This window comes from Mesocricetus auratus, unplaced genomic scaffold (assembly GCF_017639785.1).
Source record: "Mesocricetus auratus isolate SY011 unplaced genomic scaffold, BCM_Maur_2.0 Super-Scaffold_100006, whole genome shotgun sequence".
NCBI classification, from domain to species: Eukaryota; Metazoa; Chordata; class Mammalia; order Rodentia; family Cricetidae; genus Mesocricetus; species Mesocricetus auratus.
In genome coordinates, this window is record NW_024429190.1 from 75,088,972 (window position 1) to 75,233,150 (window position 144,179).

A 144,179-nucleotide genomic window follows, 5' to 3' on the forward strand; every position below is an offset into this window, starting at 1 on the left:
AGAATGAATACCGGGGTCTTTAAGAGCAAATTCAATTCATATTTCTTAGAGTCTGCCACAGACGTTGAATTCTGCCTGGAGTACCCTTCAGAATCGCCACACTAACCTGACATTTGCTGTTGGGGTGAGTGGTGAGTTCCCATGGGTTCTTGGCTTGAATTCTGGTTCTATCGCTTCCCAGCTGTGTGACTGAAGGACTCTAGGGCATCTTATTTCCCAGATCCTCAACTGGACAGCACGATGACATCACAGGAAGAGTCTGAGGGAAGAGGAGGTGAAAGAAGCCCATGAAACACTGGGTGGTTTTGACCTACAAAAGCACTAAGGAAATACGAGCTAGTTTTGTCCATGATCAGCTGTTTGCAGGGGCCTTGATAACTCCATGACCCTGGGAAAAACTGTTAGTATCACTGCACTGCTGCATCCAACTTAGAAAGTCAAAATAGTGTATTTACTATGACATGAAATAATATGCACCATATTAAGCATATCAAGTATATTAGTATATTTAGCATCTTAGTATAAAATTGTTCATTATGCAACCCTGTTATTAACTCAATTTCCAAGTTTCCTTGAAAATTCTATCAAAATATCCTAGCAAAGGGAATAGACACTCAAGCGATAATTCAATTATTTCTGTCTTAAGTTGTCCCAGCTTTCTTCTGTGAAGGTTTTACGGGGTCAGGATCCCAATATTAGCTACTGGCTTCTAATACATTACACATTTTGACTAGGTTGTAGAAAAGGCTTTGTGAGTGAATATGATATGGAACAACTATTTTGTATAATAGACTTGTCCACTAGCTTCTTAGATTCATTATCATACGATCCATCTCTGCACACATTTCAAAGGGAGTCTCCTTCCTTTATTTATTGTTGTTTGCAGACAGGGCTTCTCTGTGTAGCCCTGATTGTAGACCAGGCTGACTTCGAACTCAGAGATCTGCCTGCCTCTGCCTTCCGAGTGCTGGGATTAAAGGTGTGTGCCCCCACTGTCTCGACACTTATTTACAGTGATATTTTAAGGCACATGGGGTATAGATTATCATTCCCATTTTAGAGACAAGAAAACCGGGGTCTTCTAAAATACTGTCAGGAAATTAATGGGAAAATTGCCTCCCTAACCGCACAATCTGTGACACGATGTATATCATTTCTGGATGTTGATTTGGGGGTTTTGACTCAATAGCTATCTAAAGGTGATATGTTATTTAACTAAATTCTTATTATCATTTTGTGTGACATTTTACAGATGAGTAACTGTAAACTTGGACACTGTAGTGAAGTTCTATGTGGCCACCGAGAATTGATACAAACCTCACAGGTTAAAGGTGCAGTGCCAACTGGGTGGTGGTAGCACACACCTTCAATCCCGATACGTAAGAGGCAGGTGGATCTTTCTGAGTTCAAGGCCAGCTTGGTCTACATAGGGAGTTCCATAGTCTACACAGAAAAAGCCTGTCTTAAAAACAGAAATAAAGAAAAGAAAAAAAGAAAAGAGAAGGTACAGTGTCTACCAAGAAGACTATCACTTCAAGTGTTAGCTGCAGATTTGAAGGTCCTAAGCCTACCCGTACTTCTGACCAGTGTACTACAAATTCAGGAGTTCCACAGCTTGTCCAGGGCAACCGAATTATAGTGACAATAACTTTATAAAAGACACATATTGGTGGGGTCTAGATAGTTTGGATTACACAGCCTTTCACAGACTTTACAGGTGAGGTCAGGTTAGACCACCCTACCCTCTCCTCAATGATTTCACAGACTAGGAGACTCACCCAAGCCTCAGTACCCTGCATTTTTTTTTTACAGAACTCATTCTCCTCCTCCTGCTGCTGGAGCTTAAACGCCCAGCCTCACATCTGCTAAGAAATAATCTCCTAAGAATATGCTTGTCATAGCCCTCACTAGTCTTCTGTGGATTCCGCTATTGGCTGTAGTCTCTCTTTCCTCACTGGACATGGCATGGGTTCCCAGGTGTCAGCTCTCTGCTTGCACTGTTGGTCTTTCTGTCTTATAATCAAGCCCCATCCTAGCACAAAGTCAGACGTGATGTAGACATGCACCGGAAACCGCACAGATGCTCCCAACGATAGGACAGTCGCTAACATGTGGGAATGTCCTCCCGTGAATCTGAGGAGAGAACGTTTTCTTCATTGTAGAACAATGCTTTAAATAGGACGAGAATAAATCAACATCTAAGTGAAAATATGATGAAGGACTGTGGAAATATGACGAAGTTGATGGAATTTCTGTAGAGTTCGACCCAGGCCTCCTCATATCCTTTCTTGAGTAATGAATGTGGGGATCTCTGATCATGTGACGTATTCTGAATCTGTTGATTCAAATCCACACACAGGGGCCACATGTCTTGTGGGGACTGTTCGGGTGTTATGGATGTTTCTCCAGTATAGAATACCTTGCAATAAATCACACTCATGGCAGGGGTGGGGCATTCACTTATGTAATTAAGTACTTACTGAATGTCTATCATAGACTAGAAACCGCCACAGGTGTGGAGGGTGCAAATGGGAATAAATCAAACAAAAGCCCTGCCTGGCCTTTTTGTAGCTTTCCTTCAGGTTGGGAGAGACGGACAATGAGCAAATAATCACGCGTGGGTATGCAAGTCAGGTGGTGGAATGCGCTTTGGAGAAAAGCAAATTGAACGCCCAGAAGCTGTCGCTGCTTCTCTGCAGTCCAGGCAGGCGAGGCTTGGGCAAGCAACGGGCTCTGGGGCAAAGTTTGTAATTTGTTGTTGCTGCCGCACACCCTCTGGCTTAGGAAAAAAAAATCTGTCCCTGAATGTTTAGCGAGTCTGCTTGGCCTTTTGATTCTGCAGTGATTAAATGCCAGCCTATTGGGAATTAGTTTTATTTTAATTCAAGGTTAAACGTAGAAAAGACCTCCTACTTCTTCCATCTATCAAAATTCAACTATGGATCTTCCGAGGGTGTCAGCTCCCTTTCAAAGCCCCCTCTGACCTCCCCCACACTAATTGCATTTCGTTCTTCCCCTCGCTGCTTCCTCAGCACTTAACTTACAGGTGTTGTATCACATTCCATTGTATTGCAGGTGGAATTACATGTGTATGGGCTCTGTTCTGCCAATAAAATGTGTGATTTCCTCGGAGCCACGGCTCTTTTTCATGTTATTCTCAGCGTACCCATCTCCTCCATCCCAAGGAACTGTAGAATGCTTGGGAGCAGCACCTGGTCAATTAACTATTGATTGGGAGCGAGACACCTGCTTGCATGCCGAGCAGCAATGATATTTGATTTGCATTATGTAAGGTTCTTATCTAATTTCCACTGACTTCCCAGATGAATGAACTCTTCACCAAGCTCTTTAGGTCATTAGTTGTGACTGTTTCTTAGGAGAACATTCCAAAGTCAAGACTTCTTGATGAGATAACAAGTGGAAATATACTTATTGCTGCTTTTCTTATCACAAAGGAATTGTCGCTCATTGTAGGGAACTGCAAATATAAATGATGATAATAAAAATAAAACTCAATTTCACTCATTCCAAAGGTATACATTGAGCTGCTGTCCTCCTCCCTGGGTAGATAGGTAGGAAGCACCAAGGACAACAACACACAGTACAGGCCAAGTCTTACATAGTGATATCAAATGAGTACTTATGGTTTATATAATAAATGAGTCATTATTTCCATAATTATTGATAGAAGTGCTAACATTTTGATATATAGATACCATCTATTTTTTATTATTATTTAAAGTTTAAATTTAGATTAGAAACAAGGTTGCTTCACAAGTCAGTTCCAGGTCCCTCTCCCTTTCCCTCCCCTCCTCCCGTGCCCTTCCCCAACCCCCCCATTATCCCCTCATTTCCCCAGGGAGGGTGAGGCCCTCCATGGGGGTATCCATAGTCTGTCATTTCATACAGGGCAGGGCCTAGACCCTCCCTCAAGATTTCAGGGTGAGAGTGCACCTCACATTGTTGGATGGGAGTCCAAAGTCCGTGTGTATACTTGGGATAAGTACTGATCTACTGCCCAAGGCTCAATAAATTACCTAGGCCTCCTCACTGACACCCCCATTCAGGGGGTCTTGATCAGTCCCATGCTGGATTCCCAGGCTGATGCCTGCCTTTGTCAGGTCAGCTGTTTCTGGGGGTTAAACCAGCCCAGTCTTAATCCCTTTGGTCATCAGTCCTCCCTCTCTGTTACTGGCTTTCTTGAGTTCAGCTCAGTGCTTAGCCATGGGAGTCTGCCTCTTCTTTGATCAGCCACTAAATGAAGTTTCTGTTTCCCAGACTCTGGATTGTAGGCTGGCACTCCCCAGATCTATGTCTAAAATCCATATATGAGAGAGTACATGCCATGTTTCTCTTTTTGTGACTGGGTTACCTCACTCAGGATGGTTTCTTCTAGTGTCATCCATTTGCCTGCAAATCTCAGGATTCCATTGTTTTTTTTTTTCTGCTGAATAGTACTCCACTGTGTAAATATACCACATTTTCTCTATCCACTCTTCGGTTGAGGGGCATCTAGGTTGCTTCCAAGTTCTGCCTATTACAAGTAATGCTGCTATGAACATAGTGGAACAGACATCCTTGTTGTATGAATGGGCATCTTTTGGATATATGCCTAAGAGTGGAGTTGCTGGATACCATCTATTTTTTAAAAAGTTTTGTTTTTGTAATTTAATTTTGTGTGTGTCTGTGTGTGAGTGTGTGCGTGTGAGAACAATGTCCTTAGATGCCAGCCGTGTTAGAACTACTAGAGCTGGAACGACAGGTGGTTGTGAGCTGTCTGGGGGTACTGCGAGCTGAGCTCCAGTCCTATGCAAGAGTAGTTCTCCCTCTCAACCACCGGCCATCTCTCTAGTCCTTACACTTTAGTCTGAAAGGCAGTATGATCGCACGAATCTCCAAGCTTGGCTTGGAAAAAGCAGTATACTATGAATATTTCTTTGGGTCTGGTAGTATTCTATAATATCATTTTTATTAGCCTACAATGCCTTTTTCTAATAATGGCTCAAAATTTCCAGCTGGGATACATTGATTATTAACTGAGAGAAAACTACTGGCAGTGGGATTTTGCTACTGAAGGGTTTGCAAAAGCCACCATCTCACGGGTATGGCTAAGCTGCCATCACATGCCACCCAAAGACGACCGGAGGGTCACACTGATCAGTGTGGGAGAAGTGTAGCATCAGCAGATTTATTTGGTTTTCATTCGGAAAAGAATTAACCTGGGCCATGTGTTTTTGCTGGCGAGTGTGTGGTCATTTCATATGCATTGATCTCTAATGAGACCTGCTGCACAGTAGATAATGAATGAAATTTGTAATCAGTGTTAGGCCGGAGAAAGCATTTTGCCAAGGTAGATGTCAGGACGGTTGGATGGTTTCAGCGCTTAAAGCATAAAGTGAGGGGATGACTAATAGGTCCTATTCTTTATATTTATGTTAATTGATTCTTCAGTTTGGCTGGTATCTTGTCCTGCGTCTCATGGAGAAAGGGCATTCAAGAAAAATCCTGGCCTGAGAATGTCAGAAACACAAGGAGAGAGCTAGGGCAAATGGTCCCAGTGTCACTAATGAGATTGTAGAGGGGAAGTGGTCTCTGGGCCCAGGGGACACAGTGTAAAGAGCAGCAGTCAGTCAAAGGCAACATTGCATGGGCAGGAGAGCAAACAGCTGGGGCGCATGCTCACTGCAGCCCGCCCAGCTTTTGCAAGCAGGCATGAAGGGCTGTGAGGGGTCCTGTGCCTTCTCCGATAGTGCCAGTGTGACATGAGACTTATAAAGTGCCACATCGTAGCGACTGCTTGTTAGTATTACGACCCAGGTTCTAAGGAATTTCTGCTTTTCTTCCTAATGAGATGCGGTGGCTCAGATAGTTGACGGGCCTGGGAAGTGGCTGTGGTGTGGAGGGGACTGCGTGAAGATCTGGCGGGGAAATAGTGCTAGACTGCTACCTGGAGTCTATCCTGGACCCCACTGCCCCCGAACCTATGCTGACTCGAGGGGTTCGAAGGCAAGGACGGGCTTGGATGGCTCTTTGACTTTAGGGAAACTCCGATGCTCTTGCCACCTTAACCAAAGCTTGCACAGGCTCACCGAAGGCGAAGGCACGCCGTGTTCTTTCCACACAGATGTGGGGAATAACAAGGACTTTAGCAGATTTCGTCTTCCATCTCTCCTATGAGCGAGCGCCTTTCCTGACTTTCACCAGGAAGAGTGAGTCTGAGAGTTGTACCGTAACAGTACCACTTGCAGGTGACAGATTCTTCAGTCACTTTATCTTTATAGTGTCCCTGCCCACCCACCCCAGAGTCTCATTCAGCCCAGGCTGGCTTTCAATTTGTTGTGTATCTGGGGCTGACCTTGAACTCCTGAGCCTCTTGTCTCTGCCTCCTGAGCGCTGGAATTTTAGCAACCCCACTCCCTGTTTATGCATGGTAGGGGTGGAACCCAGGGCTTCTTGCATGCTAGGCAAGCACTGCTGAGCCTTTATTTTTGCAGTGACCATCAAGATGTGGCTTCAAATTCATAAAACCTGTGAGAGGAATCCTTTCCAGTCCGGTTCCTTTCCTCTCTATTCTATTAATTTTCTTAACTTTCTGCACTACCTCATACAGTCATGAACACTTTGAAATTTACTGAAGGAGTTGTTCTATAAAAGGTCACACGCTCTGATGGCTTGCAGTGGTGTTGTATCTTCGCCAGCCCTAGGAAAAGGTGTGTGTGTGTGTGTGTGTGTGTACATCGACAGTGGGTAGAGGAAGAGAAATGATGATGAGGGGGTCTAGCTTCAAAGAGAACATTTGCAGATTTTTATCTGAAACACATTTTATTAAAATTGCAACAAACTTTATAAAATCAGATGTACGGTTCATTAAGGGAACATTACCTTACAATTATGATTAATTAGATTAAACTTATGAAAGTGTGTTATTTGTTCAAATCAAAAGGGGGGGAAGATGATGGATGATGAAAGAGTGTGATAGATGAAGAAAGCAGCGGAACTAAATTGAATGTGTATTCATCCGTTCTCACTTCATAACTAATGATAAATTGAGCATGTCACATTTAACAATACTCGTCTGGGTTTCAGCACACGCCTTTGGCTCCTGTTCTCCAGGCCTTGTGATGGTTGAGACGGCAGAGCTGAGATTTTCGCTTCCCGTACTTGGCCTGCCTCTTACCTTGGAAAACACAATGTCTATTTACTCAATTAAGAGAAGGTATAGAGCTGTTAATTCATTGTAAAATTGCCCTTCCTCAGATCATGCTCCGGGTATTTGAAAATAGATTTGCCTTAACCTAAAACGAATGTCCCCGTTTGTAGGCCTAATTATATGGCAGGGGCGGAAAGCCCCCGGAAGTGGAGAAACAGCCTTCTTTCTGATGCCATGTTTTCTTTGGCATTAGATGGGAAGAAACACTCCCCAAACTCATTAGAGAGTCTGGGAAACGTGAAGGTGAGAGGTGACCGCCAAGCAGGTTGCGTCAGCGTCCTGAAACCCCAGGCTTTCGAGGATTTAACTACATCATGGTTTTGCAAGGACGTGAGGCTGGTGTTGGGGTCAGGGAGGAAAGGGGTGGGAAATAGTTCATCCAGACTGGAATTAGACAAAGTTGCCACACAGACTCGGGAACGGCTTTGGGAAAGAGTCATTTTTTTTTTCTATAAATGCTCAGGAGCTATGATATGGGATGTGACCATAGGCAGTGCTCATTGTGTTGGAGTCCCCCTACCTTGGGTTGAGATCTGGTGAAGCGAGTGACAGTTTCTGAAAAGGCTGTACACTTTATTTCTCTCCTCTCTGAGTTCCCCAGAAGGGTTTCTGTAGATCCACTTTGTATTGTGGTGAAGGATTTCTAGTCGGTTTTGATTTTTTATCTGAACCTCATCTTCAAGCTCTCCCTCAAGCTCGATGTGACTATTTCTAGCTTGATCTTCTCAGCAGTGGTGGAATGTTTAGGGGACTGAGTCAGTTACTTTTCAGAATACCACATGCATGGGCTGCACAGGAGAACAGACTCGTGGGTCCCTCAAGGGAGCCAGCATCCTGAAAGGTAGGAGTCAGGTGGGATGGTGGTCATTTAGGAGCTTCGAATGATGGTGCTGATGCAAGTAGTTATGCAGCGGTCATTGTGCAGCTAGAAACCAGTTGTTCCTTAGCTGTGGTCTTCTACTTTTGGTTGTGAGCCTAGCCTTTAAGGGCTGAGCCATCTCTCCAGCCTAGCTGTGGCTCTTACTGGGGACAGGGAGGGCTGTGCCCACTAGGAGACATTTGCCACTGGCCAGAGGCCGTTTGTCTATCATAGTTTTGGACAAGTATTGTTTCTAGCAGTATGGGTGAGGCCAGGATATTGCCAGACTCACCACAGTGTATAGATGGGTTGTCACAAAAAGAAATTATCTGAAGCCCCCCATTTCAGTAAGGCATGCATTTAAAGAATGGAAACTGGTGAACTCACTCGGTGAGCAAGTGGCAATGAAATTTAAGGTAATTTACAAAGCTGACATATGTCAATATCTGAATCACATTCTTTTAAGAGATTTATTTATTATTTATTTAATGTGTATGCCTGGGTGCGTGTATTACAGGTGGTTGTGAGCTACCCCTGGGTGTTGGGAACCAAACTCTGGTCTCTCATTAGGTTCTTAAAGTAGTACAAGAAACATGTTGGTCGATACTATGCCAAGCGAACTCTAAAATCAACAACTTGACTCTTACTAGAACCTTAAGAAGAATGCTGTGTGCATTGGATCAGTCTTGGATACCAACCAAAGTGATTTAATTCCTGAAGTACGTAAATACATCTTTTTCATAGTGTATCCCCTTAGGAATTCATCTGTTAAATTACAGTGAGGTTCTTGGGGGAGTGTTGCAATCTTTACGCGGAGAGATGTTGGGAGGGGAAACCTTGATCTTGTGATTCAATGAGAAGCAGAAGCAGAGTTCAGCTTTCTTCAGACCATTGTTTGCTTATCCAATCAGGCCACCTTTCTCTTCCTGGGACAAGCATTGCTCCCACTTGTGGGGATGGTGTCTCTATCAGTAACAAATTGTCTTTGGAAGGGCGCATCCCCAGGGTGAGGGAATTGGAGGAAAGTCATGCTATGCTAGACTATTCAAGAGCAGCTTAGAGCAGGAAGCTGCCTCACTTGTCTGAGTTTTGACGTGCAAAAACATTTCAGAGCTGAGACACTTCTCTCGGGGTCCACGAGGGAAGAATATTTACTCAGCTGTGGGAAGAGGGGTCTGGTGACCATCCAGGCTAATGAACGAACGTTTAACTATTAAGTGGGCTCTTCATGTCAGAGGGGAAGGTGATAAAGAATGTGGAGATTTCCTGAGGGGTACAGAACACCCAGAAACCCCTCTTGCCACCCCAGAGACACAGATCCTCTTATTGTTCAGAGTTAATTAATTTAAAAAGAGTAAATGAGGTCAATCACATTAGCCATTTAAAGTGTACAATTTAGTGGCAGTAAGTACATTTTTGATGTTACATAACCACCACGCAATCTCTTTCCGACTTTATTGTTATCACCTGAAACAGGAACTAGACATGTAGATATAATTCCCAACCCTTATTCCTGGCTGCAGGTAGCCAGGATTACACAGTGTCACTGTGGGTCTGCCACTCTGGGTGTCTCCTGCAAGGGGGATCAGACCACGGTTGCTGCTCGGATTACAATTAGTTCACTTTACATTTTGAGTGCCCAGTGGATGTCAGGCATGGAGCGTGTTTGCTAATCATGAAAGAAATGGAAGTCATAGCAGGGGAAGAGAAGTAGCGTGTTATCCTCAGGACTTAACAGGTTAAATTTTCTTGAGGACCAGTGAGATGGCCCCGAGATGATGACATGGGGTAGATGCTTAGAACACTCATGGTGAAAAAAGCAGATCAACTCTTACATGAGGTCCCCAGACCTCTGTGTGTATACTATGGCATCCTTACATATACTATGGTATGTACATACCCCTCACAAAGTACAAAAATAAGTGAGAAATGTCTTCTGCCAGGCATGTTAATGGATGCTTATAATTCTGGGGCAATCAGGTCAGGGCCAGCCTAGGCCATGTGGGAGTTAGGGTAATACTATGCTATGTGAAACCCTGTGTCAAACATCAAAGCCACACCACAACAAAACACTTCTTCCATTAACTTAGTAATAAAAACATAAAGCCTGGTATTTGAATACTGTTTCATATTTCTTCATTCAAAAACCATGACATTACACCCTGCTTGATGTTTATTATTTTGGAAAAATATGTTAGTCTTTTAGGGTTAGGTTGAAGTAAACCATGCATTTGACTACATGCCAATATTTTAATTTTTCTAGTTTAATTGTACTTAGAAACATTTTAAACTTACTATTTGGGGGACACTTGGGGTATTGACCCCATGTGATGAACTGACTGGAGGAATGACATGCCCTCTCCCTAATCATTTATTGATAAGGACTCTGTTTCCAAGAAGGAATCAGAGACACACATCTTTTCAAGGTCCCATGGGAACTGAACAGCAGAGTCAGAATTAGAATCCACACCCTGTGAGTGTCTAAGGCTCCACTGAGCTGAGCTACCTCGCAGTTACCAAGCTTTCTTTCCCATGTGCCTATTCTCAGTGACCTCTACTGGTGCCCGCCAAGCGTGAAGAAAAAGTAACCTTCCATGAATTTCCCCATGGGTGCAAACAGTGCAAATTGTTTTCTTTTGGGGTCAGAGCTTTGCCACCTGCTATTTCAGACACAGTGGAAGGCTGAAATACATCATTTGAGGGGTTATGCACCATGTCACCCGTTACTGACTGGTCCCGACTTTTTCGTCGGAAAGCAGTTCTCTCTCCTGTCTGGCATTGTCCCTAGGATCCTGTCTACCTGCTAAGCTCCAGGTGGCTTGAGGAGGTTGGATGGGACATTCTGTTCCCATTCAGATGTAGCAGGAGGACAAGGTTAGGCATCAATTACACTAATGCCTTCGTCGTTGCCAACTTTATTTGTCCCTACCTCTAAACCTCCTCCCCTTTTCTGTGCTTGTGGTTTAACATATCTTCCTTGCGCTTCCCCTCTGATATTGTCTCATAAAACTCTCTGGCACTAATATAATTGTCTAACTGGCTTCCCAGGTTATGTGTCACCCCCTCCCTCCCCAAAGCACACCGGCAGGAAAGCAGTTAAACCGGACTCTGTGACTTCCCTAGGCTCAGTTCCGTCCTTTTATCACAGAAAGGCTTTCAAGTGTGCTCTGTGGTGCATTTACCTTTTTCTTAATACAGCTTCTATCCCTTCTTCCTTGTCTGCTTGCCAAAGGAGGAACACAGATGGATCTGCCTGGAATAATCAAATGAGACAGAGTGGGGGGGGGCATAGCGTAGGAAGAGTCAGTGGCTAATTTACTGGGACAACACATTTCAGCTTAGAATCTTAAAACCACCCATGCTTGGGAAAATAACTTTTAATGGCATAGTGACATTTCAGTGACAGTATTCGAGTTTTTTGAGGAACATTGATTTCTGATGGTAGAGGAGGAGGGGAGGATGGAAGAGTGGCTGAGCAGGGTTAGGGGATGCCGATATCTTTGTTTGAATCTGTACATGTGCATTTCAGTTTTACGATGACTTCAACACACCATGTTGGTGCCTTGCCTCTCCTGTCTTTTTCTGAATCCCAAGAGGAATGCTGGACCCTGTCTTTTCTAGGGCACACATGACTATTCTGCACCTACCATAGTCCAAGTCCTGATGATTCTAAGACGGGATCTCTTTTCATCTTAGTGGTTCCCAACACACACACACACACACACACACACACACACACACACACACTCATGCATACTGATCTCTATCTCTCTCTCACACACTGCATGCATACTCATTTCTCTCTCTCTGTCTCTGTCTCTGTCTCTCTGTCTCTGTCTGTCTGTCTGTCTGTCTGTCTGTCTCTCTCTCTCTCACACACACACACACACAGCACGCATATCAAGAAACACAGATCCTCTGCATTCACCCTTGTTGATCTTGACTCATTTGGTTTTGATTTACTATAAAATTTAATTGTGAGACAGTCTCTCAGTATGGAGCCTAGACTCCTCACAAACTCAGAACCCTCCTGCTCAGCCTCTATAGTGTTGAGGTCACAGGAGTGGGTTCTGCCCTGCTTGGTGAGGAGTCATGCCTTAACGACACTTCTCATGGTTGGTCAAGTGATCTGTTATATCAGGGAATGCCTTTCTTACAGCGTTATAAGTATTTGCTAATTGTGCTCCCTGATAGCTTGGCTTCTCATTATCATTCTCAGGGGTTTTCATCCTGTATCAAAAGCCTTACCCTCAAAAGAATGCAATCATAGTATGTGCCACATGAGGATTGGCATCCCCTTCCACTGGTATAATTGTCTAAAGATTCCTATAGGTCACATATGTCATTAATCAATTCCTTCTTGTAGTTGAGTACTATGTTCTTTATCATTCACCTCTGGGAGGACGTGTGGTGGCTTCTACTTTCCAACTATTCCAGATAAAACCATGTGGATATGTTTGTACAAGATTTTCTTATCTATGGGGACAAATGCAGAGTTGCTGGGCCATATGGTAATTGTATGCATAGGTTTTAAAAAATCACTTATTTATTCTTTGAGAAATTAATAGATGTATTTTGATACTATCCACCTCCTACTCCTTCCCCCCAGCTCCAGCCAGACTCCTCTCTGCAGACTCTCCTCCCAGCCTCATAACATGCCCATTCCCCTCCTTCCCCCAAGTCTGGTCAGTGTTGCCCACATGGCCACACTCAAAAGAAAATTTCCTCCCCATGTAGGTCTTCAACTGAAATTGACACTTGATTTTTAAATTTTTATTACTTATTTTATTCCTAATTTTGTAATTGTTGAAAGACAGTTGCTGGGATTAAAGAGGAGAGGAGGGGCAGGATGTCTCATCTGTTGACATCTGCAGCCTCCTTCTGCCTTCCATTGCAGACTTAGCTGCAAAGTCACAAGGCATGGTGATTTTGCAGAGGCTCAGATCAAGGGGACATTCATAGCACTGAGAATATGCTGAACAACTTCAGATTCCATGGTTCTAAGGCTTCATGCCTGCCATGCACCCCAGGACTTTTCCTATGTTATCATTGCCGTGCTTTATAGAGAGAAAGGAAAGACTAGAGTATCTGGTGGGCCGTGTGCTGCCTCTACTGGGTAGCTGTTGAATATCCTTCAGTCATCTGTAGCAATCTCATTCTTATTAGTGCAGCTGGATTGTGGTTCCTGTCAGAGCTCCTCCTGATTCTGGCTGCTTCCAAGGACTTAACACTCTTGAGGCCTGGGCCTTACAAGATTGAGAACTTTACTTCCAGTTCTAAATTTAGGATGAGAAATAGTTTAAAAATTTGAAACAATGGGCTAAAGAGATGGCTCAGCTGTTAAGAGCACTGAGTTCAATTCCTAGCACCCATGTCATGAGGCTAACAACTGCCTGTAACTCCAGCTCCTTTTCGGGCCTCTGCAAGCATTATGCTCATGTGCACAAACTCACACATATACATAGTTAAAAATAAAAAGAATAATACCAGCTGTGGTGGAACATGACTTTAATTCCAGCATTTTGGAGGCAGAAGCAGGCAGAGCTCTGTGAGTTTCAGGCCAGACAGGACTATGTAGTGAGACCCCAAACAAACAAAGCAAAACCAAAGGCAAAACCCCACAAATAAGCAAATATCCCCCAATGAAATAAAATAAATAAATAAACAAATAAAGGAACAATTGAAACAAGCAAAGGGATGTCACGGTGGCATGTCCTTTTGATGTGTGTTTATGAGCATTCTTGGTGATTAAAAAAAGTTATCTACGTTGTATTTGGCAAGCATTTCCTTGAAGGGACACATAGAAAATACTATAGCTTGGAGGTACCTAAATAAATGCTAATAAACTTTATTTATAAGACAAAGCAACAAGTCTACAAATCATAGCTTACAACCCTTCTGGCCCCCAAATGGGATGGATCCTTTTGGATAGATTATTCACTATTATTAAAACTTCAGATTGTGACATCTGTGTTAACTTTTGACTTTTTTTCCTGGTAGGAATGTGAGTGATATTTATCTTTAGGAAGTGTTTTTATTACCACCATGGGTACTATTTTTGTTTTTAATCTAGCAATATTGTTCTAACACTTCATGACACGGCTGTAGATACTTAGGTCTTAGGGTCTTTTCTATCCTGCTAGCTCTCAATCTTAGGTCAAATAAGTCATGTGTTAATGAGAAGTTGAGAGAATTTGTTGACAACAATACTCTGATATCCCAACATACAGTTCACTTCATTTCTGTGATGCCTTCTCAGACCTCAAGGAATAGGAACCAGCTCTCTTTCCGCATTTAGGCGTAACTATAGATGTGTTTGGCACACGGCATGTGACAAGATTGGAGTCCCTGGCAGCACTCCGTTCTTTCCATCTTCCTATCTCTCTCTCATTCCCTCCTTCCCAAGGCACTGCCCTGTCTCCATATTCCCAGATGCAAATTCTCTCGCGAGCTCTAATGTCATGTTTCCTCTTTATAAAACTGTGAAGTTATACATTCCCTCCCTCCTCCTATTCCAGGAAATGGCTTTTTGAAATGAGCCCTTGGTTATTTATTTATATTTTATTTCTCTTTAACAATGAATGAGTTTCACCACCCAAGCATCTGGGGTAGAACAAGCTTTATCTGATTAATTAGCACAGCAGAGCTAGAAGTGGCTTTGTTCTCAGTTATTTTTTTTTCCTCTTGTAAAATATATTATGTGGTTCCGGTGTCACTTATGCAGTGACTCACTCAACCTCTATTCCTTTTCAGCCGTCCCATCTGTATGCTTTACATTAATTATGCTAACTTAGTGAGATGGAGGGACCTTCCCAATTTCTGAAATTCTTTCCTATGCATGTGTGAGTAATAAAAAGCATTCAATTCTTAAGTGAGTACATCTTTCCATGTACAATATTAGAGTCTCCCTACTTCATGTCCTCAATGACAATTATTTAAAAAATATTATGCTAGGAGCAAGTAATTTCTAAAATGGTATTTTTATGTTTTAGCAAGTTTGGAAGGCTTTAGTTGTGTCTGCTTGCATGCATACCAGCTGTCTACCAAGAACAGTGATGGTACACATTATGGAAAAGATTAATAATAGTCCATGGATTTACTACGGCAACTGTTTTCTCGGATCCTACTATGTGTTAAGTGTAACATTAGGAATGGAAATGAAAAGTTGAACCAGAGATAGTGTTGGTATGATTTTTTATCAAATGTTCTGAACACAGAATTTCTTAATTTGAGAAGCCAACATGAGAATACCCACAGGAAAATAGCGTTGTCATGTTCAGTTAAGCTCATGTTTCTTAGATACTCTTTCCACAGCCTTGGTTGTAGGAGGGACAAAGAGAAGGAGGCAGAAGAGAAGGTGGAGGAGGGGAAGGGGGAGGTGAGAGAGAAGAAGGCGGTCTTGTGAACCTGTCATTAACTGAAGGCCCTCATGTATGAGATTTATATAAAACATGGATCTCCTTGCACTCCATGAGAAACTGAGAACTTGCTTTGCTTTCAGCAGATTTCTGTTGATATTTTCACACTCGCTTTTCATTCTTTTTTTATTCTGTCCAAACTTTCAGTACCATAAGCATTTCATCTACAGCATTTTGAAAATTTTAGTCAATTACAGATATGAAACTTGAACAACTACCACAGGCTCATCTATTTGAATGCTTAGTCGTGGGGTGGGCTGGGGGGGGGGGAGTGGAACTGTTTGAGAAGGATTAGAAGGAGTAGGAGGTGTGGGCTTGTTGGAGGTGTGTCATCTGGGGCTTGATCACAAATATGAGCTCACGCATTTCCTCTCAGGACACTTCCACCTTTCTCCGAATAGGGCCAAAGGCATGGTAGACTGGTTGTTTCTCAGAAACTCATTTAAATTGATATGCTAGTTCTGCTTCAGGCTAACATGGAAAAATACCATTTGTGTAAATGTAAATTAGCATATAACTTGAATGTGCTCGTTTTGATACATTTATCCAAAATATGCAGACTATAAACAAAATTGGAAAAGTGGAAAGACTAGGCTATTTTTTTTTTTGGTGCATGGAAAACAAAACCTTTCTATCGACTTTTGCTTGGCTCACCCAGTATAGACCTAAATTTAAGTGCTACCACTGTATCGAGACTTTCACTGATCACTCAACATACAGCAATTATACATTCATTCTTTATGATATCAATTATTTTAAGTGAGGGGTTCAGCACATATGGAATGAAGGCATCTTAGTAGTTATGTGACCTTGAGGGAAAGGTAAGCTTTCTGGATATCAATATCTTTATTCTGTGCTTAATGCTCCCCTATGTCTTCTGCACCCGTGGCTACACTTGTACATGTGAGAACCAAGTAACATAATACCTTTTCAGATAATAGTTGGGGAGATTTTTATTGTTGGCTGATTTATTTTTTCCTTTCCATTTTGGGGGTAGAATAATTTTTCCTCCTATTTTGTCTTCAAGTTCCCTGTCTCCACCTACATTGTAAGATTGTTTTCTTTCTTTTTAACTCATCCTCTCACAAGAGCCACATTTACTGCCCTGCACATATCTTAGAGGATTTAGTTTGAATTAAGGTTATTATTTAATGTGTGAAAAGTACTGGGATGGGAACAAGTTTAGGAGTTAAAAAAATTTAAACCATAAATTGGTTTTGCACCTTGACTAATGCAGCATTCCCTTGAACATGGAAGAGCACATATGTTTTCTGGAAACTTGTATATAAAGGAACACACACCCAGGAATCAAATCACACTCTTAATAATGCCCCATTGGTGTTCTGGTCATGTTTGAACCATTCTGAGTCTAATCAGTAAAAGCCTCTTGTGTCGATAATTGCCTTCCTTTGGAATCATTGTAGATATCTGTTATGCCATACATTACCCACATACAAAGGAGCATATGGTTATTGAACACATAAAAACAGGCCACTGGAGAATGTTTCCTTTAGGTACCTTAAAATATTTTTGTACAGAATATTATGTGGGCTGCTTCCTTAGCCTTCCATTCTCAGTATAGAGGAAGGAAGCTGCTCTCCCTTTATGTCAAAGTCATGATTGATCACACTGTAAGTCCATGCTGGAGAGGCATGGATGATCTCACTGTAAGATGCTGGAGAGAGAGCTTTGAACTGACTGGCTAAGAAGGAAGAGCAATTATCTCCCATGATGAAAATGGAGCCGTAGATTGGGGTTTCTTAAAAGTTGAGAAAACATTGTTTTTCTCCCAGAAAAAGGAAAATTAAGGTTTCTAAGAGAGGAGACACATAATGGATTAAAAACCTGTATTGAGCCGGGCAGTGGTGGCACACACCTTTAATCCCAGCATTTGGGAGGCAGAGGCAGGCGGATCTCTGTGAGTTCGAGACCAAGCCTGGCCTACCGAGCGAGTTCCAGGACAGGCTCCAAAACAATACAGAGAAACCCTGTCTTGAAAAACCAAAAACCAAAAACCAAAACAAAACAAAAAAAACCAAAAACCAAAAGCAAACAAACCAACCAACCAAACAAACAAACAAAAAAACCTGTATTGACTCAACCTGGTTGGTTTCTTCTTTGAATTGACTAGAATTTTCCCAGTTTGTGCTAGATTAAAAAGACAAATGACCAAAGGCATATTTAAGCTGTTACCTTACCTGAATGAAGTCACTTAAGTAGTTATACTTTAGAATATTTTAAATTTAATTAGTTTATTTTGCTTTATGTTTATGAATGTTTGTGTGCCTGTTGCATCCTACGGAACTGGAGTTACAGATGGTTGTGAGCCATCATGTGGGTGCTGGGATTTGTACCTGGGTCTTCTATAAGAGTTGCAAGTGCTCTTAACCACACTAGGTCCCCTCTCCAGTCACATCACAGATAGTTACATTTTAGCAGTTATAATGAAAGATAATTTTCAGATTAGCTGGAATGATTATTTGTTAAACATTCTGTAAAATTGGGCTATGAATTTTAAGAAATGATCACATTTATATGGATAATATAGGACACACATGTCCATGTAAATGCACAAGACTGTTAGAGTGGTGGTTTCAGCCAAGAGTCAAGTTGGTAGATGTCAGAAATAGACTGATTAACTTATAAGACATAAAAATGACTGAGAATTATCTGGATGATTCTTAAACACCTTCATCTTGAAGATATAAGAAAATTCCAGGGTCGAGACAGCAGGTAGACTTATGAATGGTATCTGGGGAGAATGGTTGATTTATGAATGGTATCTGGGAAGAATGGTTGATATGCTTTCTACTCCCTTTCTTCCCCTAGACAGATGAAGGTGGAGTGTACTTGCCTCTCATCTTGTGCTTATTGAGTGGTGTTTTCAATGGTGACACTTGAAAAACATGGATGTGTGGGGGATATGGTGGGCTGATGTCTGACGTCCATTTGGGAAATGGCCAGGGGAAAGTGACTGCCAGAAGAACCCATGGAAAAGCTTTAACTGACCTCAGTTCTAAGATAGATGGCCCAAGAAGATTCATGTGTATTTTCTATGGCCCAAACGAGGTCACCCTGACACACACACACACACACACACACACACACACACACACACACACACCCCTATGTATGTACATAGGGGAGGGAAGATTTAATAGGGATATAAAATGATCTAAGAGAGACTAGATTGGTGCCCATCTGAGTTTTATACAGGGTTGGAGGATATAAGGACATCATGATTGTTGTGCAGATATGTGGAAGCCTAGAAGAATTTCGGGCAAGATGAATCTCCAACTGTTCACAGGCACTTGATCTTAGATACAGAAAGATGGATACTCATGCATTTTACTGTGGATGATTCCACTAAAATGGCAGTGTTTTCACTAACTTCATCTTTTATTTGCTATATAGCCCAGGGTGGCCTTGAACCAGTCATCTTCTGTGTTATAAGATCCCCATGCCTGTTTAACTTTCTAAGCTGACAGACTGAACTGAACTGTCTGTCCAGTTCAAAAGGTGCCAAGTTCTTACTCATGTAGTTATTTAAAATGAGCAAAGAAGCCAGGTATGGCAGTGCACACCTTTAATCCTAGCACTCAGAAGGTAGAGGTAAGCAGATCTCTGTGAGTTCAAGGCTAACCTTGTCTACACAGTGAGTTCCAACCCAACCAGAGTTACATGGTAAGAGCTGGTCAAAGCAAAGTAAATTAATTCTCACAAGACCAAGAACAACAACCATGAGAAAACCATTGATGTGCATAGAAGATGAATGTGTGTGATTTTAGATGAGGCTGTCTTCCTGGTATGCAGTGCTGGAATTTCCCTTTGCCACTGACCTCCGAGTAGGTGGCACCATCCACTCTCTCTACTAGAATCTTTGGTGTGTGCTGGAAGGAAGGAGATACTGTGTCTGGTTTCACTGAAATCCATGGCATCTCCCCTCCCCCATTTGAAATAATAGAAAACCCCTTTATTATTCAACCTGTGCGTTCATCTGTGCAACCGAATCTCCTTAGGGAAATGCTTGAAAATGGGATTTGTGTGGCTTTCTCTCCCATTTGGCTCTTTCTCCCCCCACCCTCCTTTCTCCATCCTTGTCCAGGTATCTATTAGTTGTCTCTTGTAATAACGGCTCTGGCTGCAGCTGAGTGTGCTTTTAATGTAGGAGCTCTACTTCAGGCATATTGCTAGGTCACTTTCCGAGTTACATTTTATGGGACTGATTAAACTTTAGCACTATAACTGTTGACTTTACAGGCCAGGGAAGAGACTTAAGAGTGTTACATTCTGGGTAATTCGTACTTCACAATCTTGAAAAATATCAAATAGAGGTAAGAGTTTAATGGGCTTGACAGGAGAACTTGTCATTCATTTTTGAGGCCTCTATATTTGTAAGACCTCAATATTTAAAATGAAATCATATCTTTCACACTAAATGAAGTTCAGTTACATCAAATAGTTATATGTATAGAAGGTGGGTTTTTAGTTATGGGGGAGACAATGAAGATTTAAATGGTCTCTAGTGTGCTAAGCTTTCACCCTTTTTGCTTCTGGAGAATGAAGGATTTGCTCTTGGAATTTTCAAGGTTTGAGAAATGCATAGCTATTATTATTATTATTTTTTACTAGAGAAGCATCCTTGTGCTGAAATACAGCAGCAGTATGAACTCAACCTATTTTTTCCCCATTTAATTTGGGAGTTGGAAATATAGATCATCAACTTTATCTATATTGCCAAACTAGGAAGGCATCTTCCCAGCTTATCTATCTTGGTTTCTTGATGTGGCTTATAACTAGCAGGAACAGAAAGAAAACAAAAGTGAGATAGAAAAAATGTCACCATGGATTCTTAGGCTCGCACTCTGTTGGTTGGCTAGGTGGGCATTCTGTCCCTTTCCCTCTGTGGTTCTGGGTTGGGCTTAGGGTGGAATGGTGAAGGGAGAGTCAGTGGGCAGGCTGGGTAGCAGTGGGCTGCACTTGGAAGGGCATGTGTGCTGTGGCTGCCCTTACCAGAGGTCTTGCACAGGTGGCTCACTCTCTTAGCAAGGGGCAGCAGCTGAGTCTACAGTTGACCTAGCATTGGGTGGGTCAACAGCTTGTGCTTTTCCAAATCTCACTCATATACAAACATTCATGTGGGAATTTAGATTGTACAGTCAATCTTTATGTAATCTTAGCAGATTGTTTTCAAATGCATACTAATGGTAGGGAAATACAGATTGCTATGAAGGCATAAGGTGAAAGAAAATGGGAAATAGGAGCAAGCTACTATCCATTTCTATTTGTTTGATAATTACCTGTGAATGTGTGTATACACAAATGTATACAAATTTAGAGGTATATACACATGTATGTGAACATATGTAAATGGATGCATGGATGTAATAATAAATGCATGAATAGGGCTGTACATACAGAAAGACACATGTGTATAAATATAGAGAACAAAAATTCCTGGAAAGAGCCACACTTTACACCAAGTCTTCTACAAGGCTGACTAGGAGTTCAATGATTGTGGAGAAATTGGAATGTTGCAGGTCCAGAGCCTAATAACAATTTATCTTGGACTGTTTTTAGCCTGTGAGTGGCCATTCCTTTCCCCTCTATTTTGTGTCTGACCTGACATTATTGTAACTAGCAAGTCAGAATTTTTGTAAAGTGTTAAATTAACAGACCACCAACAGAAGCCTAAGCATGTTGGTCAGATACTTCTAAGAAGAGATCCCTGCTTTGTGTTAACTAACCTGATGTATCTAAGAAGTGCCTTGATCGATGACTTCCTTTGCTCCGTTGCTATAAAACTTTGGAACTTGGAATACGGGATTACCTTGACATGTTATCCAGGATGAACAATCTCTTACCTCCTTTGAGGTAAGAGGTGTGTTTGTGTGCCAATGGAATATACAACATATAAGAGTACACATGTGGTATATGCCTGTGCATTTCCCCTCTGTATCCATGCAGGGTAATTGCACATAACAAAACTTGTAGATAATCAAACTCCTATGGTGGTCCTTCAGATCCAGATGTTTCTCTCTCTCTCTCTCTCTCTCTCTCTCTCTCTCTCTCTCTCTCTCTCTCTCTCTCTCTCTCTCTCTCTCTCTTTCATACACACACACACACACACATCTGTAATTACTATGAATCAGAACATCTTATGCTTATACCTGGCCCCATGACCTTTGTATGTCCTCTTACTTCCTGCAGGGCATGGCACAGGCCTAGCATTGATAAGCCATCTCTTTACTGGCCTTGTCTCTGGCCCTCTGCCTTCCCTTCCTTCTTCCCTAACATTCCAGTCTTCCTTCCCTTGCCCCACTGTTCCTATGCTGTTATGGCCTAAGGCAAATGAAAAATTAGTTGCTTGTTTCCCAGTGGCTGGAGACCCAAGAAATGAATTCATACAGATGTAAATATATATGCAGGTTGTTCTGAACCAAGCTCCTTTCACTCCGATGTACTTGCAAATTTCCTAAATACTGTTATGATAATACCAGGTGATTTATTTTAGGGACGGGTACATCTGAAGGGTGCAGCACATTGTGATTTGCAAACCATTTAACTTGCTAGGATCAGATTGCTCTGCTTCATCTGCAGAGTTCGCCCACAGGAATTTAATATAAAGGCTTTTATTCACGCTGTTTGAGTGTTGTACTTTCCCGAGATCTGATGGATGAGTTTGAAATGTGTGTGGGGGAGGGGAGAAGGAAATTAGCCCCATGGTGTCTTCTCATGAAAAGCAACCCCTCACCTTCCATTTCCCACAAATCTGCAGTGAAGAGTCAAGGAGTCCTACAGAATGACAGCACATAGGAGACTTTATTACTTAGAGGCAAGTTGAATGGGCACGGGCCCAGGGAACAATGGAGGAGGATATTGTCCCTCTGGCTCTTATGTCTCACCTTGAAACCTAAATGGAGAAGTGACTAAGTGCCCAGCACCCTTGCTGTATGAGGAACCCCAGTTCATTCCCATCCTCCTTCCTGCAGCATCCCTGCATGGCGGGACAAGGGTGGCCTCCCAGCCTTTTACTACTCTGTATGGTGTGAAGTGAGTTGTTTTCACTCGTTGTGTGTAAAATGAGTTGGGCAAAGAGCCTGATCTCTGAGGTCCTTGCTATGCTTGTCTTTGATATATATGCTTCCTGTATCCTGAATTAGGATTTCTCTTTCCTTATGACTTTTAATGATGACTTTTTAATTTAATATTCAAAATTGCATTTATTTATTGTGTGTGTGTACACACATGCAGAAGACAGCTTTTGGGAGTTGATTCTCTCCTTCCACAATGTAGGTTTCTGGAATCAAACACAGGTTATCTGGCTTGGCAATAAGTGTCCTTACTGTTGTCATTTCCGGGTTCCCATGGCCACATGTGGCTGTCAACATTCAGGCAAAATGCTCGGTCATCCCAGGTGTTAGCATTTCTGGGGTTGACTGTGCAAGAGCCATCAGCATTCTGGCAAAATGCCTGGTTAGTCCCAGGGCCTTATGTGCATGTACATGCAGAACGTGGCCACATAAGCCATGCATATGCGTGGCGTGGCTGAGTAAACCCCACACACATGTGCTAAGTGCCCTTTAAAAGCAGACTCACCAGACCTACCTTCTTCCTGCCACGTTTCTTCTAGAGAGTTCTGCAGAAACCCCCTCTCCCTACTCTTTTACTAATAAAATTCTTAAAGTGGGTTTTGTTTTACGGGCTGTTCTTGCACACAGAAAATAATACCCCACTGGCCTGTGTTTTGTTTGTTAAAAATAGGATCTTATATGTAGCCCAGGCTGGTGTTTATCTTCTTTAGACAGGGTTTCACTGTGCAGCCCTGGCTGCCGAGAACTAGCTCCATAGACCAGACTGTCCTGGAACTCATAGTGCCTTCTGTCTGTCCTATCTGCCTCCGCCTCTAGAGTGCTGGGATCAAAAGTATGTGCCACTGTGCCTAGCCAAGGTTGTCCTTGGACTCACAAGTTTATTCCAGTGACTGGTCTTTTCTTATGTTTGTTTATTTATTTATTTTCCTTTTTAAAATTTAAATTAGAAACAAGCTTGCTTCACATGCCAATCCCAGCTCCCTCTCCCTCCCCTCCTCCCCCTAACCCCCTACCAGCTCCCTAGCTCCCCATCCAATCCCCTATTTATTTTTATTTGTTTATTATATTATTTTTAAAATTTAAAATTTCATTGTTTATTCATTATTTAATTTAACTGAATATTTATTGAGATTCTATAATGTGTTAAGCACTGGTATATATAAATGCTGAATAGTACGCTTAAAAAACTTCTTTCAAAAAAAAGGAGGAGTCAGAGGCTCTTTCAGCAGTAGAGCATATATTTAGCCTACACAAGGCCTGATTCCCAGTAAGATGGAAACCTCCGTGGAGATGGAGTCCACAGAGGAACATATGTAAAGTTTCCAGGCTGCATAGCCAACATCAGCAAGGACAGCCCAGGGGCTGGAACAGCATTTTGAACTGGAATCCTAAAGGACTCCTGCCCCCACATGTGATCTGCATCTGTGATGATCAGTTCCTGTGATCAGCACCTGTGAAGTCACTGTTACTTTCTGAAATGATTGGAATTAAGAAGTAATTGCTTACTATTTGAACATTACTGTATTTTCACAGTGTGTCTACACTCCGATAGTGATTGATTTTGGAGACAGTATTGCATTCTTAGCAGAGTATTGAGAACTGAGTCTGGTACCTTAAACAGTAGGATAGCAGAGAAAAATAACAATAAAGATGCTCATTCATCTTTAATATAGAAAACACATCCATTGAAAAATTAAGAGTAGCTAAAAAATCCAACTAATGATTTAACTCCAGAAGCACAAATTCTAACACAAAACACCCAAAACATGAAAAATTAAGGCAGCACAACTCCTTACCCCTAAATTACTAGTTCCACAGTAATGGTTTCCAATAAGAATGGATTATATGATCTTAGTCATTCTGACTGGTGTAAGATGGAATCTCAGAGTCATTTTGATTTTCATTTCCCTGATGGTTAAGAATGTTGAACATCTCCTTAAGTGTTTCTTGGCCATTTAAAATTCTGTTGAGAATTCTCTTTTTAGATCTGCACCCCATTTTTAATTGGACCATTTGGTTTGCTGATATCTAGTTTCTTGAGTTCTTTATATAGTTTGGAAATCAGTCCTCTATTGGATGTGAAGTTGGTGAAGATCTTTTCCATCCTGTAGGCTGCTGTTTTGTCCTATTGATGGTGTCCTTTGTCCTACAGAAACTTTTCAATTTCATGTGGTCCCATTTATTAATTGCCAATCTTAGTACCTGTGCTATTGGTGCTCTGTTCATGAAGTTGTTTCCTGTGTTAATGTATTTGAGATTATTTATCTCTTCCTCTTCTATCAGGTTTAGTGTATCTGGGTTTATGTTGAGGTCTTTGAATTTTTGCTGAGTGTAGGAGGCAGAGGGGTCAAGGACACCATGAGAAGTCTCACACAATCAACTAGCCTGGGTGCATGGGGTCTCGCAGAGACTGAACTTACAACCAGGGAGCCTGCATGGAACTGACTTAGGCTCTCTGCATATATGTGACAGTTGTGTAGCTTGGTCCTCTTGGGACTTCCAGCAGCGGGAATAGGGGCTGTCTCTGACTCTATTGACTTTTGGGACCCCACTTCTCCTACTGGGTCACCTTGCCCTGCCTTAATACATGCTTATTCCTACTGAAAATTGACATGACAGTTTTATTGATACTCATAGGAGACTTGCCCTTTCCTGGATGGAGATGGAAGAGGAGGGGATTGGAGGGTTGGATGGGGGAACAGGGGAGAAGGAATGGGAGGGGAGGATGGGGGGGCTGTGGCTGAGATATAAAATAAATAGATGAATAATAAAAAGAATGGATTATATGAAATCTAAGGCAAAGAATTCTGAAGAGCAATTTTAAGCATGTGAATTAACCAAAGTGGCACAAATGCATTGCTGCATGACCACAAGGGAATATAAAGAAACAGCCAAACAAAATAGGGAAGTCAATACAGGATATGAAAGTGAAAATCAATAAAGAGATAAAAGTCATGGAAAAAACAAATTTAAATACTGGAATTGGAACTAAAATAAGTCAAACAAAAAGATCCGTGCAAAGTATCTCTGATAAAACAGACCAAGGACAAGATAGAATGTGGGGCTTGAAGATAAAGTAGGTAGGCTAAAGGGACAAGTGAAAGAAACCTGCTCTGACCCTGAACCCAAAGCCAATGAAAAGAACACACCCTGGACCTGAGCCCAAATCTAGTGACAGAAACAGACCCTGGTTCTGAAACTAGAGCCAAACGCCTAAAAAAGGTCATTGGAAGAAACACACTTTGGTTCTGAAATCAGAGCCAAATCTTTACTAACCACCCTTGAAACCAACTAATCCCTGAGCAGAAAACCATCGAATCCCTGAGCACAAAATCTAGCCAATTTGAGCTTGTCCAAGCTCAAGGAGATGGAAATCTAACCAATCCCCCTCAAAGAAAATCTTCTCCCTGGAAAAACCCTTAAGAAACCCTGTATAAGTCCCCTGCCTGTTCAGTTGGCAACTGTCCTTGTCTACCCTGGCAGAGTCAGCCAATCTTCTGGATTCCTTCTTTCCCAAATAAATCTCTTAAAGAGTTTTTGGTGAAGACCTTCATCACTGGTGGAGCAGAATCTCCCTGGGAAACTCCCTGGTGTGTGTGTGCAGAACTAACAACTTTTCCTGGGAGCAGGAACAGATTGCTGCATTTCTGCAGGGCATTCCCCTTTAGCAAGAGTGAAGCAGAAGTTAAAACTTGGGCCAGAGCTGAGAAGAAAAGGATACTTTTTCTGGGAACTCCCTTAGGGGAGTAGAACAGAGCTCAGCTGCAACAGCTCTCTCTTGGAGAGTAGCAGAATTGCCACATCCTTTGGGTAGGCCACCCTCCACCAGGTCCCAGCTTCAGGTATAGCCTGACATCCTGACAAGTCAGGATACCTTTTTCTTCACCACTTTTAGGTATCCAGGATACCTTCCCTTCACAGCTGTAGGTATAGCCTGACTTCCCCTCAAGTCAGAACACCTTTCCCTTCAGAGCTTGCAAGTATAGTATGTCTTCCTGACAAGTCAGGATATTTTCTCTCCAGAGATGTAACACTTTCAAAGTGAATACAACAAAGATAAATTACTAAGAAAGTATGAACATGACATTTAAGATCTATGGGACACTATGAAAACACCAAATCCACAGTCATGGTTATAGACAAGGTGTAGAATTTCATTCTAAAGGCATAGAAAATACTTTCAACACAATTAGAATGGAAAACTTCTCAAATGTAGAGAACGAGATGCCCATCCAGGTATAGGAGGTATTTATAACACTAAATAGATAGTACCAGAGAAGAGCCTGGCCATACCACTCTATAATCCAAAGATAAATTCATTGAAAGCTGTGAGAAAGAACTTACAAGTCCCATCTAAAGGCAGCCCCTTCAAAAAAACAGATTGCTTAACAAAAACTTTGAAAGCCAGGATGAGTTGGAGTGATGTTACTTCAAGATCTGACAACAATTGATGGCTCAGACAGTAATTCTCAGGAAAAACTATCTGTCAGAATTGAAGGAGAAGAAAAAACTTCCATGATAAAAAGTCTAAAGGGATTTATGACCAGTAAACTGGCTTCCAAGGAGAGACTTAAAGGAATCCTTTGTATGGAGGAGAATGATGACACATCTACAGGTTACAGGAGAATACCACCTAGAATAGAAATAGACAAACAAGGAACAAGAAAACAAACACCACAAAATGAACAGAGTTGCAGGAACTAGCACACACTTTTCAAGAATAATTGTGCATATTAATGGGTTCTGTTCCCTAGTCAAAAGATGCAGACTATTAGACTGGAGTCCACAAAGTCTGTCTATTTGTCACCCATCAATAACAGACACAACTTTAGGGTGAAAGGAATGAAAAAGGGTGTTCCAAGAAAATGACACCAGGAAACAAACAGGTCTCACTGTTCTACTATTTGACAAAATAGATTACAAACCACATTTAGTTAGAAGATTTGAAGGAATTCACTTTATCATGATTAAAGGAATAGTTCATCAAGAGGACATCGCCACTTTAAGCATATATACACCAAACCGATTTCATAAAACACACACTATAAGGACACCTATCAGGTTTCAACACAACAATGCTAAGTGACTTCAGTATTTCACTTCCACCAGTAGGCAGGATCCTGATATAAAGCAAGATGAGATATATCTCAGTTAAATTGCATCAAAGATCAAATGGACCTAACAGACATCTAGAGAACATCCTACCCAAACAAGGAAGAATACACATTCATTGCCACAGCTTTTTGGAAATTTTCTTTAAAATAGATCATATGAGAGGACACAAAGCAAGCCTGACTAAATATAGGAAAACAGAAATGGGTGTAATACCAGAAACAAACAAGAACAGTATACATAATGGAGATTGAGCAGGTACACTATTGTATGATGATGGGTCACTGGAGAAATAATAAAAAGTAAAATTAAGAATTCCCTGAGTCAAATGAAAATGAAAATATAATGTACCTAAATCTATGAGAAACAATGAAAGAGACATTCATAGCTACAACTGCCTATAGTGAAATATCAGAGTACTCTCAAACAAACAGCTTAACAGTTCACCTTATGGTCTTGGAAAAAAAAGCAGAAGCCAAACTACAAATCAGTAAATGGGAAGAAATAACTGAGAACAGGACAGAAATTAATGAAATGGAAGCAAAAAAGCAATAAGGAATCAATGAAGTTAATAATTGACTATTTGAATATCTAATGAGATTAATGAACTCTTAGCCAAACTAATGAAAAGATAGCCCTAAATTAATAAAATAGGGATTCTGTTACATATACCAATGAGATTCAGAAAATCACAAGGATACCTTTAAAGATTTACATTCCACTAAATACAGAAATCCAAAACAAATGAATTTCCAGAAGCATGTGACCTACCAAAATCAAGCCAGTATATAAAAACAATTTAAACAGATCTATACCAAGAAATGAGACTGAAGCAGTGATTTGGAAAACACAAAACAAAACAAAACAAAAACCTCAAAATTAAAAAAAGTCTAGGCCCAGGTGGATTCACTTGTGAATTTTGCTGGATCTTCAGAACTAACATCAATGTTTTTCAAAGTAGCCCATAAAGAAGTGTAAGGAATGCTACCAAATTGTTTGATTAAGCCAGTATTACCCTGATACCAAAACGAGATAAAGGCGCCCCCAAAAAGTGATCCACCCACCTTGCTGCTTAACATAGACGCAAATATTCTTAAAACTTGGAAACTGAATCCAAGAACACATTAAAAAGCGATCAAACACCTTGATCAAGTTGGTTTCATCCTAAACATGTAGGATTGACTTATATATGAATCAGTAAATGTAATATGTCACATAAACAGACTCAAGGACAGAAATCACATATTCATCTTAAGAGATGTGGTAAAGCCTTTTGACAAAATTCAACATTCCTTCACGATAAAAGCCTGGATATGGGTGGAGTGGACGCATCCCAACACATATACACACACACAAAGCTATGAGCAACACTCCTTCATGATGAAAGTCTAGAAAAACCAGGGAAAGCATGTCTCAAGACAATGAAAGCTATTATGCACAGCAAACCTATATCCAACACCATATTAAAAGGGAGAAACCTTAAAGCGTTTCTGCTAAAGTCAGGGACAAGTGTCTGTTCTCCTCCTATTATTTAATGTAGTACTTAAAGTCATAGCTATAGCAATAAGATGAGAAAAGGAAACAAAAGGAAGAAGCCAAACCATCTTTATTTGCAGATGACACAATTCTATGTGTAAAAGAACCCCAAAGACTCCTTTAAAGAAACCCTCTTGGATGTGACAAATAATTTCAACAAATGAAAGCATATAAAATTAACATGCAAACATCAGTGGCCCCTCTAGATAATAATAATGAACATTCAGGGAAAGAAATAAGGGAAACAATTTCATTTATAATTGCCAATGAACCAAACAAAATATTCTTGAATATCCAACCAAAGAAGTGAGAGACCTCTAAGATGACAACTTTAAAGTACTAAATAATGGCATTGAAGAAGATACTAGAGAATGGAAAGACATCTCATGCTCATGGTTTAGAAGAATAAATATAGTGAAAGTGGTTGTTGGATCAAGGACAATTCAATATACTCATCAAAATTCCTATGCTCCTTTTCACAGAAATAGAAAAAAAATCTTAAAATTTATATGGGCACACAGACGATCCTTAATTCTAGTTGGTCGACTGTCAATGGAGGCTCTTTGTTGCAGAAGTAGACATTTAGAAGCTCACTTGTGGCTGTTGCTTCTTGTGACCCCTTTACTCCAGTACAGTGCATCCAAGTATATATGTGAGATGGTTTCTTCCATTTTGGTTACTGGGAGGAGACCACAGGGTACCCTGACTGACAATAGAGAAGCACACTTTTTAGTGTTTTTTTCTTTTTAATCACATCTCTGTGGTCGGAAGCCTTGAAGACAGCCATGGGCTCAGATTCTCATGGTGAAAAAGTTTCAGAAAAGTCTGCACAGGGTCACTGGCTTCCAGGTCCCTGTCATAAGTCCCAGTTTCACAACGGAGTTTTCTTTCAGTTTTCTAGAATGAGACCTCAAGGGATAGCATGGAAGATAGCTTAGGATGGGCAGTGAAGCGGGTGAGCCTGGGATACAGAGCCTTTCTTTCTTCATTACCTTCCCTACAGTAGGCAGGGCGTGTATGAGGGTTATTTCCAAAGCAATGCTGTCTTGGATTACTAGTTTTGTTAGTGGTTATTTTTGCAGGGAGAGACCTATCACCCTTAGTGCTGCCACGCCCATTTGGGTGTCTTCACAGGTACATAGAGTGTTCGGGGGATAAAAGAGCTACGAGAAGATTCTCTTTGGGTTCCAGTTTCGGTCTGGAGAGCAGCATGCAGACCTTTGGTTCTCGGCTTTCTTGGCTTCTCAAGTAAGTGATTTCTTCCTCAATAAAATATCATAAGACATCCCTATTTTGTGTAGCTTAATATTTCCGCATTATCTGGTGTCCAGTAAGTAAGTTTACACAGCCTCCCGGTCTTCAACCTCCCTCCCCCGCCAGGTGCTGGTCTCTAGTCATGCACATAGGATTAAAGTTGCAGCTGTTTTCACTGCTGTCTTTCCAAGGTAGCAGGCATAAGTTTACTGCAAGCACTGGTTGTGCAAGTCTCTACTTGTCTCTTTGATAGAGACCACCAGAGAAAATTCTGCCACCAAGAAGTTGTGCTTGCCTCTGTTCTTTTGTTTCTAAAAATCCGTTTTAAGCTTTTGTCATTCTACGTGGAAATTCATGCGATCAATGTTGGGCGCCATTATGTAATGAGCATTCTTCTCTCCAGCCTGGTTTCAGTACTGTGTCAACCCCAAATAACACGCAGAGATTCTATTAGTTACAACGCTGTTGGCCAATGTGCAGGGCTTCTCATTAGCTAGTTCTGTCTTAAGTATTAACCGATGACTACTAATATATATTTCTATAAGAACTTATCTTTCTGAGGACGCCCTCCTGATGAGTCCTCTCTTCCCTGGGATCACATGGTGACTCCCCTACCCTTGACTACATTTCCCAGAATCCTCCTCCTTTCCTAGTCCCACCTATCTTGCTTCCCTATTAGCCAACAGTGTTTTATTCATTAACCAATAAGAGAGACATATACACAGAAGGACTTCCCCCATCATATTTTTCTTTTTCTTTTTGAGACAGGGTCTCACTATGCAGTTTTGGCCAGCCTGGAACTCATATGTAGACCATGCTGGTCCCACAGAGATATGCCTACCTCTGCCTAGCAAGTGCTGGGATAAAAAGGTATGTGCTACTCTGCCTGGCCTGTTTTTTGGACAAGGTATTGGTTAGCTCAGGCTGACCTTGAACTCTCTTTGTAGGCAAGCATGACTTGAACTTCCAACTCATCTGCTTCTACAGTGCTGAAATGGCAGGCACATGTCACCATGCTGGTTCATGTGACACTGAGGATTGAACCCAGGACTTTGTGCATACTAAGGCAAGCACTCTACTAACAGACATACCAGGCATTTTATTTTTAAATTCAGTTTTTAAAAAATAGTTTTGAGGGTTGGTTCTACAGCTCAATGGTAGAGTACTTCTCTGGTATTTGTGAGAACCTATGGACCATATATACACACAAAATAAAAGTTTTGAAATTTGCCTTTCTTGGTACCCAACCATTTTGCCATTTTATCAATTGTTTGCCTTTACTTTCAATTTTTAAAAAAACAGATAATGGATCATTAAATTGCTAGAATGGTGCCTAGAATCTTGTTTATTGAATGCTAAGTGACAGTTGGGTTACCCCTGGCTTTAACAGTTCTTTTATTAGGTTACATTTAAGCTTGAGGTTTTCTTGTGTGATGCAGTTTATTGAATGTGGGGGCTAGACGTTGCATTTATTATGGTCCTGCATTGACCATCAGCCTAAAGTCAGCTCTCAATTCACATAAAGATTATGAGGCTGGCAGCCATGGGCATTAACACAACTTCTCAGTATAGACCAACAACAGCAGGAGAGAAAGACTCCTTTCCCAGATAAGTTTTGAGAAACAGATTCTCGTCCAGGCATTTGAGCACACAGGCATCCCGGGAGGCCCTTCTGTTACTAATTAATACTGTGCAGCCAACTGTGGATCCTGCACATTGTAGCTGCTTCAGCCCACATGTCTTCAACTTGACTACAAAGACTGAGGCATTTTAGGAAATGTTCTGGAGAAGCGGGAATGGAGCAGACCTTTGGCTCCTATCACTGCTCAGTGGCATACATGTGAACAGACCTCTGGCCCCTCCCACTGCTCAGTGGCATACTCTTGAGCAGGGGGCAGGTCTACCTCATTGGACAAGAGCCTTATTTTCATTGTTCCAATGTTGAGGAATGTCCACATATATTCTAGGATTCAACATAAAATACTTCTTGGGACCTTTTTCATTTCATTTAAAATATTGAAGCTTGCTCTCACATGGTATTTGGGAATTGTCCTTTTCTTTGATATCTTAGAATTTCATTAGTGATTGTGGGACTACTGCAATGACCTTTTCAGATTTTGGCGTCACCATCTTGGGTCCTGAAATGTGAATTTGTACATAACTTTTGTCTGTTTTCATTCTTAGGTTTTTATTCCTTTTAAGTCCATGTCCTACTCTCCTGAAAAGACCTGTTTGTTAAGAGAAGCTTTTTCTTTTGCTAGAAGCTTTTTCTTTTGCTAGCCGCTTTGGTTTATCTCCCACCATCCGCCAGGGCTCTGCCGCTTTCTAGTCCCCAAATAAACACACAGGAGGCCATATTAATTATGAAGCTGTTGGCCTTGCTTGTCCCTTACTGGCTAGCTCTGCCTTAAGTAATTACCCCATAATTGTTAATCTAAGTATGTTTCTTACCGGAGAATAGTTCCCGGCGTCCTACCCCCATGGCGTCACATGTTGACTCTCTTGTGTTTCCCCTTCCCAGAATCCTCCTCGACTCCTAGTCCCTCCTATCTAGGTTTTCTATTGGCCAGACAGTACTTTATTGACAAATGCACAGGCAAATAACAGGACTTCCCCAACATCTCCTCTTTTCTGTTTAAACAAAAGAAAGGTCTTAATTTTAACATAGTCAAATTGTATATGACAGAACAGTTATCAAGTAAGAACATAGTTACAATATTTTAGCAAGATTTAAAGAAAATATCATCCATCCCATCCTTGTGAGTCAAAAGTTCTATATGTATCTTTTATCATAACTAAGGAAAACTATAATTATAACTATCTATCTTCAACTCCATCAAAGACCACAGAAGGATAATATATAAACACTAGGATTGACAGAGACATCTTACTGCCTGGACAGTCACCCGAAGTTCCTCTGTAACATTGGGGCATCCATCTTCAGCCCATAGGCCACAATGTGTCCAGAAGATTTCTCAGCAAAGCAGGAAATTTCAAACTGTCCATCTGCATTGGCAGTCTGTCAGTCATTTGTCTTTGTCCTGCAGAACGTCTCCTAGACTCTTCCATGAAGCAGGAACCCTGTAAGACTAAGTTCAGCAGTCACTTTTCTGTGGGTCCTGCATGTCCAGATTATACAACAACAGTCAAACAGTCTAGGCAAGAGCAGTTTCTTGCCCAAATGGCTAATATTGCCATGTTGAAAGCAAACTCCATAACGAGTTTCTTCGATGCCCATTTTCCTCTCAGACATAATTGGTGCTGCCAGGAGCAGACATTTCTCATTGTCAAGAAAAACCCTAAACCATTTTAAATGCCATGTTCTGAAGGTCTTTGAGAGGTTTGAAGACTGTCCATCTCAAATATATTTTTGTATATCTAGAAAACCTAACTTACCTAACTATAAATTCTAACTATTATAAGTAACTATCTATTGTCTGTATTTAATTATGCATTACATTTTAAAAGAACAGTATAAGTACAATACTTAGTCAAGAGGAGAAATATACTTATCACAAAATTGACTTTGAATTTGTATCAATAAATGAAAAACAATACCCATAACATAATTCCCCTTTTCACCATTAAAAAAGATTGGCTGTGATCACTATCCAATTATAAACAATCCCATTTAGATGAAAACAAAGATTTATAAACAAGATGGGAAATGGGACGTCGCTCATTCCAAACTGCTTCATGCTGGAAGGGGGCGCCGTTCATACCATGGGGATCATGACAAAACTCAGAAACCTGTATCAGTCCTTATTTTCGTGGTCTGTAAAGCTCCATCATCTTAGGTGTCTCAATAGTTGGAACACCTGGTCCACTGCTTCTGGGGGTCTTGGTTGGTCAAACCACATAAGCTTGGAAGGAATTCTCAGCTTTTCATTTTCTGTAGAAACATAAGCAAAATATCCTTTTCCAAGTAACATATCCTTATACTTAAATTTTGAAGTCAAGGCATTTTCAAAAGGTATAAGTTGGATTAATTCAGCAGCATTTATAATCAAGTGTACTTTAGTAGCAGTTCCTTCCTGAGTAAGCAAAAAATTGAAAAACATAATAGCGCACGGTATCCAGACTCTCTGTGTATTTTCCATCTTTATGTGGCTTATTTATTTATTTATCTATTATTACTTTATTTATTTTAATTTTACTTATTTTTCTCTGAGACAGGGTTTCTCTTTGGAAATCTGCCTGCCTCTGCCTCTGGAGTAAATCTTACCGGCGTGCGCCACCACAGCCAGCTTTTGTATTTATTTACCACTTTGTCGTTTCATTTTCTCTCTCAATCTCATGTAAATTTTTAAACACACTGTAAATCTTTAGAGGTTTGTTCATCCAAGTCTGACTTTACTGTAAATCTTTACGTTTTTCTGGCCACGTGGTGTCTTATCTGTTAAACCTGCAGCTGTTTTAAACTGCCGTTTCAAGATGGCGGGCGTAAGCGTGATTCCAGCTTACCGCCTCAGTCCATGCTGACCTCCAGCAAAAGCTGCCACTTCCAGCTGTACGTACACACCTTTCAATCGTTAGCAGAGTCTCTTAAAAGAACCTTGCTGTTTTTTTTTTCTTTTTATGCCGAGTCAGGAAGACTCCAGTAAGCGAGCCGTGTGAATCTCGGCTTGTCGATAGCAAAACAGAGCACACCTGAGAAAAAAGCTGCTACCAAAAATCTGTGCTTCTCTCCGTTCTTCTGTTTCTAAAATTCCTTTAAAGCTTTTGTTATTTTGCGTGGAAATTCATGACCCCACTCCTGACAACCATTTTGTTAAGAGAAGCTTTTTCTTTTGCTAGCCGCTTTGGTTTATCTCCCACCATCCGCCAGGGCTCTGCCGCTTTCTAGTCCCCAAATAAACACACAGGAGGCTATATTAATTATGAAGCTGTTGGCCTTGCTTGTCCCTTACTGGCTAGCTCTGCCTTAAGTAATTACCCCATAATTGTTAATCTAAGTATGTTTCTTACCGGAGAATAGTTCCCGGCGTCCTACCCCCATGGCGTCACATGTTGACTCTCTTGTGTTTCCCCTTCCCAGAATCCTCCTCGACTCCTAGTCCCTCCTATCTAGGTTTTCTATTGGCCAGACAGTACTTTATTGACAAATGCACAGGCAAATAACAGGGCTTCCCCAACACCTGTTGCCGATGGAGAACCCTCTAACAAAGTGGCACTGACTAGTACAAAATGACGTTAACTAGTACAAAGAGGGATGACCAGTACAAAGGGATGACTAGTACAAACCAGGGGTTACTAGTACAAAGGGGAAGGGGGATGACTAGTACAAAATGGCACTGACTAGTATAATGTGGCACTAACTAGTACTACCTCCACCCCACCTCTGCTCTCAGCAACATTACCAGGCAACAAGCTTGACCTGATGCTCTGTTCCTGTGGCAGTAAACACAGGGGAAAAAAGCATGTTTGTTCTGTAGAATCTTTCCTACTTCTCAATCCAATCCACTTTGGATTTTATCTTTCAAAACAGTATTCCAACCTGGTGTGGTGGTACATGTCTATAATTTCAGAATTTGGGAGGGTGAGGTAATAGGATTCCAAATGCAAAGTAAGGCCCATTCTCAAAGCAACAAACAATACAAGCAGAACAACATTCCGGTATCCTTTCAGCTTTGTGAGTAGGTTATGTGACCTATGTCTTTTGTTGTAAGTTTAAAAAAGTACTTCAAGAGAGAAAGACACCATGAAACAGAGTTCAAGTGGAGGTTTTTAAGGTATAAGGATTGTAAAAAGGGAAAGGGGAGGGGGGAGGCCAATCTCAAATGGGGCTGTCCTTCTGTGTATGTTTATCTTATTGGTTGATGAATAAAATACTGTTGGCCAATAGGGTAGCAAGATAGGTGGGACTAGGAGATGAGGGGGATTCTGGGAAATATAGTCAGAGTCAGTTACCACGTAGGTATACTGGGTATTACTGGGTAAGCCACAGCCTCATGGCAATACATAGATTGAGAGAAATGGGTTGATAATTAAGACAGAGCTAGCCAATAAGAAGCCTGAGCCAATGGTTAACAGTTTTATAATTAATATAGCATCCATGTGCTTCTTTGGAGCAAGGTAGCTGCAGAACCGGGCGGGAAATTCCATAACAAAGTGGTGCTGGCAACATGGTTGGCACAAATTTCCACTTAAACCTGAAGAAAAGCTTAAAAAGAGATTTAGAAACAAAAGAACAGAGGCAAGCATGGCTTCTTGGTAGCAGCATTTTTCTCAGGTGGGCTCTGTTTTGCTAGAGACAAGCAGAGATTCGCGCAGCTCCTTTAAGAGCAGATTCCTGATTCAGCAAAAACTGCTGCATGGCTTTAAGCCATGCTGTTTATCAGATAAAAGACTCACATGGACAGAAAAGGATAAAGGCTTCCAGTGAAGACAGATTTAGATGAAGTAAAACCTCTATAGGGTTTGCACTGTGTTTATAAATATATGTAGGCTTGGGAGACAAAAGAAAAAGAATAAAGGGTTAAAGAAGAAATAGAGAGTTGGGCAACGGCGGCACACACCTTTAATCCCAGCACTCAGGAGGCAGAGGCAGGCAAATCTCTGTGATTTCAAGTCCAGCCTGGTGTACAGAGGGAATTCCAGGACAGGCAAAAGTAAACAGAGAAAAACAAAAGTAAAAGGGATAGAGTTATAATAACAAATAAATAAATAAGCCGCATAGAGATACATAGTACAAAATACATAGAGAGTCTGGATACTGTATGTTATTGTGTTATCTTTGAATTCTTTGATTGCTGAGGAAGGAGCTACAACTTCTAAAAGATATTTGATGATAAATTCTGCTGGATTAATCCAACTTGTATATTTTGAAAATTCTTTGACTTCTAAATTTAAGTATAAGGGCATGTTACTTTGGAAAAAAGATGTTATTTGTGTTTCCACAGAAAATGAAAAGCTGTGGATTCTTTCCAGACTAATATGGTTTGATGAAGCAAGATCCCCTGGAGCAATGGCCAGGTGATCCAGCACTGAAAACAAAGAGAAGCTTTTTCTTTGCTAGCCGCTTTGGTTTATCCCCTGCCAGCCGCCTGGGCTCTGCTGCATTGTAGTCCCCAAATAAACACACAGGAGGCTATATTAATTATGAAGTTGTTGGCCTTGCTTGTTTCTTACTGGCTAGCTCTGACTTAAGTAATTACCCCATAATTGTTAATCTAAGTATGTTTCTTACCGGAGAATAGTTCCGGGCTTCCTACCCCATGGCGGTTACATGTCGACTCTCCTGTGTTTCTCCTTCCCAGAATCCTCCTGGATTCCTAGCCCCACCTATCTAGATTCCTATTGGCCAGACAGTGCTTTATTGACATATACACAGGACTTCCCTAACAGCCTTGCAGATTACTACAACAAGACTTAGTCAGGTTTCTGTGTTTTCTAAGGATCCCCATGGTATTTCAGTGCCCGCTCCCCACAGCAGTAAACACTTTAGAGAGACCAACATCCAAAACCCAAATATTGTTTATTAATGTTTGTTTTCATCTAATTGGGGTTGGTTGTAAATGGTTAAAGATCACAACCAATCTCTTCCTAAAGGAAAAAAAGATTATGATATAGAAATGAATACTTTGTATTGGAATGAATTTTCATTTATTGATACAAATTTAAGGTCAATTTTGTGATATGTATATTTCTCCTCTTGTTTAGGTATTGTATTTATATAGCTCATTTAAAAATGTAATGTATAATTAAGTATAGATTATAGATAATTACCTGTAATAGTCAAAAGTAGGTTATTTAGGTTTTCTAGATATACAGAGATATATATGAGATGGATGGATATTCTTTAAACCTTTCAAAGACCTACAGAATATGACATTTAAAATGGTTTAGGGTTTTTCATGACAGTGAGACACAACTGCTCCTGGCAACACCAATTACCTCAGAGAGGAAGATGGGCATCGAAGAAACTCATTATGGAGTTTGCTATCAATATTGCAAGGCTAGCCATTTGGGTAGCAAGCTGCTTTTGTCTGGATTGTTTGACTGTATGCTATATGAACTGGACATGCAGGACTCACAGAAAAGTGACTGCTGAAACAAGATGGGACATTGCTACAGGGTTCCTGCTTCATGGAGGAGTCTGCCAGACATTCTGCAGGACACAGAAAAATGACTGACAAACTGCCAAAACAGGTGGGCAGTTTAAATTTTCCTGCTTCACTGAAAAGTCTGTCAGACACACTGTGGCCTATGGGTTGAAGATGGATATTCCAATTTACAGAAGAATTTTGGATGACTGTCCAGGCAGTGAGATGTCTCTGTCAGTTCTAGAGTTCATATATTATCCTGTGGTCTTTGATGGAGTTGAAGACAAATAGGTAAGGTTATAGTTTTCCTTAGTTAGGATAAAAGATAAGTTGCATATAAGACTTCATATTCACAAAGATAGGATGAATCACGGAAAATCTTGCTAAATGTTAATGGACTAAATATTGTAACTATAATTCTTACTTGATAGCTGCTTTGTTATATATAATTTGAGTATGTTAAAGTTAAAACCTTTCCTTTTATTTAGACAGAAAAGAGGAGATCATGGGGTTTTCCTTCTGTATATGTTTATCTTATAGGTTGGTGAATACAACACTATTGACCAATAGGGCAGCATGATAGGTGGGACTAGGAGATGAGAAGGATTCTGGGAAATGTAGGCAGAGTCAGTAACCATATAGGCTGCCAGGGGAGTAACACCATGCTGAGCATTACTGGGTAAGCCACAGACTCATGGCGATATATAGATTGACAGAAATGGGTTAATAATTAAGACAGAGCTAGCCAATAGGAGGCGAGCCAATGGCCAACAGTATTATAACTAATATAGCATCCAAGTGTTTATTTGGGGGCTCTGAGGCAGCTGTGAAACCAGGCAGGAATTCTCTAACAAGTTTGTCTCTCCTGTGCCACAAATTTCCTATCAAGTCCATGAATTGTGCTTCTTAATTATTGTTGTTACACACACACACACACACACACACACACACACACACACACACACACACACACACAGAGCCTGCTGAATCCACTCAGTGTTGCTTGTGTGTGTGTGTGTGTGTTTAGGGCTGATAATTTGGGATTGGGTAAACTATTAGGGAAGATATTCCTGGAGAAGACTGATTCTTACTTTCTCGACAATCATTGATTGCTTGGAGGTCTTCATCTAGGGATGGGGTCCTTTGACTATAAGTCTTTCCATCCTCTCTTCAGTGATGTTCCCTGAGGCTTGGCTGTAGAGGTTCTGTTGTAGATGTGTCAGTTGGGGTTGGGTACCATAAGCAAAGTGCAGTTAATCTCTGCATTTTGACCATTATGGATCTTTGAAATGGTCTCTGTATGATGCAAAAAGAAGGTTCTTTGATGAGGGGTAAGAGCTATACTTATCTTTGTGTATAAGAGTAGGTATTTAACATGCAGCAAAAAATTATACTGGCTTGGTAAAGTATTATAGAAGGTTCTCCTCAAGGGTCCATGACCTCATCAATCATAAGGAGTTGTCTAGGTATGAATTTCGAAACTTCTATTGTGTGGATCCTAGGTCTAATTAGATGGCTGTTGACTACCCCCAAGATATAAATGCTGCTATTGCATCACTGGGGATATCTTGTCATGATGGTCTTCATTGTGTTCCTTGGGCATAACAGCTAGATAAGACTGCTCTTCTCCCTTGGAAACTCATACCACATCTTCAGACACTGTGGTGCTTTGAATAGGAATGATTCCCATAGATTCATGTGTTTCAATGCTTGGCCCATAGGGAGTGGCACTATTAGAGGTGTGGCCTTGATGGAGTAGGCGTGGCCTTGTTGGAAGAAGGATGTCACTGTGGAGGTGGGTTTTGAGATTTCATTATGCTGAAGCTACTCCCAGCTTAGGACACAGTTTCCTTCTGATGCCTGCAAATTAAGATGTAGAACTCTCAGCTCCTTCTCCAGCACTATGTCTGCCTGCATACCACCATGATGATAATGACTAAATCTCTGAGACTGTAAATCACCCAATTAAATGTTTTCCTTTGTAAGAGTTGCCATGGTCATGGTGTCTCTTCACAGCAATAGAACACCAAACTAAGGCAGACACTATGACAGCTAGTCTTTAGAGAAGTTTCCAAGTCTCTTTCTGTTCATTTGCTCCAAGTCCGCAGTGTGTGATATCTTCAGCAATAGGGTCTTACCTTCAAGTTCTGGGGGGCAAGAAAGGGCAACAGTAGTAGCCTACAGTGTTTGAGGAATCTCTTGGACTCTCCTGAGTATGACCAGCTTGTAGCTGAAAGCCTAGTATAGGCCTGGAACCTTCTTTCTTGGAGCTTCTGTTTGCATACCTCAACAAAGGCTGAAGAGACTATGTGCCATGGGAAGATACACTGGGGCTTTAATGTAGATATGCAGATATCTCTGCATCTGAACAGAATGTAAATGCTCAGCTATCTGTCTTTATGGAGTTGCATATATGTAATTTATTATATGTAAGGCATGACTAATATAAAATTTTAAGTTATTTATAAAAATATTTGACAATTTTATTTTAAATTTCCGTCTTTCTACACACACACACACACACACACACACACACACACACACACATACACACATACACACATACACACTGGATATCTGTTGCTATGGTAAAATGCCATTACCAAGTGCAACTTAAGGAAGAGCTTGTTTTAGTTCATAGTTCAGAAGGTTAGAGTCCATATGGGTGGAGACAACATGGCAGCAGGCAGCAGGCATGGTGATGTCACCTAAGCCTCCTCAAACAGGCCACCAACTGGGGACCAAGTGTTCAAACGCCTCAGACTAAGACAATCTTCATTCAAATAACTACACTTATACTTGATTAAGCATACATGTTGCTGGAGTTTCTTTCCAGCCTGGTCCCACAGGTGCCTTGCCCCAAATAAATACACAAAGACTTATATTAATTTATAAACTGTTGGCTGATGGCTAGGGCTTCTTATTAGCTAGCTCTGTCTTAATTATTAACCCATTTATATTAATCTAAGTATTTCCACATGATCTTACCATACTGGAGAAGGGTCTGGTCCTGTTACTCCTTCCTTTGCTACATGGTGTCTCACCCTGGAGGCCTCTTTTTTTTTTCTCTCTAGCCTTCTACTGATATGGTAGCCTTGCCTAGCCTTCCTACCTGGCTACTGGCCAAACAGTGTTTTATTCATCAACCAACAAGAGAAACATATATACAGAAGGACATCCCCACCACATACATTTACTGAAGAGCAGTGTAGGCATTCTTTCATAAAACGTCAGCATGTCTCTAAAATATGGTATAAAAATACATTCTTTAAAATCAGAAAACCGAAGAGAGAAGGGTCATTTAAGGTGTCAGAGAACTTCGCAGTGATGGGGGCTTGTGCTGAGAATCTGTGCTCTTCTGGAGAGGTCTGTCAGGTCAGGACTCACCCCATGATGATCTGTGGCAGATCAGCACATAACATCCTGTGGTTTGAGATTCACTGACACAGCAACTTGAACTTGCCCTTTGACATTTGTGAAATTCAACTTCTGGCTTGCAGTGTAACCCGTGTTTCATTGACTGTGAAATTAGGAGAATCTCCAATGAGTTAAAAATGATTAGCTTTCACTTTTGGATGAAAACACGCCAAGGACAAACACTGATTCTGAGAGATCCCTTATATAGGGTCTCACACCTCATAAAACCTTACTTACAGGCAGCTCATTGGAACATTAGCTGTAGTTCTTAGCCAAAATCTTACCTTCTACCTCATCACTCCTTAGCCTGTCTAGGGAACATTCTAAGTCAATTTATTCATGACCTCAAATCATAATGTTGTTTTGAGAGGTAATGACACCATTGCTAATGCCTCAAATGGCAAGTATTTAAATGCCTATTTTATGGTAAACTGTGTTAAACTGATATCTTTGTTCCGATTTTCCCAGCTGAGCTGTGTTTTTTCTTATGCAACTTTCGCTCCTTGTTCATGATTTTTCTAGATCACTCATCACCATGTTCTGTTATTTGTCTATATAATTTTCTTTTGGACTATAAATTGCCCCAAAGCAGGACCTCTGTCTTTATGCTCATTTGCAGCATGTGCCATGGGACTTGAAACATATTGTGAAAGTAAATGTTGGCTAATTACAAGACGTTTAAAAAAATGTCAGTATTAGAAGAGTGGGCGAGTTAAATGTGCAGGTGTGAGTGTGGCTATGACATTTGAGGTTTATTTGCAAATTGTTAAATTTGGAGACCTCACTGTATAATAAAGGCTTGAGTACATCCACTGATCTCAGGGCTCATTTCTTGTCTTTATTTTTACTCAATTTAAATATCTATGACTCTGATTCTACAACCCATCACTTTATTTGCTATTTATTTATTTATTTATTTATTTATTTATTTATTTATTTATTTATGTTTGTGGTTTTTTTGAGGCAGGGTTTCATGGATCCCAGGTTAACCTTGACTTTCTGACCTATTTTCCTCAAGTAAGGTGAGCTCTGACTGCTAGGGCAGGTGTCAAACTCACCTGGTCCTCTAAGGTGCTATCCAAAGTACAGGTGACTCTTTCACTTTTGAAAGGGAGCCCCAAGTCCCCTGCCATAATGCTGAGTGACTGCTGCCTTGACCCCCGGGGGAGTTTCATCCCCACCAGACAAAAGTTTAAATGATTGTTATAGAGAAGCCAAAACCTACTGCACTAGAAAAGGCGATCGCTGCCTTACGACGTTGGTGCCTTCCCCCTCCCCCTGCCCCGCCCCAAAGCATGGAATAATAATGTTTGTGTGAAATAACTTCTTTCTTTAGTTGTTCAATTTGATTGGAGGATTTTTGATTATTAATAAGTAAGAGCCACAGTCCAGTAATCCTGGCGACCTTGGAAGGTAGTAGCACATTTAATGTTCGCTTCCCCTGTGCTTTGTAACAACCTCTCCCTCCTGTCTTCCGCCATGACCATGCCCCACCCTGGAGGCAATTGTGGTATTGCAAGCTTCAGAAGTTAGCATTAAAATGAATACTTTTTAATTTCTGCGGATGAGATGGGGCTCGGGGCTCTGGGACAATGCTGATGGATGATGTTTTAATGCAGCTGAAATGTTATTTTTACTGAACCAGGGAAAACTATAAATTTTGCTTCATTGCCACTGATGGCTCTATGCATAAAACTATGGTGGCGCCCATCGGCCGTGAATAATCACCTCGGCACGGCAGATGTTACTTTGCTGGTGGGGGCGGGGGAAGCAATTCTTATGCCGAAGAATTGTGGAAAGATTAATTGTCTACAGCTGTTTCATGGCCCACAGCAATCTTGATACATTTATGATAAGTTTAAGAGCCCACAAGAGGCAACCCCTATTCCCTGTCGTGAGAAGCGGGCGGGGGAAGGGGCTGGGGGCTTTATTTTGACACCTGGATTCATAGAAGCTGCCAGCTCCATTAGAGCCTCCATAGAAATCTGGCAGTCGGCAGTTTTGAAATGATTGTGAGTGAGGTAAGATGCAGGAATTATCCATAAGTAGATAAAGAAAAGGAGACGGAGAAGAATTATTCAAATTTGTGCAAATGAATTGCTTCCATTTTTCCTCCCTCTGCCAAGTGGAAATTGAACGTGACCCGCTCTGACCTTTCTCTATTAAGTGCTGCAAATTGCAGTAAATGCACCGTTCTGAGCGCCCTAATGGGACAGAGCCCCAGCAATGCCTCATTAATAAGGGGAGTTTGACCTTGCTGGTCAGCCCTTCATTCGATATTGAAAAGAAATAAGAAGAAGAAGAGATGACCCACTGTAAATTTTGAACAATACGTTTGATTTAGTTTGCATATACTCCCGGCCAGGCGTTTCCTGCGACCTTTCCCTTCCCAGTTTCACTTCAGCCACAGGCTAGGAGTTCTGGGAGTGTACCTTTAGTACCAATCGAAAATGAGATTGTTTTCCCTGTGCAGTGAATGACAGGCTGGGTGGAAAGGACAGTGACCGCTCCCTTCTCCTTCAGACCACGCCCACCAACGCTCCCGGTCTTTACTTCCCTTCCTCTCATTTCCTTCCTCCTGCCTCCTGTTTTCATTTTAAATAAAGGAACTTCTTAGCTTTGAAGTGTGTGTTGTGCATGTGTGTGTAGGAGTATGGGTGTGTGTAGGTTGTTTGTGTATGTGTGTGTGTGTGTGCAGGTGTGTGTGTATGTGTGTAGATGTGTATGTGTGTGTATGTATAGGGGTGTGTGTGTATGTGTAGGTATGTGTGTATGTGTGTGTATGTGTAATTGTATGTGTATAGGTATGTGTGTATGTGTAGGTGTGTGTGTATGTGTGTAGGTATGTGTGTATGTGTAGGTGTGTGTATGTGTGTATGTGTGTGTATGTGTAGGTGTGTGTGTAGGTATGTGTATGTGTAGGTATGTGTATGTGTAGGTGTATGTGTATGTGTGTAGGTGTGTGTGCGTAAGTGTTGGGTAGCTTCTCTGAGTTTTACTGTGCCTTTGTGGGGGTGTAGGTGAGATAGTTTCTCTTTGTCTGATGAAAGAAAATCTAGAACAAGGGATAGAACTTGCTGCTTGTTTGGAAACAAAGGACTTAATTTTGATACACATGGGAAACAGAGAATCAGTGTGGAAGTGGAATCCAGAATACCCAGACCTTTATGTAAAAATTTATCTGTTTATTCATGTGTACAGGCATTTTACCTGAATGTACATTTACCAGAAGAAAGAATTGGATCCCACGGGACTACAGTTATAGACAGTTATGGCCTGCCATGTGAGTGCTGGGGATTGAACTCAGGACCTCTGAAAGAGTAGTGAGAGCTCCTAACCACTGAGCCATCTCTCCAGCATCTGAACTTTTATATAAAAGGTAGATAACCCTTGCATGCTCCAGATTTAGCTCTTTAGGCTTCTCCTTCAATGCAATGCTCAAGGTACCTCTACCTTTGTTCATAAAATGTTGTAGGAAGGCAAGGCTGACACAGGTCCTTTAATTAACTTCAACAATGAGTCCTAAGGCACAGACTTGTTAGGACTTAAAGCAGGAAGTTCCAGAGGAGATGTTGAAGGATGCTGTAGTCAAAAGGATCTTTGAGCTTACCTTTCCCCAATGCCTAGCTGATACAGGAGTCTTTTCTACAGCGCTGATCGTGAAGGTGGTGAGTCACCTTGGAATTGGAGTTCTTTATTGGAAAATCATGTGTACAAGTCTTTCATCTATATTATTAAAAGTAAATACTGGGACTTTTTGTCTCTGGCCATGTTATGAGGTCTAATTGAATGGAACTTTTGAATCTATGAGATGACTGAAAAGGACCTCACTACACTGCTTTGGAGTGAAGGTTTGGCTTGTGTGGTTGTGTGTGCCAAGAATCAGAAGCACAAAAGTCACTGTGAAAATAATTTGAATAATTTCGCATATTGTTGAAAGTAACCCCAAGTCAGTGCTCCCTTCATTATATAGGCCTGTAGCCTTGGCAACAGTATGGGTTGTTTGGGGGTTTCTTGTCCAAAAACTCAATTAGATGTAACCCAATACTAGTACTGGAAGCTTCATTGGTGACAAGAGATATCCAGTTGGGGCTCTGTATACCCCATTATTTTGTGTTTTCATTTAGATCACCTTCATATGTATGTATATGTTTTAGGAAGCCTCTACTGTATTAGGTTTCCATACTATCCCTTAAATGGCCTTTACTTTTAGCTGTCCCTCCCCATATTCCCTCCCTCATCCCTTTCTCTCCCACCCTTCTTGATCCTCTCATTCCAGCCCCCACCCATCCATAATTATTTATTCTTTTTCTCTTTCTCAGTGAGATAAATTTGTTCCCCCAGTCCCTTGTTCTATAGGCCTTACCTCTGTGGTTTTATGGATGGTAGCTTGGTTATCATTGACTTAGCAGCTAATATCCACATATAAGTGAATACATACCATATTTGTCTTTCTGGGTTGGGGATCCCTCACTCGGAATTTTTTTCTAGTTTCATCCATTTACTTGTGAATTTCATGGTTTTATTATATTATTTATTTATCTATTTATTTGTTTTTTTTTGAGACAGGGTTTCTCTGCATTCCTTTGGAGGTTGTCCTGGAACTGGCTCTGTAGACCAGGCTGGCCTTGAATTCATAGAGATCCACCTGCTTCTGCCTCCCAAGTGCTGGGATTAAAGGTGTGAGCCACCAACACCTGAATAGATGATTTTATTTTTTAATGATGGAGTAAAACTCCACTGTGTAAATGTACCATATTTTCTTTATCTGTTCTACTATTGAGGGATATCTGGGTTGTTTATAACTCTTGGCTGTTACAAACAGAGCATCAGTGAACTTGGTTGAACACATTTCCCTGTAGTAGGATGAAGCATCATTTGGGTACATGCCCAAGAGTGGTATAGCTGGATTTTAAGGTAGATTGGTTCTCATCTTCCTGAGGAACTATCACATTGATTTCCATAGTGACTATTTAAGTTTACACTACCAACAGCAGTGGAGGAGTGTTCCCCTTATTCCAAATAATCACCAGCATGAGCTGTCACTTGTCTTATTGATCTTAGCCATTCTGAGGAATGTAAGATGAAATCTCAAAGTAGTTTTAATTTGTATTTCCCAGATAATTAAGGAGGCTGAACATATAAGTGCTTCTCAGCCATTTGAGATCCCACGATTGAAAATTCTGTGTTTAGATAGATCTGTGCCTCATTTTAAAAATGGGTTGGTTTCTTGATATCTAGTTTTTGAGTTCTTTATATATATTGGGTATTAGCCCTCTATTGGATGTGTAGTTGGTAAAATTTTTTTCCTATCTGTAGGCTGCCTCTTTGTTCAAAGGATGGCATCATTTGTTGTACAGAAGTTTCTCAGTTTCATGTAATATCCCTTATTAATTGTTGATCCTAGTGCCTGCATGATTGGTGTTCTATTCAGCAAATTGTCTTCTGTGCCAATGCATTCAAGGACATTTCCCACTTTCTTTTCTCTCAGGTGCAGTGTAATTGGATTTATGTTGAGGTCTTTGGCCCATTTGGACTTGAGTTTTGTGTAGGGTTAATGTAATTGGCTCACAGGGAATATCACTATTAGGAAGTGTGGCATTATTGGAAGAAGTGTGTCACTCTGAGGGTGGGCTTTGAGGTCTCCTATGCTCAAGCTATACTCAGTGTGACAGAGTCCTTTCTGTTGCCTGTGGACCAAGATGTAGAAAGCTTAGTTACTTCTCGAGCACCATGTCTTCCTGCTTGATGTCTTGCTTCCTGCCATGATGATAATGGACTAAACCTCTGAACTGTAAGTGAGTCACAGCAATCAAATGTCTTTCTTTATAAGAGTTGTGGTCATGGTGTCTCTTCACAGCAATAGAAACACTAAGACAGTATGGATCTGTTTGCATTCTTTTACATTCTGATATCCAGTTAGACCAGCATCATTTGTTAAAGATGTTTTCTTTTTTTCATTGTATAAGTTTGGTTTCTGGTGTGTGGATTTATGTCTGGATCTTTGATTTGATCCTATTAACCACCTGTCTGTATTTATGCCATTACTATGTGTTTTTTATTACTACAACTCTGTAGTAGAGCTTGAAATCATGGAAAGTGATACCTCCAGAAGTTATTTTATTGTACAGGATTGTTTTAGCTATTTTTTATATGAAGTTGAGTATTGTTCTTTCTTTTTTAAAGGTAGTAATTATTTTTCTTTTTAAGATTTATTTATTTATTTAATGCGCACTGGTGTTTTGCCTGGAACTGGAGCTACAGACAGTTGTGACCTGCCATGTGGGTGCTGGGAATTGAACCCAAGTCCTTTGGAAGGGCAGTCAGTGCTTTTAACTGCTGAGTCATCTCTCCAGCCCCAGGTATTTTTCTTTCAAAGTCTGTAAAGAATTGGGTTAGGATTTTGATGGGGATTGTGTTGAATCTGTAGATTGCTTTTGGCAAGATGACTGATTTTTACTGTGTTAATCTTTCCTATCCATGAGCATGGGAGCTCTTTTCATCTTCTGTTATCTTCTCCAATTTCATTCTTCAAAGACTAAAGTTCTTGTCATGCAAGTCTTCTACTTGCTTGGTTAGAGTTACACCAAGATATGTTATATTATTTGTGACTATTATGAAGGGTGATGTTTCCCTGATTTATTTCTCTGCCCATTTCTCATTTGTATATAGGAGGGCTACCAATCTTTTGAGTTAATATTGTATCCTGCCACATTACTGAAGGTGTTTATTAGCTATAGGAGTTCCCTGGTAGAAATTTTGGTGTATACTATCATATCATTTGCAAATAGCAATACTTTGACTTCTTCCTTTCCAATTTGTATCCCCTTGATCTCCTTTAGTTGTCTTGTCCTAGCAATAACTTCAAGTACTAAATTGAATAGATATGGAGAGAGTGGACAGCCTTGTCTTGTTCCTGATTTTAGTGTAATTGCTTTGAGTTTCTCTCCATTTAATTTGATGTTGGTTATTGGCTTGCTGTATATTGCTTTTTATTATGTTTAGGAATGTCCCTTGTATCTGTGATCTCTTCAAGAGCTTTACCAGAAAGGGTTGTTAGATGATCATGTGGTTGTTTCCTTTCTGTTTGTAAATATGGTGTATTACATTGACATATTTTCATGTGTTGAGCCATCCCCAAATCTCTGGAATGAAGCCTACTTGATTATGGTGGATAATCTTTTTGATGTGCTCTTGGATTTGATTTTCCAGCATTTTATGGAGTATTTTTGCATCTATGTTCATGAGGGAAACTGGTTTGTAATTCTCTTTGTTGAATCTTTGTGTGGTTGGGTATTAGGGTGACTGGGGCTTCATGAAATGAATTTGGCAATGTTCCTTCTGTTTTTATTTTGTGGAATAATTTGAGGAGTATTGGTATTAGCTCTTCTTTGAAATTCTGGTAGAATTTGTGCTGAAACCATCTGGCCCTGGGCTTTTGATGTTTGGGAGACTTTTAATTGCATGCCTCTATTTCCTTGGGGGCTATAGGTCTATTTAAATTGTTTATATGGTCTTGATTTAACTTTGGTAAGTGGTATGTATCAAGAAATTTGTACATTCTTTAAAAATTTCCAATTTTGTGGAGTACAGGTTTTTGAAGTATGACCTAATAATTCTTTGGATTTCTTTAGTACCTGTTGTTATGTCCCTTTTTTTGTTTCTGATTTTGCTAATTTGTATATTCTCTCTTTGTCTTTTGGTTAGTTTGGAAAAGGGTTTGTCTATTTTGTTGATTTTTTTTGAAGAACCAGCTCTTTGTTTCATTGATTCTTTGTACTGCTCTGTTTGTTTCTAATTTATTGATTTCAGCCCTGAGCTTGATTATTTCCTGCTATCTACTCCTTTTAGGCATGTTTGTTTCATTTTATTCTAGAGTTGTTCAGTTGCTAATATGAGATCTTTCTAATTTCTTTATGAAGGCACTTAGTGCTGTGATTTTTTCTGCTTTCTTTGTGTCCCATAAATTTGGGTATGTTGTACATCCATTTTCATTGAATTTTGGGAAGTCTTTAATTTCTTTTTTATTTCTTCCTTGACCCAGTGGTCTTTCAGTAGTGAGTTGTTCAATTTCTATGAGTTTGTAGGTTTTCTGTTGTTTTTATTGTTGTTGAAATCTAGTTTTAAGCTGTGGTGGTCTAGCAAGATGCAGTGGGTTATTTCAATTCTCTTGTATCTGTTGAGACTTGCTTTGTGACCAAATATGTGGTAATTTTGGAGATGGTTCCATGTTATGAGCACTTTTTCCTGCCAGTCTGATCCCACAGCCAAGTCAGGCCCAAATGATTACTCAGAGACGTATATTAATTATAATACTGTTGACTGATCATTAGGGATTCTTATTTGGCTAACTCTGTCTTAATTATTAATCCATTTCTATTAATCTATGTATTTCCACGTGGTCTTATCTAACTGGGAAAGGTCTGGACCTCTTACTTCTTTGCTGTCTCACATGGCATCTGACTCTGACTACATTCCCCAGAATTCTCATTTCCTAGACCTACCTATCTTGCTGCCCTATTGGCCAACAGTGTTTCTTTCATCAACAAATATGAGGAACATATGTACAGAAGACATCCCCATCAGTTCCATGAAGTTCTGAGAAGAAGGTATAGTCTGTGTTTGGGTGAGAAATGTTCTGTAGACATCTATTAGGTCCATTCGAGTCATGATGTCTGTTAGTTCCCTTATTTCTCTGTCTAGCTTCTGTAGACAGAATTGGATATGTGGTGATATCTTGCTTGTACAGATAAAACTGTCTGAGGGTCATAGAATGGAGCTAGCTGGTCCACAGGAGGGTGAAAAGCAGGGTGCTGTATCAGAATCTACTCATTTCCCCAGGAATTGGAGCAGAGAGTGAGGAGAGGCCACAGCAGGTAGCTTGCTACAGAGAGCTGGGGATGAGATTTGGGGATTGTATGTGGAGGAGAGGAGGGAGAATGAAGATCTGAAGGTAGCTACCTGCTTAGCTGGTATGTGTCATTTGTTTATTTTTATTGTGTGTGTGTGTGTGTGTGTGTGTGTGTGTGTACATACTTGTGTACCCACATGTACCTGTGAGGGCATGTGAATGTCATGGTGTAGGTGGATAACTTGTAGGAATCAGTCCTCTCAGGCTATCATGTGGATTCCAGGTACTGGACTCACATTGCCAGGCTTGGCAACAAGCATTCTTATCTATTAACCCATCTTGCTGGCTCAAGGTTCCAATTTTAATAAGTGCTCTGCTCTACTTCACAGAACCACTTTGTGTCCCAAGCATCTGATAAATTTGTTTATTTCCCAAACAAAATAAATGCCAATTAATAAACCTGATGGCCTAATCATATTGATGAGCCACCTTCTTCTTACTTCTCTTCTTCCTCCTTCTCCTCTTCCTCTTCTTTCTCCTCTACTTCATCCTCCTCTTCTCCTCCTTCTGTACTTACCCATCTCTGGCAAGCTCGTGTTCTTACTCTTTCTTTAAAACATTCAGCAGTGTCTATACAATAGGAACATGAGAAATCTCACCCTTGTTGGTGTCTGGCTTTGTATTTTCCACCATTCAGTGAGGCTGTCTTATATCCTTGGTGCCACATCTACTTCATTGGTTCTATTTGCATTCTATTTAGAGATGATGCCTTTACTGGACAATAATCATTTTGAAACCCAGTTCTTAAAAGTAAGATTGATTTTTAAGGAGAACATTTTAGTAACCTAGTCTTTTGAACTGAGGTTAGACTCTTCTGGTTGTAGTAGCTACCTACGTTGTATGAGATGAGGTCATCCTAATAGAGAAAACAGCTCAAAGCAAAGGAATGCTGGCATGTTTTCCCCTTTGAAAGCAGGAAGCTATTTCTGCGTTAGGCTTGAAATGTCACACTTGTTATTTGCCCACTGTGATGGAAATGCACTCCTGGAGGAAGGAAATTAAAGAAGCTAAGATGCATGAAGGAAGAGTGAGATGAAAAGTAGGTTGGTGGTTGCTTAGGGTTCTGGGGAAACGGGACGATTGTTAGAGGGAAGAGTGTATCTTTTGTGGAAGGGAATGAAATGTTTCAAAGCTGATTGTGGTGATAGTTGCACATCTCCGTGAATCTATAAAAATCAATAGAATTGTACACTTAATAACGTCCTAAAACAATGTCAGTAGTGAAAACAGCAATGGGTAAGGAGCTTATAAGTGAACACTGGGCATAAAGGGCAATGCATGAGACATGCACAGCCTGGTTTTGCCAATAAACATGGGAACCAATGGGCAATGTGTGAGACATGTGCGATGCCGCTTCACCAAAAACTTTCCTGTACATTTGGTATCTTGTTTATTTTATGCAAATTTATGTGTAGCTTCCCCAGATCGTATCTAATGTGTATTTTTGGATGCTAATGAGGAAAATCTAGAACTTAAAACAATGATAAAAAACAACTAAAATCACAATGCCAGTAGCACAGACACTGAGATTGACAATTAATGAATGGGACCTTCTGAAACTGAGAAGCTTCTGTAAGGCAAAAGTCACAGTCAATAAGATAAAAAAAAACAGTTAAAATGGAGTAAGACATATGACATACCTAGGGATAAAAGATGTGCAAAACCTGTACACTGACAATGATATATTATTCTGAGAAAAATTAAAGAAGACATAACTAAATGGAAATATATACTCTGATTATGAGTTGAAGGACTATATTAGCATATTAATTGTGCCCAAATCAATCCATGTATTTAACACAATCCCAACAGGCATACTGTGGAAATTGACAAGTCAATTTGGAAATCCATATGGAAATGAAAAGAAAGTAGATTAGATAAAACACCTTGCAAAAGAACAAGGTTGGAGGGCTTATCCTAAATCATCTGCAGTCTTATTGTAAAGCTATATTAATCAAGAAAATGTGGTACTGGTGTAATGATAGATATATCAATTAATGGAATCAAATGGAGAGTCTAGAAATTGACTCACACATATGTGGCAATTGATACTGTTTCTAAGTTCTGAAGGCAACATAGTGAAGAAGGAATAGTTTTTCTTAACAAATGTTGCTAAAATGGTTAGATACACAGGTGATAAACAATAAACTTGTAGATAAATATCTTACATCATTAGCTAGAATTAGATAAAAATGAAATACAGCCATAAATGTAAAACTCAAAACTCTAAAAATTACAGAAGGAAAATAGAAAGACATTGTGATCATGGGTTAGAAATATAATTTGTTTGTTTTTTTTTGAGACAGGGTTTCTCTGTAGCTTTGGAGGCTATCTTGGAATTCACTCAATGGAATAGGCTGGCCTTGAATTCACAGAGATCTGCCTGTCTCTGCCTCTGGAGTACTGGAATTGAAGGTGTGTGCCACCAATGCTCGGCCTAGAAATTCAATAAAACTTTTTTTGTTTTGTTTCTCGAGACAGGGTTTCTCTGTGGCTTTGGAGGCTGTCCTGGAACTAGCTCTTGTAGACCAGGCTGATCTCTAACTCACAGAGATCCGCCTGCCTCTGTCTCCCGAGTGCTGGGATTAAAGGCATGCACCACCACTGCCTGGCAATATTCAATATTTTAAGCAATATTAAAACCGTGGTATATGAAAGAACAAAACTAATGTTAGATTTTCATAAAATGGTATTAAAAGAGAATAGAAAGACAACAAAGAAGTGCCAGGCGTTGGTGGCGCACGCCTTTAATCCCAGCATTATGGAAGCAGAGGCAGGCAGATCTCTGTGAGTTCGAGGCCAGCCTGGTCTACAGAGCCAGTGCCAGGACAGCCTCCAAAGCCACAGAGAAACCCTGTCTCGAAAAACCAAAAAAAAAAAAAAAAGACAACAGAGACTAGAAGAAAGTATTTTCAAATTGGACATGTGATAGACTTGTATCCAGAATATACAAAGCATGCTTGGAGTTTATTACCATCCCTACTACTGGTTAACCTCATGAAAATTAGGCAAACTCTTTGAACAAACTCTTTCACACAGGAGCCATGCGAGCACCTGAGAGATGCTTAGTGTCTCTCAACATCAGGGAAATGCAAACTTAAATCCAGCAGCACCTCTACATACCTGTTAAAGTTTGGAAATATAACTTGAATTCCAGTAGTGCCTCTACAAAAAGTTGTTAAAGTTGGGAAATGCAAACTCAAATTCCAGCAGCACCTTCACATACATGTTTAAAGTATCTGAACAGAAAATCTGCAGTGCCAATGGTTGGTTGGAATCTGGAGTAACTCATCATTTTCCAGCAGAAGTACAAGATGATATGACTGCTCTTTAAAAGTTAAATGTCAGCCGGGCGTTGGTGGCGCACGCCTTTAATCCCAGCACTCGGGAGGCAGAGGCAGGCGGATCTCTGTGAGTTCGAGGCCAGGCTGGACCGACAGCCTCCAAAACAGAGAAACCCTGTCTCGTAAAACCAAAAAAAAAAAAAAGTTAAATGTCTAATTACAGCATGTCCATGTTCTTAATGAAATCAATCTATAGAGACTCATGCCCAAGTCTGTGTCAGCTTTAATTGTCACAGCCTCAAACAAGAAGCAGCCCAGATGCTCAATGGCATGTGACTGGCATAAGAAACAATGGAATATTGCTTGGCAATAAAAAAGAATGAATTCATAACAATTTGGTTGAAAATATAAAGGTCTGCTATTGAAGGAAAGAATCTAGTAAGAAAACAAAAAACCACTACACATGGTGTGATTAATTTAATATAAACAGCGAAAATATGTGCATGACTTTGATTTTGTGATGGGACCACAAGGGTATATTTATGTCAAAACTTAACAAGATGTTAATTATTATGTTATCAATAAATGTGCAGTTTGAATGCATATAGCTTATTGTACCCTTCAATAAAATCACTAAACAAATCACTTCAATAAAAAACAAATCACTTCAATAAAATCACTAAAATTTCTCTACCATGTATTTAAGCAGTCTCTGTATTTGGCTAGACCTCTATATGAGTGGCTCTATTCGGTGATTTTCCCTGAGGTAACACAGGTCTAGTTCTAGAAGTCCATATGATCTTCTGTAGGCAGCATAGCAGTATCATAGCATATTTCTACTATCTATTTTAGTCTGTCCTATAAGATGTTGTTATATTCTGAAGAAAAATAAGGATGGTCACACTTTATCAGCTTACCATTTCTTACAGAATTAAACACAGATTTCTCAGATTGGTATTGAAAGTAAGTCACAATTTGATGGCTTTCTGGTTTTCTTTGTTCAATAGACACAGAGATGGAGAGCAATGGGTCCAGAGGACATCATATTGATCCAAAGATTATTCCCAAACTTAAACCTTCATGGGTTTGGAATTGCTTGGGTTTGGATTTCTATGGGACCCCTAATTACTTCTCTTCAAATCCTTGTACTGAGCTATGCTACTGAGTTTTCTGGTTCTCCAGCTTCCACACATCCTGGTGAAACTTCTCAGACCCTCAAACCAAGTCAATACCCTAAAGAGTTCTTATTTCTGTCTTCCAGATGCATTGATCTGATAGTGGTGGTTAGAGTGGTTTGAATGTGTTGAAAGAGAATGGCTCACATAGGCTCTGGTATTTGAACACTTGGTTCCCAGTTGGTGGTGTTTGGAGGAGATTTAAGAGGTAACCTCACTCTAGAAAATATGTCACGGGAGGCAGAGTTTTAGATGCAAATCACTTGGCCACTTCCAGATGGGTCTCTCCACTTTGTGTTTCTCATTCAACACGTGAGTTCTTGGCTTCTTGTTCCTTCCGCCATGCCTGCTGCTTGCTGCAAACTTTTACTTTGCCATCATGGATTTTTGTCCTGGAACAATAAGCCAAACAAACTCTATGTTCCTTAAGTTGCCTTTGGTCATGTTGTTTTATCATAGCAACAGAAAAGTAGCTAATATAAATGCCATCTAGTGAACTGCTAATTAAGACTATATATTTGAGTGTACAGCTGCACACTTAATTTTATATCCTGATCTTCTCTGTGACCACCTATGGCCAAACAAATTACTTATGACTATTGTAGGAGCAGTGATCGATGGAGTATCTATAACATGAACTCAAAGAACTTAATAAAATCTGCTGATAGGAGGGTATTGCCTCCTGATGGCTGGATTGTAAATATCCTGTCTCCTGAGGTTTCATAGTGAAAGGTATTCATCTCATTTCAGAGTTTAAAAGAGTTGAGTTCCAGAAAGGCAAACATTGTGTATAGTCTCTTCATTGTTTATTCTAATCTTAAATCTTTAGATTTGTGTGTTTAATTTGTGATACTTCTAGATGTCAGAAAAGTTGGAAAGGGCCAGAGGAGGTGGAGTAGAGGAAAAAAATGTTTAAGTGGGGAGGGGAGTAGAAAACAAAAGAGAATAATTGGGGATTTAAATAGGGGCATAGAAGGTAAAGCAGAGAAGTGGTGGGGGAGGACAAATACTAAAGATGTTTGAAGAAGTCATATGGAAATCTACTGTTTTATAAGCATCCATATATTAGATCTGTCTATCATCATCGTCTATCAGGTTTAATTGTATTTACCCTTATATAGGGAGATAATGTTCCTCCTAGAATCCATAGTTTATTAAACAAAAAACCTAGTGTCAGATGTAATATTTCCCTTTGAGTTGTTCTTTATAAGTTTCCAGATATTCTATAAAGTAATACAGGCTGTTGGCACTGCTTTTGGAAGAACCTATTGCTAAAGACACCACATACTTAGGCCACAGAGAAATCAAGTTAGTACTCATTAGGAACCATCTGCCCTATTGCCTAGCTATCTTAGACTGGAAAATGCTATTCAGGCTCCAGGTAATAGTCACCAACACTCTTTCTTACCAACATGTAAGCTGTGTGAACTATAGTAATGACTGGTATGACAAAATATGCCAATGATTGACATACTGGCACAGATGTTATGGGGGTAACCAGTCACTGTCTAATCAGATTTAAGATGGGCTCCACAAAAGGAAACCCATTCCTAGTATGATAGGCTTCAGGTATACGGACCTACTACTTTTCTTTTCCTGAAGGAACATAGTATCAAAGAACCCTCTAAATTCTCTAAATTGCAATTTGTATTTCTATACATGAAATACAGTTTTCATCCCTTGTCAAGGCTTTTTTTGTTTTAAACTCACAACCAGTCAAAGTACAGAGAGTAAGTGTCTATAGAATGCTCAGCCCTAAATGGCTATCTGTTTTACATACCCTCACCTTAAGGCTCAGGAAACATCTTGGAAGAGGCTTACAAAGATTGGTAAGAGTCTGAGAATGGTATTTGTAGGTGGAGTTTTCTTTCCCAGCTGCCAGACCCAAGTGATCACACAGAGGCTTTTTACTATACAAATGCTTAGCTGTTAGCTCAGGCTTATTACTTACTAGCTCGTACCACTTAAATGAACCCATTTTTATTGGACTGTGCCTTGCCACATAGCTCGTGGCTTCACCTGTCCTCCAGCATGTCTTACTCCCTCTGTGTCTCCTGGTGACTCCACTGACTCCGCCCTTCTTCCTCCTAGCATTCTTAGTTTGGCTGTCCTGCCTATGCCTTCTGCTTGGCTACTGGACAGTCAGTTCTTCATTGACCAATGAGAGTAATATACATATTCACAGTGTACAAAAGGATTATTCCACGGTACAGAGGAGTGTTACAAAGCAGTGTCCTTCTGGACATGGCAGGACAGACACACTCATGTGTTGGGGAAGTCCTGTGTATATGTCAATAAATTACTGCTGGCCAATAGGAATCTAGATAGGTGGGGCTAGGAGTCCAGGAGGATTCTGGGAAGGAGAAAGACAAGAGAGTCAACATGTGACGCCATGGGGGTAGGACGCCGGGAACTATTCTCTGGTAAGAAACATACTTAGATTAACAATTATGGGGTAATTACTTAAGGCAGAGCTAGCCAGTAAGGGACAAGCAAGGCCAACAGCTTCATAATTAATATAGCCTCCTGTGTGTTTATTTGGGACTCATGCGGATCTAGAACCAGGCTGGCGCGGCAGAGCCCAGGCGACTGGCGGGGGATAAACCAAAGTGGCTAGCAAAAGAAAAAGCTTCTCTTAACACTCATGAACTAATAGTAGACATGGTTGTCTGCATAAGCTAATACAGTATCAATTCAATCAATATTTCACCATCGAAAGAGCAGTAAGGAACATTGACATTTGAAGGATCCTGGGGAGGAGTGGTCAGATTTTTTTCCAGGGTCTAGTCTCTGATAGATTGCTCACATTCCTGTGGATGACCCTGTACCTATGCACAAATGGACAGCACTAGACGCAGTGTGTTGTAAAAAAGAGGACATGAATTGTTGGGGAATATGAGGAAGAGGGATCAGGGATTATTTTAAGGGTAGTGAGGGTTGGACATGATCAAGATACACTGTGTACCTATATGAAAAACTTAAAGAATAAATAAATGCATGAAATGTTATGTATATACATGTGAGTATATTTACATGTGTATGCTGCATGTAATAATAATAATTAACGAAGGAATCATGAATTTTGGAGACTAGAGGAGTTGGGTTGGGAGGAGGAGGTGTGGGAGTAATGTAGAGGTATTGCTTATATATTAAATTATAAAAAGTGAAATTTAAGAAAAGAGGTCTCTGATGCTAATGGGGTTATTATTATGCCAGCTCTAGATGAATTTTTTTGTGAGAAAGAAATGCAATTTTGTCTTATACAGGCCATTGTGATTTCTAGTCCTTTTGTTATAACACAGATACAAGCACAGTATATGAAAACAAGCATCTACATACACACATGAGCACACACACACACACACACACACCTCTTCAGTTATTGAATGCACTAAATCATCATAATTGGAACAGAAAACCTCTTTAGATGGGACTGTCTTAGATTAAAAATGTCAGCATTATTTCAACTTGTATATTTTTGTTTCTATAATCAACATTGTCTCTTAGCAACTGCAATAAAGCTTCCCATTAGCTAAATGTAGATTGACGAGCAGGGAGACTGAGATTACCTCGGCATAATTCAATCAGGTTTTCTGATGAGATCATAAACTGTACTAAGAGAATATCTTGCAGCAGTAAATTCTCAAGTGCCTGATAGAAGCTTGAAATTTGTACAGGTTTCTGAGTTAAGTGTAATTTTTAGATTGACTATAAAAAGAGTACTTTAAGTCAGAGGCTAAATGGAAATAATAAAATAAACCCAACAGTTCCACAATTAATCCTCTATACCTGAGAACACGTCCATAAGGTCTTTCATTGTGACTCTACCCCACATTGGTTATCCTATGAGGTTTTCATTGGATTTCACTGAGCTTTTTGTATCAACCTCTGTGATTTCATTGCAGAGATGTGCAAGAATGTGTACCAAGGAGGGGCGTGTTGGGGATGGACTATGGCTAATAAGCAGTGGAGAAAGGAGGAAGAGAAATGATCTAGAATATTAATGCCTCATTTATCAAATGTTTATTAGATGCCTGCTATAGTTCAGGTATTATTCTAGGTGCTGAGGGTGCAGAGCCTAATGGTATTTAATTTCTGCCCTTAAAATGTTTATGATTCTGAGCAGACAAATGAGTCAATTGGTTATAAAACAAAATAAAGCTTAAAATTTTTTATTACTATTTCTAGAGACAGTTCTATGCTCTATCTGTGAAAGTACTCTGCAATCCGGGCACTGACTGCCTCAGGGGTAGGCAATAATTTGGCCACTAGAGACTCTCCTGGTGTTGACATATGGAAGATAGGAAAGGGAAGGTCATTCCTCCCCAGGGTCATTGATTTCTGTACTTTTAACCACAAGATTTCTAGGGTAGCTTGTGTATACATGTTCTGAAGATCTTAGATATTTGACAGTTCAAACAAGAGACTATCTACTTCTCTTGCTGAAGTGACAAAATACCTGGCATCTTATGGAAGGGTGGGTTATTTTGGCCCACAGTTCAAGGGTTCAGTCCATGCTGGAAAGTATGTGGCAGCATCTGGTCACATTGCGGCTGTGGTCAGGAAATGGGTGAATGCTGATTCTCTCTCTCTCTCTCTCTCTCTCTCTCTCTCTCTCTCTCTCTCTCTCCCTCCCTCTCTCTCTCTCCCTCCTTCCCTCCCTCTTTCCCTCCCTCCTCTCCTCTTTCACTCTCCCTTCTTCCCTCCCTCCCTGTCTCCCTCCCTCACTCTCCTTCCTACCTCTCTCTTTCTCTCCTTCTTTCTCTCCCTTCTTCCCTCCCTCCCTCTCTCTCCCTCATTCTCTCTCTTTCCCTCGCTCTCTTCCTCCCTCCTTCTCTCTCTTCCCCACCCTCCTTCTCTCTCTTTCTCTCTTCCCGCCCACCCTGGCCCTTCAGATGGAGCAGTTCACATTCAGGAAGGGTCTTCCCACTCTAAGTGATCTAATCTACACAATCTGTCACTGATATTTTCAGATGCTTATCTCCTAGGCGACTCTAGACCTTGTCAAAGTGATGACTAATTAATCACTCACACATAAACACATATACAGACACACGTGTGCATGTACACACACACAGACACACACATGTAAAGTAATGTGCATTCTTCCCACCAGCCGCCTAGGTCCCCTTGTGCTTTAGCCCCCAAATAACATACAGGCTGCTACATTAATTATGAAACTGTTGGCCGTTTGCTATGGTTTCTAATCAGCTAGCTCTGACCTAATTATTAATCCATAATTACTAATATATATATTTTTATGAGGACTTATCTTTCCGAGAATGCCAGATTTGTGTTCTCTCCTCCAGGGATCACATGGCTACTCTCCTCTTCACTCTACATTTCCCAGAATCCTCCTAGACTCCTAGTCTCACCTATCTTGCTTCCCTATTGGCCAACAGTGCTTTATTTATCAACCAATAAGACAAACATAGACACAGAAGGACTTCCCCCATCACACACACACACACACACACACACACACAGAGACAGAGACAGAGACAGAGACAGAGACAGAGAGTGATACTTTACTTTGGGGCTCATATGAAATCATATTTTAGGCCATATACAAAATCTGCCTTAGCATTTATCTCTTTGCATCCCCATACACTCATCACTACCACATTCAAAGATGACCAAACATTTCCTTGAGATGAAAGTTAACTCTGTTAGGCAGGTGTCTTGAGGATATTTGGGGAATAGAGAAAAGGTCTTATAAGGGAGCTCTACACCACAAAGCCTTCTGCATATCTCTCTGGAAGGACCTCCTTGGCCCTGATATTGGTCCCTTATTTTCGTCACCTACCCCACAGTCCCTGCACTCCCCAGTTCTGGAGTTTCCTTGGATCTGTCTTACTTAAAGTTATTGTCTCTGCCCTGGCACTTTTTTTTTGGTTTTTATTACGAGACAGGGTTTCTCTGTATTGTTTTGGAGGCTGTCGGTCCAGCCCGGCCTCGAACTCAGAGAGATCCGCTTGCCTCTGCCTCCCGAGTGCTGGGATTAAAGGCGTGTGCCACCACCGCCTGGCTCTCTGCCCTGGCACTTTAGCTTGCATTCCTGAATCCATCACTCCACCCAGTAGATAAGGGTGTTTCATATTAGAGTTCACCAGAGAAAGTGGTAATCACTATGTTTTGGAGTCACTTATAAAAGCTGACCCCCAAATAAAATGCAGCTTCATGTAGAAATTATTTTAGTTGTGTGTGTGTGTGTGTGTGTGTGTGTGTGTGTGTGTGTGTGTGTATGTGTTGTCTTGAACAAGGGTGATGGAGGGCAGAGTGCCCAGGAATAAAAAGACATATTCCGTTTTGGGAGCTGACCTTTTCCTGGTTATGTACCACCAAAACTGTGTTTCCATAAAGACTGTGTGAATATGTGTGTGTACTGGAAACATACTTTACTAGTTATATTTGACCTCAGATGTAGGAGGGTAGCACACCAAGAAGATATCCTTGTGTATGTTTAGCCAGTAAACATGGCTAGAATTTTCACGAACAAATGGGCAGTTAGTGCTACCCCGTCGTCTGTGTTTCTCATCCTGTGTGTCATTCTTCCTTTTCCAGAATCGAGGATTGGGAGGAAGTTCCTTATGCAGCACTGGGGATGCCAAATGGCACTGGGTCTTGGTGACTGTTTTTAGAGTCAGATTGTCCTTTTTACTTGAAATGATAATGAATATCTTTCAAAATCTGAAAGAAAAAGAGAGTATGTAAATGTGTGTAAATTAGACTCAGAGCAGTGGTCTGCAGTTCAGTTTTCCTGGAACAAATCATTCTTATTCTTATATCTGAAGGCAGTTTGTACTGTTTTTATTTTGTGTTGCTTGTGTTTTAAGTGTATCTTTGTTATGCCTCCAAAGCTAGCAGGCAGCTAGGCAGCATATAAATAACCTTTATTGTTATTATCATTAGATGTAGCATTCAGTCTGTTTTGACGTCATTAATAAACCATTTCAGCAATGTTGTTGCAATGTATAATATTAGCAGAAGGCTCCCTGGGGATGCATAGAAGAGGGCGTTTAATATTCTGCTTGTTTCTTAGTCTCTCTCTTCATGGGCGGAGATGTTAGGGCTTGTTTGTTGTTCAGCTGGAAAAAAATTGTATCTATGGTATCAAAAAACAGCTTAAACATGTGGCTGTAATTTATAGAAATGCCTTTGCCTTAGCAGTTTTGCTAAATCAGGAGACCGTAAATTAGCTCAGTTAATCTGCTCTTGATTTTTTTATTCAGTTTTAGATAACTTGAAACTGAACATTGAATTATAATATATCATGGATGCCTTAATGAAATTAAGACTGTACTTTAAAACAGGACAACAGTAAGAGTATATCGCAAAGCCTAGATCTATTGACATTGTCAGAAGGTTGGAGGCAATGCCTAGGAAAGGATTCGCAATTGTTTTCTGCTGTGAGATCTGGCCCTATTGAGGTTTAGAAGAAATATTAGAGGGTAGGGCCTAGTGGAAGGAAGTGAGAATACTTACAGGCATCTCCCTGAAGGGATATTGGAACCCTAGTGCCCCTCCCTCCTAGCTACTATGAGACGAACAACTTTGTTCCTGCACATGACCTCTGCCGGAGTGTTCAACCTCATCATAAGTCTAACTGGTAGGGCCAAGAGACCAGGAACTTGTGCAACCACAAACCCAGATTAATCTTTCCAACTTCCATGTAGATTTATATCAGGTGTCTTGTCACAATGAAAGGAGGGTGACTAACATAGAACATTGATACCAAGGAGTCCGGCCATTTCAGGAACTAGATCTTACAATGTTGTTGTAAGACATCTGGAATCCTGTGTGGGATGAATTTGAAAACTTTTGGAGAAACAGGTGAGAGTACTCATAGAGTGCTGTGAGCCGAGCTTACTAGGTGATTCTGATGGGAGATCAGAAAACTAGAATGCTGGTATGGATGTGGGCAACAGAGGCTAAACTCATGCAGGCTTAGGTATGAGTGAGAGCTTTATTGGGAGCCCAGCTCAACCCCATTGTGTTGCATTTTGGAAAAGAACTTGATTATTTTTTTTTTTTGAGGCTTTATTGGAGGATGAGTTTGAATGATGAACCAGTTAATTTGGTGAAAGAAACCTGAAGGCTGCACAATGTTGAGAAAGCAGCACAGGTGTTTCTGGTTGCTTTTGGTCAGACTAACAGGGCAGTGGAGAAAGACTTGGGAAGTGTTGAGTATTTGTCAGTTAAGGACATTTAAAGTTACAACCATGGATGGTATCATTGCTAAAGATACCATTAAAGTTGCTATTGAAAAGATGCCAAGGACTCTGAACCAGGCAACAGGAAGAATGCCGAAGGCACCCAAGAAACTGGCAAGACACCAAGAATCACATACCCAAGGGTGTAAAGCAGGAACTCATTTCAAACTTGTTGCCTTGAGCGGAGAACCCCAGAGTGCCTTGCTCATTCAGGGACTCCTGGGGAATTGTTTCCCCAGTTTTCTTCCCTGTGTTCAGCTTTCCTGATAACCAGAAACTTCTACAGCTATGGTTCTCATGGGTTTGCATATAGTTCTTGTTGGCGGCAGACCTTGGTGTCAAAGGGAAGCGTTGGAATGTAGTCACCGTGAGGCAGGGTTAGAGTCTATACAAAATGTGGCCAATAAGGTGACATGAGAAGTCATGAGAGTGATGCTGTGAGAGAGAGACCGTGAGAGAGATTGTGTGAGAGAGAGAGAGACTGTGAGAGAGATTGTGTGAGAGAGAGACTGTGAGAGAGATTGTGAGAGAGAGTGAGACCATGAGAGAGAGTGATGCTGTGAGAGAGAGACCGTGAGAGAGATTGTGAGAGAGAGAGACTGTGAGAGAGATTGTGTGAGAGAGAGACTGTGAGAGAGATTGTGAGAGTGAGAGAGATTGTGAGAGAGAGTGAGACCATGAGAGAGAGTGAGGCTGTGAGAGAGATGCTGTGAGACTGAGGCTGTGGAATTTGGAGCTGGAGTTGCAGTGGTGATCCTAGAAGTATTAATGCCAGGAATATTAAATGGTCTGAGAAAATGTGCTGATGGGAATCAGACCCAGCTAATGAGAAGCCATTTGAGCTGTAGACACCAAGGTGGCATGAATCAGAACTCTCCAAGCCATTCAGGGACCATGCCTCACTATCAAGTGTCCCTAGATATCAGACATGGATTACACAAGTCAGTATTTTTGGTCTTTGTTGGGTTTGGTTCATTCTTCTTATTTTCTAAATTTCTCCATATTGAGCAGGAATAGAAACTGTGTGTTGTAATCCTAGTATTTTGGTTTGTGTGGTGGTTCACCCTTAAGTGTTCACCTTTTCTGTTAAAAGACTTTGGACTTAAGTTTTTCAGGGTTCTGGAACGGCTTGGAAATCCTTAGAGATGAACTAAATGCACTTTGCATGTAAAGATGGACTTAAGCCTTTTGGAGCCAGGAATAGAATGTTATATCATTTGAATGTGGAGTGCTGCTAAAATCCTCGTGTGCCAGAGGCTGGGCTGGCAGTCTGTGGAGCTGCTGGGAGGCAGTAGCCTCTCAATGTTTTTTGGTGAATGTTGATTAAGAGGGCAGGGTCAGGGGAAGAAAGTTAGATCACTGGACACTTCCTTGAAGATGGTACTGCAATCATGACCCTTTCCCTTTCTTTTGCTTCTTGGCTACCATGAAGTTTGCAAGTCTTTCCCCTGAAATGCAGCCCCACTGTGATGTGCTGCCTTGACACAGGCTTAAAGCAAGGGGCTAAGTAAGCAGAGACCAGAACCTCTGTATCCATAAGAAAAAAAAATCAGTCCTTCTTTACAAGTTAATTTATCTAGGAACTGTGTCATAGCAATGGAAAACTGTTCAACAGACCTTGGCTCAGTCATATGGTGACCCAAAACTCTAAGGACAGAGAGAGAAAGGATAAGCCCATTACACAAGTGATTATAAAATTTCTCTTGGTAGCATTTGTTGACTTCCATTGACTTAGTGAAGCCAAAACAACAGTAGGAGGCCAGAGTTAGAAAGAGGTGCTCAAAGTTATATGGTAGAGAGTAACGAGCATTCTTCCTTCCAGCCTGGTCCCAGAGCCATGTCAACCCCAAATAACACACAGAGACTCTATTAGTTACAACACTGACAGCCAATGTCCAGGGCTTCTCATTGACTAGTTTTGTCACAAATATTAACCCATAACTACTAATATGTATATTTCTATAAGGTCTTATCTTGCTGAGGACACCAGCCTCATGCGTCCTCTCTTCAGGGGATCACATGGTGAATCTCCACTCTTTACTTCATTTCCCAGAATCCTTCTCGACTGCTAGTCCCACCTATCTTTCTTCCCTATTGGCCAACAGTGCTTTATTTATCAACCAATAAGACAAACATATACACAGAAGGACTTCTCCCATCAGTGGAGGATCCAGTGCAAGGAACAGGGATGGATATGAGATAGTTTTACAATCTATTATGATAACAGATGTCTTGGAGTAGCTGGAAGTAGGTGCTGACATAGTTTATTGATAGCTGTAGCAACCTTTCGGAAAATCACATCATCTGTCTAGAAAGGCACCATGGTATCCTTGTTGCTATGCCTTGGCTCTGCCATCATGGACTCTAATGCTAAGAGACTCAATTAAATGCCACCTTTAAATTTAAGTTTCCTTGGTTGTGATGTTTTATCACATCAGTAGAAAGTAACTAAGTCAAGAGCACAGGCGACAGTTCCCTGGAGTAGACCGGATGGCTCTCGTCATGGCAGGTGCACTGGATGCTGGATGATTTTTGTCATGGCAGGTGTATTGGTTTCCCTGCATCACTTCTCATGGGGCCTTTGAGTTCATCCGAGTTTCTGACTGCAGCTTCCAGAACCTCTGTTGGCCTGCTTCTCTGTTGAAACTACACACTCTGTAGGGCGGTCTCTTTGGTAAGTGCAGCCCTCTGCCAGGAAGCCCCTTCCTTCTTACCCTTGGCTACAATTTAATGGAGCCATCATCTTTCCACCTATCTCCTTAAGAGGCCAGATCAAATATTTAGGTCTACAAAATTCCTGGGGCCACTTGTTAAATTTTTGTTGCATCTCTCCTGGGAGGTAGGAAATAGACACGATACATCTCAAGGAGAATATATTATCAACGTCCTCCCTTTCCAGCATCTGTACAGGAATCCTCTCTAATGTCCTTCGTATCTTTGTGAATTCCTTGTCTTTTCTCCTGTAGCTTAAAAGTGGGAACATGGATGTGTAAGCATGGTATTTGTGTTCTCCACACACAAAGCTACAAAGTTTAACTCCTTTTTGAATGTAGGGAACCTGATAGTTCTTGCATTATTATTATTATTATTTTGTTCTTGATTCTTTTTGGAAGAAAAAAAAAGTACACAAGGAGCCATAGTTTCTTCATCTGAGACAGAGCTTAAATGTCATCTTGACTGAACTGAACCCTCTCCAGAATTCATGTGTCAAGGGTCTAACTAGCAATAGGGATGTATTTGGAGGTAAGGCTTTAAGTTAACTGAAATAATAAGTGTTAGACTTTAATCTGAAAGGATTGTAATTAACACACACACATACATATATATATATATATATGTATATATGTATGGTTTGAATGAGAATGGCCTCCAAAGGCTTATATATTTGAATGCTTAGTCACCATGGAGTGCAAATCTTTGATATGATTAGAGGGATTAGGAGGTGTGACCTTGTTGAGATGGGTGTGGCCTTTTAGAGGAAGTGCGTCATTGGGTGGGCCTTGAGGCTTCACAAGCCCATGCTAAGGCCTGTTGCTTTTTCTCTTGGCCTGTGAATTAGGATGTAGCTTTCAGCTACTGCTTCTGTCCCCTTCAGACTGCCATGCTCCCCACCATGATGATAATGGACTAAACCACTGAAACTGTAAGCAAGCCCCAATTAAATGCTGTCTCTTTTGAGTTGCCTTGGTCGTAATGTCTCTTAACAGCAATAGAACAGTGACTAAGGTGTGTGTGCATGCGCGCACTCGTGTGTATTACTATGGAAAAGGATAGAACAATATAAACACTCCAGGTCTCCCTGACCCCCTTACAAAGTGTATATAAGAACACAGGTATTCAATAGGAGGACCACCAGCAGGTCAAGGGTAGAGATTTGATCAGAGTCTGAATCTTGCCAGTCTTTGAAACTGAGACTTTAAGTTTCTATGAAGTCACCTGTCTGTGCTGTTTTGTTCTGGCAGCCCCAGGTAGCCAACATGGATGTCTTCACCTTTTAAAATCTAAGTCAAATTCTGAAGCTGCTCACACAGCTTGTTTAGAAGCTCACCTCACGTCTTCAATGGAATTTCAGATCAAGGAAGCCCTTCATGACTCCTGAGGCTACTAGCATGCCTTCAGGCATCTCCTCCACTAATGAAGCTTGGTTACAGCACTCACAGTGTTAATGCTATCTCAAGAAACTGACAAGCTCCACTCCCTGGCTTCTCATTTTGTCAGGTTTCTAGGGCTTGGCTATCTCATGTACTGATTTCCTCATCCATGATATCAATAGTATAGCAATTTCCTGTAAACTATGGTTTGATCATACTGAGATATATTAACTGTGGTGAGTGTTGAAATTGCCAGTCCTGTTATTGCGTGGGCCGCACTTTAGGAAGAAACGGTGACAAGCCCTGGGAGATTAGGTTTACACTGTGGGACCCATGATCTCCCCTGAACCCAGAGAAATGGCATTTGTTTGGAAGGAGGAGTTGAGGATCAAGAACAGAGTGATTTTAAAGTCAGCTCAGTTCGATCTTACGTCTCATACGATCGCGTGTATATCCTCGTGACAGGGGTTGCAAATGACAAAAACAGGAAACTAAATTTCTTTGGATTTAAAAGATACCTTTTCTCTCTCTCAATTCTTAAAGCAGTGCCTGTTGATATCAACTGTTGGCACTTGAATTTTAAACTCTTCAAAATATAAGGTATCGACCTTTGGCACTTGAATTTTAAATTTCAAATATAAGGAGTGTGCATTTGTCATCTGCATTATCAGAAGGTTTCTCTTAAAAATTACTATTATTGTTTTATATGTGGGTGTTTTAAATAAATGCCTGCCTGCCCATCACATGCGTGCCTGGTGCCTGTTGAGTTTAGAAGAGGGAATCAGATCACCTGAAACTGAAGTTACAGATGGTCACAAGCCACCGTATGAGTTAACTAAGTTAGTCCTACTTCAAAGTAGGTGCTGCAATGTTAACTAAGTTAGTCCTACTTCAAAGTAGGTGCTGCAATGTTAACTAAGTTAGTCCTACTTCAAAGTAGTGCTGTAGTATTAACTAAGTTAGTCCTACTTCAAAGCAGTGCTGTAGTATTAACTAAGTTAGTCCTACTTCAAAGCAGGTGCTGGTTTGCTGACCCAATCAATCAAAGGGTGGATAATTGTTGGTCTCTTAAAAATTATTTCTTTGTATTTTGCTCATGCTGGGGATCACCCCAGGGCCAACGACATGCTTACTAAGGACTTTGTTGCATCTCCATTCCTGAAAAGTTGTTGTTGATGACAGATTCTCTCCTGCAACTCATCTTTATTTTATCCCTTCTATGGAATGCTGTGTGACATGTAAGACCTCATTCTACTTCATACTTAGTGCAGGGGCCAGACAAACCATGGAGGAAGTACAACCCTGCTTGGATACACATTACCAATTAATATGAATTGATTTTAAGTGCATCTGGTACATGTATTTCTGTATACACAGGATTTAATCACATAGATGTATAAGTGGAGGCTGATTTCCTTGAAATTACTCTCATAAGTAGTTCCAAGTAATGCTTGAGTCCTGTGGAAAAAAAACTGCCAAGAGTACTGGCATCCAAGTCCCGATTTACATATTGCTTTACACAGCCAGTCCCAAAGGCTTCAACTCAAAGAATGGAAAATAAAATTAAACGAATCAATTAGTGTATCTTACTGCAGTTGTAGTCAAGCCCAATAGTGAGGACATTATATATAAAGTACATAACAGATTTAGAAAGCAATTCAATCTAATCACATCTTGGATTAGAAGAGACAGGAGTCTGGACCAACAGCAGGAGAAATGGCTGTCAGCTCTTAGCTGGAGGTGTGTGGGAGGGGCGAGGAGGGCGGGTCTACCTGATGGGAACTGAGCTGGGTAAACCCCTCAGTGTGTGTCCAAGGCTGCAGGCACACGGGTGGAACCTCCATCTTTTTCATCAGGGCTTTTTTCTCTTTTTGGTTTGTTGTCCTCCCAGCCACTGGATTTCTGAAAATTAAAATTTTCTTTCAAAATAAGGGTATTTTTACTTTTCCTTATGCATTTGTCTGTGTGAATATATGCATATATGTTTGAAGGTGTGCATGGAGGCCAGGAAGGATGATGGAGGCCCTGAAGCTGGAAAAACCATTTGTGAGTCACCTAATATGGGCACTGGGAGTTGAGCTCAGGTCCTCCAAAAGAGCCATGAGCCCTCTTAACTGTTGAGCCGTCTCTCCAGGCTCCAAATCCTAGAATTTTGAAGCGGATACTAAATGGCTAATAGCTTCATACAACATTCTTGGGCTGGGAACCACCTTGACTTCCCCGTGCATCCCTCCACTGCTTCTCAGTCATTTTAAGCTTCCCTTACCTCATGCCACAAGGCCCTGTCTGAGCATAATCCACATGAGCTTCTAGACGAGGCGTTCTCAACCTGTGGGTCGCAACCCCTTTGGGGTCACATGTCAGATCTCCTTCATATCAGGTATTTACATTACCATTCATGACAGTAGCAAAACTACAGTTATGAAGTAGTAATGAGAATTTTATGGTTGGGGTCACTAGAACACCGGGAACTATATCAAAGGGTCACAGCATGAGGAGGGTCGGGAAACGCCAACACAGAAACTTTTGAATGCATTTCACTCAGCATGGTCTGAAAGTCTCTTTTTCAATGCACATTTTATGAACTCAAAATATTGTTCAAGAATTTCATTTTGACATGTGCTAAGTTTGAATTACATACCAGATTTTCTTAGTGTGGAAATAAGAATGTAAAAATTTCATTGGTAATTTTTATGTAAATTGAACTCAGAAAGGGTGCTATTTTGAATAAATAAATTATGTTACTGAAGTAATAATAATTACTTGTAGCACTACAGATTGAAAGCAGGGCCACACGCATGGCAGCAAGTGCCTATGCCACTGAGCTCTTTCCAGGTCCTGAAACTGTTTTTATCTGTGTATTTTCACTTTCTAAACACAGCTGTTGGAAAATTCAAAATGAGGGACAAGTGAGAGGGATCATTCGGCGAAGTGATTGCCATCAAGTGATCCTAAGTTCAAATCCCCAACACCTATATAAATATGAAAAGCCCTCTGAGCTAGTAGTGTTAAAAAATAGGTTTCCATTTGTAAATACCCTTTGCATGTCGTTCAAGATTTAGTCCTGAAACAAGAATCCTCTAACTGTCTGGGTGACTGCATGGCTTCCACCGTAGGAGAATAATAGAAACATGTACTTTGCAAAACTCCCCAGTATTGTTTGTCTTCCAAGGTCCTAGCTAAAAGTGGTCCATGCTAGGGTTTCACTAGCTCTTTCTGTGGGCTGTGCTGTATTCAGGGCTCGAAAGTAAAGGTAGAGAAGAGAGAAACGTGGTTGGAGGTGCTTGGTGAGATAAAAGGGATGCATGAAAGTAGCTCATCAAAGTCCACTTTTGGCAGCCACCTGTTGGGCACGGAGAGAAGATGAATCACCAGTTTAGGCCCATGACAGTTTCTCTGAAATGAGAAAAAAAAAGGCCCCAGTAAATGCATGCAGCCTGTTCCCATCATCCCTTTAATAACCTGTAATATTGTAGCAGGATATTTTTGTCACACTGAATCTGATTGATGGTCTTGGCTATAAGACATTACAAGTGTAGAGTAAATTGACCGAACACCTAAACATACAAATTATTAAAAGGAGGGGGAGCAGCCCTTGGCCTCCTGGGGAAAGCAGGCAGGCTTTAGTTAAGACGCTCCTGTTTCCAAGTGTAATCTATAGTCTATTGACTTGTGCCAGTGTCTTTTTAGATGTGTGAGGAAATTGTCATACATTGCAAATGAGGGGCTGTTTTGACACGGGAATCTCAGCAAGTGCCAGGGAGGAATGATATCAGCTGTCTGGTCTGCTCAGGTTAAATGAAGTTGCATTGTTGCCTATAGACAGGCATTCATTTCCCCTACTTCCCTGGCTCTTCTGTGCCTACAATTACTCTGATTAGGAGGAGTAGCAGTGTGTTTCTGACACCCATTGTATTGACAGTGTGCGGAATTTTCCACTCAAGTGGCACCAGTCACTTCTTAGCTGTTCACGTATTGTGACAGGAAGATCCACGCCTGCCAGTCAAGTCTACCAATGACAAAGAGGGCTTAGACCCTAGCCACATATCTCGGAATTAAAGTAGTCAAAGTCATCTCAAGGGGAATATGATGAAACTCTTCGATGTGACTCTCCTAGCCTCCCACGACAATTTCTGGACTGGGTTTGTTTATCTTTTTCTCCTCATAACCTTCGTTTGTTTTTAGATTCCTACAGCTACAAGATATTTTATTTCTTCATGCCACCAACACTTATCTCTTCTCCTGCTTTAGTCCAAGAAGACTGAGTAGTATAAATGATGAAGTCCTTCTTGGTTGGAGCTGAGTGATTCTAGATTGGGGCGGGACCCTACGGGGCCTCTCAGAAAGATGGGTATTTAAACAAATGTTTGCATTGCCTATGTGTAGGGTAGGAGACGCACAGATGTGCACTACAAAGATTCAAAGGTAACCCAACACGGTCCCTTGACCTCAAGCTGTTTTCTGCCATGAACTAATGTTAAAGTATCAACAAAAACAATTCTGATTCTAGACAGATGTGCTAAGTAAGCTCCCAGCCCTGAGATGCAAGAGAAACCTGTTAGACTTCCCCCTTCCACCACTAATCCCCGAGGATAACTCTTGCAGGTATTTCTCCTTGGGAACCATTCCTGAAGGGAGCACTATCTCCCTGACTCTTGAGACCACTTGCTTTCTTCATCATCAGTGGCATTCAAGGTAGATGCTGCCCCTAGCCATATCTCTTCCACTGCGGGAACACTCCCAGAATCCTTGGTGTCCTTGGGCATTCTCCTCTGTCTGCCTTTACTCTTGCTTTCTTGCTCATGGCTAAGCAACAAAGGCATTGGATGGATACAGATGACTTGGTCACATGGAGCCTGGCATGGAGTCCAGGAGCCATCCAGGACCAATCAGCAATCAGGAAAGGTCAGATGATGCCATGAGCAGGCCAGGGTTTTTGTATCATGCACTCCCTAGTTGGGAAAAGATACCTTTTCAATGGCAATTGACAGCTTAGACCCTAGTCATATACCTCTTCTCAGTAACAATGGAGGCAAAGGTATGTGATGGGGAAGTCCTGTGTATATGTCAATAAAGCACTGTTGGCCAATAGGGAAGCAAGATAGGTGGGACTAGGAGTTGAGGAGGATTCTGGGAAAGAGAGACACAGGCAGTCATGATGTAGCCGCCATAGGAATAAGAGGTCTGGACCCTTTTCTCCGGTAAGAGAAATACTTAGATTAACAATTATGAGTTAAATACTTAAGTCAGAGCTAACCAGTAAGAAACAAGCAAATGGCCAACAGCTTCATAATTAATATAGCGTCCTGTGTGTTATTTGAGGACTATAATGCGACAGAGCCCATGAGGCTGGCGGGGAAAAACCAAAATGGCTGGCAAGGAAAATACTATATTCTACAGGTATGTGTTCTATGGACACATAAAATTCTCTTTTAACATCTGGAATAGAAGTCAGTAACAAAAGAGGCCTTTTGCCTGGACCCTCATGGTTATTTTTTGACTCTTAGAAAGGATTGGGAGTTCATATTTTTTCTATTCCACTTCTCACCCTTTCATTCCTAATGACTGTGGAGTGAAGAGCTCAGAGCTTCCTTCTATCCCGGTGTGTTTATCCATCTCACATACCTTTCAACAACCATCATCTACTTTGTGTTTCTCTCCACACAGCAGACCTTTCCAGCCCGTGCCTTACAAGAATTCTGAATTTTCTTCCAGTGGTTTATATTTCAAAATACTGGGCACCGAGGAAAGCACAGTGTTTGTGTGTATTGATACATAAGCTTGTGCATTTTTTCCCAGAAAATGGGAGTGCTCTGCTTTAAGAGATGACAAATGCAGATTCCATGGACAAGCTAATTAATTGAAAGAGTGATTCAATTACAAAATCATTTGTTTTTTGCTAAGAGTTAAATCAAAATTGTTTGACTAGCCTTTTAAATTAAATATAATTACATTTATGTTTACAATTACATATCACATAAAATACAGCACAATACAATCATTATATAATTGCATAATACATTCATATGTAATTTTATATATTAATATATATGGTTTTCTTAATTACTTTTGATCAGGCCTATAGTAAAATGAATTATCTCTTTATATACTTTGAAAAATAATAATAACACAGCAATATTCAACATTTTGGCTTTTGAAGCCATCTGTGTACAGCTCATAAGTATTTATTAGGAGATAGTTTCTTTAAAAAAATCTTTAAAATTAGACTTGGAGGTGGTGGCCCTCATTTGTTAAGCTGAGCTTCAGGAAAAATGATGCCCTAGGGAATGGAGCCTAGTTTAGATTCAGTTTCAGAAAACATTTTTTTGGAGATGTGTCAAATTATGGGAGAAGTTTCTGGCTTAATCTTTCAAAAGAGAGTGTGCCTCCTCCCAGCCCCAATCACTTCTTCTCCTACCTTAATTTACTAAAGATGAGTTACTCTCTATCAACCACCTATATGTCTTGTGAGTCATATTGATCTCAGACATGTGATGCAGTCCTTGGCTAAGATAAAATTGGTTTAATGGTCCCCTTTCCCCCTCCCAGTATTTCCAAGGGTACTTAAGCATGCAGGGGATACCACAGACCCCTTTCCCCATCAGGAGAGCGAGTCTAGGAAGCTTACAGTGAAGCACCAGCCTTCTGCAGCATCATCAATACCTTGATGGCTCTGGGATAAGGGAGCCTTGTGACTTTCTGTTCTTGTTGATAAGAGGTTCAGATGTAGACATTTGTGTGGGACATTCTCTGTTGGCACACACTTATTCTTCTGCCTATCCCATGGAGCAGTTTTCAAGAGGATGACTATTTCTGGCTGTAGCTCTTTCACTTAGGTTAAAAAGTTATTAGTTTTGCTTGTTGATCACATGCAATTTTTTTTCTAATTTTATTCTGTTAAAAAAGTAAATATGTCCCCAAACCTAAAAAAAAGTTTGCATTCTTTGTTTTTGAGACTTATCTTGTGTGTGTGTGTGTGTGTGTGTGTGTGTGTGCATTCACACATGTACATGCACACACATCTGTGTCTATGTAAATTTAGGAGTATCATGTGTGTGCAGGTGCTCGTGGAGGTCTTAGCTGATGTGAGCGCTGGGAGCCGAACATAGGTCCTCTGGAGGAGCAGCAAGCTGTCTGAGCTGCTAAGCCATCTCTCCAGCTCCAACATCTGTATTTTCCAGTGGAAATAATACTGACTGACATTTGCTCCAGATCAGTTTCTTTAATAATTTAAGAGTTGGGACTGAAGAAATAGTTCTGTGTCTGAGAGTACATATTACTTTTGCAGAGGTCCCTACTGGCTTTCCCAGCAGCCACACTGGATGGCTCACAATCACCCGTAACTCTAGTTCCAGGGGATGTGGTGCTCTCTTCTGACCTTTGAGGGCACCCACACTCATATGCCCTTTCCTCCCAGGCACATAATTAAAGCTGAAAAACTGAAGTTTGAGTATCTTAGATTTTGTTTTAAAAGGACTACCAATAATGAGTGATAGCGAGTTATATGCACAGTGCGTTATAAAATGCTATCTCACTTAGTTTTCCAAGCACCTCCTGAGGTCAGGTGGGAAGTCTCACTGACCACATCTTCCGGTGCAGATTGAGGGGAATATTACACACTTAGATCAAGACCAGACCTCCAGGAAGCAGTGATGGCCCATCTTAGTTCTACAGATGCTCCTTTTTCTGAATGCACCGACTTTTAGGGGCGTCTAAGTCTGGTGGGTGTGTAAACTATGTTAGTCTGCTGGTGTTGGAATAGCAAGCTAATTGTTTCACTGGTTCTCCCAGATGTTGCTATCCTATTTGTCGTAAGAATCCTAATCAGAAAAAGCAACATTAAGCATTTTCTAGGCTTGTGGTATTGTAAAAAGTGACTGTCACATAAACATGAAACTAGTTGAACTTGATCTTATAATTCCATTTGGGAATATTCTTTTTTATTTTAAGAATGTGTGTGTTTCCCTTTCTGTGTGCCTATGTACCATGAACGTGCCTGGTGCATGCTGAGGGTAGAAGAGGGCGCTGGATTCCGTGGACCTGGACTACAAATTATTGTTTAGACACTGGTGCTGGGAATCAAACACTGGTCCCGTGGAAGAGCAGCCAGTGCTCTTAGCCCTCTTCAGCTCTCAGAATAATCTTGACTCAGATATTGAGGCTACCATTTCTGTTTCCTAAGTAATTGTGTAGAAAGTAAGCTTTTTTTCCTCTCAATGACTGCGGATCATGGAGTTTGGGGCTTATTATTTATTTATTTATTTATTTATTTATTTATTTATTTTTGAGACAGGGTCACATTGTGTAGCTTTGGCCAGCCTGTAACTCACAATATAGACCAGGACAGTCCCAAACTCATAAAAATCCACCTGCCTCTGCGTTCTAAGTGCTGGGATTAAAGTAGCGTATCCCCTTCCCTTCATGGCTGGCGGAGTTTCCTATTTCTGACTCCCCTAGCTTTTTATTTCTTCTGCTTTTACTGTGGCAGGGTCTTCTCCACAGTCCAGGCTGACCTTGGACTCATCACCTTCCCAAGTGCTGGGAGCAGAGGCCTGTGCCCAGAATTCGTGTCTCATTCCTGACAATGATCTTACATCTTTTGGCTTATCTGGCGTTACTTACTCCTCTTACTTTCCAGAGACAGAAGAGGATGATGAGATGCTGTGGAGACAGTATGTGGGACTTGAATGTGGCTTTAACAGGTAGGGAGGGGGCTTGGTTAAGGTCATGTGAAAGACAATTGGAAATGGCAGAATGGTGAAAGACGTTTGCAAATATTACTGGGGCTCTGGTTTTTGGTTTAAATAATAATTTCCTTTAGATTTTTCTCTAGGGTCCTGTTAATCCTTTTGTTTATTAGTAGGTTGGATACCCTAGGATGTTCTGAAGTGCCAAATGTCAGGCATCCCTATCTGTTGGTGTTGGGTAAAATTGACAGACATATTGTTGTACTTTGGTGTGTAGTTACATTTCTACGCATCAAAATTGTGATAAAGGTGCTTCAACGAGCATGGTTGGTAATTATAACCTGTTGACAGAGAGGATTTTGTTTTGGGACAGGGTTTCAGTATGTAGTCTATCTATTAGCTCAGGCTAGCCTCAAATCCAGAGACTCCTCTTGTGTCCACTTCTCAAGTGCTGGGTTCCCAGCATGTACTCTGAAGCTGAATAGAAGAAATCTGATGCTGTTTCTTTCTATCAAAGATTCGTCCCATCTTATCACTTCCCTAAAGGGCAGATGTCTACCATTTGAAAATGGTAGGGTTCTTCCAACAGCTTCTATAAAGTAGATGCATGGGCAGCAGCTAATTGACATAAATTCTTAAGCAGCTAAAAAATGGCTTAGATGCACACAACATGGATAATCTTGGGGGTCTGGGGAGTATGGCTCACAGGGAATGCAGGGAAAATAGCTCCAAAAGAGAACTTACAGGGAAACATTCCTGTGCGTTAGCTGCCTCTGGGGTATGGGGAGCAGCTGTCAGGTCCCATTATCACCACTGGGTGTCACTCCAGGCAGCCTTCTAGTCAAGGTTAAACTACAGTTAAGGGATGCCCGGCTAAGGACACCAAAGGGAAATAATGGAAGGAACAAAAAGTGTCTCTCTCAACATGCGTCGGGAGTTTGAATGAGAGGGAAGAAAGCACCATGAATGGAATGAAGGTAGAGATCTAAAGAATTGCAGCTGGAGCTTATCAACACGGGGGACACCGTGCTAGCTCACTGAAGCAAGACCACAGAAAGAGAGGGAAAGCCCAGCTGGATTGCTGGCTGCACAGTATGGATGTTTTGAAGAATTTTGATATGTGGTCTAACTACATCCTTGGAATGCCATGCCCTGTTACATTAAAGGTCATGCCCTTTTTACTCCGTGTCCTCTCGGTGACTATAGGATGGCCCTAGAGGAAAACCCTGTGTTTATCACAGTCGGCACTGGTTCTCAGCTTTGGCTCCAATGTCACACTGCCTTGGATACTTATTTGACGTCCTTTGCCTTATAAATCATCGTATCTGACTCATTTAAATATCTCTCTATGAGAGATCTCTTTGTCTCATCTCTCCATGATCTAGTTGGAACTCTGGGGCCAGGAGTTTAGTCTGGGGCCAGTGGGATGAGGAAACAGAACAGGGAGATAAGATGTTAGGAGCTGAGACCTGTTTCTCCTCTCACACCTCCAACTGTGGAAAAGGTGGGCTCTGCAGCAGGGCTCTTAGCACAATCCCCTCCCATCGCTCCCAAGATCCCCTCTTTTCTCACCACACCACCAACATTGGTTCCCAGTAATTTAATGCATTATTTTTCCCTGATGTGTAGAGAAAGTCACCATTTTTCTCATGAAAGAACTGCCTTCCTGAAGGACATAAATACAAACCAAGGAAGAGGGTCTATCCCGATTATAAAAACAATGCACACAGATTCTGAAGATCTCAGAAATAATTGGAAAAAAATCCTGGTGTTTTTCTACTTCACTAAGTTACATTAGATTTTTCCCCTTTCCTTCATTTGTGTCTATAGCCATCTTGTCACTGAATTTCATCCAGTTAATTCACTATCACTGTTAGACATAATTTTCCTGTCTCACAAGTGGATTGCTATGAGCAATGGTTACAAAACTCTGTTCTTTTATTTATTTTTCATTAAAGTTATGTGTATAGGTGATTTGCTGGCATGTATGTCTGCGCACTATGTGTGGCGTGCCCTTGGAGGTTGGATCCTCTGAAACTGGAGTTACAGATGGTTGTGAGTCTCCATGTCGGTGCTGGGAATCAAACCAGAGTCCTCTGGAAGAGCAGCTAATGGTCTTAGCCTTTGAACCACCTCTCCAGCCTCCAAACTTAGTGATTTTAAGTAACGTCATAGCATGTGACATTACAGTTTCTGTGGGCTGGGGGCTTGAGTGCAGTTAGCCTGGGCCTGACTCAAGCTTCTGAGGAATCCTCTGGGGTAGGATCATCTCATTACTCTTCCTGGTATGGTGCTCTATCTACAGAGCAGCAGCTTACAACATGGAGGCTGCTTTCCTCCCAGTAAATGAGCCAACCACAGAATGGCAGAATGCACCAGGACGGAAGCCAAGTCTTGGTAACTTCCCATGGAAGGTGTTGTGTTACCCTTGCTGTGCTCTGTTCAGGGAGAAAGCCTATACTCAAAGGGAGGCTGCCACACTAGCCTGCAATGGCTGCAGACCATCTTGGAATTAGTTGTCTATGACCAGAGATGGGGAGCCTGTGAGCTTTTGAATACAATTACCCTTGTGCTCACACTATTGGAATTTAGTCTCCACCTTTTTGTAATATAAGTAATTGATGTGGAGAACATTTCCTTGTTGAACAGATTATCGAGACTGTTACAAAATCCACTGAAGGTTTTATGAGGGTACACAGCACTTTGAGCGGCATCTCGGATGGCTTCCTAGTAGGACAATGTTTACAATCGCCAGGGTTTGGCTTGTATTTACTTACTTAGTTTCCAGGAAAGGGTTGTGGAACTTGATACTAAATGGGACTCCATTTCCTCCCTCTGGTTCCTTGCAGGACCAACAACATACATTCTTAGGAAACTTCTAAAAAGCTGCACATTTGTGTCTGAAGCAGCAGAAATAACAGGCTGGGTTCTGATTTGGGGGAAGTGAAGATGAGAAAAACAATTAAGAATCAAAGTGGGAGGGGTTGCTTGTTGAAAAGTGAGGGTGAAAATGTCTTAAAAGGCACTCCAGTGGCCCTTCAACTCCTTAGTTACATTTTTTTCTGGGACCCAGAATCTTTTCTTGGTCATTTTGCCCTTGTCAGTCCCTTGCTGACATGAAGACCAATGACGATTTTACACTATAGGTGAAGAGACAACTCTTGACCTCCCCTGTCGAGTGGACAGAAGGAACTGAGCAGCTCACTGGTCAAACACAGGAGGGACACGTGATCCTAGATTTCCAGGTTATCATTTGTCTCACTCAGGAATGTTTATGGTTGTGCAGAATGGAGAATTCAGTGCTGTCTGTTCTAACAGAGTCATTTATTCCATGTAAAAAGGAGCCTGGGGGTTATCAGCCCTCCCTCTCTGTCACTGGATTCCTATTCCTTGAGTTCAGCTCAGTGCTTAGCCGTGGGAGTCTGCCTCTGCTTCCATCAGCCATTGGATGAAGGTTCTGTTCCCCAGACTCTCTGGCTATGGGATTGTAGGCTGACACTCCCCAGATCTATGTCTAAAATCCATATATGAGAGAGTACATACCATGTTTGTCTTTTTGTGACTGGGTTACCTCACTCAGGATGGTTTCTTCTAGTGCCATCCATTGCACTTGAATCCCAGAATGATGGCTGGGATCCACCATGGGACTGATCAAGACCCCCTGAATGTGGGTGTCAGTGAGGAGGCCTAGGTAATCTATTGAGCCTTGGACAGTAGATCAGTATTTATCCATGGCATACAAATAGACTTTGGGTGCCCATCCAACAATGAGAGTTGCAGTCTCAGCCTGGACTCTTGGGGGAGGGTCTAGGCCCTGCCCTCGATGAAATGACAGACTATGGATACCCCCATGGAGGGCCTCACCCTCCCTGGGGAAATGAGGGGGCTATTGGAGGGGTTGGTGGGACAGCGTGGGAGGAGGGGAGGAAAAGGGAGAGGGACCTGGGATTGATATGTGAAGCAACCTTGTTTCTAATTTAAATTTAAATTTAAAAATAAAATAAAAAAGGAGCCTGGGATGGCTTGGCTTCTGCTGCGGGTCTGGCTGCCTCCAGCATCATCAGGGACCCCAGTTTTTCTACCCTTCTGCCCTCCAGTTTGATAGGTATGTTGGGCTCTGTGCTTGTCCCTTGGCTATAAGAAGGTTACCACAGCTCTGGACATCACGTCTGAATCTCGTATTTGAAAAGGGAAGTGGTGGCGAAGAAGCCTTTCTCTTGTCCTTTGCTCTGTCATGACAACAGCCAGTCCTTTAAAGAGCCACTGGATTTGTGTTTACTTGCTGCTGGCTGGAACAATGTTACACAATGACCACCAGCTACAGGAGTGAGAAATCAAGTATTTCATTTTATTCCCCACTATTATCAAGGGTGGAAAAGGAAAAAGGGCTTGTAGCTGTTGATCCAGCCAAGAGTGTCCGCCATAATGTTCTGAGCACAAAATCTAATAGAAACATTGCTTCACATGATGGGAGTTTTGTAACATTGCAGATAAAATATTGCCCAAAAAACTTGGTCCAATACAGTATCATATGGTAACAATACTCAGAATTCTAAACTCTTGACATAAAATGTTCCTTCAGAAAAATTGCTTAAGTTGGGGAACTATCTGTAGTACCACCTCTAAGTCAATTTTAATTTATTTTTAAGGTGCCAGGGAATAAACACAGGTTATCAGACATGATAGGAAAACGATGTACCACTGTGATAATCCTCAGCTCTTAATTCTTAATTTTAAGATAAAAATAAAGCAATTTCTAAACATTTTTAAATGATTCATTAAATTTATCTATTAGTGTATTAGAATATGAACAGTAAAGATTTTTCTGAAGGATATATACATTTTATATTAATTTTCTGTTAGAGTGACATATGGAAAATATTTCAATCCCATGATAGAGAAACTTTTCTTTCATTCTACATAAGACAATCTATTCATTAATAAATGGATTCAGGGAATGAATGAAATATTCTTTGAACTGGCGAATAGTCATTTGCAATAATAGTTTTGTATATATAATTAAAAAGTGTTTTTATGGGTGCCCCTGGAGACCAGAAATGGTTTCTGGATCACTTGGGTTGTGAGCTGCCTGACTTGGGTGTTGGGAATCAAACTCAAGACCTCTGGAAGAGCAGCAAGTACTCTTAACTGCTGAGCAATCTCTCCAGCCCTACATGTATTTATAAATGCAGTTAGTTCAGTTAGTTCTTATAATGTAGTTCTCAGAAAGAAAGCAAAGCACAATTACAAGAGTAGAAAAGCATTAAAAAATCCAGATGGAACCTTGGCTTTCTTCTATAGGGAAGCACCTGGTGCCTAAATGAGACTCATGCTGGAAGAGTATCACTTTAAATCCTAGAGCTGTCCTTTGAATGACATGAGTTCTTGTTGGGTAACTTAGTCACTGTTACCATCAATGAGACCTTGTACTTAGGAGCAGAGGGTTAACTTTAGGATTCTATTAATAAACCTGAGTAAATATTTACTGTTGTATATCCCAATTTTCTATAGAGGTTTTAAAAGCTTTGACACATTAGCCTTTACTATTTCTATTTAACCTATCATGAACAAGAATTGAATATCTGAACATTATTGTGTTGAGAAAAATTAAATTAAACATAATATCTCCTATAATTAAATCTTTAATGTTCCCCTGTAAACCTTTTAAGAAGGTCTGTTGGACCTTGGGCCTGTGAATGTGTCATGACATGTGGAAGACTTTGTTTATACAGTAGAAGTTTGTTCTGCCTGTGTTTATGCCAGATCCTATGCTGGGTTACCTAGCACCCGCTGTCACTATTAATTCTCAGCAAAGAGGTAAATAAGTCAGGATTGGGAGCTGAGGGATGGATGTCAGGTTAGGCAAATGCAGGGTGTCATGTTGGCTCATAGAAGGAAGTGAGGGGAAGCTTTCTGGAGGATATTATCCTTGAGAAGAGTCATGGAGAATAACAACTGGAGATGTGTGGCCATGGGAGCTGCTGACAAGATTTCTCTAGGAAGCACAACCCTGACTAGGTTTGGTGACAGGGCAGCAATGGCTCTTATTTCCTGCAGGCATCCACAGTGAAACAGAGCTAATTTTCTCTGACATCATTTATGTGTTTCCTTGTTTTAAATTTCCTGGCCACTGTGCTTTCTTTGGGTTTGATACAGTGTAGGTATTTTCAATGACTGTCATCTCCCCCATCCCCCGTTCCCCACACATCTGTCTCTTTGCTTTACTTTGAAAAAGGAAGCTCATGAGGTGTGCCTGCGCGTGCGCTATCAGAGTGTCTCTCTCCCATCCCCAAACCCTCTACCTTCAGAAATGTGATTTTGGATTCTTAGCTATCCCAACTTCTCTCTCTACTCAACATTTATTCTACTTCATAGATAAACATCCTGGCACCATAAGAACCTTTTCAAAGAGAAAGACTTTACTCACGACTAAGAGTTTATTGAGAGTCAAGGTTTTCCTCTTCTGCACTCCAAACATAAAGCTCAATGAATAGAATAAGAACACTTTCTAACAGTGACTTAAATAGTAGTTGCTTTGCCTGTATCATTGATGGATTAGGTTTTTTAATTCTATTATTTAGTTAAAAATCTTTTAATTAGTTTATTATTTTGAAGTCAGATAGATCTCAAGACTTAAATATACATGTTCTCCGTAGTTAATACAACAACATTCCTAATAAACTCATCAGAAATAAAAGGAACTCAAAACAGGTACAGACCTAGCACCTCTGCCACGTACCCAAGACCTTAGCCATCTCAACTTCTGTTGATGTTTCCAAGACACAAACAAGTAAGGATAGATTAGCCCTGAAAACCGAGGTCTTGTTGTGTTTTAAAATTAGAATCTCAAATTTTAACATAAAACAGCTCACAGTGAATGATTGATGTGTTTAGAAATCATTAGAAATACTGTATGTAACAAGTTATATTACACAGTCATGGTGACAAAACCAACCTGATCCTATCACAAAACAACATACAGATCAATGCACTAGAGTACAGGACCCAGAAAGAGACCCCTCAGTTGCAATATGTGTTTTTTCCTCAATATATGTTTTTATTTAAATTAGAAACGTGAATGTTTCACATGTCAGTCCCAGCTCCCTCTCCCACCCCGCAATATGTGGTTTTTGACATGTATGTCAAAATATACATTATAGAAAAGACAAATGGTGTTGGGAAAACAGCAGATTCACATACTGAATGACATTAATCTTTGTCTTCCACACCATATACAAATCATCTCCAAATGGTCAAGGACCTTCATGTAAGACTCAGAAAATGTTAGAGGAAAAAGTGGGGAAAACACTTTGGAATAGAGGCACAGGCAAAGACTTTCCTAACAGGACTCCAGTTGTTTAGGAAACAATGCAAAAAGAGACAAATTGGGTCTCAGGGAATTGAAAAGCCTTGAATGGCAAAGGAAAAACAGTTAATTGAGCAAAGAGACAGACTACAGAAAGAGAGAAAATCTTTACTAGCAATGTATCTGACAAAGGATTAATATCGAGAATAGACAACGAACTCAAAAAGCTTGACAAAAGGAAATCAAATAACTCAATCAATAAATAGGTTGATGAAATAAACAGACAGTTCTCAGAAGATGAAGCACAAATGGCCAACAAACATGAAAAAATGTTCAACTCCACTGACCATAAAAAAGTACATTGATATTTTATCATTATACCAGTCAGAATGAGAGCCATTAAGAAAACAAATAACAAGTTTGTGGGGCCATATGGAAACCCACTACAGTAGAAACTTCTTAAAATATAAACACATATGAAAGAAATTTAAATGGAATCACCAAATAACAGGAAGACAAAGCCCCAATTAGATCTCTCTCACCACCGAGTGAAACTTACAGGGCCAGGGATGGGTTACATCTGATTGAGTTTCTGGCCAAAGGAGATCAATGGAAACTTCCAAATGAATCAGGTTATTGCCAAGGTTTTTGGTTGCTTTCCATAAACTGGTGGTTAAGGCCCTGTTGCTGAAGACAACACTTATATATCTTATTGAACACAGAGAAGTTGAGCTGATGCCTAGTTGGAGCCTTCACCCCTACTGACTAGTTAGTGTTCATGGTGGAAGGCATTCTGCATACTACTAGAGAAGAAAGGCAATCACTAACCCAGCTATAAACCTTTCAATCTAAGTGGTGACCAGTCTGCTTGATGTAACAGTGCAATAACGGCGCAGAAGTGGAGGTAACCAACCACTATCTGATTGGACCTAAGGCCCATTCCATGAGCTGGAACCCACATTTCTTGGGTGGCCAAGAACCTGAGATTAGATAGACCAGGTACCTAGGGGAAAACCATATACTATTCTTCCTCTAAAGGAACATAGTAATAAAATGACTCCTAACAGCATTCTGCTATATCCATAGATCTTCTTCAACTGTCACCAGCGAAGATTCATCCTGCGGGAGATGGGAACTGAATCAGACACCTACACCTGGATAACATGCACAGAGTGAGAAATCTTCAAACATTTAGTCCTAAGTGGGATGTCTTTAGTCCCTCCCTTCAGGGCTCAGAGCCTATGCGGAAGATGAGGTGGAAAGACTGTAAGAGCCAATGAGGATGGAAGACAAAGGAAAAGGCCAGATTCAAAAGTACTGATGCACGTGTGCGCCCACCAAGACTGTGGCAGCATGCACGAGGCCTGCTCAGGCATAAGCCAGAGGGCGTCCCAGCATTGAGAGGGGAAGTGGACCCAAGTCCCCATCCAGAACCCAGAAGCTGTCTCCAATTGACAGCTGCCCACAAAGAAAAACTTATTTTTCCCCCCAATGGAATCTCACTGGGTATAGAAACCATACTTAAGGGGAGCCTTGTGTCCATCATAAGACAGCCAACACAAAATGAACTCAATAGTATTTTTGGAAGTGTTTTGTCTTATACTGCTTTGTTTGGACTTTTGCTTACTTGTCTTTTGCTTATCTATTTTGGTTTCTGATTTCCTGTTTCTATAGTTTTTTTTTTCGTGTGTGTTTCTCATGGCTTTTCCCTTCTCCCCCTATGTTTGTCTGCTTACTTTTATTAAATTCTGGTTTGTTTTATCATTGGCCTGTTTATTTGAGACACACACACACACACACAGAGACAGAGACAGAGACAGAGAGAGAGAGAGAGAGAAAGAGAGAGAGAGGGAGAGAGAGAGAGGAGTTGGATGGGTGGGGAGTATGGGGAGGAGATGAGGGATGGGAAACTGGGATCAGAACATATTACATAAAATATTTTCAATAAAAAGAAAATAAATAACACCAAAATGCTAGCAAGAATAGAAACAAAAGCGAGTCTTTATACATTGTAAGCTTTCTGAGCCTCTGTAGAAATCCTCCATTAGGATGGAGGTTTCTCAAGAAATTTAAAATAGATCGATCATCCTATAGCTACACCACACTTGAGTATTTACCCCCAAATTCCAAGTCAAATATCACGACACTTGCATACCCGTGTTTATTGTAGCACCATGCACAGAGCTAAGTCATGGAGCTAACACAGGTTTTCAGTTAAGGATAAAGAAAATGTAGAATACATACACAATGGAAATGTTCAGCCGTAAAGAAGAATAAAGCTATGTTGTCTGTTGGAAGATGACTGTAATTGGAGGTATCAGTAAGTGAGTTAGTCAATCTGAGGAAGACAAATATCGTGCTATCATTGTGGCTCCTAGATCTCACACAGATAAAATAATGTGTGTGTATTTGGTATGAAAGCAGAAGTCACACTGTCCAGGGGAACAAAGAACTAATTGGGGAGCAGAGAGAGCAGGGTGGTGTGGGGGGATATGTTCAACATACAATACATAGTTACATGAAAATACCCCTAGGTAACCAAGTACCCTGTGCAATGAACATGCACAATGAAAAGTTAAAATAATAACAAAGAGAAAATTACTGAATACTTTTGGAAGTGACACCAAGGGTCCAAATAGTGGTCACATAGGATCCTAGCATCAACAAATTCACAAGGGTACTCTTAGCTCTTGGAAGAAACAATTAAAAATGATACAAGGCCAAGCCTTCAAATTAGACATTATTTAAAATTGTTGGATGAGCATGGAGATAGCGGAGGAATTGTAAAAAGTTCTCAGCAAGTGCCCTCAGCATTGTGAGAACAAGAATGAGAACAAGAAATGAGGGAGAGAGACATGAAAACATTATCTATGTCTAAATACATTAAAATGCTTATTTGGAATGCAAACATGGAGAAAATGAAACACAGGGAAGCATATTTTGAATAAGCTATACTCAGGCTACCTGACAATTCGGACTGAGAGCCACAGGGAATTTCCGTTCCCAGAGAATTGCATCTGAAGCATTGTATCTTATTTAGGGTAAACCACGACCAGCTTAGTAAGAGTTGACTGGAATTGTCTGTCACGTGACAAATGGAAATGATTTGCCTTTTTCTGGAGTGTTCAGAGGAGCTTCAAGGAAGTTCTGGAAGAGAAAACTGAGTTTTCTTACTCCTGAGCCTGGATGAATGAAGCCAAGCTCAGTGTAAGAACTTTCAATCAGATTTCAGTTGGTCAGGCCCGGAAACCACTTTTTCTTGGGCCTAGTGATTTAATATCTCTGAAATTACTGGGATGTCATGCTCTCTGGGACATAACACTGGTACTCATGGTTCAGTAATATAAGGAAATCATTGCATATATTTACCCGTATCCATAAAAATTCCCCACACATTCATGCTTGCAAGACATTCAGAGCTTTTCAGGTTCATCTTCAGGGTTTTAAAAACATGCACCATTTGGTCACTTTAGAAATATAGGGTCTCAAGAGTGGAGGCACATTTTCAACAGTCTTATAAAACATTTCCAGTTAGGTATGGTTGGATGTTCACTTGGGAGGATGAGGCAGGAAGATAATGAGTTCAAGGCCAGCCACGGCTACCCAGTGAGACCTTGTCTTAAAAAAAATAAGGCCCAAGCAAACCGTATTTCCTCAAGCCATACACTGCCACATACTATGCTTATATACTAAAGACATTCATGTTTCTCAGCTACCAGTGTTTTGAACAAATATGTTTCTGAGCAGAGTGTCTGATATTAGCTATCTGCAACATGCTTCCCCAGATTGGGAAAAAAAAAACCAGCATACAGGTTGCATATTGCATTTCATGCTTCGTGTACCGTGCTGCTTTGGTGGTAGAGAGACTCCTAGAAACTTGTGGCTGCTAGCATGTTATTCCAGCTGGCGTCAAACGCGGGAAAGGAGGTCTCTTCTCTCCTCTGGGGGTGGATGAGACAGTGGTTTTGGGACAGCACTAGGGACAGTTGTGTTTTTCTCCAGGTGTTTGATCCGACTGACGGGCCCCTGTCTGAACTTCCTAGTCATTTGCCATTTCATTAGCTGCCAGGTTTTCAATTTCTGCCTCTTGGAAGTTACACCGCTTTGAACAAGTCCCCACAGTAATTGAATTTGCCACAGAAATAGAACACTGGAAAATTTCATTTTCTTCTTCCCTGCTTGAAGGCAAGCAAGCAGGCAGGGCACACACACATTCCTGCCGGGCTGCTCTGCTGTGCTTTCTTGGCTCTGCTCGCCTCCCTTCCCCCAAGCATTCAATAATGCTGGCTCCTGCCATCCGGTTCCCAAAGCAGGTAGACGGTCACACATACACAAAAAGGCCTGCTTTCAAATCGTCTCAGAGTGCATCAGGCTGTCACTTTGTAATTTTCTTCTAAATGCCTTCCACAAATAATGGTTTTCAAAATGAGCATTAACAGGCTTGATTACATGAAATTGTCCTTTTAATTTACACCAGGATTCTATTGATCACACAAGTGCAGATTAAAGTGTTCAATGAAGCCCGTGATGAGGTATTAACCAGCTAAGGGTCCTCCAGGGGCCGCCAGGGAGGCCAGGAATATTCTAGGAGTGTACAGTTATTTCCCCATAATGAAGTGGCACTATGCGAAGGCATGAATCGCTGGCAGGAAGAATAGATCCGAGATGATGAGCTCTTCAAAGTCATTTCTCCCTCACTCATTCAGCCTCATGCCCAGATCCTCCTACGGTTCTTCTGCATTACCTGTCATGAAATGCCAGGATTTACTTAGCCAGCTGATGCAATTTTTATGACCTTATTGCTTTTTCACCATGGTAATAGTTTTGAATCAATTTATCAATCCAGCGGTGCCATCAGACATATTGCCCTGAAGATCAAGTCCGGGTCATTCCATCAATTCACTGCGGTTTACGAAGATAGAGAAAAAAGCCAGGCCGTGACGGCTATCAACTTCAAATGGCTTAGTAAACATGCCTTGCCTGCTTTAACTGCTCCCCTTCTGACTCTAGACCCTTGCACTCCTAGGAAGGACCACCCAAATCAGCTCGGTGGATTCTGGGTTTCAGGAGATGCCGAGACAGCAAAAGGTACCTCTCAGCAGTTCTTGGCTGGTGACTGGCATTGATCTTGGAAGTGCGGCACACAAAGTTGTTAGTGACATGCTACCCAAATTTCAGGGCATTTGTCTCACCAACTGGACAAGTTGGGCAAGGGGAGTGAGAGGTTCTCCCTTCGTAATAGGTTTTGCAGCAGACTTGGGAATCACAGTCCAATCCATCTTCCCTCTACAGGAGATGCTGGTCAGTAGTAATGGTTTCAAAAGATGAAAAAACCTGTAAGTCATTTTTCACAGGATGAGGTGCCACAGGGGGCAGGGCACAAAGAAAGAATAGCACACTTGTTGGAAGAAATGATCTCTGAGGGAGAGAATGAACATTTCCTGCCCAAGGGACACAGGGAAGGGGGCAAGAAGTAACCCTCTGGCCACTGGGTTAGACGGCTGGTGTTTGCACGGGTAAAACACTAGGTGTCTCTTGGGAATTTAGCTCTGTTATTATATCAGTTGCATTCAGAGAAACTGGGTTGTCTGTATATTGCCTGTATGCATATATTATGTGAAAACTTGAAATCCTATTTCCAGAATTCTGGAAATAAATTATTTGCCAAAGATAGTGATGGTGAATTTTTACATTATTTAAAATGTATTGTTTTTGAGGCTTTAATAGAGATTAAATGGATGCATTCAGCCTTGTGCTTTGCTGGGAGGCTGCTGTACTCAGAATTTAAAATGGGATTTGTCAGATCCCAAGCTCATGTCGATTCTATAAAAATTTAATGATCTACTTCCAGGTCTAGCAGCATTTAGGATTTATTTACAGTCTTTATTATAAAATTTGTTCAAAATATACACATTCCCCAAAGACGTCTGAGCTTAGCAGTAGAAATATAAATGTACCAAAGTGAAATATAGCAGATGATAAAAATCTCTTTGCTAGGCATGCTTCCTCCTTTTTCCACACTCCCATTTTTCTCTACTTCTTTCTTTGGTAAATATTAAAGGAGGTAGGCAAGACCTTTCTGTTCCCATGGACCACACTAGGGGAGGCTGTTGCCAAGGATGCATATTGATTGTGTTGTCTTCATCCAATTCTTTTCAATATTCAGTGAAGTGAGAGCTGGAAAACAGGAACAGTGACATCAAGGCTGTGTGGAGGAGTGCTGGTGGTGACGTCAGGACTTTGTGGGCGGAGTGGTGGTGGTGACGTCAGACTTGTGTGGGAGGAGTGCTGGTGATGACATCAGGGCTCTGTGGGCGGAGTGCTGGTGGTGACGTCAGACTTGTGTGGGCGGAGTGCTGGTGGTGACGTCAGGACTTTGTGGGTGGAGTGCTGGTGGTGACATCAAGACTTTGTGGGAGGAGTGCTGGTGGTCATCTGCTGCAGTTATTTCCAGAAGTTTGGAGATGCTTGGTTGTCTATGTCCTCCTAATTACAAAACTCAAATAAATATTCTCCTCCTCAGCCTCTGCACCTAAATGTCATGTCACAATTCTCTGATGGACTGGAGAGACGGCTCAGCAGTTAAGAAGCGCTTCATGCAGCCACCAATGGTTCCCTGCTGTGGTCTTCCCCAGTATGAAAGGTGAAGGCTTCCATGGGCTTTCCTTTCAATTGGTTTTATAGTCAACAGCCCAGTGTGTCAGGCACAGGACGTTAGAACAGAGCCACTACACAGCTTACTCTATTTTTCCAGAGGACGGAATCCAGAGACCAAGTGACCTGGTCATGCTGTATGTCAGTACTGCTGAGCCCGAGTAAAACCAGAATCCAGATATTCCACGGTTCTCTCAACAGTAGCATGCTGGAAGAAGGAAGGTGCCCACTGTTATCAATAGTGTTTGTTCATCTTTGAATGACTTGGGAACCTACGCACATCGTAAGAGGTCCTGAGTAAGGGAGGTAGGATGGGTGCAGAACTTTGAGATCAGTGATCACTTTCCCTTTTTGAGGCTTCTCTAGATCTTCCATCATGGAAACATGAAACATTAGCAGCTATAAAACCCCCAGAAACATAGAAAATATGTCTTATCCAATCCACCTTTCCAACTGTGCCCATCCAGTTCCTGGGAGGATAAATCTTTCACACTGTTTCAAACCTTAGTCTGATCAAATTTGGGTCAGTCTCCCCAGAGGGAGAAATCATGTCCTTCCAGGTGCTCACAAAATGGAAAATCCAGTGGATCCTAGCCTTTTCCTACTACTGAGTTCCTCTCTTGGATATAGTGAAGCTGTGAATTATCGGTTTAACCAAAGAAAGAAGCCCCTCCTCCTCAGTCTTCCTGAACTTCTCAGCAGTCCCTAGCAAGATAATTTCCCCCAGCTCTCTCACTGTACTGTGAGTAGGGACCCATTCCATCTGATGGATGACGAAAGAGCAAAGAGAAGGCCCAGGTCAACCTGTGAGCTTGCTGTTGATGAGCAAGAACGTTCTTTGGGAAGATGTGTCAATCTGTGGCCACCAGTCATCAGGTTTCTGTTTGGCTATGTTGTGGTCCCCTGAGGTAAAGCATTACTGTCTTTTCTGGAGTTTCTTCATGAGGAAATTAGAGCCTCCAGGCTTTGGACATTAACCTGAATTTGATCTTGGTGCTGTCAGCACTCTTGTGGAGAATGTCCTCTTTCTCCTGTGTCTCACTTTTCTTCACCCGTCTCCTCTGTGCGGGTTCTCTTGGTTTTACATATGGGACATGGCAGTGCCAGGATTGTGACTAGAAAGTCAACTGGAAATGGAAGAGCAGAAGGGAAATTGGAAGAGAGGTCATCTGCACTGCCATTTCAATCAATATCAGCCCAATCCTATGGTGTTTTAAATTTTTTTTGCATGGTCTCATGTAGCTCACTGTATTAGCTACTTTTATCATTTCCATGCCAATATACCTGACAAAAATAACCTAAGGAAGTGTTATTTCTGCTCCGAGTTTGAGGATATAGTCCACCATGTCATGATGGCCGGAGTGAGTGGCAGCTGGCTACAGCATCTGTGTCGGGAATGGCTCCAGTAAAGAAGCAGAGAGTGATGGTGTTCAGCTCGCTTTTTCCTTTCTATTCAGTCCAGGATCCCATCCCATGGAAAGCTACCACTCACACATACAAAGGGTCTTCTTGCTTCAGTTAACCCAGCCTAGAAACTCCCTTACAGATATACCTAGAGGTTTGTGTTCTAGGTAATTCCTGGTCTTGTCAAGTTGGCAATCAACATTCACCATTATACTCATATTGGTTTTGAATTTTCTAAGTGGCTAAGGAAGACCTTCACTCCTAATCATCATTTCTCCACCCTCTGGGTGCAGAGATGAAAGATGTGTGCACCAGGCCTTCCCATTCACTTATGACCTGTTTGGTCGCATTGGGACCAGGCTGGGGAACCTACTCTATGAATATACCTGATGGGGGATGCCCTTCTGTATGCTGTGGATATATGTTTCTATTATTGGTTGATGAATAAAATTGTTTTAGCAAACTGACAGGCAGGATTTAGCCAGGTGGGAAATCCAAACAGGGATAGAGAAAGGCAATAGACTGAGTAAGAGAGATACCATATAGTTGCAGAGAAAGAAAGAGACTCAGACATCACCGGTAAGCCAAGACCATGTGGACATACACAGATTAGTAGAAATGGGTTAATAATTAAGAGAGCTAGCCAGTAAGAAACACGAGCCATCGGCCAAACAGTTTATAATTGATATATGCCTCTGTGTGTTCATTTGGGACTAAATGGTTGCAGGACCAGGCTGGACAGAAACTTCCCTCAACACATACCCGGTTTCTCCACACTGGGCCCACATCATCTTCCCTTTTCAACAACTAGCAGGAAGGGTTTCTTCCTTCTCTCCCTCTCTGAGTTTCTTAGCTGCCCAACATTGCCAGGTATGGGGACACCAAATGGGTGACTGTGACCACCACTGAGCACACACTCTGGACACAGAGGCAAGGCTGAGATCAATGCAGGCTGGGTGGTTTGGGATGACGTTTTGGAGGTGGTATAAGTTAAGTCAGCTGGCTCCTGAGGCACTGAGGCAGGGAGAGCGGGACTCTGTTCTGTTTGGGCCTCTCACCTTTGACAGGATTCCTGCAGAAACAGCTCTGGGAGGTACTTAAGATCTCTTGGGGAGATGTCCTGCTTGCCTAGAGGTGGAAAAGCCATTATTGAAAAATTCAAAGGAATGGTTATCAAACTGTTCAGTAAACATCTGGCACTAAAAGAATTCTGAAAAAGATTTAATTTTCAGATCTATTTAGCTGTTAAAAATCCTAGAAGAATTACATGCTCAAATTTAGGGTTTGCCATATACATGCATAGACACAGCAGGCACGATCCTGTATTCTTCTGTTTGGCATATTTTATTCATATCTGGAATAAAATAGTGTGGTTTCATTTGTATTCTAAGAAGACTAAAAAGCTAATATAAAAATTGATGCCCATTGGAGTGTCTTGTAAACCGGGATTTTCCCCCAGTAAAGTTGAGTAAATAAATTTGATGAGGCCACAGCTGTCTGTTGACTCCAATTTGAAGTTTTTGTAATGTTTTTCCCTTGTTCTACTTAGAATTTTCTATTTCTTTCAAGCATGTTTGGGTAGGAGCAAAGAGCAAAGGGAAACCCTGACACTGCCAAGTGTTGAAAGCCATGGGTCACCATCATCTCATCTGCTCAGTTTTAAAGAACGGAGTCAGGGATATTTCAGTGTATGGGACATCTTAAGAACCTATTTGTGGCCGGGCGGTGGTGGCGCACGCCTTTAATCCCAGCACTCGGGAGGCAGAGGCAGGCGGATCTCTGTGAGTTCGAGGCCGGGCTGGACCAACAGCCTCCAAAACAGAGAAATCCTGCCTCATAAAACAAACAAACAAAAAACCCAAAACAAACAAACAAAAAACCAAAACATACAGGGGACATGAAGGACTGGACAAAAACCATGGCAGTAATTATAAAGAGAGTGGAGGTGAAAAATTACTTAAAAACTGTGACTGGAAATTCATGGTGTTAACAGGAATGCCAAGAGATTAAAGGAGAAAGGACAGGAAGTAGGAGATGCTCAGATTTAAAAAATTATTTTTGGAACAGGAAGAAAGTATTAGGAAGACTCTTGATTGAAAAGATGACGACACACTTATTTTTGTGCTAATCAATTTTCTGTTACTGTAACAATGGATTTGGAATCGGGGACTTACAAAGAAAGTAAGTTTGCTTAGAGGTTTGGATGCTGAGTGTCCAGATCAGGTGACCTCATTTGCTTGGTCTCCATGATGACAGCTGACAGCAAGATGGCAGGAGCACATTCAAGGCCAGTCAGGCTGTGTGGTGAAGTCTTATAACCACAGGTATGTGGACGACGGAGGTAAGAAGACTGAAATGTTTACCTGACCAGCTTGGATAACACAAACAAACAAACAAACAAGTAAAAACAAAACAAAAACCCAGTAAATGGCTGGAGATACAATTCAGAGGTACAGCATTTGCAACCCCCCTCTTGTACACTCATATCCCTCTACAGAGACAGAGACAGAGACCAATAGACACATACACACACAGAGACAGAGACAGACAGACCACCCACACCCACACCCACACCCACCCGCACACACATACACGGCATGAAGAGATTCCATGGGGGGTGACCTTGATCTTATTTAAAAGCTACCTCTGTTCTTTTTGCTTTTTAGTATCACAGTATTTTTGTTTTAGTAGCCTACTCCTATAGGAAATAACCAAAATAGGTCACTTGGGTCCCAACATGAGTCCCTCCTGAGGACAGTACTCTGAGTGTCCTAGCCACCCCCTAGCTCCTACAGACTCCAACACGCTGCCACCCTAGGAACTAAACTTCCAACATGAAGCACTGGCAGATACACTCAAATGATACCCAGCTCGGGCAGATCTTAAACAGGTTTTGATAGCAAAAGTACCTAATTGGAGCTATGTGCCACACAGGTGTAGACACATGACAAAGCTTCAGAGAGTGTATTTGGGAGCGGTGATGACAGAGGGGATGGAGGCAGAAGTGTGGTGACTGAGAGGACATCAGAAAAGAGAAAGACATGTGAAGGTCAGAGAAGAAGGAGGGTGGGAACAATACGGGGGCAGAGCAGAGCAAAGGGAACCACACAGGCCAAGCAGGATCCGCGTGTGCAGAGTTTCATTTGGTGTCTTCGAAACACACTGTAGGCCCACATTTCTGTCCGTGGACGGAATGACTTCACTGTCAAGCCCTCATTAGTGCCTCCCTTTTCCCTCCGTACAGCAGGTACCACTGTTGCCCACCCTGCTCTTCCTTGGTTTCCCGGGATGTGAGAGCGATCTCGAGAAGACTGACTTATCTGAGGACATACGGTTTAGCTCTAAACGCCCCTCGTGCCATGAGGCAGGCAGTTCACACCTTGAAGCCAGCCCCAAGGTTTGCTGGCAGCATGGTTTCCTGCACCTTGCACACTTCCAGCACACGGCCTACATTAGTAAGCACAGGGCGGCAAGCCTAGCTCTAACCTTAGCCTCCACTTAGAGGGGGATGTTAGTGTAGCGTCTTTGATCCATTTTGCTGTTTCTGATATTCTAGAAAAAGCATCTCTATAGATCTAACACTCTTAGCTTCCATGGTTTAAATCTGTGCATTTGTTCATTACGGGTTAAGTGGTGTGTTAGATACTGGCGTTGCCGCTGTGACAAAACACAAAAGAAGGTCGGCATGTGTGCAGGTCTAGCTCGTCATGGTAGAGAAGGCAAGGTGGTGGCCAGCTGCCACAGTAGGTGGGGGTGGGACCTGCTCACGTTTGGGTGGGAAGCAGAGAACTCTTCTGTAAGCAAGCTGGCATATAAACCTGAGACTCCACTCCTGTTGACCCACACTCACCTGAATCCTACATCCAGCAGATCTTTCCAGGTTCTTTTGAGTATTGTCCTCATTAAAACATCTCAGAACAGCGTGATACCTAAATGCTTACAACCCAACACCAGGCTTCTAAAATAAATGTCTGAAGATGGACAAGATGGGCATGTGTGCCAGCAGGAGCATTGTCACAGAGGTTAAGCAATAGAGTCTATGTAGCTCTTACAGAAACACACTATCTATAGAGAGAAACCTCAAAGTTGAGGGGCATATATGGATCTGGAAATAGCACATTGGCATAGTTTTTCTTCTGAGTCTGTGGGGCTTCTTTCTGGTTTCAGATACCAGCATTTGAGGTGTTCAAGTCCCCTGTGGACAATGGCAGTGAGCTTGTGTATCACCTATGCACATACCCTAAATGCTTCATCTCTGGGTTACTTACACTATGGAAAGCAATTCTTTATAAACAGTTGACATACTGTGTTGTTTTGGGATAATAGCAAGGAAAAAAGTTGTATTTTATTTGAATAGTTTCTTATATGCAGTGTCTTGTGACCACACCTCCTCTTGCGTTGTCTGATCCTTATCTCGTGCCCACTGAACCCCTGCTTCTTCCCAGCTGTTCCCCTTGCTACTCTCATGTCTCTCATATAATTTTTGTTTGTTTGATGTAGGTCTTGGGCAGACTTTTTTGAAAAAGTATTTTCGAGTTCCAGTAGGGTTGAATCTGCAGATGTGGCTCAAGAGGCTGACTGTACTTACTATGTGTTTGAATGGAAATAGCTTTGTGGGCGGATCACTATTCCTACTCTTCTGTGGTAGGGAGCTGGAAGCCTGCAGTGTTAGTTAACATGTTCACAGGCAGACACAGTGAATAGATAAGAAGTGGGGCTCACTCGGCCTTGATCTTGAAGTCTACAACTTCAGCTCCTCTGCTTAGCAATCAATCTCTAGGGAGAATTAGAAAAACACAAAAGCCGGCATTGAAAGACCCTTCTAGGACCTGATTTCAACCAGCCACAAGGCTCTGCCTTACCCATTTGCAGAAAGTAAACTTTTTCTTGGATCTGTGTCCCTTTTCACTGTGGTGAGAGCAAAAGTAATAGATTTTCCAGTCACGACGTCGGCAGTTTGGCTGGAGGATGCGAATGGTCCTTCCTGGACTACAAGCTTAACAGCTGTTCACATTTACACACTAGGTTAAAATTTATATTTAAAGAATTATGGGTCATAAAGAAAGAATACAGAACAATGACAACTGCACAAAAGGGATAATTGTATTCATGAAAAATGAACTGGTAAGTGATACATTATTTTTTTTAAAGCAACGCATGTTGCTGCATTAAAAAATGGTGTCTTTAATTAATTCTGCCTAGCATTAAAAGAGTAAGGTCACCCATACCAAAAACTGTTGAATAAAGCAAAAATGTGTGAAAGATATACTCTCTGGTGTTACTCATAATGAAGAAGGGTTATCTACTGGTCAATACTCCACCATTATTTCTCAGTTAGAGGTATTATAGTTGAAACTAGACAATAGTTCTCACAACCTAATACAATTGTCACATAAAATATATTTTATTGGAGAGAAAGTATCCAATCATAAACCAGGGTTGTTTTAAGAGAGCTAAAGCATTACTTCAACAAGGATATTTATTTATTTATTTATTTTTTACTTTTTTTATTTTCCAGTTTGAATTTAGATAAGAAACGAGGTTGCTTCACAAGTCAGTTCCAGGTCCCTCTCCCATTCCCTCCCCTCCTCCCGTGCCCTCCCCCCAACCCCCCCGTTATCCCCTCATTCCCCCAGGGAGGGTGAGGCCCTCCATGGGGGTGTCCATAGTCTGTCATTTCATATAGGGCAGGGCCTAGACCCTTCCCCAAGAGTTCAGGGTGAGAGTGCACCTCACATTGTTCTATGGGAGTCCAAAGTCCGTGTGTATACTTGGGATGGGTACTGATCTGCTGCCCAAGGCTCAATAGATTCCCTAGGCCTCCTCACTGACACCCAAATTCAGGGGGTATTGATCAGTCCCATGCTGGATTCCCAGGCTGATGCCTGGGATTCAAGAGTTAACCTTTGTCTGGTCAGCTGTTTCTGGGGGTTAAACCAGCCCAGTCTTAATCCCTTTGATCACCAGTCCTCCCTCTCTGTTACTGGCTTTCTTGAGTTCAGCTCAGTACTTAACCAAGGGAGTCTGCCTCTTCTTCGATCAGCCACTAAATGAAGTTTCTGTTTCCCAGACTCTCTGGCCATAGGATTGTAGGCTGGCACTCCCCAGATCTATGTCTAAAATCCATATATGAGAGAGTACATGCCATGTTTCTCTTTTTGTGACTGGGTTACCTCACTCAGGATGGTTTCTTCTAGTGTTATCCATTTGCCTGCGAATCTCATGATTCCATTATTTTTTTCTGCTGAATAGTACTCCATTGTGTAGATGTACCACATTTTCTCTATCCACTCTTTGGGTGAGGGACATCTAGGTTGCTTCCAAGTTCTGGCTATTACAAATAAAGCTGCTATGAACATAGTGGAACAGAATCTTTGTTGTATGAATGGGCATCTTTTGGATATATGCCTAAGAGTGGAGTTGCTGGGTCTTGTGGTAGGTTTATTCCCATTTTTCTGAGGAATCTCCATACTGATTTCCAAAGTGGCTGAACCAGTTGGCACTCCCACCAGCAATGGAGGAGTGTTCCCCTTTCACCACATCCTCTCCAGCATAAATTGTCATTGGTGTTTTTGATTTTAGCCATTCTGACAGGAGTGAGATGGTATCTCAGAGTTGTTTTGATTTGCATTTCCCGGATGGCTAAGGATGTTGAGCACTTTCTCAAGTGCCTCTCAGCCATTTTAGACTCCTCTATTGAAAACTCTCTATTTAGTTCTGCAGCCCACTTTTTAATTGGGTCCTTTGCTGTTTTGGAGACTTGCTTCTTGAGTTCTTTGTAAATTTTGGAGATCAACCCTCTGTCAGATGTGGGATTAGTGAATATTTTTTCCTATTCTGTGGGCTGCCTTTTTGTCTTGCTGACTGTGTCCTTTGCCTTACAGAAGCTTCTCAGTTTCAGTAGGTCCCATTTATTAATTGTTGATCTCACTGTCTGTGCTACTGGTGTTATGTTCAGGAAGCTGTCTCCTGTACCAATTCGTTCAAGGGTACCACCCACTTTCTCTTCTAAGAGGTTCAGTATGGCTGGATTTATGTTGAGGTCTTTGATCCATTTGGACTTAAGTTTTGTGCATGGCGATAAACATGGATCGATCCGCATTCTTCTACATGCCAGTCTCCAATTATGCCAACACCATTTGTTGAAGATGCTTTCTTTATTCCATTGTATATTTTTAGCTTCTTTGTCAAAGATCAGATGTTCGTACGTGTGTGGGTTAATACCCGGATTTTCAATTCGATTCCATTGGTCTACCTGTCTATTTTTGTGCCAATACCAAGCTGTTTTCAGAACTATAGCTCTATAATAGAGCTTGAGGTCAGGGATGGTGATGCCTCCGGATGTTGCCTTGTTGAACAGGGTTGTTTTGGCTATCCTGGGTCTTTTGTTTTTCCATACAAAATTGATTATTGTTCTTTCAAGGTCTGTGAAGAATTGTGCTGGGATTTTAATGGGGATTACATTGAATCTGTAGATTGCTTTTGGCAGGATTGCCATTTTTACTACATTGATCCTACCTATCCAAGAGCATGGGAGATCTTTCCATTTTCTGAGGGCTTCTTTAATTTCTTTCTTAAAAGATTCAAAGTTCTTACGATACAGGTCTTTCACTTGTTTGGTTAGCGTTACCCCAAGGTATTTTATGTTGTTTGTAGCAATTATAAAGGGTGATGTTTCTCTGATTTCTCTTTCAGCCCTTTTATCATCTGTATATAGTAGGGCTACTGATTTTCTTGAGTTAATCTTGTAGCCTGCCACTTTGCTGAAGGTGTTAATCAGCTGTAAGAGTTCCCCGGTAGAGTTCTTTGGGTCATTGATGTAAACTATCATATCGTCTGCAAACAGTGAAAGTTTGACCTCTTCCTTCCCAATTTGATCCCCCTTTGTTGTCGTATGGCAATAGCTAGAACTTCAAGTACCATGTTGAAAAGGTATGGAGAGAGTGGACAGCCTTGTTTTGTTCCTGATTTTAGAGGAATTGCGTTGAGTTTCTGTCCATTTAGTTTGATTCAACAAGGATTTTTAAACTGTAGCCAGTTGGCCACCCACCGAAACTACCACTGCTTGTTGATTTTACCTAGAAACACACTGGAATGTGAGCATTGCTTTGGTTGATGTAAGAGTTTCACAGACATTCCATTTGTCAGATGAGGAAATTAAGGTGCTCAAGGACCGAACAGGTAAGAAGATTTACATACAGGTCCTCTGCAATAGTTTCTTTCTAGAAACACATGTGAAACCCTTCCTAATGATTTATGTAAACAGACATATTGTGTAAGTTACAGCTGGGTATAGAATTGAGGTAGATAGGAGATAACCTTTTTCCGAGCTCTCTTTAGAGCTAAGAAAGGTTAGTGATGTACACCAAGGCCAATAATTCATGTGTCTGTGAACTGATAATTGTAAAATAGTTGTTAAGAAGTTTAGGAGAGAGAATGAATGCCAAATGCTTGTAGCAAGACATGTAGGACTTCTGGTAGCTTCTTTGGTGGCTGGAGCCTGGCTGCTACTGACCTCTTGGCTTTATAAGGAATGTAGTATCCCTTGAGCAAGGTGGCTCTTGGAGGAATTGATGAGCATCATAGAACATTTCTGGTAAACTCATTGTTTCTTTTTTATTCAGACTTCAAAGATGCCTTGGATGCCCCAGGTTTAACTTAGTGCTCTTCATAGATGACTACCTTGAACTGTTGGCCAATGGTTTGCACTTTGGCCAAGTACTGGATTCGACAGATAATTTTTGTTATTGTTCTCAAAATGAAACTGTTTAGTCAAGTATCGCTTCTTGCTTGTTGCAGGCTTGGGACTTTTCTGGGACACAGACAACATTTTTGTCCTCAAGGAGATGAGGCAGAAGAAGACAAAACTAACATAGGAAATTATCAGATGATGCTGAAGCAATGTGCTAGGCACTGAGTCCAATTTCATAAGAGTATAGGAAAAGAGACAATATATAAACCAGCATTAGAAAGTAGGTAGAGGCTGTGGACAGCCTTCTTGTAATTGTCCAGATCACTAGTCCTTGTGATGCATTTAATAAACCTGTTGTGCAGACAAACAGAATGTAGCTAGACTCTCCCTCAATAGAGTAACGGTGAGGTGGAAAAGGAACAGAATTCCATGGAAATAAGAGCAAAATTCTGCAACCTGGAATGGATACTGTGCACGAGAGGGGCAGTGATGAGTAGGCTTGGAAGATGGGTTTGGGAAGAGTAAGGACCGAGAACAACCAGGTCAGAAGCAACCCGCAGCCCACAAGGGAAACTCGTGTGATCTGATGGAAGATTTGTTACAGATGTCTTGTTGGTGAGTGAGAATAAGCCCGACAGGGTGTTGATGATGTCCATTTGGCATTGGGAACGGAGGTTGTGCTGAATTGCTTGAGCATCTGTGGCATGTTGAAAAAGTCGGTGACAAGGCTGTCTCAAGAATCCAGGTGCAAGATCCAAGGAAGCTAGTCATAGCAAGGGAGTGGGAAACAGGGCCGAAGGGATACTTGTGAGAGGCAGGTAAGAGAGCACAGAGAAAGACTGGAGAAGAAAGATGGAAGATGCTAGAGGAAGAGAAAAATAGAAATCAAAGCCCCAGATTCTTTGAGGATGGGGCCATAATTGATGTAGAAAACAGTTCTATGCCAAGTTTTAGAAGGTGTGTAACACCAATTTTCTGGAAATGCTTCTAGAATGTTCCAGCCCTTTTATGTTGATCCAGTGCTCAACATAATGAGAGCTTTAAAATCCCCCCACTCCTATTTCTCTTCTGGACCTTACCATAAAATAGAAAATCTAGAACGTCATTGTATTCTTCATAATTCCCAGTGCTTACCATAGAACCTTGTACATGGTAAGAATTTAATTAATGGATAACTGAATGAATGATTGAGATAGGAAAGGGTAACAGTCAGGTAACAGACAAAGGGATCCCTATAGAAAAATGGTTCCTGACCAATCTAATGCTGTGACCCTTTAATGCAGTTCCTCACATTGTGCTGACCCCCAACCACAAAATTATTTTCATTGCTACTTCAGACTATAATTTTGCTACTGCTGTCAATCATTATGTAAATATCTGAGAGCAGGATATCTGATATGTGACCCCCAAAGGGGTCATGACCCACAGGTTGAGAACCACTGCTCTAGAAGGTTAGTAGGACCTCACGCAACATGTAAGTCTTGGACGGTTTCCTAGCTCAAATTCCTCCTGTTATAGACTAATAAACAGAATCATAGCCAATGCAGCAGTACTGAAAGGTAGTGATTAGGACCCTGCTCACACACTGAATGAAAAGGACAGCTTCTATATTTTTGGACCAGTTACGTTGGGATGTCGCTAAAATTTTTTCCTGTGTGGAGTCCTTTATAACTGTTGCCAGGAATTTCTAGTGGCAAATGGATCAAGCCCACCTTTATTTATTTAAACATAGCTGTCATGGATTCTAACACCTCCATTTTACCTCCTTGAGAGCAACTTATTTTTAGTCTTCCTGCTCTTCTTCTGCTTTCGGGATTCAGTGACTGTGGCCGCTCTCCTATAGGTTAACTCCAGGTTGATGATGTCTTCACTTAAGGGCATCCATATTCTGGTCTGGTTTTAGGTAATAAATAATCAGAAAAACTAGATGTCTTTTATGGATTCATTAATTTTTAATGCATTCTAATGCTTTGACAACTCTCTGTTGATATATGTTAAGCTTATAGTTAATATGTGTTTTTGATTATGCCTCATGTGTTGGTTGACTTGTTTTTCAGTATCAGGTTTTACATAGTTAATTATATTATGTATAGATGTAGTGATTTTTAATCTTACCTCTATTATCCAGCATCCCACACATCTTCTGTAATCCCCAGATCTGTGTGTTTGATAACTTGATGTGTACAACACAATCAGCTCCGTACTCACACACTAGTAATGAAAACAATGCCTGTGAATAACCTTTTTTAAGGAGTGCTTCTGAATAATTTAGTGGATAAACTGATGGGTATCAGAGGTCTTCTTCTAGCTGACTATATTGAGTTCATCAATATTTTTAGGATACTGTAGCTTCAGCAGAAGTAAACAGTATTCCTCAACAGATTTCGGACAGACAGCATGAAATGGTTTCACTAGAATACTCTTTTTGTAGCAACTCATCTAAGAAAAGTTGATTTCAAGAGATGTAAAAAATGTAGCATGAGGAACCAAAAAATGTAAGGGAGAACCATATTAGATTCTCTGAATATTTATGTAGAAATAGCTCAGTGGTCAAGACCACTGGCTAATCTTCCAGAGGATCTAGGTTCAATTCCAGAAGTCACATAGTGTCTCACTACCTCTGTAACCCCAGTTCCAGGGGATTCACACACCTTCTTCTGGCCTCCTGGGCACCAGGAATGTGTGTGGCTCACAGGCATACATACAGGCTAAACACCCACACATGAAATAAAAAATCTTCAAACAATTCTCTGAAGAAATCCAACCCTTATTGATAACTTTACTGATGAACTACAGATAAGAACATCATAAGTAATTCTGATGCAAGGCCAGAATTCAAACTCCACTGAACATCTATGAGCTAGAAATGACAGCAAGACATAGTCAACATGTTTCCTGAGGTTTCTTTCCCAGTGAAAACAGCAATCACACTTCCCCTACTATGTAGCAATATTCTTGTTCCTCACAGTTCCTCAGAGATGTGTCAGAGAGTCCACACATTTCCAGCATTCTTTTCTGTTCCCGTATTTGTCTTCAGCTACCTCCTCCCTCTATTTATTCTTCCATTTCTACCAATATTTCTCTTTCATCAAGAAGATAAAAGAAAATAAAAACTGAGCATCTCTGCTTTCTCTTTGTTTTGTGTCAACACTATCACATTGATCCAAAAAATCCTATCTATGTTTCTCTATTTATCTACTATCCTCATCTATGTATCTATGTATCTATCTGCTGTCTACCTATTATCTATCTTCATCTTCTACCTATCTGTCTATCATCAATCTATCATCTATCTATCTATCTATCTATCTATCTATCTATCTATCTATTTATCTATCTGCTCTTTTGTTGACCAGGTTAGCCTCAAACTCATCGAAATCCCCCTGCCTCTGCTCCTGAGAGTGCTGGGATTAAGTGGGTGTACCACCACCACTTGGCTCTCTCTCTCTCTCTATCTCTCTCTCTCTCTCTCTCTCTTTAAAAGTGCTGTATCTGGCAGGTCTAATACTAACAGAATGTAGTTATAAGAACTTGCTCATACTCATCTTCCATTGTAGTGTCATGCTGCAGGCCCTCTGCAACAAGAACAGGAATAAGAAGAATACAGCAGCAGAATTCACAACTTAGAAAAATTGCTTAGATAGCTTCTGTGGCCACAGAAGTACACAGTAAGTAGTTTATGTGTTTTAAAGCTATCAGACATATTCTTGCCTCCATTTAAAGCCTGAGTCATTAATGTGGTTTTTAAGACCTGTTGAGGTTTGGCCCCCTTCTTCCTTCAATCTAGTTTCATTTCCCGCATCCTTTCCTCCCCACCCATTCTCTTCGAATGCCTTTCCCAGGACCTGAATAATTCTTTCTTACCCCAAATATCAACTCAGATGTCACTTCTTCTGTGGCAACTGTGTTGATGTCACTCACCCCTGGGTGTTTTTTCCTAGTGCACCCACAGCACTATTAATAATCTATCTCTTGCCTTTTCTCTCAGTGGAACATTGGGGCTATGCATCCTCTACAGCGTTCAAAACACCCAGCCTAGTGCTTCATACTGGTCTCAGTAATTCACACATTGAATTGATACAGAAAACAAAAAGATGCCACTTCTCCCTCCATCTCAGTCCTTCTGATAAACTGTAGCTCTGGGTATCAGCAGGTCAGAGCCAGGAAATCTGTGGACAAAAAGGCTCTCCAAGCATCCTCAATGAGAAATACAAACTGATGGTCTCAGCTTTCCAGCTGCTGATAATACAAGGAGCAGGAAATATATATTAACGCTCCCCACCACATGTGTCTGTCTCTGTCTCTCTGTCATGTGTTTGTGTGTATGTGTGTGTGTGTGTGTGTGTGTGCGCGCGCGCGTGTGCACGCGAGCACATGCATGTGTGTTTCCCAGCTTGACTGGGCAATGTGAAGACTTCCAGAAAACAATTTTGCTGTTTGCAAGCCAAAGGAATGAGATACAGAAGTAAGTGAGGAGGAATAAATGCGGAGCCGAGCAGTCCGTCTTTGCAGCGACTTTTGGGGAGATAAAGACACTATGGAAAAGGATGATGATTCATCAGGGACTGAAATGACTAATCTCTTTCCTCACAAGATTATTCAGACTCAGAGCTATTCCACACATTAAACCCTGAAATCTGCTCACTGCAGCTCTTTGATTTTTTTTGTTTCGTTTATATGACTTTCCTTCTGCTTTATTCATGAACTAATGCGTGTAGTTACCTTTCATAAGGGAATTGTGGCTTTATCCATTGCAGAAACAAACAGTATTTGGATATAGTTTAGAATACAGCTGCACAGTACTTTCCAAAATATGCAGTGCTAGAGAGACCAGAGGGCACCGCACAGTGATCCGGGATCCTTAGAGACACCAGAGGGCACCACACAGTGATCCGGGATCCTTAGAGACACCAGAGGGCACCACACAGTGATCCGGGATCCTTAGAGACACCAGAGGGCACCGCACAGTGATCCGGGATCCTTAGAGACACCAGAGGGCACCACACAGTGATCCGGGATCCTTAGAGACACCAGAGGGCACCGCATAGTGATCCGGGATCCTTAGAGACACCAGAGGGCACCGCACAGTGATCCGGGATCCTTAGCTTCTACCCAAAGCCCCAGAATTATGGATGTGTGTCACCACGCCTGACAGACATTGTCCATAAGCCGAACTCACCTTAGATTATTTTTTTCCTTTTAATTTTATTAAATAAGAGTTAGAATACGTGTAATCTGTAGCCAAAATATTATCCATCAAAGAGAAAATCATGGGGTGAGTGAGATATGGCCCCCAAACCCAAGTAGAATCCATCTAATAGAAAATATTTTAATAATAAAGCAAAATCTTTAGCTCAGCTGGGTTCATTTAAAATAGACAGATGAAACAATGGCAGTCTGGAGGACAGATGGACATAGCCTTTAAGAGAGGAAATAATTCTTTTTTTTTCTTTTTTGATTTTTTGAGACAGGGCTTCCCTATGTAACCCTGACTGTCCTGAAACTCACTTTGTAGACCAGGCTGGCCTTGAATTCATAGAGGTTTGTCTGCCTCTGCCTCTGAGTGCTGGAATTAAAAGCACGCACCACCACACCTGGCTGCTATGTTATTATTATTTTAAAATTTATTCTTTTCTCATACAGTACATGCCTACCACAGCCTCCCTCCACTCCTCCCAGTTTGTCCCCTGCATCCCATCTGCCCCAGATCCACTCCTCTGTTTTCTCTTCAGAAAAGAGTGGCCTTCCAGGGATATCAACCCAATACAGCACAACAAGAAGCAATAAGACGAGGCACAGACCCTCCTGTCAATCACCTTAGATTCTAGCAACAAATACCAGCTCATCTCCACTTAGGTCCTCACAGGATCTCCTACCGCCTCTGCCTACATCCTCAGGCAACATGAGCTCAGGACTCCCACCAACCCCTGAGGTCCCAGCATCCAGCCCAGGGATGGACACACAGCCAATGAAGCCTAAGCAGTGCTTTCAGCACAGTGGGTTTCTGATGAGTTCCTTCTGGTGTCTCACACACAGGGACCCTCTTAACTTCTACCATGTTTAAGTAAAACTTGAATAAAGTGCAGGGAACGTTTCTAATCAATAATTTTCTTTGTTATTTTGGGATACACTCAAATACTATCAGCCACTGAGGTAGACAACAACATTGTGCTCCCATGGTTCTAGATGCTGCAAAACCCAAGGTGAAGGCAGGGGTCAGATTCACTCTGTGGTCACGGTTGCTTCCTGGTCCATAGCTTTACTACACCCTCACGTGCTGGGGAAGGGAAGCATGCTGTCTCTGCTGTCTTATATGGACACTTATGCCACACTTGAGCACTTTGCTTTAATGATGTCATCCAACCCTGACTACCAACCAAACACTCCACTCTTCACACTGCAGTACCAGTGAGTAAGGCTTCAACATCTGAATTGTAGAGCTTTTTGTTCCTAACAAAGATCTTACTCCATTTACTCCTTTCATTTTTGGAAGCTGTGAGATCCAAAATCAGGCTTCATGTGGGGAGTGTCTTGGTGCTCTGTCATTCCATGGTGTGAAGAAAAAATTCATGTTTAGACCAACCTTTCTTAGAGTTAAGCAACTTGCCTGGAATAATGGCATTAATACATTGATTGCGGAGCCCACATGGCCTAATCACCTCCTATTATGCCCCTACATCCCAACACTTCTGTATTGGAGACAATGTTTGCAGCATTGGGAGACATGCTCAAATAACTACATCCCAGCCTCTTCCTAAGTCCATCGTTTCAATTTCATGCTTACCTGTGTTCAATGTACTTAGACTCATCCCTGTAGACAGCCAAGGTTTTTAAAATATTTACAAAGAATATGGACCGGTGTCCTCTGAGTTTTAATGCAATTTTCTGAGGTGTAATTAATATTCTAAATTATAGTCTGGCATGGTTATGTGCATGTTGAGGAGAGGAGACCATCACAATCTTGGATGGTACAAGGATTTATTAGTGTCTAGGACATGGGGAGTTTATTATGGCAGCTAGATCTGAGGTGGACACTTTCAGAAGCAAGGTTTCTGGCCAAAAGCTACATCACACACCCTGGCAAATACACTTTCTTATTTTGCCCCATGATTCTTCAGGCCAAATGAATCCAAATTAATTGTACTTTTATTGATCTTATTTTTGGCTCAGCAGGCTCCTAAGAAAGGGATCACTTTTATTTTTATCGTCATTTTGAGATGTACCTCAAGGCTACTTGGAAAAATAAAAGATTCCAGGTTAGTGGTGTTCAAGATCTCCTTCTAAAGTCTTGAGTAGTAAACAGGGGTTTAGAGAGAGTCCATGGTCAGGCAAAGATGTGTTCTCATGTCTTTTTCTGCCCTCTCCCCAAGACACCACAGAGTGACAGGTCTAGAATCAGCTGCTTATTGTGGGTGTTGCCACTAAAGCATGTCTAGTTGTGTTTTGATAATCTCTGATATTAGAGATATTAGAGTATTAGATATTTGCCTTTAAGTGTCGTTGTTAAATTTTCTGATGCACTTTTCCTCTGAGAATATGTGACTGGATTGGGTGTCTCAGACAACTGGATTATTGCTCCACATTGCTGAAACATTGTCTATTTTCTCCCTCCTTCCCTTAGAAAATTTACTGGAAAGAGTAGGTAAAGAACTACCGGCAGTAAGAGTTAAAACATGATGTGGTGCCCAGCCTGGACCACTACACAGAGAAACCCTATCTTAAAAAAGCAACAAAATTTAAAACCTGATGCTGAGAAAGCAAGCAACTCTGCTGAGGCATGCGGGCTAGAAATAGGTAAGCTGGGAGGAGAACACTGGGGAGGATCCTGGGCATGACGAGGAGTATGGGTGGAAAGGGGAGAGCTCTAGGGAGGACCTTGGGCATGGTGAGGAGTATGGGTGAAAGGGGAGAGCTTTGGGGAGGACCTCGGGCATGGTGAGGAGTATGGGTGAAAGGGGAGAGCTTTGGGGAGGATCTCGGGCATGACGAGGAGGGTGGGTGAAGATGAGGGTGAGAAATAGACTGGAAAGCAAAGAAGATTCAAGAACAGAGAGTCAGAGAAAGCTCTCTGCTGTGACCAGATGAATGCAGCCTCATTGTGGAACAAAGAGGGAGGAAGAGGGAGAGGGAATGAATCAGGATGTCAATACAAGAATACAAAGCATCAAAACTCACTGGTCCCATGCCTGGTCCCCTTGTCAGTCTTGGTTCTAAAGAAACCAAGTGATGGGGGATGTCCTTCTGTATATATGTTTCTCTTATTGGTTAATGAATAAAACACTGTTCAGCCAATGAGATTAGATTAATAGAAATGGGTTAGTAATTAAGACAGAGCTAGTTAATAAAAAGCCCTAGTCACTGGTCAACATTTTGTTATGAGTATAAAAACCTTTATGTGTTTATTTGTGGCTGAAGCAGTTGTGGGATCAGACTGGTGGGTCAGAAACTTTCAACAACCAAGTGAGAACACCATTGTCAGCATGATGTGCAGTACAGTGCTGGGCCAGCAAAGACACTTCCAATAGTGCCACCTCACCTGCCTCTAACCTCCCAGGGTGCCTTGGCTTGGGATCCTCAGAAGCAGGGGCGGAAGTGAGGGTTTATGATGGTCAGGAAACATTTCCAGGGGAAAGGACTTGAGAACTGGGAGGTAGGAGTGGGAGTAGAAGAAGGTTGAACCAGAAAGTGGCAGCAAGCAGCTTCTTTACAGGACCATCCCTCAGGGACCCTCAAAGCGACACAAACCACCCAGTTAGGAGCAAGGGCACTGCATGGTTATACTTCTGCACCTGTGCTTCCTACCCTGGGATGAGTTGCCCACCAGGGGACATTCAGCAGTGTGGAAAGACTGTTTCTTCAGTTGCCAGGTTGGGAAAACGGGATGTGGGTACCCACTGGAAGGTCAGGGTTACAGACAAACATCACACAATTTCTATAATGCACATGCCTCCCCCAATTCCCCCAGTAAGTGTGGCACCAGTGTCAACAAAGATGATTTTGAGAACCTCTTGTATACCTTGTCAATTACTGGCTCAGAGCTACTCTCAGGTCATTTAAGATGCCCAAAGATATCCTGGCGGTTTCATTCTGGTTGTTGGGGTACAAGTCCTTGAACATGGAATTCGCAGTAATCCAAGTGAGCATGGGTGAGCACTGACAGAGAGTGGCACAGAGTCCTGGTCACTCATCAGTGTATTTGCTTTAAATAATATATGAGTCTTTTCCAATCTTATCTGGTGGTTAACTATGGAAACTATGAAAACTTTTTTGAGCTATTTCATTCTGATTAAGAAAAAATGAGGAACTGTATCATTGATTGGATACATAATTTTGTGTGTGTGTGTGTGTGTGTGTGTGTGTGTGTGTGTGTGTGTTATGATGTGTTTGGAAATGCCATGCAAGCACTCTATCACTGAACTACATTCCCAATCCCTTGGGCACAAAACATGAGCTACCTCCCTCATTGCCAAGGGGAAGTGTTTTTGACAGTTTCTTTCTGACTTAAACAATGAGCCATGCTTGCGCTCATCTTTTGTCCGGAGGCCTGGCTGGTATCTCCGGATGTATATTCTAAATTGAAAGCAGTTTTCTAAGACCATTTACATTTCTAATGAAAAGTCACTCAAGGCCACAGTAAGAATGAATACACTGTTGTTGATCATGCAATAAGGTATGAAGCTAACTTAATGGGGCTTTGCCCTGAGATGGACTTAGCTACCTGTCTTGTCATTTCTTGACTGCCGTGGAGCTTGCTGGTTTCCCATGTCCCGGCAACAATCATCTCCCATGTGACTCTCCTCCTGCCACACCTGAATGTTCCAGAATGCCCCATCCTGTTCAAGCTCTTCTGCCTGTCGGCAAAGTACAGTGACAGAGTAAGGATTCATTGCTCTTGAAATGACCCTGTCTACAATACCCACTTTTTATCTCCTTAATCAGCAAAGTGGTACTCTGAGGACTGGCGGGTTCACTGCCTGGAGGCACATTTATTACCAGGACACAAGCTGAATAATCGTGTATTTACTAACTTCAATTTAACCTCACCACGAGGCTGCCTCTCGCGACAAGGTGAGCAATAGGACCAAATTGCTCCTCTGCCTGTAGCTAGCTCATCAATAACCATTTGTTCACATCCCAAAGCACTCTTTCCACTGTCCTGGCCCCTGGATCAGTTGATAATGCTTTATTGAACAGGTTTGCCACCAAGAGAAAAGGCTGGCTTGCTCTGGTCGGAGCTCTATGCCTTAGGTGGAGATACCACCAAGAATGGCTAGTGCGGAGGTGAAGGGCACTCATGCAAGCGGCACGCCTCAAGCCATATTCCACTTGCCAACATGGACTATGTGGTAAGAATTAGAGTGGAAATGTAATAATAATATAGAAAAGTAGGTGGCCTTTGAAGTGGAAAGTCCTGTGGAAATGATACAACAAGCATAGGTGGCTGAGTGGTGACATTGCTTTCAGAGAAAGGAAGGGTAATTTAGGAGTCTACTAATACAGCGTCAGGGTAAACTCTCACACTGAGATGAAGTGAGCCAGGTAGAGGGGTAAGGGGAGTGTGTGCTCTTTGACTTGGAAGGGGTCTAGCATATATTAAGAGCTACAACTGCTTTGAAAAGTGAGCTGGAGCTGTCTTGATAAGATGATATCTACTGCATATTCTTTGGGGCAAAGAGTACACTGAAACCTAAAATTTATAGTGCTCTACCCTGTCCTGGATCTATAAATACATTATATGGAATTCTCTATATGTGTGTATGTATAGCATCACCACAGATATGAAAAATTCTGTAAGACTGGACAGTAAACATTCATGCAGTTAGAGCTGTAGATACGATAACTGGTGATATTATATCATTATCATTGTGGGTTAAACCTAGTTTTGTGAGTGTTGTGAAACTGAGATACTTTCCTGGTCCCTCTTTTATTGTTTATTTTGAGACAGGGTTTTATTAAGTTGCCCAGACAAGCTTTGCCCTTGTGACTCTCCTGCCTTAGCCTTCAGAGTATCTGGGTTCACAGGCCTGTGCCACCAAGCTTGGCCATTCTACTGTATTTTTATAAGTAGATACATAACTACATGCATAGTACCTAAATTAGTTATGCATTCAAAAGCAACTACAATTGCTTTTTGGATAATCAGGTGTCAAATTAACTGTGCACACTGAATTTTTATTGATATTTTGTTGATTATAAAAATGTACAAAGATGATGGATATAGGAACTTAATAAATATGCCAAATTCTGTTATCTCATTCCTGTAAGTCCAGTATCATGGCTCATGCCTTTAATCCAACATTTGGGAGGCAGAGGCAGGAGATCTTTGTGAGTTTGAATCTAGCCTGGTCTACAGAGCAAGTTCTAGGTTAGCCAGGGTGGCACAGTTAAGACTCTGTCCATGATAGAAGAAGGAAAAGTCTGGGGTCCTGGTGCCAGCAGGAGGAGGATTTTGTTTCCTAGAAAGAGATCTTACGCAGTTCTGGCAGATCTTTAGTCCATCTGTCAGGAGAGGCTGTGGTTGAGACAGTGGTGATGGTTGGGACCACGCTGTAACAAGGACTGCCTGGTTATATATATCTGTAGTGGGAATTCATTCAGCCAATAGCTTTTTGGGTTCTGGTCCTTTTGGGTGTGGTCTGAGGTGTTGTGTATGGATTGATAAGCAGAGAGGATAAGTGTGCTCACTCTCTCTTGGGTAGTGGTCAGAGATCTAATTACAGCTTCCAGTGCCTCTGCGTGGAAGACCATGGCTGCTCTCTACCTTATTAACATTTGTGAATGTTCTCCAAATAAGTATTTGATAACCCTTTATTTTGGGCTCTCATGGACTCTCTTTCCATTCGTTCGCACTCATCTCGTCTCTTCAATTTAAATCTCATGTCAGGACCCAAAACATGGACTTGGGGGAATCACCTGACCTCCTTGTTCCTATTCCCAACATGACCCCATTGAATAACTCTCCTTTCTCTGCTTTTCACTTGTTCCTTTTATTGGCCTATTCACCTGGCTGAGTCTAGCATATTAGAAATGCCATGGCTACAGCTCTGGCCAGAACAACTTCAATAGCAAAGGAGAGGTCACCGCATACCCTCCTGCTTGGTCAATTGGAAGACCAAAAAGAGTGGAGGTCCAAATAGTACAATATATCAGCTGGGAAAGATGGTACATTCCTATAATGCTAGAACTCAGTGGGCATGGTGGTGTTGTCCTAGCACTTGGGAGGCATGTGGTGTGAACCCAGCACTCAGAAGGAATGGTGATGGAATCCTAGCACTAGGGAGGCATGAAAGTGTTTTCATAGTACTCAGGAGTCATGGTGGTATGATTGTAGCATTTAGGAGGCACAGTGGTGTGATCCTAGCATTCAGGAGGCTGAGAAAGGAAGGTTTCAAGTTCCAGGCAACTCTGAGCTATGGGGCGAGAAGCCTGTCATTCTTTTACTCTTCCGGTTGAGGCATAATCTTCAGCAGCACAGAAGTTGATTGAAATTCAGAAAGACTGGGACAAGCCTTCCAGTAGGAGCTGAGCAGGAGCTTTCTGTCATCAGCCCTAATCAATATTCTTCTTGTCAGCAGCAACCCAGATGGGCAGCAGCACTTTTTCCTTCTGTGAATTCAGGTCAGCATCAAAGTCCTAAATCATGCATAAAAGCCTGCAGCCATCTCTCCAGGGATACATGCTCAACCTGATGCACCAATCTATGCCTAGAAGAGTGGAGAGGAGCCCCTGGACCAGGGGTCTTACTCTTTCTTTTCTGAAAAGGTTTTCATAGCCTCCTACTGTGAATAGAATTTCTGTAACTCTAACACTTGTGGGGGTGGACTACACAAAACACCATTTTTCTCTGCACTTCTATTTTCTAAGCCACTTGGAAGATAAATAAAAGCCTGTGGGTGGGTCTATGAACTGAACTGAAAAGAACTTTGAGTTTTTCTCATACTAACCATGCGATGGTCTACGCCATCAAAGGAAAACCATGCTGGCATTTATTTTGCACTCCAACCACTGTGGTATGAGACTGTTTTTGGAGGATTATGCGAATGGAATTTGGTGAAGCAGAGTGAAAAGTTCAGTGAAATAGACAAAAGCAGTCCTGTAATTCCATAGTATCCTTTTCTAATTTGGTATCTAATGTGGTCTGATTGCTTACCTCTTCCTCTGAACTTCCTTTGTTGGAGCCTTGACTCTGATGTGGTATTTGGAGAAGGGAAGTCATTTGTTGTAGATGATTTCATGAGGGTAGGACCATAATGACATGCATGTCTCGCAGAAAGAGACATCAGAGCTATTGCCTTCCTTTTTATCTCCATTTGTATATGCCACAGGAAGGCCATGTGAGGAAACCTTGAGAGCACCCTCTCCTAACCTATCCATTACCTGTACTTTGTTCTTGGGCCTGTTTTCTCTAGAAAGGTGAGAAATAGATCTTGCTTCTTCTATACAAACATTTTTTTCCCAGTCTTAACTGAACAACATAGTACCTTGATCATTTGACCATATTTCTGCCTACTGAGCTTTTTACCAATACTCCTTTTTTGTTTTTTGTTTTTGTTTCTGAGACAGTGTTTCTCTGTATAGCTTTGGAACCTGTCCTGGTACGCAATCTGTAGACCAGAGTGACCTTGAACTCACAGAGATCCACCTGCCTCTGCCTCCCAAGTGCTGGGACTAAAGGCATGCTCCATCACAGCCCAGCTCTAATACTCTTTTTATGATTAGTCACAAAAACTTCTCTTTCCGATAAAACAATGTGAAAACCAGTACCGTGTTGGAAATATTGGTATGACTGCACATCAGTGACCCAGTGACATTTATTGCCAACCTTGACACCCATTACATGTATCTTTTCCACTTGTAAAGGATTGAAATCAAATTACATGAAATATTCCCTTGATTTTTGTTTGTTGGTGTTTATTGGATATGTTGCCCAAAGAAGCTTGCCTCTGATTGTGTAGAAGACAGTGGCTTATTTACAATGAAAACTGAGTAGAATGCAAAACCTGTGGAGGGCACTTTTTCTTGTTCACTATGTCTAGAGTGCTGAGGTAACTGTCATGCTGACAGGTCAGAAGAGGCCATCATGCAACCAATGACAGAGAGCAGGTTATGGGTGAACCTGATGATGAAGCTGAGTAACTGATGTGTGGTGGCTCTGTTATCTACAGAACAGGACAGAGCACTAGAATAGCCCAAAGAAAACTTGCCTGAAAATGTTTAATTTGGATACAATTTATAATTTTGAGCTGTTATTTTTATGACAGACATTGTCTAAGTGCTTTTCGTTTTCAGAATGATTTTTATTCTCTTAAACACTCATGAAATTGATACCACTGCCATCTTCTTGTATAGATTAGAAGAAGAATGAATGACTGTGAAGCTAAAGGACTTGGCTAGCTTCGCTTTGTTAATGTGACTTGAGCCAAAGCTAGCTCTAAAGCTCACCATTCTAATCACCACATGGCATTCTCCACATAATATTAATGGAAAATGTAATTTATGGAATCTTTGGCTATAATAGAATCATGTAGTAGATTTACTATATCACCACATAAATTCAATTTCGTTATTCTATGAACTCATAGTTCAATAAACCAACTCTTGCATATTTTAAACAATGTAGACCCTATTGGAAAGACCTGATGATGTAGGAAATTATTCTCCACTTCTGCTCTCCAAATACTGCATTAGTCACCAGAAACTTCTACTCAGTATCATCCTCCATTTGGAAAATTCAGATTTCTGGGTTAATTTCTCAATGCTTTGGGTTCAGCTTCAATTGCCCATGAAGCATTACAGGTCTTGCTGATTAAATATAAAAACATTCCAGCAAGGTTGCATAGAGATTTTAAGTTAAAAATAGCATTTGAGCTTAGAGTGCTACCATCAATATTTCAGTTCCTTGATCCACGCCTTCCTTTCTGTCATAGCAAAATCTCTGTGATTCGAATCCCCCATAGAAATCTCAAGGAGTCCAGGAAATCAAGGCCTTTAGATGACAAATGACTGTGTAGATGTATATCTCAGAAAATGAAAAACAAATCATTTCAAGGAAAGAGTAGGAATATATGTCAGAGCTTCCCAGGTTTTTGTCTTTGGTGGGCCATAGTATATTGACAGACCGGAGGAAGTAAAACTCAGAATGCAAGGGCACAAAGAGGTGAAGAAGAAAAAGCAAAAACAAAGACCTGCTACCAACAATGAGGAAACAACCAAGCATTGAGATGTAAAATTAGATGGTCTCACAATTCTTTGATGGTTTAGAGCAGTGTTTCTCAACCTGTGGGTTGTGATCCCTTTCAGGGTCAAAGGACCCCTTCACAGGGGTCACATATCAGATATCTTGCATATTAGATATTTACACAAGAAGCAGCAAAATCACAGTTATGAAGTAGCAACGAAAATAATTTTGTGGTTGGGGGTCACCACAATATGAGCAACTCTATTAAAAGGTCACAGCTTTAGGAAGGTTGAGAACCACTGTTTTAGAGGAATAAGAACCTGTATGTCATATCAAACCTAAGTAAACAGTTTTCAAAAAACTTGAAAAAGGGCATTACTCTCCTGTAGATTTACAGATGAACACCAGTATATCATAACATAAACATTAGTTTGGTATTTCAAAAGCTATTAAAGTTCTTTGGATCATGTCTAATAGCCTATTTTAGTATCACTCAGTTCAGTGTCAACAGTTTTATTTTAAATGTTAATTAATAATCACATTGTTCATCTGTAACCCAGGTATTTGCTGCTGATTATGTTCTAGTCAGAATATTTGACAATGAGGACTCACTCAGTTCAACAAGACAGACAACCCCCAATCTTGTTCATAAGTGTTATTTCATCTTCATAGAAAAGTTCTATTTTTCTACCTCCCTTCCTCCCTCCTCCCCTCCTCCCTCCCTCTCTCCCTGCCTTCCTTCCTTTCCTTCTTTCTTCTTTTTTGTAGATAAAATGCAGAGGTGCAAAATCTTAGGTAATCTCCCAAGAGTAATAGTGCCCTAAGAAAATGGGGACTTGGGTTGGGGATGCTCAGGTGGTAGAACACCTAAAGCACCTGCCTTGCCATGCGCATGGGCCTGAGTTTGATCCCTGGAACCCATGTAAAAGTGTTCGCTGTGGTGGCATGAACTTGTAACCTCTGCACTGGGAAGGTAGAGAGAAGGGGTTTCCTGGGCTTGCTGGCCAGCCAGTCTAGCTGAATCGGTGACTTCCAGGCCAGTGAGAAACCTTGACTCAAAGGAAACAGGTGGCATCCCTGGGGATGACAAATGCAGTTGTCTTCTGGCCTACACACATTTGCATATATGTGTATGCATACCTGCATATACACTCATGCCTTTAAGAAAAAGGAGAAACAGAACTTGAGTGTGGAAATTCAGCTTTGAAGTCCACAGTTATCTGCTGAGTCATAAGAAAACAATATGATTGACCTGGGAAGAGAACTGCATCTATTCTAGCAACTAGGGGGTGACATTCTCATCCAACTCTCTGAGAAAAAGGATAAGAAGCATCTCAAATATTAGGAAACGGTGGAATAGCCAAGCCACAGCTTTCAGTCAGCCCCTCTACTGTTGTAAATGATAGGGCTCCCTCTTCTCCAGGCAGGGGCATCACCTAAAGGACAATTTCATCCCACTTCTTATATTTAATACTTGAAATGCCCCCAGTATGTTGACTTTCCATCAGTTCTAAACTGCCTCTCCTTATTCCATGCCTCCCAGCCCACCACCAGCTTCATGCCTCCATTCAATTCCCTATATATTGTTGTAGCCAGGCCCAGCTCTTTCCAGATGGCTCACAGTCCTACCATCCTCTCCCCCTTGGCTCCTTATTATGCTTTTTCAATTTCTGTTATGATGGAGAAAGTGAGGAACCCTGAAGAGTGAACCCCACTGCACACTTTTGTTCTTTTATTTGGTCACTGTGTCACAGCCACTCTTCTGTGCGTGTGCTTGGGAGCATGTATGTGTGTGTATATGTGTGTTTCCATCTTAGCTATTCAACACTTCTAGAGAGCCCCAAAGTTCCAATCTTCAAATTGACCCCTACCACCATCTCAGTGCTAAGAAAGTGACAGTTAACCTTTCACAAAAACCCTGGTCAAAAAGATTCATGGGTTGTTGTTCAAGGTCATGTGACAATTGGTGATGGGACATGAAGAGTGCAGGAGCAGAATAATAGACTCTAGAGTGGTCTGCAGCCTGTGAAGTTCCATGATTAGAAGCATGTGCAGAAGCTCTAGGTGGGTTTAACATGGCCAGACAATAGCCAAGTAGAGGTACTAGTTGAATGAAACTCTTACAACCCACGATTTGAGAGTTAGAGAGATGACTTGCAGTTAAGAGCACCGGGTGCTCTGCCGGGGACCCAGGTTCTATTCCCAGCACCCATGTAGTAGCTAACGGCCACCTGTGTCTTCAGTTCCAAGGATTCAACACCTTCTTCTCGTCTCCATGGGCACTGTATGCTCATGATGCATAAACACATACTCAGGAAAAACACTCAGACACAGAAATAAAAAAGTAAAAAATCCAAAATGAAACAAGTCCAAGATTGAAATCCAGTTGGCAGACGTCATACTTTTTTTTCCTGGAAGGTAAGCTATATGTTTTTTTTAAAATGAAGAATAGAATAGGAAGGAGAGAAGCCCATCAAAGATCAACAAAGAGGCCAGAACTCACTCTGCCTTTGACTTCTGTCTCTCCTAAATTTCTCTTTTGTTGTTGCCAGCACACCAAAATTTCCTCTATTGTATTAAGAGATTGTATTTTATGTGGTGTGTAAGGTAGTCAAGGATTTATATTTGTTTAAGTCAAGGTTATCATGTTTAGCAAATGCATCTGAAGTTCACTAATAGTTAAAGAGGTCAATGCTCAGTGATTAGATATCTGTGGAGTCATCATTTGTGTGTGCACACACCTAATACATTCATGTAGGTGCAATGCTGGGTGTTTTCCTCGGCCATTCTGCCCCTTATATTTTGAGTCAGGGTTTCTTGCTGAATCATCATTTAACTTATGCGGCTAGGCTGGTTGGTCAATGAGCTCTGGGGATTTGCTTTTCTTAGTCCCTCATTGCTGGGATTTTAGATACATTCTATAGTAGCTGGATTTTACATGGGTGCTGGTGATCTGAGTTTACTCCTCATGGTAGTAAGAGGTTATCTTATTAACTTCGTCATCTCCCCAGCCCTGTCATTGTACTTGAAACAGTGCTAGCTGTCTTTCCCCACTGTAACTCAGGAGGAGGGCAGTGTGAGTGCAGTGGACACTTGCAGGATACTATGCCTCATCTTACCCCATGTCCCTTCTTGCAAAGATGCCCAGAACTTCAACAGCAGATCTTAGACTCCAGTGTCACATGGGCTGTTTCTCATATCTCAATTCTATCACATCCCATCGAAGTAACAGAATAGAACCTAATATTTCAGAGTCTTAATTTTTTCTCTATAAATTTTGAGGATAAAATATGTGACTCCCTTATTAGACCATTGAAAACTAAATGGAATGATACCAGTAATACTGTGGCTGGAATGTAGTAATCTCTCAGTACATATGAGAGAATATTATAGTTATTTTAGGAACTATTTTCCTTATTTACATGGTGATAGGTAGAAACTGTGATGCTTCCCCTGCCAGGTTGTCTGGCCTGAGATTAGATGTCCTACCTTAGTGGAACCCATGAGATATTTCTCATATTTGAACTGGACTCTGTCCTTCAGACATCTGGTCAGCTGTTCATCAAATGCCTTTCTTAAAAGAAAACAGCTGCATGGATTGAGTGAACTAAAACTTTTTTTCTTGAATAATTTTGATCTGTGCTAATTAAATCCATGGACATGGAACCCAAAGATACAAAAAGGCTGCAGTGTATAATGCTGCATTAATTTCAGGGATTGCTTCTTACCCGAGGAGTACATTGTATTGAATACATTGAATACTGTGTCAGCAGCACAGCTATGGTGTTTATTGAATCTAAAGGACATTGGCCATGAAGGAAAATCTGGTACAAACTTTGTTGATGTTTTAGACAGCAGGATCCTGACTAAAAATCCCAGAGTTATACATAGAATGGTGGGCTATGGTAACTGTTCGCATTTCTAGAAGATAATAAAAAACCATGGTTCAGAAGGGGTGTGTGATGAACCCGAAGAATTGGAAGTGGGAGCCCTGCCTTATACGGCAAATGATGCATAAGATGTGGAGAACCGGTGTGGTCAAGAAGAGGCTCAAACATTCAAGACATGGTAAAAGGTATGGGGGAACCAGGAAGAAGGTGAAGTGACTAATGGTCCATGGGAAAGAGCTGATACAAGAGGAGATCCCTGGCCTTTGTACACAAACCAGTGTGAGTGCCCAGTTCTCTTAGGAGATGAGACAGGTGATAGGGAGAGCACACTGCTCATACTGTAAGGGATCTGGGGAGAGCTGATTCCTTTATTCAAGTTCATTTTCATATTTCTTCTATCATACTGGATAACATAATAAAAATATAACCAGAGAAGTCATTTAAGAGTCTATTTTATACCATCCATTAAGGAAACCACGAAATTATTTTTTCTATGGACACAGAGAAAGACTGTTCAGGTGCCCTTTGGATGTGGAGTTTGGTGCTCTTGGCATGTTCTTCCTGGATCTTTAGTCTCTTTGTAGGCCACACTCTTCCTGGGTTTTAGCCAGCCTTTCTTGTCAAGGTAGTAGTGTAACCTTTGAGGAGGAATTTACTCCCTTAAACCTTGGATTTCTTACCTGGGAAATGAGGGTTACAGTATTTACTGCACATTATGGTTATGAGGATGAATTTTAAATATTAAATGCTCTGTGTGGTCTTAGGCTCTTGGGAGTTGTTCAGGAATGGTCAGCTCTACTTTCTTCCCAGAATAATGTAAAAGGAGAAAATACTATCACTTACAAACAGACAGATTTACTTCTGAAGAGAGAGCTGGTAAAGACTGGTGATCTCAAAGAAAGTTAGGCTTCTTGAATCATTATATGTTGTCTATAGTGATACGGAGAAGACTGTCCTGGATGATGGCATATGATCCACTAAGGAAATAACCATACATGCAATGTATGCATGTATGTGAGTGTGTGTGCACATATGTATATTTTTGTGTGTGCACAAGTGTGTGAATGTGGTGAACATGTGCGTGTTTGCACACATGCATGCATGCTTGCACAGAGAGCAAAACAACTCTTAAAGGACTTTTAGAAAGACCAATGGCTTCCTCCGTATGTGGGAGACAGTTGTGAAGCTTGGTCTATGTGAGGGGATCCTGGTAATAGGACCTGGATCTATGTTGGAGACCATTCCCTATGAGGGGATGCCATGCTCAGCCTTAATGCAGTGCGGGATGGGCTTGGTCCTGCCCCGACTTAATGTGTCAGAGTTTGCTGATTCCTCATGAGAGCCCTTACCTGTTGGCAGGAGTGCATGGGGGTAGGCTCAGGGTGGGGGGGAGGTAAAAGGGGGCGGGAAAAGGGGTGGGAGGGAGAACTGTGGTTGGAATATAAAATTAAATAAATAAATAGAAAGAAAGACCAATGGCCTCTTTCAAACAGCTTGAATCAACTCACTCTCCTTTGCACCTCAATCTTCAGCAAGAATGGAATGTCTGTGTCTAGTCTGGAACATACTGAACCGGTGACTAAGCAGTAAGAAGAAAAGGAGGAGAGTGTGGTAGGATATATTAGAAAGCGGACTTGTGACTTCTGATATCTCCCCCTCTCTCCCTCCCTCCCTCCCTCCCTCCCTCCCTTTCTTCAGGTCTTTCTTTATAAAACAAGACCTCACTACATAACACAGTTGGTCTCCAAGTTACTGTTCTTCTGTCTCAGTCTCCCAAGTGCTGGGATTGGAGGCGTGAACCATCCTGTTTGGTTCAGCATCACTTTTACTTTTAAATGCTTTCTGGTTAATTCACCCATACCTGAAATCTGTACACATGAGCTTTGCCAAGTGAATGGGAAGTACCAGTAACTGTACTGTGGTGGCACAGCGGGGGGGGGGCAGCAGCCTTCCAGACAAGAAGTCAGCTTCAAGGTGGGAAGCAGGATCTTCTGTGTGTCTTCAGGTGTCCAGGCATCCTGCACTCCATCTACGGCATGCAGAAAAGTGTTAGGAGTAGACTTTCAGTTTTTATCTCTGGAACAAAATGCTATTTCAGACCAGAGCTCCCACAGAATGAAGCCAGTGTCAAAGATTTAGTGCCTTTTCACATTAGTGATGTCAGCAGAAAATGGCCATCTTCTCTGAATAATTTATCTTCCCCCTTGCATAATTTTCTTATCTTTTTTTCCTACGTTTTGGCTTTTTACTATAGATGAGGAGGTAAATGGCTGTTAGTCCCCGACAAAACCTGTGGAGCATCCTTCCCATCAATCAATTAAAAAACACTTACCTTACATTCAACATGATTTATTCCTTGTTAATACAATTGTCTCACTATATCCTTCTATTATTATACCCTTAATTCCATTAGCCATTCACTTAATGCTCACTTTAAAGCTGACCCCCAAAGAGCTTGGAAGAGAGAGGGAAGTCTGTCTAATAGTGGCATTGCCAATAAAGCTCCGGAAAACCTTCTCCCAAAGTCTTGTAGGTCACAGGAAAGATAGGTCACAGAGCGCATCCTGCCCCCGAGAAGAGCACAAGCCCTCATTTATTTGTTCTGATGGATACTGTCTGATGGCTTAAAAATCCTTAAGAGCTCTTATCTTAAAAGTCAACAGTCACTCTCCCAGGCAGCATCCTACACATTATGTAGGGATGGCTGCGACTCTGCCAAGCTTTCCTTAAGTGAATTTAAAAATGAAGAAAGAAAAAGAAATCATTTATATGGTTTGGAGATTAATGGCTGGCTTTTTTGGGGGCGGGGCAAAAGGTTAACCTCTTAAACAGTGAAATGACACTAAGAAATTGTAGTAATTAATTTTCACAGAGGTAGAGTTGCATGTTCTATGGTGGATTTCCTCCATTTGATTTGAGGTCTGGAAGTTATGGAAGTATCCCTCAGACCACACTTCTAAAATGACAGACTGAGTGGATGCTGTGGCATTTCTCAGGGAGGAAATAGACTTTTCTCTTTGAAATTTAACTTTGTAGCTATTGTCACACAATACCTTCGCATATCTGTAGTCACAGAAACAAAAGTTAAGTAGTGGTTGTTAGGAGCTCAGGTGGGGACAGGGATAAGGTTCAGTTGTTAGGAGCTCAGGTGGGGACAGGGATAATGTTCAGCTATGTGGTATGAGAAGGTTCTAGAGACCCAGCTTGCTTCAGCGTGTGGAGACTGTACCAGAGCCTTAAACTTTAGTGGGTGTAAATGTGATGCTATATGGTTTTATATTACAATAAAATATATTTATCAGTAATTTAAGAAGAAAATGTGTATTTGCTACAAATCAAGACATAACTCAACAATTTTTATAGATTAAACAATCTATCACTTAAGAACAAATATAATAAAAACAACCTTGGAGTTAAAACAGTTAAAGTATCAAGTACCGGCATGTTTTGGACATCCTCTCTTCCCTTCTTCCTTCTCCTTCATTCCCCTCCCCTCTCCTCTGCTCCCCTTTTCTTGTTCTTATCAAACTTTAAAACTTTTGGAAGGTTCATAGTTACCTATATTCAAATCTGTGCAGAAAAGCATCTTTAGATTTAAAGATAAAAATAAGAGAATTTCAAAATTGGAGAATTTCCTGCAATAGATTGACACTGCTGCATATCTCTCACTTGTATGCAAAATAAAACACATGACCTGAATATAATACTTTTTGAAAATTGTACCAAATAAACAGTAAAGTCTTCTCTTGAAACTGAAGTGTTAAACTATCAGTTATTTTGTAATATGGATTTTAAACTATTTATTTGAGACCTTCATACATGAGTAATGGTTGGAGCAGCACTCCCTCAACTGAGGTTCCCTTTTCCAAAATGACTCTAACTTGTGTCAAGTTGACATGAAACTATCCAGCAAAATTCCCTGTCAAACGTGTAGATGGGAAGTACTCTCTTCCAATCTGTGGCTTCCTCTTTACTTGACCGTTTCCTTTGTTGTTTGCCATTTTTTATAGGGTCCCACTTATCAACTGTTGGCCTTAATTATCAGGCAAATGAAGTCCTATGTGGGAGGTTATCTTCTATCTCTTTATTATATAGGGTACTGCCTATGTTTTCTTCTATCAGTTTGAGTGTTTCACACCGAGATTTTTAGTCCATTTGGGGTTGATTTTTGTGCAGCATGATAGGTAGGTGTGGTGATGTTTATGATGTATAAAAGCTTGTCTGAGGATTCAGAAAGCCTCAAGATACAGATATCAGGCAGTGGTGATACACACCTTTAATCCCAGCACCCAGAAGCTAGGAGGTGGTGGTATGTGCCTCTAATCCTAGGACACAGGATTAAGAAGTAGATGGATCTCTGTGAGTCCAAGGCCATCCAGATCTACTCAAGATTGAACCGGTCCTGAAGAGAAACAGTTCACACAAAGATGGTCTCAGCACCTGGGATTGCATGTGTTTAATCCCAGCATTAGGGAGGTACATAAGACAGGAGCAAGGTTTCAGAGCTGGCAGTCATTCCCCAGTCCCATTGAGGATAGGAAGACATTGAAGTTGCAGTATTCTCCAGCCACACTGTGGAGAGGCAACCATCTTAGGTTTGGTGGAGTCAGGATCGCCTTTCAGTCTGAAGTAGAGTTAGACCTAATGCCCAGCTGCTTTGCTTTTCTGATCTTCAGCTTGAAGTTTGAACCCCAATATCTGTCCCTGGGTTATTTATTTATCATGTTACAGTTAGGGATCTAATTTCATTTGTCTACATGTAGACACCCTGTTTTCCTAGTACCATTTGTCGAAGATGCTGTCTTTTCTCCAGTGAGCATTTTTACTTCTTTACTTGTTTTTGGCATCTTTGTCAAATGTCAGATGGTTGTTGTTAAGTGTATTCACATTCATCTAGTTTTGTTCTGCATGATAAAATGGTTGCACCAAAAAAGAAAGATGTCTTTACCCAGAAAGTGTGGTAATTCTTCAAGAGATGCTGAAGCCTCTTCATTAGCTTAGTAGTTTCTCTGAGAAGATGGTCTGTAGTTCCATAGACTCTTTTGAAGAATTTTCTGTTTCACATTAATGTCTTTAATCTATTCCAGTTTAGTAGACAAGGCTAAGGAACCCTCTTTAACCTGTAATAGTCCTGAGACACTGGACTACAGGGACCACTCTAAGTTTGAAGCTTTGGATGTGGCCTAAAGCCTTGGTCTGTGAGTGTCAGCCCAAGTGCTAGGACTATGGGGACTGTCCTGGCTCTGTGGTGGCTGACCTGGAGCCTGGGGCTGCTATGCTGAACCATGAAGGGCCAACATCTCTGGACCAGGATGGCTTTGGAATCTGTGCTGAATGCAGACTCACTTTACTCTACTTCCCCCACATCATCACCAGGGCAACGAGAAGCCATCACTCTTACCCTTCCACTTACATCTTTTTATTTCTCCTGTCTTGTGTGAATTCCTTCACTCTGGGGAAGACATTTTCGTGTATGGTCAGTTTGTCATCTAGCATCACTGTGAGAGACTGAATGGTAGAAATTCCTGTCCTGCCATTTTTCTGACATTTGTCTGAATCTTTTCATTTAGAAAATGGCTGTACCAATACATCCCATGCAGGGCTGTAGTGAGAACGAAGTGAGGGAAGACATGTGAGACACTCAGACACGTGGCAAACCTTAGGTCAGGTGTTGTGGATACTGACCATTCACGGCGTTAGCTAGAGACAAAATGCCTACAGCACCCTCCTTTCCAGCTTGCAAGTCATTAGTAAGTTATTTCAATAACACGGCAGGGGATTGATAGAAAAACAGATGAAAGAAATAGAAGTTGTTACAGCAAATAGATCTCTGAAGACTTGCTCAATGGGATTGCTCTAATCCTAACCCTAAGTGCACTGCAACCCTCTCTCTTACCTGTCAGCCAGGAGACCGTCCATCTGGAGACCCCAATAGATTGCTACAGTTATAGTCACAGGCTCTTGACTGCAGAAGACATCCAGTCGGCTTTCACAGCTCCATTGATTCTAAGAAGATGAAGAGGATTTTGTATGTTTCCCACATAAAAATATAACAAATGTTTTAGGTGATGGATATATCAAATCTGGCCATTACCCTCGTGTACATGTTGGGAAAGGATCACACTGCTGCTCTTACATATGTGTCATTGTTATTAAAACTAGAAACCCAAAAGCAGGCAGATTTCCTGAATAATAACATTTTTTGAGTGTGTACTATGTCAGTTAGGCTCTGTGTTCTTACAATAAATCACTCAAGCTCCTGGGAAATTACAGGTGTTTTCACAGATAAGGAAACAGGTCCAGAATTGTCACAAACATTAAAAGGGCTGCCTTGGTGGCAGGAGGCAGAGTGACAGTCCTGCCCCAAGTGGGCCTACTGTAGAGATTGGTTCTATATGATGACTTAAATGCCAAGTTGAGGCACTCAGGACTTCTCTGGTGCTGCCTGCCTGCAAGAGAAAGCATGTCAGGTACTTTTTGCTTGGGCCAGCTTGGATCCCTTTGTCTTTGCTGCCACTGGGGGGTATGGGTGCTAAGCTTGGTCAGTGAGTGACCCCCTCCTTCCTTGCCTAACTTCTTCAGTAAGGTTTGCCCTTGAGCACATGTCATTAAACTGCCTTTTTCTCTTCTTGGGGTTCTGTGGGTGATTAACCTATTGACTTCTGAGAAGGCAATTGGCTCCCACGAACAAAGTGCTTGAGTGCCTAGAAAAAAAGCCTGCCTGCTGCTGTGCTAAATGGGCCATTCCCTTCCGTTGTTTTATTCCCATGAATTAAGAGCCTCCATAGTGATCGAGCCACAGGGATGACAAAACATGGGGACTTTGCTTAGTTCTTCAGTAATGGCCTGGCCACTTTACTCAGCTATCAGCTCTGCCTGGTGGTGTTCTCCCAGAAGTGCATGGGACAGAGGTGTAGGATGGGGTTACATGCTGGGCCGAGATTGTACGTTGAGTGGTGTTCAAGCAGTGGCTTTAAATGGTACCAATTAAGGGTAGATTGTCTTGGAGGCCGGCTGAATTCCACCTTCTCTTTCAACGAGCCCCAGTGATTAGCTCTGAGTGGCTCCCAAAGGCTGCTTCCAACATGTCAAATAACTCTGACTCCATTCAGGACAGTGGTTCTCAGGCTGTTGCTCTCGACCCCTCTGAGGGGGAGGGGGTCAAACAACCCTTTCAGAGGAGTTATCTAAGACCATCAGAGAACACAGATATTTACATTACAGTTCCTAACAGTAGCAAAATTACAGTTATGAAGTAGCAACAAAAAGAATTTTATGGTTGGGGTCATCACAGCAGGAGGAACTGTATTAAAGGGTTGCGGCATTAGGAAGGGTGAGAACTACTGGTCTAGGAGCTCATTCACAGTGGGCAGTTCACTCTGCTTCCCCAAGCCCTTCCTCTTTCTGAGCTGCCCACACTAATCTGTGCTTATGGTCTCAGATCCACACTTACACACTCCACCAATTTAGGTGAAAATAGAAGTTTAACTTAGTTGGTAGTGAAAAAAATCTCTCTCTTTTAACTTTAAAGTGCTAAAAAGATTTAATTCACTATTATTCCACAAGTATAAAACAACCTCCCTGCCCCCATGCTGGGCAAATGGTGTTAGGGTCCCAGCGTGGTTTTGTTGCTACCATTCGGAGCCCTATCAGTGTGCAAAAACACTGCTGGTGTGGTGTGGGTTAGCACACCCAGTTCCAGGGTGCAGTGGCTCAGCTCAATGTCTTGACAACAGACAGGTGTGACACTCTTCCCGCAAATAGAAGTAATTTATTCACATGGCCCATAGAAGACAGACCCAGGGGTTACCCAGCATTCCAAATACACCCATTTGTCAAAAGCACATGGAATCCAAGTTAAGTTTATGCAATTGCTGTCCCTGGTACTGATGCAATTTAGTGTGAAAATGCCAGAAAACGAACCCACAGATGGTTTTGGCTCTAGTGGTATTGTACAGATCATTGTCCATTATTTCCTCATTATATACAGCATTTCTTCTGGTTCTATCTATCCATTCCCAGAATGCTGAGCAAAAGCAGAAAAAAGAGCGGAGGTTCTTGGGAGATGGATATCCAGATGCAGGGCTCTTGACCCTTCCTTTGGTCAACTCACAACAGTGGATTCTTCATCTGCTCTTGTGATAGGATTGAAACTCAGACTGGAGCAATATTAAGACATAGTAGTGTTTTATGAGTTTGAAGAAAGGCCAAGGCATATGCAGTATTAAGAATCTGGAAGTAATTTTTAAATTCTATGAATTTTTAAAAAAGGAATATGAGAGTTGGAGAACTAAGATTTTTCAAGGTGCAACATTCAGTAGCACACATTAGGGACTCAGAGTCCATGGCAATGACCACCTGCTCAGCTAACACATCTTTAGTGGAAGAACTGAGGGTACCTGAGACTCAGGACTCCAGATACCAAGACTCTATTGTGCAGTTCTCAATACCCTTTAAAAATATATTTCTAGTCTTTGACAGCTTCAAACAATACATTTTGTCATTTCCACTTCTGTAACTCTCTCCTATACCTCTTTTTCTCCCCAACAAATTCCCTCTTCTCCTTTCATGTTTCCATCGTGTGTGACTCATTAGTTTGATTAGAGTTGCTTGGGTAAAGATGGGTGGGAGGTTTTTTTTATTGGAGTAAGCACAACTTGTCAGTAATTATACCACCAAATAACAAAACAAACAGACAAACAAATGACACCCCTCTTCCAGTGGGAATTAACTTTCAATAGTCCCTTGTTGTTGGGGGAGAAGGCTTCAAGGGCCCTTTCTCCATCTGTGGTGAACATTGACTGCTCTAATCTTGTGCAAATCTTGTACAGGTCTTTTGCAGGTAACCACAGCTGCAGTGGATTAATGAGTTTATGTCACACCTACATATCTTTTTGCTGGAAAAGACCCTGCCCAACCTATTCTGCAGACTGTGCAGTGGGCTCCAGGTTTTCAGCTTTGTGAGCTGGGGTGGGCTTTGGTAATGCAGCTGGCTTTGAGTCATTTATGCTTCTGTAACTCCTCACCTATATTCCTGTAAGCAACCAACAAAACTCATTGGTTCACTAAGTTCACTAAGTGGGACTTTGGTAGTGTCTGTACTTTGGTCTGTCACGGGCTCGTTATCTGGGGTGAGTAGACATTTATTTAGTCACATCTCTCTATGAATAGTGTCACACAATAATATGGTCCCCGTAATTAGAAGGTTGACATTTTCTGGTGAAATAAATTGTTAATTTCTTCCAAATGGGACAGAAAGAATTTGCCTTTAATTACCACATAACAGAAAAGTGAACAGAAATATATAAGATGCTTAAGATACAGAAGTACAGTAAGCCCTCTGAGATACTTTTAAAAGTTGTGTTTGTACTGAACATATATGTTCCTTCCCTTTTTTGTATTTATTCTCTAAATATTCCAGTACAAGAATAGTTTACCTACTATTTACATTTTATTAGGTGTTATGACAAACTTTATAATTTAAATCATTGCAGATATTATTTAAAGTAGTATATACACATACACATATATATCTATGTATATGGGAGGATGTATGCAAGCAATATATAATATTACACTATTTTACACGAAAGGTCTAAAAATCTGAGGATTTTGATATCTGTGTGTGGGACAATTGCTCAGAACCAATTCTGTGTGGACAACAAGGTGGTGATTGTATGTAGTCTCAATATTCAATTTATCCTATTCAGTTTACAAATGGAAGATTTTTTTTATGCAGTGTTTACACAATTTAATCCTGTATCTGACTTTGCCTTTCTTGAGACTAATGTTTAAGAATCAGGAAGATTCTGTTTTGAGGTGACATCTTCTTGGGTGTGCCAAGCTATCATATTGGAGAACCAGTCACCTTGGTGATCACCAATGAGCTGCTAGTAAGAGAATCTCTAATATGTTGTATTTCCAAGTCAAGGCTAAAGTCCAAACAAAGCTTCCAGCTAAGTGAGATGCCTCCAGTTTCCCCCTCCATTTGCAAAGAGACCCTTTTTCATTTGTTCTCAACAGAAGGGACAATACCAGGTAGTAGCTGTTTGTCCACCATGAAGGTTCCAAAGCATATGCCACCATGCTTCTACAAATACCTGTGTTCCCCACCATTTCACAGAGGAGGGATTCTGAATCAATCAGTCAGAAGAGCTGAGTTGTCCCTGTATTGTTACCACATGGAGGGCCACATGAAGGGTACCGACTTTGCTCCGCTAGGGGAGTATTCATTGAGTAGATGACACCTGACCTGGGTTATGGAGAAGGAGCAAAGGTTTCCAAAGAGGACTGTGGGGAAATAGTCATTCTGGGAAGGTGAAGAAGCATGTGCAAAAGCCTGGTGGTTCATTATGGCTGATGCCTAGTCTGTGTCTGGAGTGTGGGAAGAAAAGAGGCTAAGATATGTGCCTCTGGAGTGGGCCTCAAATGGCACACAGAGGAGGATAGCCTTTAAATCCTGTACATACGGGACATTTTGAGTGCATCTAAAGGATTTACTTGATCTAATTTTTACTTCCAAAAGATCACTACAGAACCATCATAAAATGCATTGGAAAGATATAGTCCTAGAAAAAAGAGCCAATTGGCCTTAATTCATTATTTCCTAAGTTCTGAGCTCTTTTTAAAGATCTGAAACCTTTCAGAGTGTGCAGATATGTTCACTTCAACATAGTAAGGTTTGCTAAGTATTATAGGAGAAACAAGGAAGAGGCATTTATTCTAGGAAGACTAAAGGGATTTGAGGACCAAGAGGCAGTGGGGGAGGCTGTATATTAACTGCAAAATTGCACCATGTGTTCATGGACTAGTAGCACACATCAAAAATGGTTTGTGTCACTGTATGATGAAAGGAAAATGTGGACATTTGATGGCCATGAGAATGAACACTGGTCTTTATCCAATAGGAAATGGATTGGAAACTAACCAAGATTTCTAAACCATGGAAAAAGCCTTATAGTCATAGGGAAAGTTTTAGATGTTAGATACTACTTGAGTTCAGAGTTCAAATCCCAGTGTACCCAGTTGCAGACCATGCCTTTGACAAGTCATGAAACCCATGGAATCTTCTGTTGCCTTTGGGGATGATAGTTGCACCGTCTATCTTATTCCAAAGGGCTTAGGGAGACTGGAATACATGTGGAGTTCTTGGAGTATGCTGCCCAAGAAGTACTTAGTGTTAAATAATGTCACTATGACTTTAAATATCTCTGCTTTAAAGGCCAGTGACCTAGATCCGGAGACTAGATTGGTTGTGATAACTCAGGACAAGTTGAGAGAGAGTGGGAAGAAGTGGGATCTTCAAACAGCCAGGAGACCTTTCACACTCATTCTAGTGGCAATAGATGCACCATAGGGCTTATTAGAAAGTAGTAAGAGAGGAGGATGGCAAGAAAAAAATAGCGAGGTTAGAGTCCAAATCACTCATCTTTTCTTTTGGGGTCTTCAAAGAAGATAGCGAGGCCAGTTTTGGAGACACAAGACACAGGATAGTGCAAAATGAATTATAATTTGAATGCATTGCATGTAAGAGGCAAGGAGATCTCCAGATGGAGAGGCCCATGCAAAACACAGGGGCAGGTGACAGAATGTGTGACCTGAGCTGGAAATCTGTGCTTTGAGATGATGACTTCTAGGTTGATGGAGAGCTTTCGTCATAAGGGGCTGGTTAGGCTATAGGCAGGAGCTGTATCTGTTTGACTCTGAAGTGTTCATACCACAGCAGTCATAGACAAAACTTAAAAGAACTAGTATGGCTGTGTTCCAATAAAAGCATCTTTATAAATACAAGGAGACCGGCAGATCGGTCCTTGTGTTGGGATCACCAAACCCATTGCAAAGATGGAGTAGATGAGTCTGTGTAAGGCCAGGGGGTGGAATGTATCATGGTAGGTTGAGACTGGAGTCAGGAAGCGTCAACATTCAGGGTGGGTGGGTGGAGAAGGTCAGTGAAGTCCTGCTTGGGCTGTCCACAGTGTGTTCTTGACAGCACAGGGCCTGCTGGCAAAGATGCCGAAGCCAAACATGACTGTCCTAAGGCAAAGCCTGCAGGACACGAGAGATGGTGGCAGGAGGAGTGGTGATTCTGGAGTGTGTGTTTTACGTGATCCAAACTCCTTTCCATCACTCCACCACACCCTGGTCTCCTATATCTACTTATTCTCCTCCCTTCACATTCTGAAGTCTCTCTGCCTGTTCTCTTGCTCCAAAAACCCGAGGCACCCACACTGAAGCCAGGTGGATGAAGGGATACTCATGGAGCCAGCCGTTACAAGCAGCATAAACAAATGACAAATCTCTGGGCGCAGGAGAGGTAACAAGAGGCTGATCAGTAGGTCCAGTTATCTTCCCTTCATGTTTATTGCAGTCTGCTGCAGTTATTTCTAAGGGCCTGACATTGATCGACAGCTTCTATTAAGGCCTATCCAGGGCAGCTGGATTGAACAGATACATTAAATAAAGCAGTTATTGCTTTTCATTGCCTTTCTGTAAAATATCACTGCTAAATAGCTTCTGCCATCGCATGCAGTTAGGTACATGGTTTTAATTTGAGGGACTGCTTTATAACATTGTACAATTGACACTGGCCTTTGTTTCCCCTACAATAATGATTGTGTACATCCTGGAGAATTGATGGGCTGTCCTTTGAGGTGGAGATGGGAGGAGGACGGCAGGAGGGGGCCCTGGCTTTGTTATTCTCACTCCCTCTCTCTTTCATACATGCCAGGGTTGCTACTTGTTTGCAGCCAGGGCAGGAACAATGTCAAGGGAGAGCTCTTATCTCAGGATGTTGTAATGTAGGGACTGTAAGCCTTCGCCTGGAGACAAGATAAGCACAGCTCTACAAGCACAGAGAAAGATAGGGGTGGGGCTGTGGGTACCCTATTGAGACAACAATGAAAAGCCATCGGGCACCTCTTACAGCTCTTTCTGGTGACATGGAAATCAATGCATGTGGAATGGTGCATACAAGCATGAAAATAAAAGTCTGGAATGTTCATTGAATAATGATGTATTTGGAACAGGATTATGCTGCCCAATGATATTCTTGTTTTATCTCTGGGCTAAACGCTGGGGCAGCTGTGTGCTTTGGCACAGTGTCCAGTCCCTCCTTTGGTGTGCTGCATATTAATCCTTTATTGAAGTAATTAAATGTGTGCTTAATGGCAATGAGCTGGCAGGATGAACGTACAATTGAATTAGCAGTTATGATTGGGAGCGTGCTACAAGATGAACTAAATGCAATTACTGTAGGCATTTCTTTCTCTGAGTCAAATCTGGCTTCATGACATGACTTAATTAGCAGTTGTTAGAAGCACTAGTCACATGAGCCTCTTGTGGATGTGGGTTTAGTTAGAGTGCCCGTCTCCTGCGTCCCATGTTTACCCCTCCTACCAACCTTACTCAGACTCATGGCTCTTCTGCCATGAACTCAAAGTCTGACATTTCACAGAACGAACAGGAGCTCACAGCAACATCTTCAAAGAGTCTGAGCAAAGTCTCACCATCACTGGTTCAGCTGTTTTCCCAGGCCTGTGAGGGCCAGAGCTAAGGCAGGATTTGGCGTGCTTTGTGGACTCAGGGAGGGTACATATCAATAGTGTTCCCTATATTCCATTATATCAACAGTGGAGCTTTTACTTGGAGAAATGTCTACTCTTTCATTCTTTAGTTTTGTAGATGCTGAGGAAAACCTCAGAAACCTCCTGCAGAGGATGCTTGAACTGATTGCCATGTTCTTGAGTGGAATGCTGAGGGCAAGCACTGATGACCTGTCACTCATCATTTCGTGGGGGGCTGACGGATGTGCTATGCAGTCTTTAGTGGGAGCCTTCATAGCTCTTCCTAAATATTAGATGAATTAATGATTCTTAATCCTGTTCATACATGGGAATTCCTTGGTGTATTTTAAAAACCACTGATGGCGGCTGGGCATGGTGGAGCATGTTGCTAATCCCAGTACTCTGGAGGCAGAGGCAGGCAGATGTCTCTGAGTTTGAGATTAGCCTGATCTATATACTGAATTCCTGGCCAGCTAGGATTATATAATGAGGCATTGTCTCAAAAAAAAAAAAGAATTCCATAGGCAAACCAAAACAACAATAACAACAAATCAAACCAACCAATCCACCAAAAAACCCTGATGACCAAGCCTCACCCCTACAGATTTCTTTGTCTGGGTTAGATAAAGGGGATCTATTCTATTTATACAGAGGCCTGAGAAAACCAAACACAGTGGGCATAGCTTTCCTCTTGCATTTTTAAAATCTGGTCACTCTCAAGACCCCCTGAATCTGGGTGTCAGTGAGGAGGCCTAGGTAATCTATTGAGCCTTGGACAGCAGATCAGTACCCATCCCAAGTATACACACGGTCTCTGGACTCCCATAGAACAATGTGAGGTGCACTCTCACCCTGAACTCTTGGGGAAGGGTCTAGGCCCTGCCCTATATGAAATGACAGACTATGGACACCCCCATGGAGGGCCTCACCCTCCCTGGGGGAATGAGGGGATAACGGGGGGGATGGGGGGAGGGCACGGGAGGAGGGGAGGGAAAGGGAGAGGGACCTCGTACTGACTTGTGAAGCAACCTTGTTTCTTATCTAAATTTAAAATGGAAAATAAAAAAATATTAATAAAAAAAAATCTGGTCACTCACCTTTCCTTCTGTCATGCTTCTTGAATGCTGCAGTAGTTTGTGTGATGTTGTCTCACGGCCACATGAGTTATGGTGGATGTCAGCAGATGACAATGGGGCCCTTGGTAGTCTTCCTCTGGTAGACACAGATATGGCTTCTTCTCATACCTCTGCTGTTGCAGGGTGACTAGGGAAACATGGTACTAGCATTTATCAGTCTGTCAATTATTGGCCTTCCTGATCTGCTCAACAAGCAAGGACTCTCATTAGTCATGCCCCCTGTTTTGCTTAGAGTTATTTACCAAGCAGCCAATCTATAGTCTGCAAGGTGACAGTTGGGATGTGAAGGCCTCAGCAATCCATTCCATCTTCTTTGCTAAAAATGGTGGCTGGAAGCCCCAGGGGCAAAGCCCTATGAAGTAGAAGGAACAATCCATCGTCACTTTTGACCACCTAAAATGTCCATTTTGTTTTATTTTCATTGGAGCATAATGAGGCTAGACTTCTGGTCACTGGGAGCTCCTGGGTCTACTTTACAGCCTTCATTCTCTTTCCCAGGGCCATAAATGAAACCCTTTCAGCCCTAATGACCACAATGACTTTCCTTGATCATGTTATTGCTCCTTTGGCACATTTATTGCTTTCACATGCACTAATGGATGAGTTTGGATATGTTAACAATTTATATATCATTTGATTCTAAAAAAGAAACCCTAGCAAACTAACTTAGCTCCTACGATTGAGTAGCTTTTAAGGAGTATAAATGAATTTAATGCTTTAGAAAGAGCTTCTGTAAATTATGAACATGACACCTATTACATTAAGCTGCATTAAGCATTAATACATCTTCATTACTGGCAGGTTGCCCAAACCTCCAAGGTTGAAAAAGCTGCCTGAAAATGTTCAATGTGACAGTCACCTAGGTGGAGATTGATGGCTCTTTTTTTTTAGGGGAGCTATGAAGGGTGCCTATTGACTAGACCCTGCTTCTCTTATCACACAAAGAAATGTAAGTGGTGTCGGTCAGCATTCCCTGAAGGCTGGTTTCTAATGACTGAGCAAGAACTTCTCTAACCACAGTGTGTTCACTTACATTTACTGGGCAAGAGCTCTTCATTCGGGATGATGGCCAAGATAAACAATTGACAGTGAGGGATGTGGTGCTTCTTGCTGGCAAAGTTCTACCATTTTTATAGTGCGTGGTTATTAACAATGGTTACTGATAATCATAGTTACCATTTCCCGACTATTTAGTCTGTGCCAGCATTGTTAAGTTCTTCATATTTTATTTTATCTTATTCAGTGTCTTTCTGGATCTTGTGAGTCCCTGTGGCTACTGTAGCAAATTATCTTGAATGAAGTGCCTTCAAACAACAGAGCACACCCTTTCACAATTCTGGAGTTTATGAGAGCATGCTCTCCATGAAGCTTTCTGGGAGAATTTGTCCCATTTACTGATGGGGATGTCTTCTGTACATATGTTTCTCTTATTGGTTAATGAATAAAGCACTGTTTGGCTAGTGGCCAGGCAGGAAGGGTAGGTGGGGCTACCAGATAAGGAGAATAGTGGGAAGTGTAGGCAAAGAGGAGTCAACATGTGAGCCTGGGAAGAGAGAATGTGAGTCAGGCATTCTCCGGTAAGATGAGACAATGTAGAAATACATAGATTAGTAGTTATGGGTTAATAATTATTACAGAGCTAGCCAATAAGAAGTTCAAGATACCGGCCAACAGATTTATAATTAATATAGTATCCGTGCGTTTATTTGGGGCTGATCCATCTGTGGGACCAGGCTGGTGGGAAATCCCGCAACAATTTACCTGTATTTTACCCCTAGTAGCCATTGGAGCCATTGGAGCCATTGGCGTTTCTTGGCTTGTTGATATTTCATTTCTGTTTCTTTTCCTATCCAATATTCCCTGTGTGTGTCTCTGTCTTTTTAAAAAATTCCATTACCTTTTATTATTCAATAATTCCATAATATAAACAGTGTATATTGATTATATCCACTCCAACTCCTTGTTTACACTTCAAGCACCTCAACACATCCACACCCCCACCCAACTTCATGCTTTCCTTCTCCTCTCCTCCTTCTCTTCTCCATCTCCTCCTCGTCCTTCTCCTTGTAACTTACTGAGTTCAGTTAGTGCTTGCCTGTTGGAATGTTGACTTACATTGTTAGGTAATGTGCAGGCAACCATTGTTTCAGTGAGCTAGTGAGTGCAATATCCATATCCAGAAGCCAGCATTTCACAGCATGCCCCCCTATCTTCTGGCTTGTATGCAATGTCTGTGTCTCCCAAGGATGCCAATCATATTGTATTGGTGGCCATGTTGCTCCAGAATGACCCCATCTTACATTATTTGCAAATAAGGCCACATTTTGAGTAAGGAATTCAGAGAAGGAAGATAGATGAGAGAGAGCAAGTGAACAAGAGAGAGAGAGAGAGAGAGAGAGAGAGAGAGAGAGAGAGAGAACTGACAAAACACAGCACATATTAGTATAAACATGCATTAACACCATGGCATTTGCAGTTTTTTTCTGTGAGTAGATAGGTAGATTACTTATGGAATTGCTATTAACTGTGGGCAAGCATTTCATAGACTCTATTGGTTCAGTTGACACCTAAGTGATTTTGCATTATGTCATAGGTCAACACAGTTAGTAACTGCAAACCTTACCACTTGTTTCTGAGCCAAGAAATAATTTTCACAAGGATAAATTTCCAACAGGGGTCCATGCATATGACAGACTTTTATTCTGCATTTCCTCACTGATAAAAAGTCAGGGTCTTAGACCAACAAGAAGAGATTAAGGAAAACTGATAAACACAGCTGTACTGTAAGAAAATGTGTGACATCTAGAAAAGGCACAGGGAGGTCCAGCTATGGAGTTGTACCAGGCTGGCTAAACAGCTGGATTCAAATCTTGTTTTCACTTGTTACCACTTAAGAAATTTATAGGATTTCAGCCGGATTTCTTTTAGTTTCAACCCTTCCTCTCCTTCTTCCTTCTCCTCCTTCTCTGCCTCTTTTTCTTCTTCCTCCCCTTCTTTCTCCTTCTCTTCTTGCCCCTCTTCTTGAAATAGAGCCTCATATAGCTCAGAGTGGCTCAAACTTGCCATGTAGCTGAGGATGTCCTTGAAGTCATAATTCTCCTTTCTCTGTCTCTGGACTTCTGGGATTGCAGATATGTACCACCATTCCAACTCAACTCCTTAATACATAAGTGTGCAACACTATATACTTGTTTGTTTTAAATAGTGAGATGATATTTGTGAAATAGTCAGGATGTTATTGACATCATTTATGAATCTACTCCAATTACTTAATATAAAGGGAATTAAGATGAAGCATTTTGGCTTGGTGGTGAATATGTCTGACAGCCTCTGTTTACTCTAGGTGCGAAGGGAATACTCTACCAATAATTCCTGCACAAGTTCTTGGTAAGAATATTGTTGACCATGGCTGCTGAGGAGGCAGCCATGTTAGTATGAACATGAAGTTCAACCCCCAAAATCCACGTGGAAGAACCAGGCACAGTGGTGTGTGCTTGTTATCCAGTGTTGGGGAGAAAGAAACAGATCCCTCCGATCTCTAGTCAGACAGATTAGTGAGCATCAGGCCAGTGAGAGATCCTGCTTCAAAAAAGAAAGTAGAAGGAGATTGGAGAGGAACACGACCAGAGGATGTCTTCTGGCCTCCACACACACACACACACACACACACACACACACACACACACACACACACACACACACACACACCACACTCTGAGGCAGGCATGGGATAGGGAGAGGGAGATCCAGAGAGGTATATATTAATGATTTCTTTCTGTCTACTGATTTGGGGTTTGACTTATTCTTGTTTTTCCATGACCCTAAGGTGCATTACATTTATAATTTGAGTTTTCTTTGATATTTAAATTGAGGCACAATAGTAAACTCCTCTCTTAGAACTGTTTTTCATTACAGCCTGTAATTTTTGCTATGTTGTATATTCTTTTCCATTAAACTCAATAACTTAAAAAGCTCAGCTCTTGGACCCCAGAGCGACAGTGGGGAGGCCAGCATGGGACTGATCTGGACCCCCCAAATGTGAGTGTCAGCGAGAAGGTCTGGGCAACCTATGGGGCCCTGAGCTGTGGATCAGTGTCTATCCCTGGAATACAAACAGTCATCGTGTGCCTATAGCACAAAGAGGGATGCTCTCTCAGCCTGGACTCTTAGGGGAGTGCCTGGACCCTACCCAGAGTGAAATGACAGACTCTAGATATCCCCTATGTGGAAGGATTTGGCAATAGGGTGGGAGGATGGGGGGAAGGGGAGTGCGGGAGGAGGGGAAGGAGAGGGAACTGGGATTGACATGTAAAACAAGCTATTTAAAATTAAAATAAAAAATGATAAAAAAGTTCCCTCTCCTGACTCAATCATCATTTAACAGTGTTAAATTGCCATCGTTCTTGGATTCTCATCTAACTAGGTGGTAAGATTCTATTGCCCAACATAACACACACTTTGGCTAAAGGACATAGAGAAATCAATCTTGAACTGTGCTGGAATTTTTTCCTTGCCAGTTAGAGGTAACTTGAAAGAAAAGATATCAATGGTCTTAGGCAGGACTGGACCCTCCATACTACAATACAAAACTGTTGGGTAAGACATGTCCAGTGGTGCAATAGTATCATGACTGTTATGGTGTAACCAACAGGGGAAATTAATGCCTAATTTTGTAAACCTTGTCAAAAGTCCAGAGCTAGGGAGGTGATAGGCCCTAGAAGGGAGCCTGCTGTTCTATTTTAAATAAGTGGTGATGTTATCAATCTACCTTCTAAACATCCATGCTTACACGCAAAGATATGGACTACTCTCTGCCTTGGTCAGGAAAGCTTTTTATCTATCTATCTATCTATCTATCTATCTATCTATCTATCTATCTATCTATCTACCTACCTATCTATCTATCCATCTATATATTCCCAGTGAGCAGTGGTTAGTGGAGAAATTCACAAGTAGTCAAAGTGCTCAGTCCTAAAAGGGACATCTGTGTGACTTCTTCCCCGATGGCTTAGAAAATATTTCACAACAGTGTGCATAAAGAATATGAGAATATGAGGGCTGGAAGATGGGAGAGAGTGCTATGAATGCTGTCTTCTAGACGTGATGTTGTCAATGCACTCATGAACTCACATCTGTGGTTATCTGCATAAAGGCTGTTCAAGATCAAGCCAGAAAAATCCCAGCTATAGCTGAGAAATTATTGGAAATTTGTGGTAGTTGGGAGAGAGATAGTCATTTATCTTTGTTATTGTGGCCATGGGTCACTACAGTGGATGGCTGCATACTCATGTACTCAGAGCAGCATTAATTGGAAGAGAATGCTGTGTGGGGCTCTAGAGTCTGAGTGCAATCTCTCACCTACGTTATAGTTCCAATTTCAATTCTCTGGATGACAGCTGCCAGCCACACCTCTGAACATTCCCTGGGAGGCTAGATCACAGATGCTGGTCCTGTCTTCGTAGGTTGGATGTGGATGGTGCCCCAGCCTATTTGGTACCAGCTTCAGAAGTGCAGCTATGAGGGCTGGCTCTGCTCCAAGATAATCTGTGTGTTGTTTAGAACCTGAATCTGTGGCCCCCTGCAGCCCCTGGTTCTAACCCAGTATCTTCTTCTGTGAATGCAGTTGGGATGCAGTATCTTTTCTGCAGTGTGTATTCCTCCCTCCCTTCTCCCTCTCTAAGTGCAAGTCTACATATATTTTGAATTAATTATTAGAATTAAACTATTTGAGTATTTCTTATTGCTTTTAATTTTTCTATATTCCATAAGCATGTTCCTTCATTATTACATAGTTATATTAAATAGTATTTAATGTCTGTTTAATATAATAGCATATAGGCAGCATATTAATATTATTTAGAATAATTAATTCTCCATTTATTGGATTTTAGATTACCTACTTTTTATTTTACTGTAAAACAACTGCTTGACTTTTTCTTTTAGATTCTTTTCTTTTGTTTCTGTTGGAGTCGGATGACCTCAGTAGACAACTCAAGCTGCCTGCAACTCACTGTGCAGTTCAGGTTGGTCTCAAGTCCTTGACTCTCTTACCAGTGTCTCTCAAGTGCTACGATTATAGGCATATTCCACCAAGTGTGAGTCTATTTTATATTGAATATTTTCTGACTTGTCCTACCAAGAAGCTAACTTGTTTGACTGTAGAGATCTTGGTATCAAACAATGGGCTTTGACACTTAATCTGGAAACATGACCAATTATATGACTTCAGATACTTAGTTTTGGATCTTTTAAATAAGAATGATAATATATGACATTCTTAAATCATCATTAGCCACTAGTTATTAAAAAGTTATAATTTATTTGGTTGGTTGTACTTAACAATCAACATTGTTCTTGTAATCTGGTACCAGGACATTCAGAAGATGTAAAAACTATGATGACAAAGAAAACAAACACAGACTGTAATGTTTCTACTTGATCATTGATTGTTATAAACATTTTTGTTTCTCCCCATCTCCTTTCAATGTATGCAGATACATTCAAAATGTATGCAGCTCATAAATAGTAATAGAAATGAGATAATTTGTAGACTTGAATTCTTGATTCACTTGACTATATAATGCACTGCATCACGGTATCATTAGATATTCTTAGAAGGCACTGCTTTTAATGGCTGATCAGTGTACCATCTTTGGAAAATGATACAATAGTAAATTATTCACTTGTTTTGAATGTTTAGTTTATTCCCACTATTTTCACAATAATTTGGTGAATTCCCATTTATGTGAATCATTATCTACTTATCTCCCGGATTTTAGTTTCTGGGTTGGGGTGATCATTTTTGAGATCTTTGTCTTTTTACTTTTTATCAAATGTTGTTGGTCATTCCTGTACATTACTCATTTCACACTCCTCACGGCAGTCGTTACTCTTTATCTGTCTTCCTTCCATTCATAGGAACAGGAAACTTGTATTTACAAGGATCCTTGGACCGGTGCCTGGAGTGTTGTAGGGGCCAGTGGTTTTTACCCAGTCTTCAAGAAGGGTTCACATCTTTACTTAACCAATTACATAGTAGATGGCTTCATCTTCTTTACTGACCCCAACGTAAAGGCAATAACACCTACCTCATAGACTAACTGTGAGTATTCATACATTAGTTCAAGTAAATAGCTTAGATAAATAGTTAGCACATGATAAAAGTTAAAACATAAGAACACATTGTCGTATGTGCCAGAAACCTTATAAGTAATAACTTGTTTGATACACAGCAAACTCTGCCATCAGTTTCATTTCACAGGAGGAAGTGGAGTCATGGAGGGGTGAAGTGATTAGAGCAGGTGTTTCCTGAATGCGTGGCAGGGCCCAAACTTAAACTCTAATACACTGTTTCTGGAGTTCACCCCATTTTTAAATTCTTCCTTTTTTGGAGACATGTTCTCATTCTGTAGCCCTGGCTGTTCTGGAATGCACTATGTAGAGCACACTGGCCTTGAAGTCATAGAGCTCCACCTATCTCTGCCTGTATAGTGCTGTGATTAAATGCATGCAAATTATGCATAGCCTTGGAACTCACATTTTAATTATAACTTTGCAGTGCCCAAAGCACTTGAAAATTGTTAGAGCAAGTACCCAATAAGTGAAAAAAAAACCACCAATGACAATTTCTTAGGGTTTGGTTATAGAACTGAATCAAGTGTTTGCTTAGAAGTAAATGATGGTGGATAATGAACAGTTTAATACACATTCCCAAACAGAGACCAGAGATCGGGGAAAATGCTAAAACATACTTGATATGTCAGTATCAAACATTCATAGAATCCCATCAGATGCTCAGAGCTGCTTAACAAAGGTGTGAACAATGAGTGATTTCTACAAAGGCTTCCATGTTCTCTGTTCCCTGTCACTCAAAATAGAAGTATCTGTTCATTTCACATGGCCTCCATGAAAACAACACAACTTTCCTTTCCATTTCATATACAGTTTTGAACGTTCTCATTTGCATTTTCATTCTTCCTGGAGTCCCTCAATACAACGAGTGTTAATTGGCTGTCTATTGTGCTTCAGGCACCGTGGCAGACATTGTAAAGCTAGTGGTGAACAAGCCCCACGAGCAAAACTCGCCTCATTGCTGTGTGTGTGATGATTCAATAAGATAGTCCATACAAACGCCTTAGAATAACAAACTGCAGAAAGGGGCCACTGGAGGAGGAGGGCAACACTGTGTGAGCATGGCTGGGTAGAGGCTTTAGACTTCATTAGGATCATGCTGTATTCAGAGAACTAGGGAGCTTCAGTTTCAGTGAAGGGGCAGAGGAGGAATCTGCTTTGTGGTGGACCAGGGAGTGACAGGAGAGGAAGAAGAGACTGAGAGAAGGCAGGCTAACATCTCAAACGGTGTCTTGTAAGCAGATATAATGTGGTCCCCAGGGAACATGGAGAATGTCTAAAGATATGGTTTTATTCTCCATTGGTTGTGCTACTGGAATCAGGGACACTTGAGCCATTCTTTGATGCATGAGACAGCGTGCTATCTGACTCACAATATCTTGTGGAAATACGGGAAGAAGAGGAGCAATTGTGCTTGTGCTGAAGCAGGGAATGGGAAATAATCCTGGGCGGTCTCTATTGTTAAGGAAAGAATTGACCAACGCAAAGGGGAAACTGGAAGAATAATGGTTAGAGAACAATTCTGGATAATCGCTGTAACCAGGAGCACAGTGATCCGGATAAGACTTTGCTGGATGAATTTGGTGGTGAACAGGTAAAAATACAAGTACAGATTGTCACACATTCTCCAGCTTCCAGAGGAAGACAAGGAGAGCTTGTACCTCTTTTGGCATTCATTTTTAACCAATTGTGCCACCTTTTTAGAGTCTGAGACATTCATATTAGACCATGAACCACACAATGCAATTCCTAAAGTCACAATCAAATATATTGGAACACAGCTAGTCAAATACTTAAAAATCAAGTTAGTGATATAGCGATCTATGTGGCACTTTCCCAAGACATTATGTGGTTAGCAACTAGTAATCCGCTTGGTAACTAGTGAGGTTTTGAAGTAACGATGATGACTGGAAATGGCATTTTGAGAGGTCTGTGATAATTGCAACAGAATGTGGAAACAGCTTGCATGTCTCTCAGCATCAGATTCATAGATACCCTGCCTGCCCTCCTCACAAAGGCAGTTCTCAAGCTAAGGTAAAGATTGGCGGAGATTAAAACACTATTTTTCTTTTCATCCAAGTTCACGGAAACCTGCATTTTTTTCTTGCTAAAATTTCAAATTTATTTTATATACCAACCACAGTTTGTTCTCCCTCGTCTCCTTTGGTTTCTGCCTTCTACCTCCTTTCTATCCCCCTCATCCACTCCTCAGAAAGGGTAAGGCTCCCATGGAACTCAACAAAGCACTGCTTATCAAGTTGAGGTAGGACCAACCTCCTCTCCTCTGCATCAAGGTTGAGCAAGGCATCCCACCATAGGGAAGAGGTTCCAAAAAGCCAACTCATGCACCAGGGACAGACCCAGGTGTCCACTGCCAGGGGCCCCACAAACAGACCAAGCTACACAACTGTCACTCACATGCGGAAGGCCTTTATTGGTCCCATGCAGGCTCCCTAGCTGTCCTTCTAGAGTTCATGCATTCTTACCAGCTTGAACTTGGGGCAGCTGTCTCTTTGAATTTCCCTGTCATTATCTTGTCCCCCTGCCCCTCATATAATCTCTCCTCCCTCTCTTCAACTGGACTCCAGGAGCTCAGTCCAATACTTGGCTGTGGATCTTTGCATCTGTTTCCATCAGTTACTGGCTCCTATCAGTTACCAGGACACATTTATTTATTTATTTATTTATTTATTTATTTATTTATTTATTTATATTAGAAACAAGCTTGTTTTACATGTCAATCCCAGTTCCCTCTCCCTCCCCTCCTCCCCTGCCCCCCACTAACTCCCTATCCCACCCCCTTTTCTGCTCCCCAGGGAGGGTGAGGCCTTCCTTGGGGGATCTTCAAAGTCTGTCATACCATTTGGGGCAGGCCCTAGGCCTTCCCCCATGTGTCTAGGCTGAGAGAGTATCCCTCTAT